Source organism: Stegostoma tigrinum, chromosome 38 (assembly GCF_030684315.1).
Source record: "Stegostoma tigrinum isolate sSteTig4 chromosome 38, sSteTig4.hap1, whole genome shotgun sequence".
Taxonomy (NCBI): domain Eukaryota; kingdom Metazoa; phylum Chordata; class Chondrichthyes; order Orectolobiformes; family Stegostomatidae; genus Stegostoma; species Stegostoma tigrinum.
The window spans coordinates 14,997,709-15,141,887 of NC_081391.1; the positions used below are offsets into that span (position 1 = coordinate 14,997,709).

At 45.3% G+C, this 144,179-nt stretch overlaps 3 protein-coding genes across 6 annotated transcripts in view; 2 read left to right on the forward strand and 1 right to left on the reverse strand.

The window, feature by feature from the left end:
- LOC125447220 (protein starmaker) overlaps positions 1–19,268 on the reverse strand; it is a 21,484-nt gene extending 2,216 nt beyond the window's left edge. The window contains exons 1-4 of the mRNA XM_059640788.1: positions 18,194–19,268; positions 8,998–9,059; positions 8,013–8,081; positions 6,094–6,148 (exon numbers count right to left, since the gene is read on the reverse strand). Coding sequence (XP_059496771.1) covers positions 6,094–6,148; positions 8,013–8,081; positions 8,998–9,059; positions 18,194–19,016 — 1,009 coding nt within the window. The 5' untranslated portion in view covers positions 19,017–19,268. The remainder of the gene's footprint in view (positions 1–6,093; positions 6,149–8,012; positions 8,082–8,997; positions 9,060–18,193) is intronic.
- Positions 19,269–30,080: 10,812 nt separating this feature from the next.
- On the forward strand, positions 30,081–108,813 carry trpm4a (transient receptor potential cation channel, subfamily M, member 4a). Its single transcript, XM_048520984.2, has 26 exons — positions 30,081–30,400; positions 49,299–49,366; positions 51,435–51,612; positions 52,157–52,337; positions 52,801–52,967; positions 54,466–54,643; positions 55,769–55,833; positions 57,803–57,985; positions 59,677–59,779; positions 64,453–64,571; positions 68,425–68,793; positions 70,406–70,525; positions 72,113–72,242; positions 73,669–73,814; positions 78,739–78,851; positions 81,111–81,203; positions 82,971–83,211; positions 89,716–89,834; positions 90,924–91,056; positions 91,517–91,691; positions 96,059–96,224; positions 98,431–98,612; positions 100,060–100,192; positions 102,146–102,218; positions 104,545–104,638; positions 106,886–108,813. Exons 1-26 carry the CDS (start codon positions 30,374–30,376, stop codon positions 106,927–106,929), a joined length of 3,600 nt encoding a protein of 1,199 aa, XP_048376941.2. The 5' UTR covers positions 30,081–30,373; the 3' UTR covers positions 106,930–108,813.
- Positions 108,814–122,101: 13,288 nt separating this feature from the next.
- LOC125447241 (uncharacterized) overlaps positions 122,102–144,179 on the forward strand; it is a 23,673-nt gene continuing 1,595 nt past the window's right edge. The window contains exons 1-10 of one of the 4 annotated variants that reach the window (XM_048521500.1): positions 122,102–122,155; positions 124,557–124,634; positions 126,719–126,802; positions 128,682–128,753; positions 130,648–130,719; positions 132,319–132,390; positions 134,321–134,392; positions 136,822–137,114; positions 142,474–142,668; positions 143,874–144,014. In XM_048521500.1, the coding sequence (XP_048377457.1) occupies positions 122,114–122,155; positions 124,557–124,634; positions 126,719–126,802; positions 128,682–128,753; positions 130,648–130,719; positions 132,319–132,390; positions 134,321–134,392; positions 136,822–137,114; positions 142,474–142,668; positions 143,874–144,014 (1,121 nt within the window). In that variant the 5' untranslated portion in view covers positions 122,102–122,113. The other 3 variants (XM_048521501.1, XM_048521503.1, XM_048521502.2) reach the window with 3 other exon arrangements.

Genomic DNA, 144,179 nt, shown 5'->3' on the forward strand with positions numbered 1-144,179 from the left:
CGAGTGACCCTTACCCTGCTGAATAATCACCGACCCTGCACAGTTACAGAGCGAGTGACCCTTACCCTGCTGAATAATCACTGACCCTGCACAGTTACAGAGCGAGTGACCCTTACCCTGCTGAATAATCACCGACCCTGCACAGTTACAGAGCGAGTGACCCTTACCCTGCTGAATAATCACCGACCCTGCACAGTTACAGAGCGAGTGACCCTTACCCTGCTGAATAATCACTGACCCTGCACAGTTACAGAGCGAGTGACCCTTACCCTGCTGAATAATCACCGACCCTGCACAGTTACAGAGCGAGTGACCCTTACCCTGCTGAATAATCACCGACCCTGCACAGTTACACAGCGAGTGACCCTTACCCTGCTGAATAATCACCGACCCTGCACAGTTACAGAGCGAGTGACCCTTACCCTGCTGAATAATCACCGACCCTGCACAGTTACAGAGCGAGTGACCCTTACCCTGCTGAATAATCACTGACCCTGCACAGTTACAGAGCGAGTGACCCTTACCCTGCTGAATAATCACCGACCCTGTACAGTTACAGAGCGAGTGACCCTTACCCTGCTGAATAATCACCGACCCTGCACAGTTACAGAGCGAGTGACCCTTACCCTGCTGAATAATCACCGACCCTGCACAGTTACAGAGCGAGTGACCCTTACCCTGCTGAATAATCACCGACCCTGCACAGTTACACAGTGTGTGGCCCTTACCCTGCTGAATAATCACCGACCCTGCACAGTTACAGAGCGAGTGACCCTTACCCTGCTGAATAATCACCGACCCTGTACAGTTACAGAGCGAGTGACCCTTACCCTGCTGAATAATCACCGACCCTGCACAGTTACAGAGCGAGTGACCCTTACCCTGCTGAATAATCACCGACCCTGCACAGTTACACAGTGTGTGGCCCTTACCCTGCTGAATAATCACCGACCCTGCACAGTTACAGAGCGAGTGACCCTTACCCTGCTGAATAATCACCGACCCTGCACAGTTACAGAGCGAGTGACCCTTACCCTGCTGAATAATCACCGACCCTGCACAGTTACACAGTGTGTGGCCCTTACCCTGCTGAATAATCACCGACCCTGTACAGTTACAGAGCGAGTGACCCTTACCCTGCTGAATAATCACCGACCCTGCACAGTTACAGAGCGAGTGACCCTTACCCTGCTGAATAATCACCGACCCTGCACAGTTACAGAGCGAGTGACCCTTACCCTGCTGAATAATCACCGACCCTGCACAGTTACAGAGCGAGTGACCCTTACCCTGCTGAATAATCACCGACCCTGCACAGTTACAGAGCGAGTGACCCTTACCCTGCTGAATAATCACCGACCCTGCACAGTTACACAGCGAGTGACCCTTACCCTGCTGAATAATCACCGACCCTGTACAGTTACAGAGCGAGTGACCCTTACCCTGCTGAATAATCACCGACCCTGCACAGTTACACAGCGAGTGACCCTTACCCTGCTGAATAATCACTGACCCTGCACAGTTACACAGTGTGTGGCCCTTACCCTGCTGAATAATCACTGACCCTGCACAGTTACACAGCGAGTGACCCTTACCCTGCTGAATAATCACTGACCCTGCACAGTTACAGAGCGAGTGACCCTTACCCTGCTGAATAATCACCGACCCTGCACAGTTACAGAGCGAGTGACCCTTACCCTGCTGAATAATCACCGACCCTGCACAGTTACAGAGCGAGTGACCCTTACCCTGCTGAATAATCACCGACCCTGTACAGTTACAGAGCGAGTGACCCTTACCCTGCTGAATAATCACCGACCCTGCACAGTTACAGAGCGAGTGACCCTTACCCTGCTGAATAATCACCGACCCTGTACAGTTACAGAGCGAGCGACCCTTACCCTGCTGAATAATCACCGACCCTGTACAGTTACAGAGCGAGTGACCCTTACCCTGCTGAATAATCACTGACCCTGCACAGTTACAGAGCGAGTGACCCTTACCCTGCTGAATAATCACCGACCCTGTACAGTTACAGAGCGAGTGACCCTTACCCTGCTGAATAATCACCGACCCTGCACAGTTACAGAGCGAGTGACCCTTACCCTGCTGAATAATCACCGACCCTGTACAGTTACAGAGCGAGTGACCCTTACCCTGCTGAATAATCACCGACCCTGCACAGTTACAGAGCGAGTGACCCTTACCCTGCTGAATAATCACCGACCCTGCACAGTTACAGAGCGAGTGACCCTTACCCTGCTGAATAATCACCGACCCTGTACAGTTACAGAGCGAGTGACCCTTACCCTGCTGAATAATCACCGACCCTGCACAGTTACAGAGCGAGTGACCCTTACCCTGCTGAATAATCACCGACCCTGCACAGTTACAGAGCGAGTGACCCTTACCCTGCTGAATAATCACTGACCCTGTACAGTTACAGAGCGAGTGACCCTTACCCTGCTGAATAATCACCGACCCTGCACAGTTACAGAGCGAGTGACCCTTACCCTGCTGAATAATCACCGACCCTGCACAGTTACAGAGCGAGTGACCCTTACCCTGCTGAATAATCACCGACCCTGCACAGTTACAGAGCGAGTGACCCTTACCCTGCTGAATAATCACCGACCCTGCACAGTTACACAGCGAGTGACCCTTACCCTGCTGAATAATCACTGACCCTGCACAGTTACAGAGCGAGTGACCCTTACCCTGCTGAATAATCACCGACCCTGCACAGTTACAGAGCGAGTGACCCTTACCCTGCTGAATAATCACCGACCCTGCACAGTTACAGAGCGAGTGACCCTTACCCTGCTGAATAATCACCGACCCTGCACAGTTACAGAGCGAGTGACCCTTACCCTGCTGAATAATCACCGACCCTGCACAGTTACACAGCGAGTGACCCTTACCCTGCTGAATAATCACCGACCCTGCACAGTTACACAGTGTGTGGCCCTTACCCTGCTGAATAATCACCGACCCTGTACAGTTACAGAGCGAGTGACCCTTACCCTGCTGAATAATCACCGACCCTGCACAGTTACAGAGCGAGTGACCCTTACCCTGCTGAATAATCACCGACCCTGCACAGTTACAGAGCGAGTGACCCTTACCCTGCTGAATAATCACCGACCCTGCACAGTTACACAGCGAGTGACCCTTACCCTGCTGAATAATCACCGACCCTGCACAGTTACACAGTGTGTGGCCCTTACCCTGCTGAATAATCACCGACCCTGTACAGTTACAGAGCGAGTGACCCTTACCCTGCTGAATAATCACTGACCCTGTACAGTTACAGAGCGAGTGACCCTTACCCTGCTGAATAATCACTGACCCTGCACAGTTACAGAGCGAGTGACCCTTACCCTGCTGAATAATCACCGACCCTGCACAGTTACACAGCGAGTGACCCTTACCCTGCTGAATAATCACCGACCCTGTACAGTTACAGAGCGAGTGACCCTTACCCTGCTGAATAATCACCGACCCTGCACAGTTACAGAGCGAGTGACCCTTACCCTGCTGAATAATCACCGACCCTGCACAGTTACAGAGCGAGTGACCCTTACCCTGCTGAATAATCACTGACCCTGTACAGTTACAGAGCGAGTGACCCTTACCCTGCTGAATAATCACCGACCCTGCACAGTTACACAGCGAGTGACCCTTACCCTGCTGAATAATCACCGACCCTGTACAGTTACAGAGCGAGTGACCCTTACCCTGCTGAATAATCACCGACCCTGCACAGTTACACAGCGAGTGACCCTTACCCTGCTGAATAATCACCGACCCTGTACAGTTACAGAGCGAGTGACCCTTACCCTGCTGAATAATCACCGACCCTGCACAGTTACACAGTGTGTGGCCCTTACCCTGCTGAATAATCACTGACCCTGCACAGTTACAGAGCGAGTGACCCTTACCCTGCTGAATAATCACTGACCCTGCACAGTTACACAGTGTGTGACCCTTACCCTGCTGAATAATCACTGACCCTGCACAGTTACAGAGCGAGTGACCCTTACCCTGCTGAATAATCACTGACCCTGCACAGTTACAGAGCGAGTGACCCTTACCCTGCTGAATAATCACTGACCCTGCACAGTTACAGAGCGAGTGACCCTTACCCTGCTGAATAATCACTGACCCTGCACAGTTACAGAGCGAGTGACCCTTACCCTGCTGAATAATCACCGACCCTGCACAGTTACAGAGCGAGTGACCCTTACCCTGCTGAATAATCACCGACCCTGCACAGTTACAGAGCGAGTGACCCTTACCCTGCTGAATAATCACTGACTCTGTACAGTTACACAGTGTGTGGCCCTTACCCTGCTGAATAATCACTGACCCTGTACAGTTACACAGCGAGTGATAAACAAACATAGGCTTTGTGCAGTTACACAAACAGTGATCCCTATCCTGTTGAAATTCGAGCCTTAATTAAATTCTCAATTGTAGGACTTCTGGAAATATACTCCAACTAATCTCAAAGGGTTGCATCCAAGATTTTTGCATCCCACTACTGCAAAGTGTTTGCAATATTCCTGACATCATCCAGAATTAACGTCCTCATGTCCAAGTTACATCCTCTTTCACCGTGATTTTGCAGACCCCTCCTCTCAGTCACGGCTCCTATTATCATTTATCAACGTTGGTGGGCAGTACTCCTGTGAGAGATCTTTCTCTACATCCTATGAGTTCTCTCTCTGTGTCAATGCTCTTTGCTGATTATTCCACCATCCTCAGATTGTACTCCTATTCCCTGGAGGTCCTTGATGTTGTGGAATGTCATCTCCTGCTCACATGGTTTATTGCTTTTCGTTTAGTAGTCACTTTTCAAGCAATTTTTGAAGTTTACTCATTCATGGAATATGGGCACCATTGGCAAGGCCAACATTTGTTGCCCATCCCTAATTGCCCTTAAACTGAGAGGCTCTCTAGGGCCTTTCAGAGGGCAGTTAAGTGTGAACCACATTGCTGTAGGTCTGGAGTCAGACTGGGTAGGGACAGCAGATCCCCTTCCCTACAGGACATTAGAAAGCCAGATTTTGTTTTTAAAACAACAGTGATAACTTCAATAATATGTTTTTGATGACATTACCATTTTATTCCTAAATTCAGAATTAAATCACTTTGAATGGAAATTTCTCCAGCTACCATTTGATTGGATTCGATTTGATTTATTATTGTCACATGTACTGAGGTACAGTGAAAAGTCTTGTTTTGCATGCCAACCAGAAAATCATACTTTATAAGGGTACCTCAGGGTAATAGAACAGAAAGCAGCATATGGTGTTATAGCTACAGAGAAGGTGCAGAGAAAGATCAACTCTAATGTATGAGACTTTCATAAAACTGATAACGGATGGGAAGAAGCTGTTCGTCAATCTGTTGGTATGTGTTTTCAAAGCTCTTGTATCTTCTGCCTGTTGGAAGAGGGAGGAAGAAAATGTAACGGAGGTGGGAGTGCTTTGATTATGTTGGTTGCTTTCTCGAGGCAGTAGTAAGTATAGTCGGAGCCAAGGGAAGAAGGCTGGTTTTAGAGATGGACTGGGCTGTGTTTGCAACTCGGCAATTTCTTGTGGTCTTGAGCAGGGTAGTTGCTGTATCAAATTGTGATGCATCCAGATGGGACACTTTCTCTGCTGCCTCTATAAGAATTGGTAAGACTGAACCCAAACCGCATGTACATCATCCCAGCTCTCTAGGTAACACAGTGTGGAGCTGGATGAACACAGCAGGCCAGGCAGCATCAGAGGAGCAGGAAAGCTGACATTTCTGGTTAGGACCCTCCTTCAGAAAACAAGAAAGGGTCCTGACTCGAAACGTCAGCATTCCTGTTCCTCTGATGCTGCCTGGCCTGTTGTGTTCATCCAGCTCTACACTGTGTTATCTCTGACTCCAGCACTGGCAGTTCTTACTATCTCCCAGCTCTCTAGGTTACCAGTCTAGTGGTATTACCATTATGCCACCAATGTCATCCAGCATAATATTAGCTCTGGGTGTAGCAGAGTTATGGAGAATGTACTGTGATAAAATAACAGGACTTACAAAGTTCTAAGCATTACCCACCTGGTTTGCAAACTGTTTCACATATTACAGGGCACACATAACAGAACTGACAGTACTGTGGAAGAAAGGGAAACAAGCAGAGTACAGATTAGAGCAAGAATCTCAATAAATAGTACTGGCCACAATAATAGGTCACAAGGGGCAATGAAGGATTCATTTCAGAGGGATACGATACATACTGATTTGATTTATTACTGTCACATGTACCCAGGTACAGTGAAAAGTTTTGTTTTGCAAGTAGCCCAGGCAGATCATGCCATACAAAGTGCATTAAGGTAAGAGAACAGAGAAGGTGCACAAACAGCGAGATCAACATTAAATTTAAAATTTAAGAGGTCCATTCAGAAGTCTAATATCAGCAGGGAAGAAGCTGTTCTTGAATCTGTTGGTACGTGTGTTTAAGTTTTGTTTCATACGCCAAGTGGAAGAGGTTGGAAGAGAGTATAATTGAGTTGGAAAGGGTATTTTGTATTTTGTGCATTTGGGAAAGAGGCAAAATCTTATTCCAAAGGATTGGAATCTGTCTTCTTAGAGCAGAGACAGTTATGAGGAGATTTAACAGCTATTGACAATCGTTAAGAATTTGATACAGTGGTGATATGTTACAGCTGTCCCAGGAAGCCCGGGGCAGGTTATAGACAGGAGCAGTGGATAACGCTCCAACCTATTGTACACCAGAAAGACAGTCTTTCCCACTGTGTCCACCATCTATTGTTGGAAGGGGAGTACAGGCTCAAGACCAGAGATAGTAGGAACTGCAGATGCTGGAGGATCTGAGATAACAAAATGCAGAGCTGGATGAGTACAGCAGGCCCAGCAGCATCAGAGGAGCAAGGAAGGCTGATGTTTTGGGCCTAGACCATTTTTCAGAAAAACTTTTCTGAAGAAGGGTCTAGGCCCGAAATGTCAGCTTTCTTGCTCCCCCGATGCTACTTGGCCCGCTGCATTCATCCAGCTCTACACTTTGTTATCACAGGTTCATGCCCAGCTTGTTTGGCCAAAGTATGCACCTACTTTGGCCAATAACTCCTGGTGTGGTACCTGAACCTAGAGCCTCTGGCTCAGAGACAGTGACACTACCCCACAAGAGCTATTTTGCCCAACAAAGAAAGTTAAAGTGTTCCCAGTGGCAGGAATGCGGGGGTACAAGACCCAGAAGAAATGAGGCTATTGACCATAATGCCTGAGGGAAGAGGACACTTTTAATTACACAATGACCCAGAATGCACTGCTGCAGAAGGGAGTGGAATCAGGTTTAGTAACAATTTTCAACAGAAAATTGGGAAACGACTTGGGGTGGGGAGGTTACAGAGCCTTACTGAAATCAGGCCCAATTCGAGAATTTTTCCAAGGATTGATGGGCTGAACGGTCTCCTTCTGTTCTGCCAGATTCTTCAAATCAATGAAAGACCAGAGATGGCCATTTAATGTTTGATTAGTCTGCATTTGACTGTGTAAGTCCTTTCACTCATAGTGCTTGATCAGTTAGGCCAGAGTGTGGGTTCAGGAAACGATATAAAAAGCTGGAAGCCAGCAATAAAGCGTGGAGCAGACATTTCTAAAACTTGTGAATAAAACATGTGACACACATGGGAACCAGAGTCATCTCTGCATAGTTTGGGATCTAACAGGGTGTTAGAGTGGGAGACAGAGACTGGCGTAGTAGAGACATTAGATAAATTCAACAAAGAAGTAGAGACGGAGGGAGCTGTATTGTTAAAGCAGTCAAGACTGGGAAAGCATTGAATAGCGCTTTATCCAACTTGTGGAGCTCTGGTATGGGGCACAGTCTGCCAGGAATACATGAGTACATAACCTTAAGGTTCCTGAAGAGAAACCTAGACTGGAAGGGTCTTTCCCCATGTGATCCTAGGACTGAGACTTGGCCGGTGTTGCTGTGGGGCAGTGAAAGTTCTTACCTTGCAATCTTCACAATGCTCGCTTTCGTCTCCTTCCTCACACGGACATTTATCACAATCATCGCAGTGCTGTGGGGACAGAAGGCAATGGGTGTTTAATTAAGACACTTCACAACCTAATGTGGCTGTTTCTGAGTCAAAAACCCTTGCAGCATGATGCACGTCCTAAGTCCTACAGCGGTTTTAAGAAGCTGCTCACTACCGCCATCTCCAGGGCATCACGAAAGGGGGGGGCAGCGATAAATGCTGGCTCAGCCACATCGTATGAACCGATAATAAAAAGAAAATCGAGATGGCATGAAGCACCCAAAAGAGAATGCTTCAAATATGACACAAACTGAGGAATTTTGCTGAAAAAAAGAGGCAATTGCAGAAGATTTACATTTTGCCCTCATCAGGACACATGCAAGACTACCAAATTTCAAATTCTCACGACAATCTGTATGACCTGGGAAAAGGGGTACTGACTGGTTGATTGGTTGGCAAGTCAACTCTGTTTGGCTGAGGCAATGCCGCGGATGAAGAAAAATCAGTCTCTTAAGGCTGCCCTAAACAAAGGGTAATACTGGGAAATTCAAACTTTATTGTATTCATGTTTGCAGGGAATGTGTTTCTGTGTATGAATGTATGTGGCTCCTGGCAAATGTAGGCTCATTTTATACCCAACTGAGTGCTCTTTGAGAAGATTAAGTTCTCTAGGTGCTGGTTAATCTGAGTAACAGAGTCCTTATTATGTGAAGATTGTCCTGAGTTAAAGTTGGTTGGAATGCTGACCTTTCACCTCTGGACCCTGGTCAATGGGAGTGAGTAACAGGCAGTTCCTCAGATGGGCGTTTTACCAAAAGTGCCAGTTTTATACCGAGGTTGTCACTCTGAGTACCATTCTGATCTGGTTTCTCAGGCCGTGTCTCGCCCAGATACAGAAATCTGACGGACCAGTCTTTGAAAAAAACCAAATCAATCTTAAAAAAAACAAACTGCTCACCTCACAGAAGGTGCAGTAACTGCACAGAGACCCATCTTTGTACCCTCCAGTTTCTTCCTCACCTGCCAAACAAAATCAAAGAAGCATCTAAAACAGAGAAGGCCTTATTGCGTGGCTCATGGCAATTAATAATTTAGTGGCCTGGGCAGAGATTGTCGATTCAAATCCTTCCATATCAGACTGGGGTGGAATTTAAATTCAGCTAATAAATCAAGATTTGCTTAAAGCTGTCCTTTACAATGGTGGCAGTGAAATTAGCATTGATTGTTGTAAGATTCCATCTGGTTCACTAACGTCCTTTAGGAAATCTGCCATCCTTACCTGGAACAGCCTACATGTGACTCCAGACCCTGCAGCAATGTGGTTGATTCTTAACTGCCCCCTGCAATGGCCCTAACAAGCCTCTTGGTTCAAGGGCAATTAGGGATGGCTAATAGAGAGGGGCCACTCTTTCTGACATTTACCTACCAAGATTTGGCAGACGGGCGTAAAGGTCGGCAACATATGGGAAACCCAATGATTCCAGGGACACCGGATGGGAAGTGGTGGATGACCCTTCTTCATAGACACCTTTCCCAATCAGAGTATCCTTTCCCACTCAGCTCTGTTTTCACTCCCAGCAACCACAGCACCCCCCCCCACCCCCCATGCTCCAACAGGCTTTCCCTTTCCTCTGTTGCTATTCTGGCCCCATCCCCTTCAATTCCACCCACTCCCGTAACCCCGTTGGATAATCTGGACAATATTCCTTCATCACCGAGAGTGATCACCATCTGGCAGCTGCTTGTGGGATCATGCTGTGCACAAAAAGCTGGCTGCGAGAGTATGTTTTGTGTTAGAAAAGCTGCAAAAGCAAAGTCCAGCAGTCACGAAAGGCGCAATAGAAATGCTTCTAACAAAGGGTGGAAGTCCTAATATTTCTCTTGAGTAGGAAGCTTACCCCCACAGCCTTCAACCAGCTGCTCCTGTAGCCTTTGACTCAGAGTCAGACAGTTGATAACTGAGCCAAGCCGAGTACATTCACCTTGGTCATTGGGAACGCAATGATCTAGGAATTCCCAAACTTTAATAAAGAGTTGACAGAGGAAGGATATTATCAAATTGGAGAGGGCTCAGAATAGGTTTACCAGGGTGCTGGTGGGACTGGAAGGTTTGCGCTAGACAGATAGGCTGGGACTTTTTCACTGGAACAAAGGAGGTTGAGGGGTAGATATTATAGAGGTTAATAAAATCATCAATGGCAAAGGTAAGGTGAAAAGCAAAGTCTTTTCACTACAGTAGATGATTTCTTTTTAGGAGAGGAGAGGAGAGGAGAAAGATTTAAAATGGACCTAAGGGGAAACGCTTTCACACAGAAGGTGGTTTGTATCTGGAATGGCCTGCCAGCGGAAGTGGCAGATGCAGATAGAGTCATGACACTTAAAAGGCATTTGAAGAGGTACATGAAAAGGAAAGGTTTAGAGGAATATGGGCCAAACACAGACAGGTAGAACTAGAATCACAGAGATATACAATCCCACAGTGTGGAAGCAGGCCATTTGACCCATCAAGTCCACATTGAGCCTCCGAACAGCATCCTATCCAGACCCACCCCTCTACCCGATCCCTGGAACCCCGTATTTCCCGTGGCCAATCCATTTAACCTGCACATCTCCAGACTAGTTTAGTTTGGGAAACTTGCTCAGTATGGATGAATTAGAACAAAGGGTCTGTTTTTGTGCTATATGACAATGGCTCTATGAAGGGTGAAGAACTCGGATAACTCTAAATGACCCAATGCCAAGTATCAGCTTGTGACTAGGCCCCAGGCTTTATCATATTGGAATGAAGTCCATGTGACTCCAAGTCCTAATTCCGGAGAGGAGCTATCGAGTGAAGCACGTTATTCCTGGAGGTGGGAACTTGGAGATGGGAAGGGCATTTAAGTGGGTTGGTGTAGACAAACCTTTCTTGCTTCCACAATAGTTAAATTCTGGGCAACAAGACATGTGGATGATATAACACGGTGTGAAGCTGGATGAACACAGCAGGCCAAAGCAGCATCAGAGGAGCAGGAAAGCTGATGTTTTGGGTTGAGACCCTTCTTCAGAAATGCAGCATTTGTGGAGGCTTGGGGACCACTTTGCAGAACACCTCTGCTCGGTTCGCACTAAACAACTGCACCTCCCAGTCATGAACCATTTCAACCCTCCCTACCATTCCGCAGACAACATGTCCATCATGGGCCTCCTGCAGTGCCACAATCATGCTACCCGAAGGTTGCAGGAACAGCAATTCATATTCCGCTTGGGAACCCTGCAGCCCAATGGTATCAATGTGGACTTCACAAGCTTCAAAATGTCCCCTCCCTTATTGCATCCCAAAACCAGCCCAGCTCATCCCTGCCTCCCTAACCTGTCCTTCCTCCCACCTATCCCCTCCTCCCACCTCAAGCCCCACCCATACCTCCTACCTACTAACCTCATCCCACCCCCTTGATCTGTCCGTCCTCCCTGGACTGACCTATCCCCTCCCTTTACTGGCTCCATCCCCACCTCTTTGACCAGTCTGTCTCCTCTCCCCCTATCTTCTCCTCTATCCATCTTCTCTCCACTTCCCTTTCTCTCCCTATTTATTTCAGAACCTTCTCCCCGCGTCCTCCCCGCCGCCCCCCATTTCTGAAGAAGGGTCTAGGCCTGAAATGTCAGCTTTCCTGCTCCTCTGATGCTGCTTGGCCTGCTGTGTTCATCCAGCTCTACACCTAGTTATCTCTTTCTAAACACTGAACATGTTTTTGTGCTCAGTTCCTTAATTCCTGAAGCCCGCAATCCTATATTCTCTGCTTGCTGCGCTCTCAGTGGGTCTTGTACCTTCAAAGATACACATGAGTGCCCTCTCTCTTTCAGCATGTGCTTAAGATCCACGGCATTAAATTTACATTGCCTGCCCCCACGCCTCCAAGGTGTATTTCATTGCAAATCTCCACATTAGACTCTGCCACTTGTCCGCCCATGCCCTGTGGCAGTGTCAAGTGGTTGCCTTCAATGATGAGTGAGTCAGGATAAAATATTCACAAGCCGGATGTGCTGAGTGGACCTTCTCAGCTTCTTCCTGAAGACCTCTGAATCACAGATACCAACTTCCAGCTAACTTGATTCACTTCAGCCAGTGCTAAGAAATGGCCAAAGACACATCTTGCAAAGTGGGCCTTGACAACTACCAATTATAGTATGGAAGACTCACAACCATCAATCTATTCTTAATCATCAGCAATTTAAAATAAAATCATTCAAAGGATGAGGTTTTTGTAAGCTAAGCCAGCATTTATTACCCACCCTTAATTGCCCAGCTTTCTCCCCGTAGCTCTTGATATGCAGGCTCAGTGGATTGGCCATGTCGTGGTGCCCAGGGATGTTTAGGTTCGGTGGGATAGACATGGGAAATACAGCAATAGGGGAATGGATCTGGGTGGGATGCCCTGCAGAGGGGCAGTGTGAACTTTTCGGGCCAAATGGCGTGTTTCCATACTGTAGGAATTCTGTGATCTCTACAGCACCTCAGGGAAGTGGGTCTGAATTAATTGCTCCTTTCTCTCAGTCCTTATCCTCTCCTGTTAACTGCAGAGCCTTTTCCTTTGACTCACACAACTAGACTCGTTACACTGTGGTAACTTATTCCACTAACTTCTCTGAGCAAACTCGTTTTTTTCTACGAGGAACTATTTGTACATACGACTTCAGCCAGGTCCCTTTGAACTGAATCCGGAAAGTTTTAATTAAATTTATTGCTCATCCTAGCTTCTACTAAGTTAATGGCTGAATTAAAAAAAAACCCTGCTGTTGAAAAACCTCATAACATAAACAAACTTGCATTTACCCTCCAGGAGACCAGCACCGCCATCAGCTCTCTGACACATCCTGGTTTATAATCATTGTTCAGAAATTATTAGTTAATTATTTTAGTTAACTTGTTGATTATTAAACAGCATTGCAAAAAGTAACCCATATGCCACTAGTTTGAGATCCAAACGCCAGAAAAATGATATTTAGAGAATTAAAAAAACACACACCTTTCATCACAGCAGCTGTGACAACATTTAATAAGCTAGAGACCAGCCACGGCAAAGCAACTTGCTGGATTGGCATCCCATGCCTTCAACATTAGCTCCCTCCAGCAATTGACACACAGTGACATCAGGGTGCACCATCTACAAGTCACCCTGCCAAAATTCACCAAGGGTCCTTAGACAACACTCTTCTAACCTATCACCCCTTACCATCGAGAAGGACAAGGGTAGCAGATACATGGGAACAACACTGCCTGCAAGTTCCCCTCCAAACCACTCACCATTCTGACTTGGAAATAGGTGGAAATAGAATCCCTACAGTATGGAAACAGGCCATTTGGCCCAACAAGTCCACATTGCCCCTCTGAAGAGCATCCCAGCCACACCCGTTTCCCTATTACTATATTTCCCATGTCCAACCCACCTAGCCTCCACTGTCACCAGGTAAATATCTTGTGACTGCCTCCCTAAAAGTATTATGGGTGTCCCAGGTCTGCAAAGGTTCAAGGAGGCAGCTTACTGCTACCCCATCAGGGGCAAGTGGGACAGGCAATAAATGCTGACCCAGCCAATGCAACCCACAACCCAAGGAATGGATTAAAAAGATATTTTCTAACGTGAAGCTCCACAGGATCCTAAAGGCACTATATCAATGCAAACTGTCATAATTTGTCAAACCTGAGGACTTTGTTATATCACAGGAACCTCTGAACAGTCTGCTTCTCTCTCCACAGATGCTGCCATGCCTGCTGAGTTTCTCCAGCACTTTCTGTGCTTGGTTCAGATTCCTGGCATCTGTAGGATTTTGCTTTTGTATTGTAGGTGATGGTCACCTTGATTAACCAATGGGAAAGGCAAGGAAAACTTTGGAAGAAGTTGACAGAGGAGATTTCGGGGTTGATCAGAGCTTATGTTCTAATAGATTATCATGTTCTGGTGATAGGTATTGACTGATGGACTGAATGGTCTTTTGTTGTACACTAGCCACTGTCTTATTTCATTCTGTGCAAGCTTGCTGTCTCCAAGGCCTGTGTTTTAGAATAGAATATAGGTGACACAATGCGAAGTTTCCATTGCTGAGTAAATACTTCATGCATAACATACTGTTTTGCAAGTATATCATCTGCCCCATGGTTAACCTAGTGGCTTTTCATCTCTGATGTCAGATCTATTATTGCAGGGTGGTGGGGTGGGGGGAGGGTGGTGGAGGGGTGTCAGTTAGCTAAGTTGGTTGGATGGCTGGCTTGCAATGCAGCTTAAGGACATGAATGAGACCTCTTTTGTGTTCAGTTCTGGTCGCCCAGTTATAGGAAGGGTATTATGAAGCTACGGAGAGTTCAGAAGAGATTTACCAGGATGTTGCCAGGTATGGAAGGTCTGGGTTATAAAGAAAGGCTGGATTGGCTGGGACTTCATTCACTGGAGCATAGGAGGTTGAGAGGTGATCTTATAGAGGCTTATAAAGTCATGAGGGGTATAGTTAGGGTTAATGGTAGATTTATTTTCCCTAGGATGGGGGATTTCAAGACTAGGGGACACATTTGTAAGATGAGAAGAGAGATTTAAAAAGACACGGGGGCAATTTTTTTTTAGACAGAGGGTGAGTCGCATGTGGAATGAACTTCCTAGGGAAGTGGTGAATGTGGGCACAGTTACAATGTTTAAAAGGTACTTAGATATAGTACATGAACAGGAAAGGTTTGGAGGGATATGGGCCAGGAGCAGGCAGGTGGGACTGGTTTAGTTTGGGAACATGGTCGGCATGGACTGGTTGGGCCGAAGGGTCTGTTCCTGTGCTGTGTGACTCTATGACTCCACGACGCCGACAGTGTGGGTTCAATTCCTGCATTGGTTAAGGTTACTTTGAAAGTCTTCACTTGACCCTTGCCTGAGGTGTGGTGGCCCTCAGGTTAATCTCACCACCAATCACCTCTCCTGAATGAAACAGGAATCCTCTGGGACATTGGTGATTTTACCTGCATACATAAGTGGACCAGTTGTGGCCTCTCATGTCATTCAATGCAATCATTGCTGGTTTGCAAACTAATTCCATATACCCTTCTTTGGCCCATGATTTTACTTCATTCTTGCATGGGGTTGATGGGCATTGCTGGCTGGGACAGCATTTGTTGATGATCCCTAATTGCCCTTGAACTGAATATCCCATTAGCTCACTTCAGAGGGTAATTAAGAGTCAACCACATTAGTACAGGTCTGGAGTCACATATAGGTAAGGAAGGTGGATTCCCTTCCCTCAAGGGCATTAGTTCACAACAATCAATGGCAGTTTCACAGAAACTACTCCATCACAGGCTAGCTCTCATTTTTAGACATGCCAACAGTATTTAGTTTCCACCAGATGCTGTGGTGGGGTTTCACCCTGATAACCCCCTCCCAGAGCATCAAACAGGACCCTTGGACTTCTAGCCCAGTGACCTTACCACTGTTTTGTTTAAAAATATATTCATAGGATGTGGGCATCATTGGCCAGATCAGCGTTAACTGCCCATCCCTAATTGCTCAAGGGCAGTCAAGAGTCAACCATACAGGGTTAAAGAACTGGAGAGGTTTCAAAGGAGATTTATGAGCATCATACCGGGAGTGAAGGATGTTAGATATGGGGAAAGATAATAGAGATTGATCTTATTCTCCTTGGAGCAAAGAAATAGAGAGGTGACTTTATGGAGGAGTTCGAAATTAGGAAAAGTTTTGACAGGGTAAAGAAGGATATTCGGTTTCCACAATGTCAATCTCTAAGGTCACAGGTTGTCAGCAAGAGAGCTAGGGGGTGAGATGTGGAGACCTTTCTTTACTCAGAGAATTTGTCTGGATTCATAATACACTGCCTGGGAGAGTGATGGAGGTGGATTCCTCAGAAGGTTTCAAAAGAGAGCTGGATATATATTCGAAAGTGATTAATTTAGAGGGCTACAGAGATAGGACTGGAGAGTGGGACTAGCTAGGTAGCTCTTTTGGGAGCTGGTGCAGACATGATGGGTCGAATGGCCTCCTTCTGAACTGTAAAATTCTATACTGCTGTGGGTTTGGAGTCACATGTAAATGTTGCTTTATGAGGATCAACAGTGCTTGTATGGTCACCATTAGACTAGCATTCTAATTCTAGATTTTATTAAAAATTGAATTCCAGTTTTACCATGGATAATAACCAGGCAGCAGGCCAGAACCAAACTGAACGTAGCAGCATGTTGTCAGCACCAACATGATTTCAGTAGTCAGCAACTAATTTCGTCTGCATTGCAAGAAACGCCACCCAGGGAGAGCTCCAGCAGAATCAATTATCGGAATGTGCCAACTATTTTAGCTGGAGCACCAACTGTTTTTCATCAGCATCTATGCTCACATCCACAGCCTTGGTCCGAAAACTCAGGAGTGCACGGAATTGCAATGCACCGGGTCGGGGTTTAAATGGATTGCATCTGCTTGAACATCTCGATAAAAGATATAGCTGCTGACAGCGCTCAGAACAGCTACAGAACGTCAGAGTGACCCAGCGCAGTGCAAATCACAACAGTGCAGAGATCCTATGGACAAACCAAACCAATTACTGCATTGCTAAATCCTTCACTTATTAAAGCAGCCAGTCTTCAACAACTGTGTTTCGTCGTTCATCTACCCTGCTCTTTCCTGACCAACTGCCTTGACTGTGAAAACCTAGCCAAACGTTTAATATATCTCAAAAACCCACAAGTTTGTCAAATCGTCCATTTAACTAAATTACAAAGAAAAACACAGCTACCTTCAACTTTCCTTTTCCTGCTCAAGCACGATATAACATGTCTGCATCGCTATTTCTCACCACCTGCCAACTTGCCTTGTTTCTAATGACAAAGCAGATCCGACAACTGCAATAAAAGTGAGAGTAACGTAGAGAGGGACTAAACTAACATGGAGTTGCTGTTGGAATAATGCACTCCAGCCCATGTGGTGCACACTTTTTGTTAAAGGCATTGAGTCCATTTCTTCTTGCACCATCAAATTAACTAATCAAACCAACTAAATGTATAACAAATCTACAATTAGGAGAGGTAGGAAGAGAGAGAGTGGTGGTGACAGGACTAAAATCCCAGCCTTTTTAATCAACTTGTTCAGAGATGTTAATATATATCTTTAGAGCAGGTGGGACTTGAACCGTGTCTCCTAGTTCAGAGGTAAGGATGCTACTGCTGCACCTCAAGAATCCCAAAAACCCAACCATTTAATCTCTGCTCCAATGAGTGTCAACTGCTCTCCATTATGGATGGATCACATCTGGCTCTTTAAAAGGACTATCTTTTGTAACATTGTCATTCCTGATATATCTCACTCAGTTGTAGGACAATCTAAGAGGAGGAATAGTAGTTTCTAACAGTGCCCCTGCCTTCTATACAGACAATAAAGAACCTACCACATCATGTTCTCTTCGCAGTAACCACTTCAAGAATCGACAAATGTACATTCATCATTTAAAATGCAATGAGAAAGTCAGAAGAAGTTCACTCTCCCAGATTTTCCAGCACTTCCCTTTGATTCTCTGAACGAATTGGAAAACCCTCCAGCTTTTGAAATTGAGAGCAGGAATTCTTCTAGTTCCTGACTTCATACAGAGAATTAATAACTCCACTCCTTCACCGTCACAGCCTTTCTTAAGACAAAATTAAACTATCCATGCAGCCTCCTTACGTGCCAGGAAATAAATTGGAATGACCACTTGCAAATTTCTTAATTTTGTTTTATTCTAACATCTTTGATTTAAAAAAAAGTTCACAATATTTTTGCAGAGTCTAAAATTTGCACTGACACCAGGGAATAGATAGACCAATTGTTATTTGTTACCAATGTTAAAATATATAACATGCCAATTCATTAAGTTGACTACAACAGATTGTATCCAGATCAGGAGGTGTTCTAATGTCACACGAGTCCACACTGTGGTTGTGGATCTCAAGGTTCCACAAAACAGATTCAGAAAATTTGTTAAAACCATCACTCCCTTATTTTCCATTTGTGTTGCTAGGGTGATGCTTCCATTTCTTACGTAAGTGGTTTAATAGAACATCTGATAGCAGAATGACTGCACTTAAGGATGTAACTTAGCAACAATCTCTAGTTCAGAGAGAAAGTGTTTTGTTTCTCTAATTTAGTTATTGTTACCTTCCTCATCTTCCTTCTTATCAGCATCGTCATCGTCATTGTTGTCGTTGTCATCATCTTTATCATCGTCATCATCATTGTTGTCATGGTCTTTGCTGTCATCATCATCTTTTTCATCATTGTTGTCATGGTCTTTGCTGTCATCATCATCTTTTTCATCATTGTTGTCATGATCGTCGGCACCATCATCATCATCATCATCTTTTTCATCATTGTTGTCATTGTCATCGTCACCATCATCATCATCATCTTTTTCATCATCAATGTTATGGTCATTGTCGTCATCATCATCATCGTCGTCGTCGCCATCATCACTGTTGTCATCATCGTTGCTGTCATCCTCATCATCGTCATCATTGTTGTCATGGTCGTCGTCATCATCATCGTCATCAGCATTGTCGTCATGGTCATCATCATCATCATCATCATCATTATCATTGTCATCATGGTCGTTGTCATCATCGTCGTCGTCATCATTGTCGTCATGGTCATCATCACCGTCATCATCATCATCATCATCATCGCCGTTGTCATCATCCTCATCATCATTATTGTCATCTTCATCGTCTTCTTCATCGTCATTATTATCTTCGTCATGCTCATCATTGTCATCATCCTTGTTGTCATCGTCATCATCATCATCATTATCGTCATCTTTGTCATTGTTATCATGATCATCATCCTTCAAATCTCCATGTTCTTCATCATTGTCATCATCATCTTTGTCGTCTTGAGTAGCAGAGACCCCAGGGATGACATTGATGTGAAAAGAACACACAAAAGTCAGCAACAGGCAGAAAAGCCAAACCTTTTGGGACACCATGCTGTCGGCAACTTAAATTCCAAGGCAGTAAAGATAAATCCTCTCCTGTTCGGTTGGTTGAGGTGGTGGGGGTGGGATGGAAAGAAATGGGTAGAAATATAACGGGAGACAAATCTGAAACGGGAGAAATTATGGAGGGCAGTCAGGCTCTGAAATAAAGCAGTTCTTCTGGATCACCGGAGTTCACAAAACGATCTACCCTCTTGATTGATAGCACCAGGTGCTCCTTGGCTTGCAATGTCTCCTGCCCAGCAGCCGTCACAAATGAATCCCTTGTCGAGTCATGGGATGCTTTTAATAAAGCCTTCTGACGTGGCCGTGGCATTGCATTGCCATATTTGAACGTCCAAACCAGCCAGAGGTCATTCACACAAGCTTTGGTATCTTTAATAGCAACTGTGGCACTCTGCTATTGGCCTGATATTAAAAGACTTTCCATCTGTGAAAAATTTCTGTAAATTGCCAGGGAGTCAGAGCATTCCCCTCCCCCTTCAAACTGCGCAGCCCAACTCTCACCATTGCAGCAACAGTCAATTGAGCACGTGTGCGTGAGGGTTAATTATCATAGAATCCCTACAGTGTTGAAACAGGCCCTTCAGCCCAACATGTCCATACCAACCCTCAGAGCATCCCACCCAGACCCATCCACCTAACGTATAAACGTCTGAACACTACGGGCAATTTCCCATGGCCGATCCACCTAGCCTGCACATCTTTGGACTGTGGGAGGAAACCGGAGCACCCGGAGGAAACCCACGCAGACACAGGGAGAATGTGCGAACTCCACACAGACAGTTGCCCGAGGGTGGAATTGAACCTGGGTCCCTGGTGCTGTGAGGCTGCAGTCTTAACCACTGAGCCACTGTGCCAACCCAGAGGGGCAGTGGCTGCAAATCAGTTTTAACCTTTGATTTACCTCAAATAATTGAACTCAAATCTTTTACTAACAAGATTGGAATTGATTATGAGCACAGGCTAAGTAATAGAACAATGAGACATAATCAATATGGCAGTGAACTATGTCCTTTGGAGAGATAAAAGCTCTTTCAGTCATTATTCCAAAAGTGCCACCCCCCTTTTAGGGCTGCAGCTCCTTCAGAAAGTGGGTCGTGTCATTAACTTTCTCAGTACTGCAGATTCCAAACTAGTTCCAATCTCCGACTCCATCCGCCATGCCTACCCCCCAAACTGAGGGTTTCCCTGGGAGGTCAAACTCCTGCAGATTTGTCCCAATCTTAACCCAGAGTCCTCCAATTCCATCACCGTCTTGTTTCTGCTGCCTCTTACTGAAACCAATGACTTTTATATTCGGCAGCTTTTATTGCCCATCCCTTGTTGCCCTTGAGAAGGCGGTGGTGAGCTATCCTCTTTACATGCTGCAGTCTGTTTGGGACAGGTTGGCCCACAAAGCCATTTGGGGATGAAATTCCTGAACTGTGGATTATGGAATTCCAGGAGTTTTGATTATTGAAATCTAGGACTATGGACTGTGGGGATGAGAGGAATATGGTTTGTGGAATTTCAAGACCGGATTATGGGAACTCCAGGACTATGAAGAATGAAAATTTGAGCACTATGGATTACAGAATTCCAGGATTTTCCACAACAGTATTCCAGGAGTATGAACTATGGGAATTCCAGGACTATGGATTTTGGAAATTCTAGGATTACCAATTATGAGACTATGAACTATAGATATTCTAACGCTATAGCTTATAGAATTCCAGGTCTATGGACTATAGAGTACTGGGTGTGGGGCAGACAGTGAGTGGGATAGGATCAATGAGTTTGCATACTCTGAAAAACTGTGCCAAGGGTCCTGCCTTATTTGATCACAGCACCAGCTATATTCCATAACCCAGGGTGTCACTTGTGGTTAGCAACATCATTGGCACTTTCATGGAGTACCTTTAATGTTAGTAAATAGTCCCGAGGCTCTGTGGGAGTCGCGAGGTGTAAGCAGACCAATAAAAAACTTGACCCTGCGCCAGAGGTGGGGGCTTGAGGACAGGACGGTGAGGAAAGCGTGGTTTAGGAGCTGGCAATAGGAGGATAGCTGGCAGCAGTGCAGGACAAGGGACAGAGAGAAGGAGGAGGACAAGGGAATTTGAGAGATTCAAAACCAGGATGAGAATGAACTACATCTGCTCAATTGAGTTTCCCAGTTTAGGGTAAAGAGACTTTCTGCAGAGGCTACCACTTATCATGCCTTGTTAAGAAAAAAACAAGTGAGCAATTATTAAACTGATTCGAATTGCAGCTTTAACAAGTTCAAACAGTGAGCACTGCAAACTAAAAATGTGCTAATGCTGTTTCAACATTTTATACATGTGTCTGTCTGAGTGACTGTGATTGTTTCTGTTAGTATCTGTGTCAGTGTGTGTCTGTGTCTGTGTGTCTGTGTCTGTGTGTGTATGTGTCTGTGTGAGTATCTGTGTGTCACTGTCAGTCTATTTCTGTATGTGTATGCGTCTGAGTGTGCCTCTGTGTCTAAATGTGTGTGCCTGTGTATTTCTCAGTGCCTAAGAGAGAGAGTGCATGTGTGTGTGTGTGTGTGTGTGTGTGTGTGTGTGTGTGTGTGTGTGTGTGTGTGAGAGAGAGAGAGAGAGGTTGTGCATGTTTGCGTCTGTGTCAGTGTGCGTCTGAGTGTCTGCGTGTTTTGTGTGTGTATATGTATGGTTGCTCTGTGTGCATCTGTCACTCTGTGTATGTGTGTCACTCTGTGTGTGTATCTGTGTGTGTGACTGTGTGTGTATGTGTATGTCTGTGTGTGTGTTACTCTGTGTGTGTTTGTGTGTGAGAGAGAGAGATTATGCATGTTTGCGTCTGTGTCAGTGTGCGTCTGAGTGTCTGCGTGTTTTGTGTGTGTATATGTATGGTTGCTCTGTGTGCATCTGTCGCTGTGTGTATTTGTGTCACACTGTGTGTGTGTGACTGTGTGTGTATGTGTATGTCTGTGTGTGTGTTACTCTGTGTGTGTTTGTGTGTGTGAGAGAGAGATTATGTATGTTTGCACTGTGTGTCTGCGTGTCTGAGTGTTTTTGTATGCATATGTCATTCTGTGCGCGTGTCTGTGTGTGTGTGTCACTGTATGTGTGTATGTGCCACTGTGTATCTTTGTCAGTGTGTGTGTGAGAGAGAAATTGTACATGTTTGGACTGTGTCTCTGCGTGTCTGAGTGTTTTGTGTGTGTGTGTGTATGTGTGTGTCATTGTGTGTGTGTGTCTGTGTGTGTGTGTGTGTGTGTGTCAGTTTGTCTGCGTATGTCTGTGTCACTCTGTGTGTGTGTGTGTGTGTGTGTGTGTGTGTGTGTGTGTGTGTGTGTGTGTGTGTGTGCGCGCGCGCGCGCGCGTATGTGTGTGTCATTCTGTGTGTGTGTGTCTGTGTGAGCCAACCTGTCTGTGTATGCCTGTGTCACTCTGTGGTTCTTGTGTGTGTGTGTGTGTGTGTGTGTGTGTGTGTGTGTGTGTGTGTGTGTGTGTGGCTCTGTGTGAGCATGCGTAGATTTCCAAGTTGCTGGCTGCTTACTGACAAGAAATTGTTGGGGGATAGAAACTTGAACCAAGAGAAGCCTACATTCGAAAGTTCCTGGATTCCAATAACCTCACAACAACATCATGCGACTTGGCAGAAGTCACGGCTGATAGATATTCTCTGCTGGTTATTCGCAGCATGCTGCTACTTGTTGAGCTCATAGGCCTAATGCTCGATTCTGAATTTTGGGTGCAACATGTCTGGATCCGAGAATCTGGCACTCAAACAGCCAGGAGTCACAACCTGATTTGTAGGAGACTAGAGCGAGATAGAGTTCTGTTAGACTTGATAAGGGCATCAAGCGTGGACATTGATGATTGGAAATCGGTGCTTGGCTCACAGTGTGTGTTCAATGCTGCGCTGAATAGGTTTTTGACTAACAAGGGTTAAGTACTGAGACCACAATCACAAACGCAGCTTGATAAAGCTATAGTTAGGCTGCACTGATTGCGTTCAAGTCTAGTCTCCACTTTATAGGAAGGATGTGGAGGCTTTGGAGAGAGTGCAGAACCCGTTTACCAGGATGCTACCAGGACTAGAGGGTATGTGCTAGAAGAAGAGGTTAGAAAAACTCGGGTTGTTTTCTCTGGAGGCTGAGGGGAGACTTGAAGAGAGCGCCCATAAAATTATGAGACCATTGATAGGATTGACAGTCAGAATCTTTTTCTCAAAGTTGAAATGTCTAACACTAGGGGGCATGCATTTCGGGCGAAGTGTGGGTGGGTGGGTGGAGGCAAAGTTCAAAGGAGATTTGAGGATTGACTTTTTTTTAACAGAGAGTGGTAGGCGTCTAGAACTCCCTGAACTGTGGAGGCCCCAACAGCACATGGACTGCAGTGCTTCAAGAAGGCAGCTCTCTATTAGCTGCTCGGGGGCTTATCCCATGAATGAAAACATGGAAAATTAGAAAATGAGGCATCCAATTTATGCACTTTAAGCTCCCACTTACAGCAATGTGATAATGAACATATCATCCATTTGACAATTTTTGACTTAAGTCATACAAATATATGCTAAGGCACCAGGTGGAACTGGGCGATAGTAGGAAGTGCCGATGCTGGAGTCTGAAATTATAAGATGTGGAGCTGGAGGAACACAGCAGGCCAATCAGCATCAAAGGAGCAGGAAGGCTGACATTTCGGGTCGGGACCCTTCTTCAGAAATTAACACTGCTTTTAAACACTGCTTCAGATCCTTTTTCTGAAAAAGGGTTCCGACCCGAAATGTCAGTTTTCCTGCTCCCATGATGCTGCCTGGCCTGCTGTGCTCATCCAGCTCTACACCTTGTTATACTGGGTAGAAGTGGTCTGCTCCCTTTCAAAATAGTCCTCTGGGATATTCCAGCTTTAGCTAAGCATGATTGCAAGGATGTTGGGCACAGAGGTCTTTACACACAACATTCTGAAATAGTCCAGCAAAGCTCTGTGCTATATTCATTTATGGGACATGAACATCTATTGGTCAGCCCTGGAGAAGCTGCGGCGACAAGTGCAACCACAGCGCTGTTAGGGAGGGGACTCTAGGATTTCGAGCTTCTGATACTCCAGTATTCCCTCACTGCTATGCTGGAGCGTGAGGTTAGATGACGTGCTCAGGTTAATGGAGCGAAACTTGAACCAAAATCTTTCTGACTCAGCAGCAAGAGAGCTACCAGCTGAACCTCAGGAATAAATTCCCATCCCAGCGTTTGACGCAAGATGCGGGTATATAGTTACCAAAGCTGCATGAAGTCATAGCACGGAGTAGGAAGAGCCTGAATAGGCAGGGGCTGTTTTCCCTGGAGGCTGATGAGTGGCCTTATAAAAGGTTATAAAATCACGAGTGTTAGGGGAGAGGGTGAATATTCGAGGTCTTTTCCCCAGGGTGGGGGAGTCCAAAAACTAGAGGGTGTAGGTTTAAGGTGAGAACCTAAAAGGTTTAAAAGGGGGCTAAGGAGCAACTTTTTCACACAGAGGGTGGTGTGTCTGTGGAATGAGCTGCCAGAGGAAGTGGTGGAGGCTGGTACTATTACAACATTTAAAAGACATCAAGACGGGTATATGGACAGGAAGCGTTTAGAGGGACGTGGGCCAAATGCTGGCAAATGGGACTGGATTAATTTAGGATAGCTGGTCAGCATGGACAAATTAGACTGAAGGGTGTGTTTCCGTTCTGTACATCTCTATGACTCTATGACATGAATGCAGGCAAAAGCTAAAATATTGAGAATGCCTGGAAAAGTAATGGCCAGATACAAATGACCAGTGTAATGGATCGTATTGGGTTCAGAGCATTGTATCTGTCTTAAACAAAAATGTACAGAGTCATGGGGATTGGCATTAGACACATGCCTCATCTGGAAAAGCAGTGGAGACATGTTCTGTGACCATTCACTGTTTCTGCATTGAAAGCTTTTTGCTTTGAAATTGAACCAATTACAAACTTTGGACAGTAGAGGACACCCTTTCCCTAATCTCAGGCAACACCTCTCGGAAACAAATGATTTTTTATGTTGTGATTTAAAGCCAGTGTATTGTTGAGGAAGAAGAAGATCTTTCAGTAATCCTGAAGATTTTTATTTTAAATTCCATAACTCTCTTTCTTTGCTGGAGCAGATACCCAGGGATATTGCACAAGTTATTTTGAGTGAGTGGATCAGAGGCCCAAGAATATCAGAGAGTCGCCAGCAAATTATTTGTCAGAATTCAGGATTCAGAGAGTGAGGAGGAAGTAGAATTCGCTACACATGGAGGGGTTAGTGTGAACTGCAGAGACACATTATTCTAGACCTCCTGAAATGAATTTAACTGGAAGCTGGCAAAAGACATAAGGGAAAAGGGATAGGTTAAGCTGCAAGGGTTAAAGCAGAAAAAGTGACATTTTATCACAATCTCTGGAGCTAGGCGGTGGCTGACTAGTGTTATTGCTAAACTCTTAATTCAGAGACCCAAGTAATGTCCTGGGGAGCTAGGCTCAAATCTTGCCATAACAAATGGTGGAATTCAAATTCAATAATAATCTGGGAATAAGAGTTTAATGATGGCTACAAAATTACTGTCATAAAAACCCATCTGGTTCACTAATCCCCTTCAAGGCAGGAAATCTGCCATCCTTCCTTGGTCTGGCCTACATGTGACTCCACACCCACAATCTCACTGGGCAATTAGGGATTGGCAACAAATAAAAATGCATTTTCAAGTCAGTGAAGTGTGTTTTGAAGTGTCGTTGCTGTTGGAATGGAGTGAATGTAATAGTCATATTGTGCACAGCAAGCTTCACAACAGCTGTTAGAGGGGCTACTATCAGACATGAAATGGGGAGAACTTACTTTGCAGTAGGGGCCATGGGATCTTTTATGTCCACCTGAGAGGGCAGGCGGGCTCTCTGTTTAAAGTCATATCTGTAAATTTTCACCTTTCAAAGTACAGCATTCACTCAGTACTGCAAAGATACGAGATATAGGAGCAGAATTAGGCCGTTCAGTCCATCAAGACTACTCTACCATTTGATCATTGTTGATATGTTTCTTAACCCCATTCTCCTGCCTCGTCCCTGTAATTCTTGATCCTCTTGCCAGTCAAGATCCTATAATATCTCTGTCTATTATACACGCAATGACTTGGCCTCCACAGGCTTTTGTGACAACGATTTCCACAGATTTGCCCTCCCTTCTGGCTGAAGAAATTCCTCCCCATCTCAGTCCTAAAGCATTGCTCCTTCCCTCTGAGGCTGTGGCCTTGGCTCCTCGTCTCTCCTACTCGTGGAAACAACTTCGCCACATCCATTCTATACAGGCCACTCAGTATTCTGTAAGTTTCAATCAGATTGCACCTCATCCTTCTGAACTCCATTGAGTAGAGACCCAGAGTCCTCAACCACCCCTCATGTGACCAGACTTTTCATCCTCAGGATCATGCCTGTATACCTCACCCGGACCCGGTCCAACACCAGCGCACCATTCCTTTGATTTGGGGCCTAAAACTGCTCTCAATATTCCAAATGCGGTTTGACCAGTCTTGTATTGCTGAGTAGTACATCTCAGCTCTTGTATTCTAGACCTCCTGAAATGAATCTAACACTGCTTTTGCCTTCCCAACTGCCAACTGAACCTGAAGAGAACTGGGGCTCCCGAGTCCCTTAGTGCCTCAGATTTCTGAAGCCTCTCCTTGTTTAGAAAATAGTCTACGCCTCAGTGTTTTTGTGTAGCGGCTCTCATATTCACCCTTCATGCGGAAGGTCCCTGGTTTGGTCCTGGGCGGATATACTGCTGCTCCCTCATTATCCACACAAGGTATGCTGTTCCTGCTTCTGTTATGGGCGGCGCAGCGCCAGGATCCTGGGTTCGATTCCACTGTCCATGTGGAGTTTGCACATTCTCCCCATATCTATGAGGCTTTCCTCCTGGTGCTGCAGTTCTCCCCCACAGTCCAAAGATGTGCAGATTGGGTGGATTGGTCAAGCTAGATTGTCCATGGTATCCAGGGGCCCACAGGCCAGGTGGACAAGCCATGGGAAATGTGGGGTTACAGGGATTGGGTGGGATGCTCTCTGAAGGAACAATGTGGACTCAATGGGCTAAATGGCCTGCCTCCACACTGCAGGGATTCTATGATTCTCTCCTCTTCCTGCCAAAGTGCTTAACCTCACACATTCCCACACTGCATTCCAAATGCCATTTCTTTGCCTACTCTCCTGGCCTGTCCAAGTCATTCTTCAACCTCCTCACTTCCTTAACATTCCCTGCCCCTCCGCCTATCTTTGTGCCACCCCCAATCTGAGCCACAATGCCCTCAGTTCCTTCATCCAGATCGTTAATGTACAACATGAGTAGTTATGGCCAACACTGACCCATCTCCACAGGTCACTGGGTGCCATCCTGAAAAGGACCCCTCTATCCCAACTAAAATAACAAAGTGTGAAGCTGGATGAACACAGCAGGCCAAGCAGCATCTCAGGAGCACAAAAGCTGATGTTTTGGGCCTAGACCTTTCATCAGAGGACCTCTAGCTTCACACTTTGTTATCTTGGATTCTCCAGCATCTGCATTTCCCATTATTTTTGATCACAATTTTAACCTCTATCCCAACTCTCTGCCTTCCGCCAGTCAGTCAATCCTCTATCCATGTCAGTACCTTACCCTAACACATGGGCTTTTATCCTATTTTCGTAATGTCTGGAGTGGCCTTCTCAAATCTAAATAAATTGCAACCACTGGCTACCCTTTATCTAACTTGCTTGTAGACAAATAAAGATATGTTAAAATATTCAGCACTACAGACTTCTTAATATAAAAGTGGAAAAAGTAAGAAAATAAACAGAAAAAGTCAAACATTACATTCCTTTCTTAAGCCATGGTCCTGCAGATGTTCCAAACTGGGCCTTTCCCAAGAGGACTTGTTCTCCCTTTGCACTAGGCCAAGACCCGCCTGGGTTTGACAGCAGTCTTCTCCAATTGGTCACCCCTCCAGACCTTCATCGGGCAACACCAGGCACTGCTGCCACTCACAAGGCTTCAGCTGACTCGTGTCTGCCGCTATCCAGCCTGGCTCTGGGACACAGCGGCTGCCACACTCCGTTGCCACACTGGCTGCCTCACTGCAGAGTCCTGCTCTGACACCTCTCCAGGACTTCGGCGAAAGCACAATGCCTTCGAGCACGACCAGCTGTTTCATGGCCGACCGTCCCCCCGCCGCTGACGCGTCCGCCTCCACCCCTGAGCTCTAAAGACTAAAGGACTAAAAGAAAGGAAGAGAAAACGTGAGAAAAGAAGAAAGAAAAGAGAAAACCAAGCAATAGGAGTGGCTGAGCCCTGCTGGGGAACCCTGCTCAACCACCTTCTTAAGTGGTAACATTCCCACTCCTCTGGGACCCTCCCTGACTCCAGTAATTCCTAAAAGGTCACCACCATTGTCTCTGCAATCTCCTTGAGGATAAAGCCCATCTGGTCCAAGTGGTTTATCCACCTTCAGACTCCTCAGCTTCCTCACCCCCTCCCCTTAGTGATGGTCTCTACATTCACCTCTGCCCCCTGAATCTCTTGAAGTTCTGTTTTGCTGCAGGTGTCTCCCACTGTGAAAACTGATACAGAGCACGTGTTCAGTTCCTCTGCCATTTCATTGCTTCTCATTTCTCTTTTTCCAGTCGTCCCAAGGATCACTCTTGCCTCTCTCTTACCTTTTAAGTATCCAAAAAAGATCTCTTGTAATCTTCTTTTATATTACTTGCTAGCTCTCCCAGATATTTCATCTTCTGCCCAATTATTGCATTTTTAGTTACTCTCTGCTGGTTTTTAAAGGCTTCCTGCTAATCTTCATCACACTGTACACTTTTGTTTTTTGTTTGTACGTTGGACTTCCCATGGTTACTTTGTCCTCCTCTTAGTTTATTTCTTCTTCCTTGGGATACATTTCTGCTGTGTCTTCCAAATTACTCCTAGAAACCCCTGCTTTTGCTGCTCCACTGTCTTACCTGCTAGGCTCCCCTTCTGATCAACCCTGACCAGCTTCCCCTCACGTTTTTGTAGTTACCTCGACTCAATTATAATACCCTTACCTCTGTTTCTGGCTTCTCCTTCTCAAACTGCAGGGTGAATTCTTTCATATTATGGTCTCTGCCCCCTAAGGGTTCGTTCATCTTCAGCACCCAAATCAATTCTGCCTCAGTAGACATCACCAAATCCACAAAATGCAAGAATTGATCCAATTATCATTGAATCTGTCCTCAGTGCCCTATCAAGAAGATTAGAATTCCCAGCTTCCTGGAAACAAGCTCACCTGATCAAAGATTTGGGACAGGAATCGCTACAGAAAAGGAGGGAAATAAATAGATGGTCTATAGTCTGGTGTGGACTGCTGAAAGTGGCAAAATTGAAGACCCACATAGAATCTCTACAGTGCAAAATGAGGCTATTCAGTCCATCAAGTCTGCACTGACCCGCTGAGCAGCATCCCACCCAGATCCACCCCATCCCTAAATGGGGTGCTTAAACCAAGGCTAACCCACACACCACACAGCAATTTTTAGCATGGCCAGTCCACCTAATAACCTGCACATCTTTGGACTGTGGGAGGAAACCAGAGCACCGAGGCATGGGGAGAATGTGCAACAAAAACAAAGCTGCTGGAAAACTCAGCAAGTCTGGCAGTATCCGTGAAGGAAAAAACAGGGTTAATGTTTCGGGTCCGGTGACCCTTCCTCAGAACTGAATGTGCAAACTCAACACAGACAGGTGCCAAAAGATGGAATGGAGCCCAGGTCCCTGGCACTGTGAGGCAGCAGTGATAACCACTGAGCCACCGTGTTGGCCAAAATGCTCAGCAACAATGAAACATGAGGTAGGCATTCACACAAACCACAAAGACAATGGTTGAATTTTCCACTACTTTAAGCAGCTCGGGACACCAGCATAGTTGCTGGGAGAAATCAGATTCAGAAAGGTCGAGTCATACTTCCTGAGGAGTTCTCCTCCAATGAGATTAAGGTTCCGTCTTGACACTGGGTATGATAAATGAGAAATCAAATTCAATTAAATTCACTGTGTAATATTTGTTGCCTTTGCTGCTTCTCATTCTTCAGCCAGTTACCTTCCATCAGTGGCCCTGCCAGCCTCTTATCATATTTCCGCCCTGTTTGCTGAACAGGTCTTGCAGAAATGTACTCACAGTCAGGCAGGTCGAAACACAGCTCAGGTGTGGTTCTGGCTGCCTTCTCTCCATCTCTCAGTCACGCTCGCAAACAGACAGACAAAAACTAATCACTGTTGCCTCTGTCAGTGAGCGACAGTGACCATCCTCTCTTCCAGAAGGCCTCAGACCGAGCGATCATTGAGGAGTCTCCCTGAAACCATGGACAGCACACTGGAGAACGATCAGGTATGGCTAGCATTGAAACAAGAGTCTTTCTGTAAATCATGGAGTTTGCTCCAACTTGCCCAGAAAAGGCTGAGCTTGAAATCAACAGGCAAGAGAAATGCCAAGATTCGAATCTGACAATTACTCTGTTTCCATCGCAGCTCTTTAGAAAAGATCTCTTGATTTATCCTGCTTTTCCCTGAAGGAATTTTCTCTCATGAGAACTTTTGCTGTTGTCAGTGTGGAATGTAGAGTAGATTTTAAACTGCTCCAAGAGTGGAACATCATTTAAATACTCCTCAGAGATAGTAAGAACTGCCAATGCTGAATGAGACAACAAGGTGTGGAGCTGGAGGAACACAACAGGCCAGGCAGCATCAGATGAGCAGGAAAGCTGACATTTCGAGTTGGGACCCTTCTTCAGAAATTAATGCCTTTTAAACACTGCTTCAGACCCTTTCTGAAGAAGGGTCGCAACCTAAAACGTCAGCTTTCCTGCTTCTCTGATGTTGCCTGGCTGGCTGTGTTCCTCCAGCTCTACACCTTGTTATCTTATTTAAATAGTCCCACTGACTTACAAACCCTATCCTTGAGGACTAGTAGCTCCTGTTCTGTATTTAACAGATTAACTATTCAGAGTATATTATCGCTGCGCTCAGTGTTACCATCGTGTTCTTCAGTTTAACATAAATATACCAAACACAACACAAGGCAAACAGTGCTGCTGTGGGTTTATTTGAAGGTAAGAGTAGGTAATTGTAACTAGGAGTTCGTTAGACATGTCTAACCTGGAAGCCTGCTCGTGGATGGGCTGTCATCTGATTGTAGTTCACATCCCGTCTTGCGGTTGGTAGAGATGGATGGCGGTTTGAGACATGTTCCTTTGAAGGTTCGTGCACAGCAGTGCTTGCCGGCAGACTGGGGGTTGGGACAGTGTAGGAATCCCATGCCTGTACCTGTTCCGCGATATGTCCTTTGAGTGATGCAGTGTTGTTGCTGTGGGCTCCACAACTCTATGTGATCTATTCAACTGCAGGAACTATCTCCTCTCTTCTCAGAGTGCCCTTCCAAAATGCAGCCATGAGCCCAGATCTGACCGACTGGGGCATAAACCTGTCCTTTATTATATTCACCTGTGGGGTGTGTATGTCACTGGTCAGGCAGCATTTACTGCCCATCCCTAATTGCCCAGAGAGCAGTTAAGAATCAGCCTCATTGCTGTGGGGCTGGGGTCAAGAGTCTTCGGAAGTGTGTTAGTGAACCAGATGGGCTTTTACAACATTTGTTAGATTCTTAATTGCAGACTTTTTCTGTACTGAATTCAAATTCTACTGTCCGCTGTGTGGGATTTTAACCCAGGTCCCCAGAACATTGCCTGGATCTCGGGATTAAATAGTTTAGTGATAATACCACTAGACCATCACCTCCCCTATAATTGCTGAATGCTTCCAAATGGCATGCTTGCTCATTTCACACAGCAACTTTGGTCAGGGCATTTCCCTGAAACAGATGCATTAAACCAGGGGCAATTTGAAGACCCTTTCTTATACGAGGTGTAAATGGCAGTCGAACCGTTGTCTCTGAGTAGACTGCAGTAAGTTAAGGTCAGCAGGAATGCCAAGGTCAGGAGAAGTTTCTCCTTGTTGTAGATCGAAGCAGGAGGAGAAGCTGTGGGCAATGCCCCTGCCCACCTCCTCGCATGGCCTCAATGGGTTGAATGGCTCAGCCCAGGTCTTTCCTATTGCCATTCACATTCCCCAGTCGCAGCGTGGTGGTGGAGGGAAGCACGCACTTTCCAAAGCAGGAACGTTGTGAGGTCAAGCCCCATGTTGGAGATTTGAGCCTGATCCCCCAACCCTGAGGGAGTGCTGCGTTGCAGGCAGTGTTGTTCCGGATGGATGTGAGACTGAGCCAACCTTTACCCTTGTCAAGTCCTTGTGAAAGATTCCGTGAGGCCTTATTAAAAAAAGGAGAAGCCAGTGCTCTGGACAATCATTGTGGCTGACGCACCCTCAACACCCTTAAAAAGAAGAAGATTACAACAAAAAGGGAGAACGGCTTTTAAACACTGCTTCTCGTGTTGGCATTCTTTCAAACGCAGAGGCCCATGCACGAAGGAGCTTTAGCTTCAACATAAACCTTCCTGTTTGCTTACTGAGTCAACACTTTGGAAGGTCAAAAACCAGTCTGAAAGGCAAATAAGTGATGAATGGATTCACGTACTCACTGAGCCAGGGGTGTGAGCTGATAAGGGAGTGAAAGACTTATGACTAATTCCTAGTGAGAGAAAGTTTCTGTGAAGGACGACCCACAATGAAGGACTCTGGAGATGGCCAGAAAATAGCCATTCCCTAGAGACAAGGTCAAAAAGCTACTGTCACTATAGGACATCATCTAACATTGAGATGTCACAAAATAAAGATGGCAATCACTATAACCTGAGATAATAGGAACTGCAGATGCTGGAGAATCCGAGATAACAAGGTGTAGAGCTGGATGCGCACAGCAGGCCAAGCAGCATCAGGGGAGCAGGAAAGCTGATGTTTCGGGCCTAGACCCTTCATCAGAAATGATGCATTTCTAAAACATTTCTGATGAAGGGTCTAGGCCCAAAACGTCAGCCTTCCTGCTCCTATGATGCTGCTTGGCCTGCTGTGTTCATCCAGCTCTACAACCCACTAACTCCAGTTCAGCAAGGCCATAGGAAAGGAAAAGAAAACAATACACTAGGTTTTATTCCTCGAGGAATAGATTTCAAAAGTCAGGATGTAATTCTAAATGTCTATCCAATGTTGGTTAGAACAAAGTTACGGTATTGTCTGCTGTTCTGGTCACTATATTACAGAAACATAGAAAAGGCCCTTCAAGCCTGCACCACCATTCAATACAGTCATGGCTGGTCATGCAATTTCAGTATCCCATTACCGCGGTCTCTCCATACCCCTTTACCCTGTAAATCATATATGGGTCACATCCAGATCCCTCTTGAATATATTTAATGATCTAGCTTCCTGTGGGAGAGAATTCCACAGGTTCACAACTCTCTGAGTGAGGAAATTCTTCCTCATCTCAATCCTGAATGGCTTATCCCTTATTCTTAGACTCTGACCGTAGAAGCACTGGAGAGGACACAGAGGAGCTTCACACGGATGTTATCTGGAATATGTGGGTTTGCCTGTTGGGACAGGATTGACAGGCTGTGTCCATTAGACCATGACATGTAGTGGAGTAGATCATTCAGTCTGCCACCATTGAAATTAATACTAAGCTGACAATCCTCAATTCCACTTCCCCGTAACCGATGATTCTCCTGAGTGATTAAAAATCTATCTCAGCCTTGAATAGATTTAATGAGCCAACCTTGACAGCCCCCTGAGGTAAAGAATTCACAGATTCACTATGTCTGGAAGAAGAAATTCCTCTTCATCTCTGCTTTATCTGGGTAACTCTTTATTCTGGGAGTATGCCCTCTGGCCCTAGACGTCCCACAAAGGGGAGGGAACCTCTCATCATCTATTCTGTCGAACCCTCTGAAATGTTTCAATAAGCTTGCCTCTCATTCTTCTAAACTACAATGGGTACAGAAAACTCCATAACCAGAAGCAAACCAGTCAACCTTCTTCGGACTGCCTCCATTGCGTTAGAGAAGAGGACCAAAACAATTCACAGTACTCTCGGTGTGGCCCGACTAGCATTGTACAGTTTTAGCAAGGCTTCCTTATTTTTGTATGTCATTCCCTTTTGCCTTGTGATAGAGGCTCATTGGCCTTCCTTATTACCCCTGTGACTTGAATGTGGACTTCTTGTGAATTATGTACCAAATGCAGCAGCTTTCTGAAATTGTTTCCCATTTAAGTAATACTCTGCTCCTCAATTCTGTTTAGCTACATAACCTCACATTTTGCCACATCTGCCAACTTTTTACCTATTCACTTGGGTCTGTAACCCTCTGCAGACACGCTGGTGCCATTCCCACCACATGCCTTCCTACCTGTTTTTGTACCATCCACAGAGTTGGCAATAGTACATTCACTTTCCTTGTCCAAGTCATTAATATATGTATAATGGTGGCCGCAGCACCGACGCAAAGTGTTCGTTCAAGTCTTTTTAACTCACTAATGGGTTGTGGACATCACTGGCTGGATCAGCATTTATTCCCTGTCCCTAGGCACAGTAGTTAGCACTGCTGCCTCACAATACCAGGGACCCAGGTTTGATACCAACCTGGGGTGGCCGACTGTGGGGTTTGCACATTCTCTCCACGTCTGTGTAGGCTCCCTCTGGGTGCTCCAGTTTCCTTCCACAGTACAAAGACATGCAGGTTAGGTGGATTGGCTGTAGGAAATTACCCATAGTGTCCAGAGATGTACAGGCTAGGTGGGTTAGCCGTGGGAAATGCAGGGTTACAGGGATAGAATGGAGGGGGTGGATCTGGGTGATATGTTCTTTGAAGGGGTTGGTCTGGGCTCAATGGGCCAATTGATCTGCTTCCACGCTGTAGTGAATCTATAGTTGCCCCATGGGAAGGTGATGCTGAGCTGCGCTCCTGAATTGCTGAAATTCCTGTCCCAGCCCCATAATGCCCTCAGGGAGGTAATTCCAGATTTTTAATCCAATGACACTGAAGAACTGGGGATATATTTGCAAATCAGGATGGGGAGTGGCTTGGAGGGGAACTTGCAGGAGGTGGTCCCATATATCAGCTGCCCTTGTCCTTCTGGATAGATGTGGTCATAGGTTTGGAAGGTGCTATCTAAGGAGTCTTGGCGAATTACTGTAGTGCAGCTTGAAGAAGGTACAGACTGCTGCTACTGAGTGTCAGCAGTGGAGAGTGTGGGTGTAGTGCCAATCAAGTGAGTCGCTTTCTCCTCAATGGTGTCAAGCTTATTGAGTGTTGTTGGAGCCGCACTCATTCAGGCAAGTGGGCAGTAGTCCATCATACTCCTGACTTGTGCCTTGTAGATGGTGGACACAATATCTGGAGTCAGGAAGTGAGTTACTGGCTGCATTGGTTCTAGTCTCTGACCTGCTCTTGTAGCCATTGTATTTATATGGTGAGTTCATTTGAATTTCTGGTCAATGATAATCCCCAGGATGTTGATAGTGGAGGATTCAGTAATGGTAATGCCATTGAATGTCAAAGAAGATGGTTGGGTTCCCTCATGTTCATTAACTGGTACTTGTAGAGCACAAGTATTTCTTGTTATTTATCAGCCCAAGCCTCTCAGGCTTTGGGGAGTCAGGAGGCGAGGCACTTGCTGCAGATTCCTTGCCTACAACCTACTCTTGTAGCTAGAGCATTTCTAGGGTGAGTCCAACTCAGTCTCTGGACTCCTTTGCCATTTCCTGTTTCCTTATCATATTGCCCCACCTCATTCTCTTAGGGGCTAAATTCACTGTAATCTCTCTCTCCCTTTTCATATATGTGACAAAGTTTTTACAATCCTTTCTAAATTATGTGTTAATTTATGCTCAAGGTTTATGTTCTTTTTGTTTTGGTCACCTTTGTCGGTTTTTAAAACTTTCCCAATCCTTTGGTGTACTATTAATCTTTTCCACATTGAGTATTTTTACTTTAACATTATTTTTAACTTCCTTGGTTAGCCATGGTTGGTTTATGTCCTTCCTAGGATCCTCTTTCTCACCGGGATATATCTCAATTGTGAATCAAGAACTATTTTCTTAAACACTTTCATTGTTCATCAATCATCTTTTCTGCTAAACTCCTTTCCCAGTCCACTCCTGCCAACTTTGCCCATATTGTTTTGTAATTACCCTTAGTTAAGCTTAGCATAGTTGTTTCCGAGCCAAATTTCTCACACTCAAACTGAATACTAAATTCTCAAATCGTCTCTGTTTTCTGGGGGATCGTTAACTTTATTTACCCAACTAGTCTCATTATACATGATCGGATTCAAAATAGCCTCATCCCTGGATACAGAACATATTGTTTTCAGAAACTGTCCTGAATATCATCTTTGAATTCTTGTGGCTACCTCTATCAATTTGATATTCTCACACTTGTTCACACAAACTTTCAAAAACCTCATAATTGTTGGACAATGTTTCAGAAATAGTAGGAGCTGCAGATGATGGAGAATCAGACAAAGAAGGGTCTAGGCCCGAAACGTCAGCTTTCCTGCTCCTCTGATGCTGCTTGGCCTGCTGTGTTCATCCAGCTCTACACCTTGTTATCATTGTTGGACAATTGAGGGTTTGGGACTCCTTAAGTGTGGCCCTCTGAGTCCCCATATCTGCCTCACTTGTTGTCACGCTCCCTGTCCCTAAGTACAGACCAAATTTTAATTACTCCTCCTAGAGCAACATACACAGGTAACTTTCCCTAACCCTGATATGCCTTTCAAGTACGAAGACCAGGGATACTGGAGGAAATAAATCATAAATTAAGTGAAATGATAATGTCTGTATGTCAGACTCCAACTTTTCAATTTGCTTCTGAGCTGAAAACACTTATTACAGATATGTTCGGCCAGGATCGCATTGGTGTCCAGCAACTCCCACACACTGCAGCAGCAATATGTCACCCTTTTCACATCACTGTTGCATTTAACCCAACTGATGAATTACTTAGTCTAATATCCCTGCTCTTTATACTTGAAGAATCCCTCATTCATCACATTATATTGTAATTAACTTTTTAAAACTTTATCATAATTAACTACCATTACAAGTATCCACTATTAATCTTATATTTAACAAGTTACCCTTAAGAAAAACAGAGAAAAATAGACTAGAGACCCAAACACAAGTTAAAGATCTTACTTTTGTTTTAAAGGCTAGAAATACTCACCTATCAGCTGCTTTCTTTAACTCGCATCATGTTGCAGCCACTCTGTCGACAGTGTCTTTCATAGTTTCTCCCTGGGTTACAATAACACAAACTCCCAGGGATTCCTTGCTAGATAATAGCCCTGACTCCACATGGCTTCAGTCTTTTCTCTAAAGAAAGGATGGCTGAGGGGTGACCTAGTAGAGAGTTTTAAAAATGATTAAATATTTTGATTGCGTTGGTAGAAATTCAATGAAGAATTCAGATGAAAAGTCTTTGCCCAGAGAGGAGTAAGAATGAGGAGCCTACTGTCACAAGGGAACCATAGAATCCATACAGTGTGGAAACAGGCCATTTGGCCCAACAAGTCAACATCAATCCTTAGAATATCCCATCCAGACACATCCCCGCTAATCTACATGTCCCTGCACACTATGGACAATTTAGCATGGCCAATCCACCTAGCCTGCATATCTGTGGGAGGAAGCCCACACAGACACAGGCAGAATGTGCAAACTCCACATAAACAGTTGCCCAAAGGAGGAATTGAACCTGGGTTCATGGTGCTGTGAGGCAGCGGTGGTAGCCACCGTGGTTGAAGTGAACAGTATAACTGCATTTAAGAGGAAACTAGACAAATGTCAGCGAGATAACAAATTGTTATCTCGGATTCTACAGCATCCGCAGTTCCCATTATTTCAAATGTCAGAGCAAAATCAGAAGGGAAGATTATATTGTATTTAGATGGAAAAAGGTGGAGGAGGATTGGGTAGGTCATGCTAGCGTGCTCTGATTAGACCAAATGGCCGGTTTCTGTGTCATATATCATTTATGGATTGAACATAAACTTTGAAGCGGAACATCGTAAATTATATTCAGCACCAACTAAGTCAGGATAAGATTGCTAAAGGCAGTTGGACTATTTTCCTGGGGGGGGGGGTGTGTTCATTGCATGACCAATTGCTCCTAATCATACCTCTCTTGCAGTCTCACCATTGGTCAGCTCAAACATCAATCATCGGTGATGATCCAGCTTCCAATACCCATTGGAAAGCTGAACAGATTGTGTTATTCAGTTGGATGAACTTTGATTGTTGGTCAATGTCCAACCTTTTCACATCCAATGAATAAAGGAGCTTAAAGAAGTGGAAAGCTTTTTAAGAGTCATTATGATTTCTCTCCCAGAGTTTTGTTCTTCCCAGGACATCAATTCCTTGATGTTCCAGGACAATACATTCAAAACCTAAATCAGATAGCAGCCACAGAATGGCTGAGAAATGGAACAGGTATCAGTCTGGGGCAGTAGGCAGTGACCTTCTGTCACTGGAATTTTTCAGCTGATAGTGGGAGAGAATATTATTCTGGATTAAGCTATATTTAATGTACCTGAAATGTAAAATATTTTGCCTTAACAGATTTCGCCATGACAGCCGAGTTCAAACACAATGAAACAAAGGAAATACTGCACAAGGTTATCTAGGAACTAAGAAAGCTGCTCTCCCATAGACAGTGCCAGTGATAAGTCATTGGGTATAATTCTTTTGTTGGGATGTGGGTATTGCTGGCAAAGCTAGCATGTGTTGCCCATCCCTAATTGCTCTTGAAGTGAATACCTCAGCATTTCAGTGGGTAGTTAAGAACGAAAATAAATTTGCTGGAAAAGCTCAGCAGGTCCAGTATTTAAGAATCAGGCTCATTGCTGTGGGTCTGGAGTCACATGTGGACCAGACTGGGTGAGGGTGGCAGATTGCCTTCCCTTAAGGATGTTAGCAAAGCTGATGGGTGACAGTTTCATGGTCACCATCACTGAAAATAGCTTTATTTTGCATATTTATTAATTGAATCAAATTTCACCAGCGTCTTACACTTGCTAAAAGCTATAGACGTTTATCTGCAAGGACCCGTCCCCATAAGAGAAAATAACATGTTCAGGAAACATGTCAGTTTTGAATCAAGCAAAAGCCTGGGCAACAAAGCTCCCTGATGTGCTCGCCTCAGGAAACCTTTGACCAATCAGAATTGAGTTGACCATCCAGCCAATCAGCAGCCTTTTTCCCGTGATGCCTGAATTACTGATCCCTTTGAAATTTGGCATTCTTGTGCTAAAGAGTGAAAGATGAAAGGTTGTAACTGTATGTCTCTTTCTTTCAATAATACTCTGGAACTACAATGTGTAACCGAGAAAGTTACTGTTTATTCAGCAAGGTGAGCATTCTCTCTGTAACTGCACAAGATATAAAATTATTCAGCAGAGCCAGGTTTCCCTGTGAAACTTGCATTCAGCAGGGTTTAGGATTCTTTGTGTAACTGGATGAGGTTTCCACTTTAAGCTGACAGAATTTGTTCTTGTACAGAATGGTAAGAGTTACTCACTGTGTACATATTTTCAGAGTTCCCTGTTGATTCAACGAGGCAGATAAGGGCACCACACCCTATGAGTTGCCCATATACATGATCAGTGGGTGGACTATACTGAACTGCACAGACACAGGTAGTTGCCTCCTGCAGTGAAACAGTACAGATTCCCTGTTTGGTTGGCTGTTTTGGTGTTAAAGCATTGGTGATGACAATTTGTGTTTTTACATATTGAGCCCCACCTTGCTTTAAATGAATCAAAAACTTTGACCAAGTTGGGCAACTTCTGGGACGGTCAAAGCAAACTAAGTTTCAGACCATATGTGCCGCATTCCCAGTAACACTGGCAATAGATTTCCTCCATAACTCTGTTAGGTGTTTGAACAAGTTTCCCAAAAGTATGTAGGCTGCATTGTACCATATTGCAATCATTAATCAGCTCAAGAAGATAAAGGCATTTGGAGATGGTGATGAGGGCTGCAGTGAAAGGAGCAGCTGAATCTAATGCCTGGGAGTTTATAGTCAGCAAACTCGGGGGTGAGCTGGAGACAATTCACTTTTTTTGATTTGAATTGTAGATCGAGAGAGTAATCCCCTGATTCTCAGGGGATTTCTATCTGAGGACGCAACTCAGCTAAGCTACTTGTACAATTTGTGAATTTTGCACCAGTTTTTATCAAAGAACATTTGGTCCATTGCAGCTATGTTTGCTCTCTGGCAGAGTTTTGTACCTGAGCCCAATTTCCTGGTCCTTGCTTCGTATAGAAACGTAGAAAATAAGTATGGAGTAGGCCATTCGGCCCTTTGTGCCTATATCACCATTCAATATGATCATGAGTGATCATACAATCTCAGTATCCCATTCCCACTTTCTCTCCATACCCCTCGATCCCTTTAGCAACAAAGGCTATGCCCAGCTCCCTCTTAAATATATCCAACAAACTCGTCCCAAAAGCTTTCTGTGGGAGAGAATTCCACAGGTTCACAACTCTCTGAAGATTCTTCCTCATCTCAATCCTGAATGACCTACCCCTTATTCTTAGAGGGTGACCCCTAGTTCTGGATATCCCCAACATCAGGAACATTCTACCTATATCTAACCTGTCCAGTCCCATCAGGATTTTATATGTTTCTATGAGATCCCCACCACATTCTTGTAACTTCCAGTGAGCATGAGCCCAGTTGATCCAATCTGTTCTCATGTATCAGTCCTGCCATCCCGGGAATCAATCTGGTGAACCTTCGCTGGACTCCCTCAATAGCAAGAGTGTCTTTCCTCAGAGTTGAAGGCCAAAACTGAACACAATATTCAAGGTGTGGACTCAACAAGGCCCTGTATAACTTCAGCTAGACATTCTTACTCCTAAACTCAAATTCTCTCACTATGAAGGCCTGCATGCCTTTCCATTCACATTTATTTAACTTTCCAGTGTATTTGTCCATTTTTTTCTTTTGAAAGATACTACAAAATCTGTGCATAGTTCTGATCTCCAGAAATAGAAGCACTGATCAAGGCTCATGAACAATTTTCAAGAATAATAGTCCAACTGAGAGGTTACCAAATGTCAGAGGCCATAGTTTATGGCTGAGCTTGAGTTCTTTAAAATGACAAAATATTCCAATTGGTGGATTTAGAGAGAATGTTTCAACCACGAGTCCAAAACAAGGGCTCATGAATATAAGATTGTCACACTAGTGAAAAATGCAGAATTAATATCATTACTAAGAAGTTGTTTGAATGTGCAAGTTGCTACCATGGGGAGTAAAGAAATATTTAGGCGAAGCCAAGTTCATGCAATTCCATAGCGTAACTCTTCAAAATCTGAGTGCTTTATCACAGGGCTTGCCAATTAACTTGGCACCCATACCCTCACATACAAGAAAGGACAGATACCAAAGGGCAGAAAAGTTGGGAGATTCATGACCTGTGCCAAGCAGAGGATAAAGTTACAGGGTTTAATTCATAATGTGAGGAGCAATGACTTATTGAGTACTGGTGATTGATTAATTTGCAGAATATATCTCCCAAATAAGATGCTGTCATAAATACAATGAGCAAATGTAACCATGCATCGCTCCCTTCCTTAAAGATTGAGTATGACTGCGTCGTTGGCTTGTGCATGGACCATTCAAGTGGTTGATGAACGCATTAGCGTCAGTAGGTACAAAGAAGAGTGAACGAAGGAGCTTCTTTGCATAAAGAATGAATGAATACAATTGTCCATCATTCCCTGTTACAAGGAGTTCAGAGAAGATTCACTTGACCTATTCCTGGGATGAAGACCTTGTCTGCTGAAGAAAGGTCGAACAGGGTGAATATCTCAGCTGAACTTAGGGAAGACACATTAGAGACAGCTGATCCAGCAAGGCTATATAGGTAGTGCTCAGGAATAGGAAGGTACAATCAGTTTGAACTGCACTACAGGCCTCCCAATAGCCAGCAGGAGATAGAGAAACCGAAGTGTGGGCAGGTTATGGAAAAATAAAGAAACAGTAGGGTTTTGTGCTGGGTGACTTTAACTTTCCCTATATCGCCTGGGACTCGCTTAGTGCTAAGGGATTGGATTGGGGGAGGGGGAGGGGGATGCGGGGTGGGGAGGTGGGGAGGTGGTGGGGGGAATGGGGGGGAGCTTTGTTTGGTGTTTCCCGGACAGTTTTTTTGAAACAATATGTTAACGGTCCAACTAGGGAGAACGCCATATAAGACCTGGCATTGGGGAGTTGGCAATAGTGGCCATAATTCTGTAAGTTTTAAGTTGTTTATAGATGAGGATAAGAGCAGTCCTCGGGTGAAAGTGGTAAAACTGGGGAAGGCTAACTACCACAATACTAGGCAGGAACTGGGAAATGTGATCAGAGACAACGGGAACTGCAGATGCTGGAGGATCCAAGATAATGAAATGTGAGGCTGGATGAACACAGCAGGCCAAGCAGCATCTCAGGAGCACAAAAGCTGACGTTTCGGGCCTAGACCCTTCATCAGAAAAAGACTAATGAACCAGGTGATAATGGGAACTGCAGATGCTGGAGAATCCAAGACAACAAAATGTGAGGCTGGATGAACACAGCAGGCCCAGCAGCATCTCAGGAGCACAAAAGCTGACGTTTCGGGCCTAGACCCTTCATCAGAGACGTGCACAGAACAGCTGCTATCCACATTGAGTCCACCTAATTTAAGTATTGTTGTTTCAATTGAAGTCACATAAACGCATCTGAAGTGTAACTACAAGCATGAGGGCTCTTGTGGTGCATTAGTGCTATTCCTACCTCTGAGCCAGAAACCCTGGTTCTTGAGCCATTTGCTCCAGAGGTGATAGTGATAATGGGAACTGCAGATGCTGGAGAATCCAAGATAACAAAGTGTGAAGCTGGATGAACACAGCAGGCCAAGCAGCATCTCAGGAGCACAAAAGCTGACGTTCCGGGCCTAGACCCTTCATCAGAAAAGGGGGTTGGGGAGAGGGTTCTGAAATAAATAGGGACAGAGGGAGAGGTGGACCAAAGATGGATAGAGGAGAAGATAGGTGGAGATGAGACTATAGGTGGGAGGTAGGGAGGGGATAAGGTCAGTCCGGGGAGGACGGACAGGTCAAGGGGGTGGGATGAGGTCAGTAGGTAGGAAATAGAGGTGCGGCTTGAGGTGGGAGGAAGGGATGGGTGAGAGGAAGAACAGCTTAGGGAGGCGGGGACGAGCAGGGCTGGTTTTGGGATGCAGTTGGGGAAGGGGAGATTTAGAAGCTTCACATTCAGCTTCACACTTTGTTAACTGGGAAATGTAGACTGGAGACAACTGTTTGAGGATAAATCCAAGTCTGGCATGTGGGAATCTTTGAAAGGCCATGTGAATAGAGTTCAGCATGTTCCTGTGAAAATGAAGGATAAGGATGGCAAGGTTCGGGAACCTTGAGTGACAAGAGAAATTGAGAAAAAGGAGGCATACTTAAGGTTTAGGAAACTGAAGACACAAGGAGCCCTTAAAGAATATAAAGATAGCAAGAAAGAAATTAAATGAAGAATTAGAAGGGCTAAAAGGGCTAATGAAATGCCTCTGGCTGAAAGGATTAATGAAAATCCCGAAGCATGTTATACATACATAAGGAGCAAGAGCTAGGAAGAGTATGTCCACCCAAGGACAAAGGAGGGAATTTAAGTTTGGAGCTGGAAGAAATGGGTGAGGACTTTAACAAATACTTTTGCATCAATATTCACAAAGGAGAAGGTTATGGTGGGTGGTGAGTCGCGGAAGGGCTGTGTTGATAACCTAGGGCATATCAATTTCAAAAAGGAGGAGGTGTTGGGTTTTTTTAAAAAGGATTAAGGTGGCCAAGTCCCCAGGACCTGATAGGATCTGTCCCAGAATACTGCTGGAGGTGAGGGACAAAAATTGCTGAGCTCATGTACAAAACTTTTGTATCAGTGATAATGGGAACTGCAGATGCTGGAGAATCCAAGATAATAAAATGTGAGGCTGGATGAACACAGCAGGCCCAGCAGCATCTCAGGAGCACAAAAGCTTTTGTGCTCCTGAGATGCTGCTGGGCCTGCTGTGTTCATCCAGCCTCACATTTTGTTATCTTACAAAACTTTTGTGTTCTCTTTACTCACAGGAGAGGTCTCAAAGGACTGGAGAACAGTCAATGTTGTTCGTTTGTTTAAGAAGGGCAACAGGGATAATCCAGGAAATTATAGGCTGGCCAACCTTATATCAATCAATGGGAAATTATTGGATAAGATTCTGATGGATAAGATTTACTCACATTTGGAAAAATATGGACTTATTGGCAACTGTAGCATTTGTGAGGGAAGATTGTGTCTCTCAAACTTGATTTTGTTTTCTGGGGAAGTGAGCAAAGATAGCAGTTGCCTGCATGCACTTTAGCCAGGCCTTTGGCAAGATCCCTCATGCCAGGTTGATACAAAAAGTGAAGTCACAGGGAATCCGTGGTGAGCTGGTAAGTTGAATACAGAACTGGCTTAGTCATTGAAGGCAGAGAGTAACAGTGGAAGGGTATCTGAGTGGAGATCTCTGTCCAATGGTGTTCCTCAGGGAGCAGTGCTGGGATCCCTGCTGTTTGTCATAGACATTAATGGCTTGGAGGAGAATGCAAGTGCTCTGATTGGGGGGGTGGGGGTGGGGGTGGTGGAGGGAGCTACGGATAGTGGGGAGGATTGCCAGAGGATACAGCAGGATATAGACAGGCTGGAGACATGGGTAGAGAAATGGCAGATGGAGTTTAATCCTGACAAATGAGAGGTGATGCCGTTTGGAAGATCTAATGCTGGACAGAAGTGTACAGTAAATGGCAGAACACTCAGTAGCGTCAACATAGAGAGGGATCTGGGTGTACAGGTCCGTAGTTCCGTGAAAGTGGCAACACAAGTGGATAAGATGGTCAAGAAAACATATAGCATGCTTGCTTTCATCAGTGAGGGTGGAGAGTACAAACATTGGCAAGTTGTGTTGCAACTTATAAAACTTTAGTTCGGCCACATTTGGAATATTGTGTGCCATTCTGGTTGCCGCATTACCAGAAGAATGGGGAAAATTTGGAGAGGAGCACAGAAACGGTTTGCCAAGATGTTGGTTGCCTGGTTTGGTGGGTATTAGCTATGAGGAGGGATGTGGACACACTTGGTTTGTTTTCACTGGTACATTGAAGAATAATGGGTGACCTAATAGAAGTTTACAAAACTATGAAAAGCACGGATAGTCTGAGTCTTTTTCCAGGGTTGAAATGTCGATTATTCTGGGACATGGGTTTAAGGTGAGAGGGGTAAGTTGAAAGGAGGTGTGAAAGACTGGTTTTTTACACAGAGGGTGGCAAGCACCTGGAATGGACTGCCAGAGGTGGTTGCAATAGTAATGTTTAAGAGGCATCTTAACAGAAATGTGAATAGGCAGGGAAAGGGGGATATGGAGAGGATAGAGGCAAAATGTTTCTATTTTAGAAAAGTTTCATGTGTTGGTGCAGTCTTGGTGGGCCAAGGGGCTTGTTCCTGTGCTGTACTGTTCCTTGTTCTTTGTAGATTGTAGCTTTACCCCGTTGTAGATTACAAGAATGAGAGATGATCTCACTGAAAGATAGGAAATCCTGAGTGTAGTTGATTGCATGCTTACCATGGAGCTATTTCCTCTTGTGTGGGTAACTAGAATTTGGGACTGTGTTAAATGAGGTCTTCCTTTGAAGACAGAGAAATTTATCCCCCCTTTGAGTTTTGTTATCCTAGGGACCTCTGATCCCCAAGCAACAGTGAAGGCCAAGTCATTTAATTTTTTCAAGGTTAAGTTTTAGTTGAAAAGGAAGCCAAGGATTCTCAAGGGCAGACAGGAAAGTGGCGTTGACACCATAAGCAGACCAGCCATGATTTTATGGAATGATAGGCCAGACTAGAAGGGCCAAATGGCGGAGTCCTTCTCCTAATTCCTATGAGTGAATAAGATTTTGCATCAATGCCTCTCGTATTGACTTTATGAGGAAGGCAACAATGCAGCAGTAGTGTTTATGATCTCATTATCCTAGGATCTATTCCCATCAAGCTCGGACCCATTAAAAAGAACAATGCTATAAACCAGGCCTCACTGTGGAGCACTAAAGCCATCTGCACAGGGGAGCGCACGCACACGTGCACACACACACCATCTGGACAGCACAGTGGTTAGCACTGCAGCCTCACAGTGCCAGGGACCTAGGTTTCATATAATTCCTACAGTGTGGAAATAGGCCATTTGGCCCAACGAGTCCACACTGACCCGCTGAAGAGCATCCCACCCAGACCCAACCACTTTTTCTTTCCTTGTAAGGCTACATTTCCTGTTGCTAACACACCGAACCTGCACATCCCTGGACACTATGGGGCAATTTAGAATAACCAATCCACCCTAACCTGCACATCTTAGGGCTGTGGCAGGAAGCCAGAGCACCTGGAGGGAACCCATGCAGACACATGGAGAACGTGCTAACTCCAAACAAACAGTCGCCCGACGGTAGAATCAAACTCAGGTCCCTGGTGCTCTGAGGCAGCAGTGCTAACCATTGATCCACTGTGCTGCCCATTTGATTCCAGCCATGGGTGGCTGTCAGTCTGAGTGGAGTTTGCATGTTCTCCCTGGGTCTGTGTGGGTTTGCTCCGGTTTCCTTCCACGGTCCAGGGATTTGCAGACTAGGCAGGTTAGCCATGGGAAATGTGGGGTCATGTGGGTAGAGTAGCAGTCTGGATCTGGGTGGGATGCTCTTCTGAGAATCAGTATGGACTTGATGGGCCAAACAGCCTCCATCCACGTTGTAGGAACTCTGATTGTAGAACAGTGCTTCCCAAACCATGAGAGGAGATTTTGTGATCATAAACTTTGGCACAACAACTGAGGCTCAGATTGAATGTTAAGAATTGTGACACCTCCTTTAATTCCTGACTTTCTTTTCTCATGATGGGGTTGGCTTTTGAGGCCTGAGTCTTTTTCCCCCTTTAGCAGATAAAAACCTAGTGAAAACGTTGGGTGCATTTGATGCTGTAAAAATAATCTGCAGTTAAGACATTTTCCACCTCACTTCCTATTCCCCATCCTATCTCACAAACCTTCCTTCCCCAGTTTCTCTCACCTCCCTTCAAACACTCTACCCATCAGCTCTCTAACCCTTTTCCAGGGTCACAGAATTGGTGAACTCTGTCAGCAGACGGTCAACCAACATCATAAACATTTTGAGATAACAAGGTGTGGAGCTGGATGAACACAGCAGGCCAAGCAGCGTCAGAGGACCAGGAAGGCTGATGTTTCAGGTCTGGACTGCTCTTCAAAATCCTGCTCCTCTGATGCTGCATGGCCTGCTGTGTTCATCCCCCTCTACATCTTGTTATCTCAGATTCTCCAGCGTCAGCAGTTCCTACTATCTCTGAATGTAATCACTTTGCCATCGTTTCATCATAATTTACATGGTGCCTCATCGATCGTTGATATTAGGAAATAATAAGGGTTATTTCATAAGAAGTAGTAGCAGAATAGGTCATTGAATCTGCTCTGCCATTCATTACAATAGTGGATGACCTGGTGTTCAGGCCAACTATCGCTCGTATCCTTGGATACCTGAGGTTCATCTCAAAGACATCCATCTAACCCAACCTTCAATATTTTCAATGGTGGTGAATGATCAACACTTTGATGGAGAGTATTTCAAAGATTCCCAACCCTTTGGGTGAAGAAACATCTCCTCAACTAAGTCCTAAATGAGCTGTGCCACGTTTTCTAGCTCCGTCAGGCACGGGGGAAATGCAAGTGAGTGTCATCTCTGTCAATCTCCTTCAGAATCTTGTATGTCTTGATGAGATCATCTCTCATTAGAATCAAAGAACAGTACAACACTGAAGGATGCCCTTCAGCCCAGGTCTGCACCAGCTCTTTCGAAAGACAATCCTCTTATTACCATTACTGCAATCATTCCCCATACTGCTGCATATTTTGTTCTGTGTATTTCTGTTGAATACTCCTTCTGAATTCATCATTTTCATTGAGCCATTGAGATGGTCAGCACGGAAACAGACTCTTTGGTCCAACTTGTCCGTGCCAACCAGATATCTTAAATTAATCTAGTCCCATCTGCCAGCATTTGGCCTATATCCCTCTAAACCCTTCCTATTCATATACCCGTCCAGATGTCTTTTAATTGTTGTAATTGTACCAGCCTCCACCATGTCCTCTGGCAGCTCATTCCATGCACGCACCACCCTCTGTGTGAAAAAGTTACCCCTTAGGCCCCTTTTAAATCCTTCCCCTCTCACCTTAATCCAATGCCCTCTAGTTGTGGATTCCCCCTACCCTGGGGAAAAGATCTTGACTATTCACCCTATCCATGTCCCTAATGATTTTATAATCCTCTATAAGGTCACCCCTCAGCCTCTGATGCTCCAGGGAAAATAGCCCCAGCCTATTCAGTCTCTCCCTGTAGCTCAAACCCTCCAACCCTGGCAACATCCTTGTAAATCTTTTCTGAACACTTTTCACTTTAACAACATCTTTCCTATAGCAGGGAGACCAGAACTGAGCGCAGTATTCCAAAAGTGGCCTAACCAATAATTTGAATAGCTGCAACGTGACCTCCCAACTCCTATACTCAATGCACTGACCAATAAAGGCAGTTGGTGCAGTTCAAAATCCTAACTTCTGGTTGCTTAAACAATTTTTTTTTACTTTTGATCATTTTACCAATTATCTTAATTCTGCAGTCATCAATCCTTCAGTCATTGGAAACAGTTAGATGTAGGATCCCCCGGTGTATTCCTCAACTGGGACAAAGAAATCAATGAAATTTCCATTTGGACACCCACTGTGATATTCAAGATTGGATACTCATTTGAAAATCAATTCTTGTCAACTTTTCAGACTTACCAAATTCAAATGAGTGTTCAAGGGGCACAGACAATCCAATATTTTCAGCGTCTGGAATATCTCTGGTTTGAGAGAGAAGAAATAGACATTACTTATTGGGCATCACTGCAGTGATACAGATTTGATCATTTCACCACCACTTAGTAACAGCATCAAGCATTACCAGTGAACCAAGGGGGCCCATCAGCACTAATAGCAGGACATCTATTAAACTTTATCATTATCCTAAACTCTAAATGATATAGACCCCATTTAAGCAGCCCCTTATCAAAAGACCACTCTCTGATCTCAGTTATAACTATATTGACTATCAGTCTTATGGCAGTACCTGTTCATTGATGAAGTTCCCAGTGAGGAACTAATCTGGTGAATGTTGGTGTGTTTCTGTTCAACAGAGCTGGATCCCCAAGGTGATAAAGAAGAAAATCTGTTCCACCTTCCTCGAAGATACAACTACTCAAAGGTAAAGGATGAATAGGGAACATAGAAGGAAGAATATTTCAGAAGGATTGATGGGCTACGATGAATTAGCTACAATTTACTCCATGTCGTGTTTTGCTCTGATTCTTTGCTCACGAATAGTTAGAAATTGTTAAGTTGAGCAGATTTTGAAAATGTGCCTCCGATTGCAGTCAAAGACACAGTGTTTTTGATGGTGAATTTGAAATATTAATGTATTTGATCCTTCTTTAGCTTGTTGTATGTACAATGTTGCAAACATAAGAATATTGCAGCATGCTGGCGTGTAGAAGAACCTGGGTGTCCTTGTGTATGAGTGACTAAAAGTTGGTTTACAGGTAACTAAGAAGGCAAACAGCATATTTTCCTTCATTGCTATAGAGATGAAGTTTAGAAAGAAGGCGGTTAGGTTGTAGCAGTATAGGGAGCTGGTGAGTCCACACCTGGATTACTGTGTACAGTTTTGGTCTCCTTACTTGAGGAAGGATGTACTGGCACTGGAGGGGGTGTAGAGGATGTTCATGAGGTTGATTCTAAAGTTGAGAAGGTTTACTTATGAGGAGAGATTGAGTAGGCTGGGACTATATTCATTGGAATTGAGAAAATGAGGCGGCATCTTAGAGAAACATATAAAATTATGAAGGAGATAGACCAGATAGAAGCAGGGAGGTTAATTTCAGGAAACTGTAGGATAGATAGACCATGAGTAATATCATGCTTGGGGATAAAGAGGTAGTGCACACTCTGGAGGATAAGTGCACTGTTGAATACACAAAGAAGGAAAGAACAATTGCTCTGAGGTTACAATTAGGGCCCTCCCAGAAAGTTTGACCAGGGTAACTTGTATTTTCATAATGCCTTCAACACAATAAATCATTTCCCAGAATTCCACAGGAACATCATCTGTCAAAATGTGATAGTGAACCACAAAAGGAACAGGTGATGCATGAATCACAAAAGGTTGGTTTGCAAGTGTAGCAAGTGATTAAGAATGCAATTGGAATATTGACCTTCATCCCAAGGGGAATCAAGTATAAATAAGGGAAAGCCTGGTGCAGCTGTACAGGCCTGCGTCTGGAGTATTATGTATAGTTTAGCCTCCCTAAGGTACAGGAGCAGAATCAGGCTATTCGGCCTGTTATGTCTGTTCCAGCATTCGATCACGGATGATATGTTTCTCAAATCCCATTCTCCTGCCTTCTCTCCATAACCCTTGATCCCCTTAACAGTCAAGATCTTGTCTATCTCTGCCTTAAATACACTCAATGACCTGGCCTCCACAGCCCCCTGTAGCAATGAGCTGCACAGATTCACCACCCTCTGGCTGAAGGAATTCCTTTTTTTAAGAGATGGTGTAATTGAAGTGAAAGCAATTGAGAAGGTTCACTTGACTGAGTCTTGGGATGAAGGGGTTAGCTTATGAGGAACACCTGAGTAGGTTGAGGCTATATCTGTTGGAGTTTGGATGAATGAGATGTGGCCTTACAAAATATATAAGATTCTGAGTGTACTTGACAAGATGGACACTGAGATGTTCCCCCTTGTCGACGGAGTCCAGGACAAAAATACATTATTTTCTATTTGACACTGAGATGAGGAGAATTTCCTTCCCTCAGAAGACCATCACCGAATGGGATCCTCTTCCCCAGTGCAGTTGGGGTTGGGTCATTGACTGTATTCAAAGTTGTGTTGGCCAGATTTTCGATTGACAAAGGACTCAAGGGTTATGGGGAGAGAAAGGGAAGTAGAGATGAGGCCATAGTCTGATCATTCATCATTTTATTGAATGGTGGAATGGGCTAGTGGGGCTGAATGGTCTGCTTCTGCTCCGAATTTTAATCTTTTTGTCGAAGAGATAGATTTTAGTAAGTGTCTTGAAGGAAGAGAAAGAGGTGGAGAGGTTTAGGGAGAGAATCTTTAGAGCTCAGATCCTAGACAGTAAAAGACAGAGAAAACAGTCAAGGGATGAAAGAAATCAGAACGGGGTTGAAGGCCAGAATGTGAAGCATTTAGGGAAACTTAAAGTTCCTCTTTATCTCTCAATTGACCAATTCGGCTGATACTCCCTTCAGCAAACAGCAGCTCTGCCAATGTGGTTATCCCAAGACTCGCCACAGCCAGGTGGCAATGGAGGACAACTTTGGGGCTGCCGTGGTTAGCAGATGGAACACGGCTGATCACACGACAGAGGAGCCAACCGATGCATTTGGAGACGTGGCATTTTTCAGGAAAGGGAGAAGGCAAGGCAAGGTAGGACTGAGGGGATTTCACTTCCACTTGTTAATGCAGCAGCAGACCACTCAGTGAAATTGACCCCGGATCATGGGTCAAATGGTAGAATCACACAGCACAGAAGGAGACCATTCAGCCCACCTTACACTCACTGATAGAGCCATCCATGTGTTGTACACCCCCAGCAGAAATTCCCAGTTGTTCTTCAAAATGGCTGTGTTGGATTTTGATGTCTACCTGTGTAAAAATCTAGCCTGATTGTGAACTCGCTCTGCCTTTTTGGGTGAGGTATTAAACTGGGGCTCTATCTCCCAGCTTGGAAAGAATTTTCTTTAAAAAAATAAAAATCTTGCAGCATTATTTTAAAGAGCAGGGGAGTGGTTCCCTGGACAACCAACCGACCTCACAAACAGCCAATCTGGCCATTAGTACGTTTCTGTTTATGGGATCTTGCAGTGTGCAAGCCGGCCAGGTACGGGATGGCCACGTTTCATTGGCCTGCAAAGCGCTCTGTGGAGGCAGTGAACGGCGCTATGTAAATGCAGGCTCTTCCCCTTTACAGTTTGTGCGGCTTTCTTCGGACACTGACCCTGCGATCGTCTACACCCTCATCACCCATTTCTGGGGGATAGCGCACCCCAACCTGGTGGTGTCCGTTGTCGGGGGTGAACAGAGCTTAAAGATGAAGACCTGGCTGAAGGACATCCTGCGTCGAGGACTAGTCAAAGCTGCACAAAGTACAGGTGAGGCTCCCCACCACCCCACCCCCCAGAATCACGGCTAAGAGTGGGATTGTTTGTCTGCATTTAAATTAAAGTTCAATTCTGGAAATCTGAAGTAAAAGCTGGAAGTGCTAAAAGTACACAACATGCCAGGCAGTGTCCGTGGAGGGACAAATCCAACTTGGGCTCTTCAAATCTGAAGAAGAACCCTAATGGATTCAAAACATTAACCCTGTTTCTCTTTCCACAGGTTGCTACCAGTCCTGCTACGTACTTTCAGCACTTCCTGTTTCTCTTTGCTTTGGAAACATAGACAATATGTGCAGGTCTAGGCTATTACAATTTCAACTTAGTAACAATGTGTTCAGGTAAACTGAAACAGTGCTCTTGGCCTAATGAGACAACAGTTTCGACCCATTAACCCTCAGTTAGCAGATACTCTCCCACATTAGGTTGATCATGTTCATGTTGATCCTTCTCACAGGGGCGTGGATTATGACGAGCGGACTACAAGTTGGGATTGGCAAGTATGTTGGTCAGGCAGTGCATGACCATGCTACAGCAAATACACGGTCGACTGCCAAGGTGGTTGCCATGGGGATAGCACCTTGGGGAATAGTGTACGAGAAAGAGCGCCTTGTGAACCCCAAGGTAAGACTGACAGAGTCGGGGCACAAACAGGCGTTGCTGGAAAAGCTCAGCAGCTCTGGCAGCATCTGTGAAGAAAACAGAAAGCCAGAGTCAATGTTTCGGGTCGGGAGACCCTTCCTCAGAACTGGCAGGTTAGGGGGCTTTGTCAGAATGGATATGACTGCATTGGCTCACGTATAAGAATATGGAGAAGGGTAGGCCGTTTGGCCCATTGATAGAGTTAGGGACCTGGTCTGCCTTACAATAATGCCCATGTCTGATCAGATTGTGGCCTTAAGCAATTTTTTTGCCCAACTCCCATAACCTTTAATTTCACTTATGTGTGTGTGTTTGTGTACGTGTATGTGTGTGTGTGTGCACGCGCGCGCGTCAGTGAGAATGTGCACATGGATTCTTGTATAATTACAATACGTACAATACGGTCACAGTCCTTCAGCCCAAAAGGTCTACACTGACCCTCCAAGTATCCCATCCCCCTAATCCATACAGTCCAAAGATGTGCAGGTTGGATGGATTAGCCATTCTAGATTGCCCATAGTGTCTAGAGTTGTAAGGGCTGGATAAATTAGCCATGGGAAATGCAGGATTATGGGGATAAGGTTTGGAGAGGTGAGGGTTAGGATGCACTTCAGAGGGTCAGTGTGGACCAGTGGGCCGAATGGTCTGCTTCTGCACTATAGAGATTCTATGTTCTATGTTTGAAGTTGCTTTACAAACTTTATGAGCAGCCATTATTATCTATACTTTTATCACTATTGTGTATCTGTACTTATGCATGTGTGTCCTGCATCTATGTATAAGTGTATCTGTATGTTTGTTCAAATGTGCATATTTCTGCAAAGTTATTTGTGTGCGGACAGTTCCTGTGCTGTAAACAGGTTCTGTTCCTGATTGTGTTTGCAAGTTGATAAGCTTGCAAGTTGGAACTCCATGCAGGGCAATATAAAATAGCTGTTCATAATTACAGGAAATGTATGTCAGATTTTTAACATGGTATCCCTGTGGGATTGTTTGTATGCACAAACATTCATATTTCAAAGGCTTGTAAACTGGGGAGCCCCAGTAATTTTATTTTGGGCGAATCTGTGCGTTCATTTGTCTGAGTGTCTATCTGTGCAAAAGTGTATAGAATAGAATCCCTTCAGCCCAACCAGTCCACACCAACTCTCAGAGCACCCACCCAAATCCATCCCCCTAATCACTACAGGCAATTTAGCATGGCCAATCCACCTAGCCTGCATATCTTTGGACCGTGGGAGGAAACCCTCACAGACACGGGGAGAATGTGCAGCAAACTCCATACAGACAGTTGCCCGAGGGTGGGATTGAACCTAGGTCCCTGGCTCTGTGAGGCAACAGTGCCAACCACTGTGCCACAATGCTATGTACATGAGTGTGAGAGTCTGTGTAACAATGTGTGTGAGAGGCATGTACGTGTGTACCTGTAAGCCCAGGTTTGCTTCTTTCTTTCATGAAACGGCTGTTTGCGTTTGGTCAGGGGTCCTTCCCTGCCGAATACACTGTGAGCAGTGACAAAGATGAAGAGTACACGCTGGATGACAATTACTCTGCCTTCCTTCTGGTGGACGATGGCACCAACAAACAAATGGGGGGAGAAATTCAGTTCCAAGCACGGCTGGAGCAACATATATTGACACAGAGGACAGGAATCGGAGGTGTGTATCAACACAATGGCAGGCTGCTCTGCTCAAGCTGGTGTCAAGTCTTTTGAGTGTCGTTGGCCCAATATCCTTTTGTTTAAAACAGTGTGGGAGAGTCACCCCCTAATTAGTTTTCAGTCAATGCCCACCACGAGACATTGGTCTGGTCCTTGCTTCTCCACAAACATCTCACTCAACCTCATGAAAGAGTTGCGTTGACAGTGAGACATTTCTCGAACGAATCCATCAGAGAAATGAAGCAAATAGCAGAAATTGCAAAAGAAGCTCACCAGGAATGGCAGTGTTTGTGGGAGTTAAAGTTTCGAGTCGTGGCTCTGGGGGAGAGTCCACTGGGCTTGAAATGTTAAATTTGCTTTTATCCCCTCCCCACACATGCTGCCAGAGCTGCTGAGTTTCTCCAGCAATTTCTAATCGTGTTTCTGATGTTGTTATTGTTGTCATGAAGAAAGTACAACAACCACTTCCTTTTAAGTGGGAAATGAGAAGGTGAGAGGCAGGAAGGTTTACAGTGGATCTGAGGAAAGGCTTTTTTTTCAGTCAGAGGGTGGCATTGGGGACCCAGAATGCACTGCTGGGGGTGGGGGTGCTGGCACGGGAGGCGCAGGGGCGCAAGAAGAGTAGAGTTTGAGGCTGGAAACCTCACAGCCCCTTTGGATGAACACTTGAAGTGTCATAACATTCAAGGCTACAGGTCAAGCGCGGGGCCAAGTGGGGTTAGCTTAGATAGGTTAGTGCAGAATTGATGGGCTGAAAGGCCTTGACTCAATGGCTTCTTCTCTTAGAAGAATGTTAATCTGTGGAATTCTCTTCTCCAGAGCAGTAGAGGATGGGTTATTGAGTTGCTTGAGGCTGAGTTAGATGTTTGATCGACAAAGAGAGTCAAGAGTTATGGAAAAAATGATTTTGAGGGTAAGGTGTAGTTAAGGCCATTGTCAGGTCAGTTCATGTTCTACTGAATGATGGAGCAGAGTAGAAGGGCTGAATGGCTTACTACTGTTCCTATTTCTTGTGTTCTGATGTATGTGTAGAGGCACTCAAACAAATAAGGAACTGAAAAATACTCCTATTAATATTGTGTCCCGGAGAGGGCCGTACTTCAATTGTTTTCTTTGCCTGCAGGGAGAGGAAGCATCGAGATCCCTGTGCTGTGCATGCTGATCCAGGGAGGGCCTAACATGCTGGAGGTGAGCAGCTGAATTAAGTCATTCTATCTGAATGTATAGTGAGCAGTCAGGCACTGGCTTGAAAGTTTTCTCCGTCCACAGTGACCGGGCAGCTACAGCAGGAGCTAACATTACAGTTGGTGGTAAAGGTCCAATAATCAGACATGGCCCATTAACTGGACGCTGGTGTCCTCGGTGGTATAATGGTTAGTATCCCTGCCTGTCACGAGGGAGACCAGGGTTCACTTTCCCGCTGGGGAGGCTCTAAGAGTTTAGGGATGGCTAGGTGTTTGGCACTGCTGCCTCGCAAAGCCAGGGACTTGGGTGTGATTCCAGCCTCGGGCATCTGTCTGTGTGGAGTTTGCACATCCCTCCCACAGTCCAAAGATGTGCAGTGTGGGTAGGTTGGCCATGCGAAAATACCCATAGTGCCCAGGGATGTTTAGGTTAGGTGGGTTAGCCATGGGAAAGGTAGGCGAATGGGTCTGGGTGGGATACTCTTTGGAAGCGTGGTGTGGACTTGCTGGGCCGAATGGCCTGTTGCCTCATAGTAGGGATTCTGTGAAAAATGTCCTGTTCCCAGAGGGTGACCTCCTTTTTAAGGAGATTCCCTCCATTATGTCATGGAGGACTGAGTTGAGGAAAAATATCTTCACTCAGAGAGTGGGGAGCCTGTGGAATTGTCTGCCACAGAAGGTGGTTAAGGCCTAAACAACAAATGTTTCGAAGAAGGAGGTAGATGTTCTTGGGACTAAAAAGATCAAAGGGAAGGGGAGAGGGAGAGTGAGTTGAATGATCAGCCAGGATCTTATTGAATGGGTTGAGAGGGGAATTGACCTACTCCTGCTTTCATTTTCTACTCAAACTCATTCACCATTGGGTGTCAATAACTGAGAGACCATTTCTCTGAGGGATCCTGGCAAAGTTACCAAATTATAACTGATTGGACCACCGCTTCACATATATTTCCTTCCCCGCCATGACCCTGTGTTTCAAGATGCGAAAGGTACCGTGACCCCTGAGATGGCTGTGGGGTGTCCTGAAGGAGAAACCAGTAAAATGTATGAATGATACATCCTGATCCAAATCCTCTTTACGTCACAAAGTAGACTTTCTATATGAGCAGAACTTTAGCCCCCAGGGATGACTGTTTTTGTTTATTGTCTTTTTTCCCCCTCTGACTGTGAGGAAGGTGGAGTGGGTGAGGGTGTGGGGGTGGGGCGCTGTCGTGAGGCCTGAGGGTGGGTAGGGCCAGGCTGAAGCTATGTGTTTAATCTTCAGAGTTTTTAAAGGACACCGAGCCACACCTTGACGTTTTTGAAGCTGGAATCTGATCTCAGAGATCCAACCCCACAATGACATAAAACACGAAGATCTAAACGAGATGTGGTTTTCCACACACACGGTCGGAACTTGATGCCTGCCTCAGAGGTCGTGAACTGCTTCCCCCCAAACCCCCCACCCCCCACAAATTCAACCATTGCTGCCTCAGAGGTCATGACCCCCAAATTCAGCCGTTGCAGCCTCAGAGGTCATGACCCTGTAGTGATTGTAACAAGGGTCTGTCAGGTGGACCTCTTAGAATATGAGTTCCCTGATTGGGGCTGTTAACCTGGTTCAATCAGGAAGCCCTGGCTGACAGATACAAACAGGAGTGTCAGGGATTCTGTTCACTCTGAGGGGCTAGATCAGTGTCGAGGACTCTCCATGTGTAAATAAACGGTGACTTGGTGATGGGATACTGGCCTCTGTGGAGTTATTTCACCTTCAAAATTCCCCATTGCTGCTGCAGAAGGCATGACCCTCAAATTTAGCCAGATCTCCCCAGAAATCATCCATTACTGACCCAGAGGTCGTGACGCCCCCAATTCAGCCATCGCTGCCTCAGGCTCCTGTCTCACAATCCGAGGTCGGGTGGCGCAGAGCGAGAGGGACCTGTTTCCATGTTGTAAGTATGTGTAACCTGTCCTGTTCACTCCTGGACTTTTAGAGAATTTACAAAGCCACAACGAACAACATCCCATGGCTCATCCTGGCAGGGTCAGGGGGTCTAGCGGACATCTTGGCTGAGGTCATGATGGGATCCTTCACAGCGGAGACCCTGAAGAAGGAGGTGGAAGTGCAGATCCAGAAGCATTTTCCTTCCGAAGACATCCAGAGGCTGGTCGAGCTGGTGAGTGTCCAGAGCAGTGAGGGACCTGCCGTGGGCTGGAGAGAGATCAGCAACACAGAACACCTCTAAGGACCGAGCTGCATTAACAGCTCTCCCTGTGGCTCACAATTATTCTCAGAAGTACCATTCAGAGATGTGCGCACAGAATACCCGGCCTGATGCTTGCAGTACTGAGGGAGAGCAGCATTATCAATGATGCTGGCTTTCACACGATACATTGGACCTCAAAGATCTCCTAGCGCTTTTAGAAGAATGAGGCAGGGAAGGTCCTTCTTGCTATGACAGCACCGGTCTCAACCTCAGAAATTCCAAAATCACATTACAGCTAGTCTGCTCTCATCACTAAAATAGATCAAGGAACTGCAGATGCTAGTGAAATGGAGCGAAAACAGAAATTGCAAAAGAGACTCAGCAGGAGTGGCAGCATTTGTGGGAAGAAAGCAGAGTTAATGTTTCGAGTCATGGCACTGAGTGAGCCTCCCCACACAAGCTGCCAGAGCTACTGAGTCTCTCCAGCAATTTCTAATCGTGTTTCTGATATTGTTATTGTTGTAATGGAGATAATACAAGATCCAATTTGTTCACAATGAGCTCCCACAAACAGCAATGTGAGAATGACCAGATATCATAAGAGCTTTGTTTGAAATGTCACTCGAGGGATAAACATTACCCAGGACCACTGGGTACATGCCTCGCACCTTTCCAAAATGGCACTTTCACATCCACCTGAGAGAACAGGCAGAGCTCCCGTTATACAAAAGTCAGCACAATTTTTATTGTATTCATTCACAGGATGTGCGAGTTGCTGATTTATTGTCCATCCCTAATTGTCCAGAGGTCAGTTAAGAGTTAGCCACTTTGAGCCTGGAGTCACCTGGAGGCCAGGCCATCTACAGATGGCAGCCTCCTTCTCTGGAGAAAAAGCTGGTCTTCTCCAGCAACTGGCAACCATTTTATGTCATCATTCGACTCTTAATTTCAGATTTTTAACTCAATTCGAATTCCACTATTTAAATTCAAGCCTAACTTTGCAGAACATTACTTCACTCTCTGGGTTAATAGTCTAGGGATTATCTCACAATGCCATCACCTTCCCTGACTATATAGTGCTCCCTCAGTTCTGCAACAGGGTATAAGTACCCAAGACTCCCCTGGGTCTATGGGCCCACAACGGGATAGCACGGTAGCTCAGGGGTTAGCTCTGCTGTCTGGCAGAGCTAGGGACTTCCATTTTATTCCAACCTCAGACGACTGTCTGTGTGAAGTTTGCATGTTCTCCCTGTGTCTGCATGGGTTTCCTCGCACAGTCCAAAGATGCGCAGGTTAGGGTGGATTGGCCATGCTAAATCGCCCATAGTGTTTAGGGGTATGTACAATAGGTGTGGGAAATGTGGTGTTATGGAGGGTAAGGGGGTGCTTTTGGTGGGATACACTTCAGAGAGTTGCTGTGGACTTGATGGGCTGGATAGCCTTCTTCCGTTTCTGTAAGGATTCTGTTCTGATTCAGAAATAAGGATTGTACCAATGAGCACTTTTCTCTTTGTCCCTCCATTTGTCAATCTCTCTTGTTCTTCCCTACTTGTTTTAGTCAGCCATGTTTGGGTTCTGATAGTTGCCAATCAGCTTTATTTAATTACTCTTCACCTTATTGGCTGCACAATGTTCTCATGCCCTCACATGTTTACTTGTAGGTGGAGAGGATTTTTGAAAACAAGCAACTAATAACAGTCTACAGCGCAGACCTCGATGGGACAGAAGAGTTCGATACAATCATTTTAAAGGCGCTCTTCAAAGGTAACATCCAAACAGAATAAATTGTTAACAATCCTGGGCCTGCCCTCTCCCTTGGTCTTCAAAGGGTATCCTCTAGTCAGATGGTGTTGGCATTCATGGCCTGTGAACCAACACAATGCAGTAGTCTATTCAACTCTGAAAGGCATCATTTGTACATGCAAATTCATCCCTTCCATCCTGCTCCATCATTGGATAAGGTCATGGCTGACTTGATTATGGCTTCTCCTCTACCTCCTGGTTTACCCACAATCCTCCTTTCACTCCCTTGTTCGTTAACACTTCACGTACATCTCCTTCAAATATATTCAACGACCATTTCTCCCATCGCCCTCTAGGGCAGGGAATCCCACAGACACACGAACCTCTCAGAGAGAAAAAAATTCCTTACATCACCATCTTCAGTGCAAGACATCTAGCTGTGTCCCCTAGTCTCTCCCTCAAGGGGAAACATCCTCTCGAGCTTTATCCCGTCAAGGTCCCTCAAGATCTTTGCTGTTTCAGTCAGGTCACGTTTTTATTTTTTTGAATTCACAATGGACAGAAACTTGGGTGTAGGCCATTCGGCCCTTCGCGCCTGCTCCAACATTCTGTATGATCACGTATGACCATTCAACTCAGTGCCCAATTCCTGCTTTCTCCCCATGTCTCTAGATTAAAGAATGCCTACACTGCAGAAAGAGGCCATTCAGCGCATTGATTCTGCACAAAACACTTCAAAGAACATCCCACCCAGACCGTGTCACCCCAATCCCCATAACCCTGCTTTTCCAATGGCTAATCCACCTAACCTGTGCATTCCTGGATATTACCAGTCATTTTTTTTTGCATGGCCAACCCACCTAATATCTTTTTGCTCCCTTGGTCCTAAGCACAATATCTAGCTCCATAAGCAGAGAATTCCAAAGGCTCACCCCTCTCTGAGGGAATACATTTTTATTTTATCCCAAAAGCACAATCTTTCCAACCTTCCTCCATTGGATAACCCCCTTGCCCCAGGAGTTACTGTTTGAAGGATTCTGTCCTTGGCTGACACAATGTAATGGATCCATGTGCCCCAGGATACCTGGCCTGCTTTTTACTCTGCACTCCAAGGGAGTCATTGAGGTCAATTGGTATCTGGTAGCCTGACAAGGTTAAAACTGACTCAGCAGCAGAGTCTGAGGTCCAGTCTATGTTTGCTTTCATCTTTCATGGCTCAATGGATAGCACCATTGTCTCTGAACCTGAAGGCTGTGAGTTCAAGACCAGCTCCAAACCTTGGAATTCAGGAACATAATTCTTTGAAGCTTGAGTCATGGGTAGATAGGGTGTTTAGGAGTTGGGATATCTTGTTGATGTTGTTTTGGACATTGGTGATGCCTCTTTTGGAGTACTTCTACAGGAGGGATCTTATTAACCTGGAGCGGGTTCAGAAATGATTTACCAGGATGTTGCTGTAATAGAGGGCGTGAGTTATAAAAATAGACTGGATAGGTTGGGACTTTTCTTCCACTGGAGAGCAGGAGGTTGTGTGACCTTACAGAGGTTTATAAAATCATATGGGGCATAGATAAGTGAATGACAAAGTCTTTTTCCGAGGGTGGGGGAGTTCAAAACTAGCAGGCATATTTTTAAGAGATAATGGGAACTGCAGATGCTGGAAATTCCAAGATAATAAAATGTGAGGCTGGATGAACACAGCAGGCCAAGCAGCATCTCAGGAGCACAAAAGCTGACGTTTCGGGCCTAGACCCTTCATCAGAGAGGGGGATGGGGGGAGGGAACTGGAATAAATAGGGAGAGAGGGGGAGGCGGACCGAAGATGGAGAGTAAAGAAGATAGGTGGAGAGGGTGTAGGTGGGGAGGTAGGGAGGGGATAGGTCAGTCCAGGGAAGACGGACAGGTCAAGGAGGTGGGATGAGGTTAGTAGGTAGCTGGGGGTGCGGCTTGGGGTGGGAGGAAGGGATGGGTGAGAGGAAGAACCGGTTAGGGAGGCAGAGACAGGTTGGACTGGTTTTGGGATGCAGTGGGTGGGGGGGAAGAGCTGGGCTGGTTGTGTGGTGCAGTGGGGGGAGGGGATGAACTGGGCTGGTTTAGGGATGCAGTAGGGGAAGGGGAGATTTTGAAACTGGTGAAGTCCACATTGATACCATATGGCTGCAGGGTTCCCAGGCGGAATATGAGTTGCTGTTCCTGCAACCTTCGGGTGGCATCATTGTGGCAGTGCAGGAGGCCCATGATGGACATGTCATCAAGAGAATGGGAGAGGGAGTGGAAATGGTTTGCGACTGGGAGGTGCAGTTGTTTGTTGCGAACTGAGCGGAGGTGTTCTGCAAAGCGGTCCCCAAGCCTCCGCTTGGTTTCCCCAATGTAGAGGAAGCCGCACCGGGTACAGTGGATGCAGTATACCACATTGGCAGATGTGCAGGTGAACCTCTGCTTAATGTGGAATGTCATCTTGGGGCCTGGGATGGGGGTGAGGGAGGAGGTGTGGGGACAAGTGTAGCATTTCCTGCGGTTGCAGGGGAAGGTGCCGGGTGTGGTGGGGTTGGAGGGCAGTGTGGAGCGAACAAGGGAGTCACGGAGAGAGTGGTCTCTCCGGAAAGCAGACAGGGGAGGGGATGGAAAAATGTCTTGGGTGGTGGGGTCGGATTGTAAATGGCGGAAGTGTCGGAGGATAATGCGTTGTATCCGGAGGTTGGTAGGGTGGTGTGTGAGAACGAGGGGGATCCTCTTGGGGCGGTTGTGGCGGGGGCGGGGTGTGAGGGATGTGTCGCGGGAAATGCGGGAGACGCGGTCAAGGGCGTTCTCGATCACCGTGGGGGGAAAGTTGCGGTCCTTAAAGAACTTGGACATCTGGGATGTGCGGGAGTGGAATGTCTTATCGTGGGAGCAGATGCGGCGGAGGCGGAGGAATTGGGAATAGGGGATGGAATTTTTGCAGGAGGGTGGGTGGGAGGAGGTGTATTCTAGGTAGCTGTGGGAGTCGGTGGGCTTGAAATGGACATCAGTTACAAGCTGGTTGCCTGAGATGGAGACTGAGAGATCCAGGAAGGTGAGGGATGTGCTGGAGATGGCCCAGGTGAACTGAAGGTTGGGGTGGAAGGTGTTGGTGAAGTGGATGAACTGTTCGAGCTCCTCTGGGGAGCAAGAGGCGGCGCCGATACAGTCATCAATGTACCGGAGGAAGAGGTGGGGTTTGGGGCCTGTGTAGGTGCGGAAGAGGGACTGTTCCACGTAACCTACAAAGAGGCAGGCATAGCTGGGGCCCATGCGGGTGCCCATGGCCACCCCCTTAGTCTGTAGGAAGTGGGAGGAGTCAAAAGAGAAGTTGTTGAGTGTGAGGACGAGTTCAGCTAGGCAGATGAGAGTGTCGGTGGAGGGGGCCTGGTCGGGCCTGCGGGACAGGAAGAAGCGGAGGGCCTTGAGGCCATCTCCATGCGGAATGCAGGTGTACAGGGACTGGACGTCCATGGTGAATATGAGGTGTTGGGGGCCAGGGAATTGGAAGTCCTGGAGGAGGTGGAGGGCGTGGGTGGTGTCACGGACATAGGTGGGGAGTTCCTGGACCAAAGGGGAGAAAATGGAGTCCAGATAGGTGGAGATGAGTTCGGTGGGGCAGGAGCAGGCTGAGAGAGGAGAAAGATTTAAAAAGTTTGTGAGGGGCAACATTTTTACACACAGTAATTCATGTGCTCCAGAGAACGTGGTGGATGCAGGTACAGTTCCAATATTTAAAAGAGCTTTAAAAGTACATGAATAGGAAACGTTTAGAGAGATGTGAGCCAAGCACAGGCAGGTGGGACGAGCTTAGTTTGGCGTTATGGTCAACATGGATGGGTTGGAGGGTCTGCTTCAATGTTGTATGATTCAATGACTCTATATTAACACTAATATCAAGGTTGAACCTAGGGTGGCACTGCACAGTTGAAGACATCACCCTTTGGGTGAGATATTGAAACATAGCGCTGCCTGAACTCTCACATGAAGGTGAAAAGTATGGCACTATTCAGAAGAAAACTGTCAAAAGTCTGCTCAGTATCCGGGTCAATATCTATTCCTCAGCCAGCATCACTGGTGATTATCACATCAGTGTTTGTGGGAGCTTGTTGTGCATTAACTGGCTGCCATCCTTCATGTATTGCAAAAGTGGTTAAATTGCAGAAGGACATCATTGGCTGGAAAGTGCAATGGGACAACTTGGAGTTCTGGGAGGTGTTCTTGTGATGCACCTCTTTCTGTTTATTTTATTTGGCTGGTAACAGCATTCAGGTCTTTACCTGAATATTATTACAATGCCTATAACAAATAAAAGATCCATTTCCCCCTCCCCCTGCCCTTTGCAGAACTGACCACTCCCCCCCCACAACACCCCACGCATCCCCCCCCCCCCACCTCCCCCGCCCTGGGCAGGACTGTACACCCCCACCACCGCCCCACCCCCTCCCCCCACCGACAGGGCTGAACCTCACCCCCACTCCCCAGGTCTGACCATTCTCAGGACTGACCCCATGCAGGGCTGATCAGTCCATTGCAGACTGACTGCCACTGGCATGGGCCATTCTCAGATCAATTTCTCCCACTATTGATCACTGTCAGCACTAACTCTTGGAGATTTGTGTTGGGAGTGTACAAAGAAGGGAAGGTGTGAAGAAGGACACTGACATTGAACCCTGCTCTCTGTCCTTCCACAGCCTGTAAGAAGGAGAGAACCACTGCCCAGAATTACCTCGATGAGCTGAAGCTGGCGGTGGCCTGGAGCCGAGTGGATATTGCCAAAAGCCAGTTCTTTAATGGAGAAATCGAGTGGAAAGTAAGTGTGTGCATGCGTGTGTGGGTGTGTACGTCTGTACATAGACTGGAAAAGACTGGAGCTGGATGTCTAAAACCGTGAAATTGGTCGACATCAAACTGTTAAGATTACAATTCCATTTTTGGGAGCTTTACTATTTTGAAGGTGCTATACAAATGCAGTGAATGAAGGATGAAGAATGTGAAAGTAGAACCTTTCTTTTTTACTATCCCTTCTGCACTAACCCCCACCATTTTCTAGCCTGGTCATCATTCAAAGACACTCCCTGAAGACCCCAACCAATGCCCAGCATCACAATGGCGTCCAGACGCTGAGGGCCACGACCGACATAGCAGTCAATCCCAATCCCACCCTAGCGTCGCTATGTGTTATCCATTCATTCATTGGAGGTCCCTCACAGATGAAGATGACCCTCTACCACTCTCGGGGTGAGTTCATAGATGGCTGTACAGATCAGCATGGCATCAACATGCTCTGCTACACTTGGGATGGAAGGTAGTCGCTGGGAAGGGTCAGGTGGTGCTCCTTTTGCTGTTTTTGCCTGGCTTCCCAACTCCCAACAACGAGTCTTGATGTGCTTGATGCCTTCCCAGATGCTCCTCGCCTACTTTGGATGGTCTGGGGCCAGTGATTCCCAGGTGTCTGTGGGAATGCTGCACTTCCCCAGTGAGGCCTTGTGGGGATCGCTGTCTTCTGTCCATGTAGAGCTCGCCTGGTGTTCTGGTGCTGGGAGTAGAGCGCCTGCTGGGGGAGTCTCATGTCGGTCATGGGGACCATAGGAATCACAGTCGAGTGATTGGAATTGCAAGTTCCTGATAAATTGAGTTCAAGATCCATGAAGTTCTGCTCCAGCTATACAGAACCTTGGTTTGGCCACATCTGGAGAATTGGGTCTGGTTCTGGTCGCCTCATTGCAGGAAAGAAGTGGAAGCATTGGAAAAGGTGCAGAGGAGATTTACGAGAACATTGCCTGGAGTAGAGGAAAGGTCTTACGAGGAAAGGCTGAGAGAGCTAGTGCCTTTCTCTTCAGAACGATGAAGGATGAGAGGTGACTTGATAGAGATATACAATATGATCAGAGGTAAAGATAGTGGACAGCCAGAGACTTTTTCCCAGGGTGGAGGTAGCTATTATGAGGGGGCATAGTTTTAAAGTGAGTGGAGGTAGATAGAGGGGAGACGTCAGAGGTAGGTTCTTTACTCAGAGGGTGGTTGGGGCGTGGAATGCGTTGCCCAAGAGGGTAGTGGAGTTGGCCTCATTAGGGGCATGTAAACGGCTATTAGATAGGCATATGGATGATAGTATAAAGTAAGGGTGGAGGTTAGATAGACCTTAGGATTAGGGTAAAAGTGTGGCACAACATTGTGAGCCAAAGGACCCATAATGTTCTCTATGTTCACCAACTCTCCAGGACTGGCTCAGAATTATTAGGAACCAAAGTCTAATGCCTTCAGAGTGTTACCATGACTAAAATACCCAATGGGGAAGAAAGATTGTCTTTCACTCTCTTGAATCAGTTTCCTTGCTCACTTTTTTTGAAAAAAAGTCAGGGTTGTGCCACATGAATGGCATTTGTGCCACACATGCGCCAGGCCATGACCAGCTCCAACAGAAGTGAATCCAGCCATCGCCTCTTGGCATTCACCAGCATTACCATGGCACAATCCCCCACCATCAACATGAGTGAGAAATGGACATGGACCAGCCATATGCTGTGGCATCACGGTCAGAGGATTAGAATTCAGAGGCAAGTAACTCACCTTCTTCCTGCCCAAAGCCTGTCTACCATCTACAAGATACAAATCAGGACTGTGATGGAATACTCCCCACTTACCTGCACGTGTGCAGTCTCTGTAACAGTCCAGGATCTTGCATCATCGAAGACAAAATAGCTGACTTCATTGGTCCTCCACACTCAATGTTCACCTGCTTCTCCATTGATGTACAGTAGCAGCAGTGTGTACCATCTACAGGATACACTTCAGAAATACACCAAGGATCTACCAAAGCCCCTTACAAACCCATGATCTTCTGTTAGCACCTTCCAAACCGTGAGCTCTACCCTTAGAAAGACAAGGGCAACAGGTACATGGGGACACCACCATCTGCAAAATGCCTTCTGAGCACTCACCATTCTGACTTGAAAATATATTAATATTTCTTCAGTTTCACTGAGTCAAAATCCTGGAAATCCGTCTCTAACAACTGTGTAAACGCCCCAACATAGCCAGGATTGCGGCGATTTAAGAAGGCAGCTCAACACCACCTTCTCAAGGGGAATTAGGGATGGGCAATAAATCCTGGTCTAGCCAGCAATGCCAACATCTTGTGAACAAATTAAAAATTCATATATACACTCATATACATTCTCCAGAAATGTAACAATGTTGGTAACATCTCCTCCTCTCCGACATAATGAGCCTATGGTAGGAGTGAGGCCTGTACTGGCCCACCATTGAGACCTACATGGAGGGTGCCTCTTCTGTGAAACCTAGTAACACTTCTAGCAGGGTCTAAAGCCTGGGTCTTGTTATCTACAACCTAGCAATATTGAGGCCTATTGTAGGATGCCTCCCGATCGTGAATTAATCTACAGCTTGGCAATTTCACCAAGGGTTATAATAGTCCTCCACAGTCTGGCCCTGTACACTGCAGCCTAGCAACACTGAGGCCTATTTCCGAGGCCTCTGAAGAGCAGAAAAACCAGTGGAACTGGAAAATGACATAAACTGGTCCAACTCGTTCTGCGTACCTGAAAATAGAACACTGGCACTATCCATATATAACTTAAATGTTTTTTCCCATGGCTTTACAGCAGATAAGGCCTTGAGGAAAGACCAGTAAAATTTGCGTATTATTCTGAGGAATGGTCATTGGACCCGAAATGTGAACTCTGCTTTCTTTCCTCAGATTCTGCCAGACCTATTGAGTTTTTCCAGCAATTTCAGTTCTTGTTTCTGATTTCCAACATCTGCCATTCTTTGTTTATTTTTACATTATTGATACAACTTGTCTTGCATGGCAGTCTCGTATGTCCACTTCAAAGTGGAGCTCCAGTATGGCTCGATCAGTACATCATTTCCAAGTATCACTGTCTTTTTACTGTTTTTATTCCCTTAGGGGATCCCACCCCCATTCTGCAGCCAGGCTGAGAAATTCACAATGCCTGTTATAGCAGGTGAAGTCCTAGCCTGACTGATCCGGCACATTGTGGTCTGTTGGTATTTGAATCCCGTGTACCATAGAGCTGGGCTTCATGCCTTCAGGAAAACCGAAGTAACTATACAGGATATTATTGAATTGGAAAGAGTGCAGAGAAGATTTACGAGAAGGTTACCAGGACTGGAGGGTTTGAGATATAAGGGGAGAATGCATAGGCTGGGACATTTTTCCCCTGGAGCACAGGAGGTTGAAGGCTGACCTTGTAGAGATTTATAAACTCATGAGGGGTATAGATAGGGTGAAAGGCAAAGATCCTATCCTAAGGTAGGGGAGTTCAAACTAGAGGGCATAATTTTGAGGGGAAAGATTTAAAAGGGACCTGAGGGGCAATGTTTTTACAGAGTGGTTCATGCGTCAAATGAACTGCCCGAGAAGGTGATGGATGCAGATACGGTTACACATTTAAAAGACATTTGGACAGGTACGTGGATAGGAAAGGTTCAGAGGGATAGGGGCCAAATGTAGGCAACTGAGACTAGTTCATTTTGGAAACCTGAGCGGGATGGACATGTTGGGTCTGTTTCTGCGCTGTATGACTTTTGTGACTCTAATGCAGAGAATTGTATCGGGAGAGGCGAGGAACAGGCAATGGGAACAGGCCGAGGGGCTCACCCTGTTGTTTCCCTTACAGTCTAGCGACCTGGAGGACCCCATGACTGCTGCCTTGGTGAACAACAAGACGGAGTTTGTCAAGCTGTTCATCGACAACGGGTTTAACATGGTGGAGTACCTCTCATACCGACGCCTGGAGGAGCTCTACAGCACAGTGGCAAGCAAATCCCTCCTCAATAGCTTCCTACAGAAGAAGAAAGAGGAGAGGAGGTCCTCGCAAGGGGGCAATGAGTCCATGCTGCTGCCCGTCAACCCAAACTTATCTGGGGCTCAGCAGAGCTACACACTCCTCGAGGTGTTGAAGGTGCTGAAGGACCTGATGGGAGATTTTTGCGAGCCCATGTATGGACAACTCTTCAAACGGGCTGACTCTCACAGAAACAAGCCAGTAAGAGCCAGACTTCCAGTCCGCTTTTCCAGGCACCAAAGTCTTGAATTTGCGCTGAGCGGGAACAGTTAGCATCGCGCATTTTGTTCACAAACTCTTCCGCCCTCCCCCACCACCAAGGTCTTCGAGAGCACAGCTCATTCAGTAACACGGAGGCCATTCATCCCCTTAGGTCTGTTCTCTCAACTGCTGAGAGAAAGCTCTTGCCTTTGAGTCATTAAGGTGGTCACTTTGAGCCCCTGTGCCTCATTGCCATGACATGATCAAGGCTGATGCTCTTGTGCCAGAGTGCTGCACTGTCAGCAGTGCCAAACTTTTGGGTGAGGCCTTCCCCACCCAACACTCTCTCAGGTGGGTGTAAACCATCTCATGGGAGTTCTGCCTGAGGTCCTGACCAATTTTCACCCCTCAGCGACCGTGACAACAACAGAGTACCTGGTCGTCATTGCCTTGCTGGTGTGGGGCCTCCCCATGTGCGTGTTGGCTGCCCAATTTCCTAGATTATAATAGTGACTACACTTTGAAATTACTTCATCGGCTCTAAAGTGCTATGGGGCAGCATGGAGTCTGTGAAACGTATGGCAAACTGAGTCTAATTTCGATAAGAGTGAGATGCTGGGCTTATACAGTTAAAGGTAGCGTCCTGGGGAGTGTTGCTGAACAAACAGACCTTGGGGTGCAGATGCATATTGTCTTGAAAGTGGAGCTATGGCTAGACAGCATGTTGAAGAAGGCATTTGATATGCCTGCCCCCATTGGTTACTACATTGACTACAGGAGTTGGGATGTTAAGTTGCAGCTGTACAGGGCATTAGCAAGGCCACTCTTAGAGTACTGTGCACAATTCTGGTCTCACTCCTATTGGAAAGATGTTTTTAACTTGAGAGGATGCAGAAAAGATTTACAGAAATGTGCCTGGGATTGGAGGGTTTGAGCTTTAGGGAGAGGCTGAATAGGCTGGGGCATTATTCCCTGGGGCGCCAGAGGCTGAGGCATGACCTTATAGAGAATTATAAAATCATGAGGGGCATGGATAGCGTGAATAGGCAGGGTATTTTTCCTGGAGTTGGGGAGTCCAAAATTAGACGGCGTAGGTTTAAGGTGAGAGGGGAAAGATTTATAAAGGAACTGAGGGGCAACATTTTCACACAGAGGGTGGTGTGCTTATGGAATGAAGAAGTGGCTAGTGTAACTACAACATTTAAAAGGCATCTGGATGGATATATGAATAGGAAGGGTTTAGAAGAATATGGGCCTAATGCTGACAAATGGGACTAGGTCAGATTGAGTTGGACCAAAGGGTCTGTTTCCTCTAGGACTCTATAACTCTTTATAAATGTAAGTCTTTCTTTCGACAGCCTCACAAACAGCAATGAGGTTGATAAGCAATGAATCACTTTTGTTCGAATCGGTCTCAGGGAGTAAGGTTTGCTCAGGGCTTTAAGTAGAACATGGGGAAAGACAGATTTGCACTCTCTCAGAACCACACAGAGCTGCCAAGGGTGGGCCAATGGGAACTCATGACCTGCTGGCTAGAGGGTTGGAATCGATCCTAACGGAGTTAAGCGTGAACCTAATATCACCAAATAATAATCACGTCTTCCGATTCCAGTTACTGAAACCCCAGGAGCTCTCCTATCAGATGAGGAAATGCACCACTCCCTGGACAGATCTGTTCATCTGGGCAGTCCTGCAAAGCCGCAACGAGATGTCCACCTACTTCTGGGAAATGGTGAGAGCTGGACAGGAGACGGTCTGATCCATTCGATCCATCAGGGATTCTGCCCCCTTTCTTCATCAATGACATAAACCCGCACATCAGAAACTCTCTCTCTCAAAAGAAACACCCTGCTCCACAGTATCAGACAGAACTTGACACCCAGTTGCATTGAAGGGAGCTGACTCAAAGTTTGGTCAAGGATTTAGGTTTTCCACCTGAGAGAGAGCTAGAGGGCCTCTGTTTAATGTCACACCCAAAAGTTCTTCCTGAGGTGTGTCATGGGGGGGAATGCTTTGGGACAGGACTCCGATACCAGGCAGATAAAGGAAATCAGGGATGGAGCAGCCATGACAATTGGAATAACGTGGAGTTCTTGAAGGATTCAACAACTGGGAGATGTAGTAGAAACAGACAAAGTCAGGACAGTGCTAACATGTCCCTTCTCTTTTTTTAGCCTATTTTTCTGATCAACTAGTTCAGAGGTGTGATTACACAGCACTCTCGATGTTGGGACAGGATCCCAGGCCTCCTAGTCCAGGGGTAGTGACTTTACCACTTCACCACAAGAGGACCCTTTCATGATCCCATATTATGTTGCCTTTTAATCTAATGCAGTTGCTCACCTATTCAAGCATTCATAGCAATCTGGGGCCCCTCCTCCTTATTTGGAGTGTGGAGAGGTACTGTCATTGCACCACAAGGCACCAGATAAAAATCAAGGGATTTCAGCTGAAATCCCTTCTCATCCTCACCTCCCAATGCCAACGGGTGGAATTTAAACTTAGTGAATTAAAAATTAAAGCTAACCTTGTTAATGGTGACCATGGCATCTGTCATTTTTATTTGTAAAATAATCAGCTAGTTTGCTAACGTTACGGGTGGCTCAGTGGTTAGCACTGCTGACTCACAGTGCCAGGGGCCTGAGTTTGATTCCACCCTCCAGCAACTCTGTCTGCGTGGAGGTTGAACATTCTTTCTGCATGGGTGGGTTTCCTCTGGGTGCTCCATTTTCCTCCCACAGATGTACAGGTTAGGGTGCATTAGCTGTGCTAAGTTACCAGTTTGGTGTCTTGGGAGGTGTAGGTTATGTGGATTAGCCACGGGAAACGCAGAGGTGTAGGGATTGGGTGGGATGCTCTTTGGATGGGCGGTGCAGACTCGATGGGCTGAATGGCCTCTTTCCACAGTGTAGGGATTCTATCTTTTCGGGAAGGAGATCTATTGCCCTTATCCTGTGTGGCCTACATGTGACTCCAGACCCACAGCAATGTGGTTGGCTCTTAACTTCCGTCCGAAGTGGCTGAGTGAGTTACTCAATTCGAGGGCAATTAGGGACAAGCTGGTCTTGCCAGTGATGCCCACATCCCAAGAAAGAATACAAGAAAAGAAAGACATTAGTTTTTTTTTTGCCAGCATCTTGCAACTGTAATATCTCTCAAGGTATTTCAGAAATACTCACATCCTTAAAATGGCGGTGTATAAAGGCTTTGACAGATTTCTAACGAGGCTGACATAGTTTGAAGGTAGTTTGGTGATAAAAGGAGAGAGCAAAACAATATCTCCCCATTATCTCTTTAACTTGCCTTCTCCAACCCGCAGGGCGGAGAGTCAGTGTCTTCTGGCCTCGTTGCCTGCAAGATCCTGAGGGAAATGGCTCGATACCAGCCAGAAGCAGAAGGGGCCCAACTCATGAAGGAGATGGCAGCAAAGTTTGCCCAACTGTCGCTAGGTATGGCTGGAGACGATGAAGCTAAAACTGGGCCCGTTGTTCCAAAGGAAAGAACTAAATTGTTCCACTAAAGGATGAACAAGGGTTCACCTCCTTGTAGCTCCCCCAGATTAACTGATGACCTCTTGCTCCTTCTAAACACCCCAAAAACTCAACTTCATGCCCTGCCTAATCACTCAATAAATGGTCCCTACAAACCCCTTTAGCCACCCAAAAACCTCCTAATCACCTAATATCTCTATCCACATATCCCTCTGACCAGCCAGACTCCCCACCCTGCATACCGCTCTAACCACCCAGACTACACCACCCCCCCATACCCCTCTAACCATTCTAGCTCTGAAAAATCCAACTCGACACACCAGCTTTGTTAAACATTTCACAGGCTATTGGCGAAGGAAACGTCAACCTTTATTAGGTTTTAGATTTATTCATAAAGTGAAACATCACCTGGGAGTAGCTCCTAACTGTACAAAGCAGAACCAGTGTCAATAAGTGTGCCCAAGGACTTAACTAAAGACTGCGTTCCATCCATATATCCTTAACATTAATTTCATGCAAAATAGAATCCGGGACTGTGTTGCAGTAGTAGTGGCCCAGGAGACCTCGGATTTAGTCCCACCTGCTCCAGAGGCATGTAATAACATCTCAAACAGGTTGATGAGATAGTATCTACAAGTAAGACTCAAGACCCATCTCAAATCTCCAGCCCATTCACACTACGCACCCAGCTATCAACTCCACCAGCTCCAAACTGTGAGGCCCACTCACCCAATCCTATTCCCTAAACCTATCCAGCCAGCAAGCATCCCTATTCCAATTGTTATGTGTGCTGTATAAACCAGCCCCACCAAGTCTATTCCAGATACCATGCTGCCAACTCTATCCCCATACACAACCTTCAGCCCCACCCAGGAATTTGCTGGTTCTGTCTTGATGGGCCAAAGGGCCTTCACTTGCACTGTGATCTTTTCTGAATCATTGGGTATGTGTGTGTCTGTGTATATACCTGTGCGTGTGTGTGCACTTGTGCATGTGTCTGTGAATGTGTGTGTACATGTGCATGTCTGCATGCATGTGTGTGTGCGTGTCTGCATGCATATCTGTATATGTATGCATGTGCGTGTGCGCGTGTCTGCACGCATGTCTGTATATGTGTACGTGTGTGTCTGCATGCATGTCTGTATGAGTGTGTACGTGTCTGTGTGCGTGCATGTGTGTGCGTGTCTGCATGCATGTCTGTACATGTGTGCATGCATGTCTATTTGCGTGTGTGTGCGTGCGTGTATATGCATGTGTACGTGGATGTCTGCATGTGCATGCGTATGTGCACATGTGGCTTGTGGGCAGTCTGGTAGCCATGGCCAGCTGTCTTGCCCATGTACTTTGCCAGTACTAATGCCCTCTCTTTGCCCTGTGCTCACAGACGTGTTCAACCAGTGTTACCGTCACAATGAGAAGCGTGCGTTCCGGCTGCTGGTGCGGCAGTGCCCACTGTGGGGCAGTGCCACCTGTCTACAGCTTGCCAATGAGGCCGACGCCCGAAATTTTCTTGCTCATGACGGAGTCCAGGTCAGTTGAGAATATTAACCCTGCGATCTGGGAAATCCCCGACAATGAGTGCTTTGGAAGTGATAATGATAGGGATCGAGATCTAAACATGAAACATAGATCGTGGACTCAGAGACACAGAGGTTTATCTACATTGAAACAACACAGAGATGATGGTGCCATAGATATGGCCATTGCCTAGTAACTCAGGTGCTCAGGTGAATGCCTGTAGGAGCTGCAGAGTAAAGGGTTAGCACTCAAACATGTAATAGTTAGCCTACAGTGTAGTGACATGACAGGTCACTTGACAGTAGATTCTAGAGAGATAGGGTCATATATACAGCCTTATTTTAAGATCAAGATTGTAAATATTTTACAGAATATTAAATAAACTGGTAAATCTACCAATAGCCTAGCCTCTCTAGTCACTTACCCAATACAACCTCTTCCAAGCTCCATTCTGAGGGATAAAGGTTCAAATCCCATCGCAGCATGTGGCAGAAATTAAATTTCAATTTAAAAATCCGGTGACTGTGATATTACCCTGATTGCCATTGCTGGCATCTCATGGCATCTGACACTGCTGCTAGTATGTGAAGCAGGATAAGGATTGTTTGAGGTGGTTTTCTCCTTTAGCAATACTGTACCTAGGGTCTATCTGATGATCAGTGGTAGAGGATAGACTACTGGTGATTCAAAACAGACAGCATACTTATCTTAGTTAACAAGATGGTTTGTTACAGAGTAACATTAAATACAACTTATGTTAAAAGTCAGGATAGTGAGTAATCATTAGGGCTTATGAGAGATGTTCGAAATCCATCTACTCCCAATGAAGGTTGTTATCTTTCCCATCATAATCCATTAAAAGAGCGATTAAAAGAAAGAAAATCCCTGATCTCCACTTTACAAGTAACAAGAAACAATTTATTTATTTAACCCAACAGTGAACAGATTAATAAAATTACTAACAAACTGACAATTTTCCCCAACTACAAATTACTCCCTAACTGGTCTAAATTCTACTGGAACACTGTTTAAATAAAAGCAAGTCCAATTAATATAAACCCAATTAATAAGAAGCAATAAATTATAACTTAATCTCTCCAAGTTCACACAGACGGTCTTCTGGAATATTTTGTCATCTCTGCTCTGTTCACAAACCCCTTTCTTCCATTAATTCTGCTGTCAGGGATGTTTTATCTCTATAATTGCTTCAATGAGGACTTTGAGCTAACATACCAGGGTACCTTTGATTAATTAGATGGGCTTTCTCTGAGAGGTGACTGGTGCTAACCCTGGCAGCAGATGGCAGTTGGGTCTCTCCAATTTTCCAAATGCCTGCGTCTTATATACCTGTAATTACGTAATCAAATTCTTATATATGACTGGTTTCAGGTTGTCAATACCATCAGCTTTAAATTAGTATCAGAGATAATGGGAACTGCAGATGCTGGAGATTCCAAGATAATAAAATGTGAGGCTGGATGAACACAGCAGGCCAAGCAGCATCTCAGGAGCACAAAAGCTGACGTTTCGGGCCTAGACCCTTCATCAGAGAGGGGGATGGGGGGAGGGAACTGGAATAAATAGGGAGAGAGGGGGAGGCGGACCGAAGATGGAGAGTAAAGAAGATAGGTGGAGAGGGTGTAGGTGGGGAGGTAGGGAGGGGATAGGTCAGTCCAGGGAAGACGGACAGGTCAAGGAGGTGGGATGAGGTTAGTAGGTAGCTGGGGGTGCGGCTTGGGGTGGGAGGAAGGGATGGGTGAGAGGAAGAGCCGGTTAGGGAGGCAGAGACAGGTTGGACTGGTTTTGGGATGCAGTGGGTGGGGGGGAAGAGCTGGGCTGGTTGTGTGGTGCAGTGGGGGGAGGGGATGAACTGGGCTGGTTTAGGGATGCAGTAAGGGAAGGGGAGATTTTGAAACTGGTGAAGTCCACATTGATACCATATGGCTGCAGGGTACCCAGGCGGAATATGAGTTGCTGTTCCTGCAACCTTCGGGTGGCATCATTGTGGCAGTGCAGGAGGCCCATGATGGACATGTCATCAAGAGAATGGGAGGGGGAGTGGAAATGGTTTGCGACTGGGAGGTGCAGTTGTTTGTTGCGAACTGAGCGGAGGTGTTCTGCAAAGCGGTCCCCAAGCCTCCGCTTGGTTTCCCCAATGTAGAGGAAGCCACACCGGGTACAGTGGATGCAGTATACCACATTGGCAGATGTGCAGGTGAACCTCTGCTTGATGTGGAATGTCATCTTGGGGCCTGGGATGGGGGTGAGGGAGGAGGTGTGGGGACAAGTGTAGCATTTCCTGCGGTTGCAGGGGAAGGTGCCGGGTGTGGTGGGGTTGGAGGGCAGTGTGGAGCGAACAAGGGAGTCACGGAGAGAGTGGTCTCTCCGGAAAGCAGACAGGGGAGGGGATGGAAAAATGTCTTGGGTGGTGGGGTCGGATTGTAAATGGCGGAAGTGTCGGAGGATAATGCGTTGTATCTGGAGGTTGGTGGGGTGGTGTGTGAGAACGAGGGGGATCCTCTTGTTTCAAAATCTCCCCTTCCCCTACTGCATCCCTAAACCAGCCCAGTTCATCCCCTCCCCCCACTGCACCACACAACCAGCCCAGCTCTTCCCCCCCACCCACTGCATCCCAAAACCAGTCCAACCTGTCTCTGCCTCCCTAACCGGCTCTTCCTCTCACCCATCCCTTCCTCCCACCCCAAGCCGCACCCCCAGCTACCTACTAACCTCATCCCACCTCCTTGACCTGTCCGTCTTCCCTGGACTGACCTATCCCCTCCCTACCTCCCCACCTACACCCTCTCCACCTATCTTCTTTACTCTCCATCTTCGGTCCGCCTCCCCCTCTCTCCCTATTTATTCCAGTTCCCTCCCCCCATCCCCCTCTCTGATGAAGGGTCTAGGCCCGAAACGTCAGCTTTTGTGCTCCTGAGATGCTGCTTGGCCTGCTGTGTTCATCCAGCCTCACATTTTATTAGCTTTAAATTCAATTGGCTTTCTCTATCTAGGTGCTTTGTTTAAATTAATTGGCCAAATTCCAACTCATTGTCACAACATCAAAACAGGACTACTGTTTTGCCTGCCAGCCGTAAGACTTTTTTTGATACACTTTTTTCACTTCTTGAGGCTCTCTGTTGCACTGGCAGCTTCAGCTGCTGCTCACAAAAATATATTTTTTTAAAATTTCTAAATACAGAAAAAGCACACATCTCTTAAGGGAACCACACATTTTAGCTTCCTTCCTTTCACTTCACAATTACTCTGCCCAACTTTGTAACAAACTTACTTTCATGTCTATCTACGTGTTGTGAAGATGGTTATCTAAGATTGCGAAGAGATCTTGATCAATTGAATCAATGTACTGAGGATTAGCAGATGGAGTTTAATTTGGATAAATGTAAGGTCTTGCATTTTGATCAAACAAACAACGGCAGGACTTATACAATTAATGGTAGGGCCCTGGATAGTATTGTCGAACTGAGAGACCAGGAGGCTCAGATACATAATTCTTTGAAATTTGCATCACAGGTAGACAGGTCGGCCAAGAATGCATTTAGCACGCTTACCTTCATTGCTCAGGCCTTTGAGTACAGGAGTTGGGGGCGTCATGTTAAGGTTATGCAGAACATTGGTCGGCCCCCTTCTGGAACACTGAGTGCATTTCTGGTTGCCCGTTATCGGAAGGATATTATTAAACTGGAGAGATTCAGAAATGATTGACCAGGATGTTGCTGGGAATAGAGGGTTTGAGATACTAAAACAGATTGGATAGACTGGGGCTTCTTTGTCACTGGAGCACAGGAGGTTGACGGGTGGCGTTCTTGGTATTTGTAAACTCATGAGGGGCATGGATAAGGTGAATGATGCCAGTCTTTTCCCAAAGGTGGGGAGAGTTCAAAACTAGGGGGCATATTTTTAAGGTGAGAGGAGAAAGATTTAAAAGGGACATGAGGGGCAACCTTTTACACAGATGGTGGTTTGTGTGTGGAATGAGCTGCCAGAGGAAGGTAGTGGATGCAGGTACAGTACAACATTTAAAAGACAGTTGGATAAGTTCATGAATTGGAAAGTTTTGGAGGGATATGGGCCAAACGCAGGCAGGTGAGGCTAAGCTAAAGTCTATTTTCCATTCCATTTAGAACCCATGTTCCTGCATGGTGGTGATAATAAAACATTAATTTTATTCTTTTGTGGGACATGGGATGTTGCTGGCTGGGCCAGCATTTATTGCTCATCCCTGGGTCTCCTTGGGAAGATGTGGGAAAGCTTCCTCCTTAAATCACTGCAGTCCATGTGCCAATAAACTGTTGTAAAAAGGGTGGGGGGTGTTTAAAAAGATATAGCTATTGCTGTCACAGTGTTCAGTGTAAATGGATGCAAAGTTCCCTCAGAATTGTTGCTACAAGACAAACAGAGCTGGTTTGATACAGCTAAATGAAAACGGAAAAGATTTATTCTAAAATCTTTTCCGTTTTCATTTAGCTGTATCAAACCAGCTCTGTTTGTCCGGTAGCAACAATTCTGAGGGAACTTTGCATCCATTTACACCGAACACTGTGACAGCAATAGCTATATCTTTTTAAACACCCACACCCCAACTTTTTAAGCAGGCCAGGCAGCATCAGAGGAGCAATAAAGTTGACGTTTCGGGTCGGGGCCCTTCTTCAGATGATGCTGCCTGGCCTGCTGTGTTCCTCCAGCTCCACACTGTGTTATCTCTGACTCCAGCATCTGCAGTTCTTATTGTTTCAAAGATTTATTCCTGCCTTGTTAGCAGAGCCTGAGAGCGGGAAGCCATTGACAGTCTGGGCCATTTATACATTGAGCTACATCAGAAAGTGGGCTGTCAAAGGGAGTCTTTAAAGGTGGGGCGGTGTTTGGGGTGGTGGCTAAGCTGGGGCTGCCATGCGTTATTCTCTGTTTTATTTGGCAGGCCCTCCTGAATCAGATCTGGTGGGGGGAGATGGACAGGAACACAGAAACCTGGAAGCTGTGCATCGCTTTCTTCTGCCCCCTTTTCATATACAGTAGCCTCATCAAGTTCAGGTAAAGCCCCTTTGGCTTTTGATGAATATGATAAAGGGCCAGCTCCTGCCCACCCACCTTCAATCCTCATTCCCCCCTTTACCACCCTCTCGCTTTACCCACCGGCAAACTGGAAAAGAAGATCATGAATTACTTGGGTTTCGTTGCTGTGTTTGGCATTCGCAAGCTTGCAACAAAATGAATTGAATCAGACCAGGATCGAGGTACAATGCCCCCAGACCTTGCTGGCTAGCAGTCTGGATGACATTGTAGTTGGTCTTCCCAGAATCAGCTTTGACATTCAAATGCATTGCTATTGCTGATTCTCCCAGCATCTTACAGCAGGGAGATACCATTGACCAGAAACCGAACTGAACCTGCCATATAAACAATGTGGCTATAGGGACAGGGTTGAGGCTAGGAATCCTGCAGTGAGTAGCTCACCTCCTGACTCCCCAAAGCCTGTCCACCATCTACAAGGCACAAGCCAGGAGTGTGATGGAATACTCCCCACTTGCCTGGATGGGTGCAGCCCAATAACCCTCAAGAAACTCGACACCATCCAGGGCAAAGCAGCTCATAGGATAGGCATTTAACAGTAACTCCCTCCAACACTGACGCTTGGTGGCAGCAGTGGATACCATCTGCAAAAGGCACTGCAACAATTTCCCAAGATGGCACCTTCCACACCTATGACCTTAATGACCAACTACAGTGCCAGTTGTCATCTGGGCTGCCAACCAGCAAGGCCTGGGGGCATTGTACCCAGGACTTGGTCTGACACCGACAACTGGTTCAATACATTTCATTGCAACTTTCCACAACAGCAGCAGATACAGGGGAACACCACCGCCTGCAAGTTCACCTAGCCACTCACCACCCTGGCTTGGAATTATATCGGCTTTCCTTCTGTGTCACTGGGTCAAAACCTGGAATTACCTCCATAAGGGCATTGTGGGAGTGCCTGCAGCACACAGACTACGCATGAAGGCAGCTCACCACCTTCTCAAGGCACATTGTAGAGTGGGCAATAAGTGCTGATCCCGCCAGCCTCCAATCCTTGGATAATCAGAGCAAAGGGAAGTTGAGCCAGATTTCTGCCCTTATAGTGAAAATGTGCACGTGCAAATGTACATCAGCAAGGACAGGATCCTCGTGGCCTGGCCACGAGGTGGGTGTATGGCCCCACAGGAGCAGCTGCAGTGGGTGGAACCAGGCCCTAGTCACAGGACAAGTGTTTGTTAGGAAATGATTCTTTACACAGAGCAAAGCTGGAACTGTCTCCTCCATAAACTTGTTGAGGCTGGGGATATTTTTTTTCGTTTATGAATGGGATGAGAGCATTGCTGGCCGGACAGCCCATCCCTAATTGCTCAGAGGGCAGTTCATTGCTGTGGGTCTGGAGTCACAAGTAGGCCAATCAGGGTAAGGATGGCAGTTTCCTTCCCTAAAGGACATGAGCGAACCAGCTGGGTTTTTTCTGACAATTGGCAATGGATTCACAGTCATCATCAGATTCTTAATTCCAAATATTTTATTGAATTCAAATTCTACCACCTGCCATGGTGGGATTTGAACATGGGTCCCAAAATGTTATTCGGGTCTCTGAAGAAACAGTCTAGCAATAACACCACGAGGCCATGCCTCCCCAGGGATGTGGTTAATACAAGATATCAGAATTGAGACTGATAATGGAGGGCAGTGAGGATTCTGGGATCGATAAGTGAAGTTAAAACGTGGATCTGCCATGGTCCTACCAGGCCATGAGACTGCTTTCTCATTCGAGAGAGACAACTGGTTGTGGTTTAACCTGAGGGGCACCACACCTCAGGAAAAGGGAGAAGGAGGGACCTGCATGGTAACTTCAGCCAGTGGGGGTACTGAACCCATGCTATTGGTGTCACTTGACATCACACACCAGTCAACTAGCCAACTGAGCTAACCAGCCATCATGGTAGAGTTACCTCCGTCCTACCAGACCAAAGACTGGTCTCTTGTTAGCGAGAGATGATAGTTGTTGGTTTAAGACCACCACACCTCCAATGAGAGGAGAGATCATGGAGACTCCTTCATGGTAACCCCTTCACTGGCAAAATTGTAGGGGGTGCTCGAAGAGGGTTGAGCTGGATATAATCTCTTCTGGCTGCTGGACACCGTCAGATTTCTCTGGAGAGGAAAATATTTGATGAAATTGGCAGCTGACAATGGCAGGCCAAACCCAATAGTTTGCGTGGTGAAATGTTTCACAACCTGTAAATAACATTCCTGTTTCTTTCACAGCAACAGCAGGGAGGAACACATGACAGAGAAGAACACATCTGATTTGGACAGTATCGATGGTGATTTATTGCTTCCCAAATCTGACATCTATCAGTTAGTAGAACTTTTTAATATTTTATTAATTTTCTGATTTCTGACCGAAAGCAGGAGGTTGTCTTCTTTCTCATGCATTCGCCTGTTGGATGCGAATGTTGCTGGCAAGGCCAATATTTATTGCCCACCACCACGGGAGCTTTTGAAATTCATACTCAATTAATTTAAGAAAAAACTGAATTATAGAATTTTACAGTGCAGAGGGAGACTATTCAGCCCATCATGTCTGTACCAGCTCCCAATTTAGCTACTCAGCTAGTCCCAATTCTCCAGCCCTATCTCCATAGCTCTCTAAATTCATCACTTTCGAATATATACCCAGCTTTCTTCTGAAACTTCCTACAGAATCCACCTCCATCACTCTCCTAGGCAGTGCATTCTAAATCCTAACAAACTGAGTAAAGAAATTTCTCCTCTCCTCAGCTCACTCACAGCTCTCTTACTACCAACCTCGAAACTGTGACCATTACTTTCAACATGCCAACTATTGGAAAAGGAATACCCTTCCTTACCCTGTCAAAATTGTTTGGAATTTTGAACATCTCAATCAGGTTGCCGCTTAATCTTCTCTGCTCTATTTAGAATGGGCCCAAATTCTCTAATCTTTCTTTGTGAAAGATAAAATTGATTGCAAGTCTCAGGAATGGTGACCATGAAACCAGACTGGTTGATGTATAAAAACCACTTAGTTCACCAAAGCCCTTCAGGGAAGGATATCTGCTACCCTTGCTTGGTCTGGCCGACACATGACTCCAGACCCACAGCAATGTGGCTGACTCTTAAATGTCCTTCAAAATGGTCTAGGAGGTCACTCAGTTCAAGGGCAATTAAGGATGGTCAACAAATGCTGTCCTCACCAGCTATGCCCATGCCCTGTGAAAGTAAATAGACAAGGCTTTACCACCATCTCCCCGCCTCCCACCAATTTCACAATGAACCCCTGACCTACAGAACTGAGGGGCCAATTAGATGTAGTCACAGTATCGCCGGCTCAGGGTGGTGGCCACTGTTGGAACTGCATGCAGTCCCAACGGAAAGGAGCCCGAACACTCAGGCAAATCTGAGGTATCCCTGCGGACATGCTGGAAGGTCCCAGCGAGCCAGGTAAGGGCTGAGTTTGAGAGTTCAAAAATGGGCGGGTCAGAGGGCCCTGGTGATATGCCTCTGGGGACAGGCCTTCAACAAAAATGGTTCCACCGCTTCCCCAACCAAGAGTTTGAATGATCTCCTACAACAGGCAAAAATATGGCCATGTCAGGTAGGACAAGGTCTGGAGTGGTCACTAATTGACCACCTAAGGGTTGCAGTAGGCTGTTTTGGATCCACTTGACATTTTCATGGTGCTTCATAAAATAGGAGACAGGTTGGGGTGTGGAATGGATGGATAACAGACAGGACTTGCTGTGGAATTTACAAACTTCACTGACACACCAACCCTCCATCTCTTCCAAGCCCACCATTGGGGGCGTGTAAATCCAGGCCATTGACCTACTGACAGAATAAGACAACTCAGCCCTTCGTGTCTATACTGGCTCTCCATTAAGACTCAGAAGCTAAAGTACCATCACTGGAGCCAGACTGTCCTCTTTTTTTTAACTAATGCATGGGACATGGGTGCCATTGGCTGGGTCAACGCTTATTGCCCCCCCCACCCCGTTGCCCCCTTCAGAAGGTACCACCCCAGTCATGGTCCTTGTCAATGAACTGTGACGGAATATCAAACCGTTCCAACTTTAAATCTGTTCCTTTTTTTCCCATTCAACTCAGTGACAGTGAAGCTGACGTCAGTGTGTCGCCTGGCAACATGCGGCCATTTTGGATGATTCGATGGAAGCAGTTCTGGGGAGCTCCTGTCACCTCGTTCTTTGGGAACGTTATCATGTATTTTGCCTTCCTGTTCCTCTTTGCCTATGTCCTGATCCTGGACTTGCCCCTTAAGAATCCATCGATAGCAGAGCTCATCCTGTATTTCTGGGTCCTCACACTCGCCTTCGAAGAGATCCGACAGGTATGCGGGAAGAGAAAAACCATTTGGAATGAAATCGTTCCATGCTCCGTTCCTCAAAAAGAAGGCTTTAACTTTGTCACTTCTTGAATCTCGCTGAAAAGAGCCACAGCCTGCGTTTATCAAAACTAGAGTCAAGAATGCCAGATTTCAAAGGAATATTTGAGAATGCTGTGAATTTCTTTGGATCAACCTGGGAATCTGTGCAACCTATAGTTCCCCATTGCTCGGCCACACCTCGATCATTCGAATTGAGTTGAGCTGGTTACATTGTCCCTTGTACTCAAGTGAACAGAGCAAAAAGTTTACAAATTACCACTTGTAGTACCATTTAGGGGATAAGATTCGTAGGTACAGATTCTGTGGTACTAGAAAGATAAAGAAATAAAAAGTCTAGCATTGCAGACCATAGGAATAAATCTGAAAAATAGAGAAATGGAAAGCTGAGGACAACGGTTCTTCCAGCCCAGTCCACGCAGGCACCCGGCCTCCAGTCTGCACTGCTGCTTGACCCCAGACCATGCTAGGCTTCAACTTGAGACTCTCGACGTTGGGATACTGCTCGGGAATCATGCTGAGGCTGGATGCCCACGCTGAGGCCAGGCCAGGCCATGAGACCACCATCGCGGGCTATAAGGCCACCACGCCGGGCCGAGAGACCGTCGTCGTGGGCCGAGACATGCCCACCCCGGGCCGAGAGACCGCCATCGTGGGCCGAGAGGCTGCCACCCCAGGCCGAGAGACTCCCACTCCGGGCTGAGAGACCGTCACTGCGGACTGAGAGACCCCCACCCTGGGCCGAGAGACCGCCACTCTGGGCCGAGACACGCTCACCCCGGGCCAAGAGACCCCCACTGCAGACTGTGAGACCCCTGTTCCAGTCTGTGAGACCCCCAACCCAGGCCGAGCGATCGCTGTCGTGGGCCGAGAGGCCACCACCCCAGGCTGAGAGAATGCCACCACGGACAGAGAGACCCTCACCCTGGGCCGAGAGTCTGCTGCACCGGGCCAAGACACCGCCACCCCGGCCCAAGAGACCCTCAACCTGGGCTAAGAGACTGCCACACCTGGCCGAGAGACCACTGAGCTGGGCCAAGAGAATGCCACACCAGGCTGAGAGACCCCCACCCTGGGCCGAGACACCGCCACCCCGGGCTGAGAGACCCCCACCTCAGGCCGTGACCACTGCGGCAGGCTGAGATAACTCCTCGCTGTGTTCTCACTGAGGCAGAGTGTTTGGAGGCTGAGAAGAAAGAAGAGAGAAGAGGACAAAAATGCAAAAGAGAAAAGAAAGAAAACGAAATGGATGGAGTAGACAAGCCATGGCTGAAGCATCTTACTCCACCGCCATCTCTGACCAATCAGAGTCGAGCTTTCCTCCTTCCCTCCTGCAGTACAAATTGTTGTGCTCCTTTGAAATGTGGCATTCTTGCATGAGTCCTGATCCGGGCAAGACAAAAAAACCTTTGCAACTTGTCCATCTTTTCACCAAGATTCAAGTTAAGTGCGACCGAGTGATCATTTGTGAATTCTGCTTCCAAGATGTGAAAATAAGGAGGAGCATATGGAGTGAAGATGACATAATAAGGACGCAGGCAGATTTAGACAGGCTGAATAAGTGGCAAAAATTTCAGTAGATGGGGTACAATGTGGAAAACTGTGAGGTTGCTCATTTTGACAAGAAGAATGAACAAGCAGAGTATTACTTAGAGAATGACTATAGAACCCCAAGGTGTATAACATGATAGCCAGTTTTGAGAAGATTTGTAGCTCAGGTTGAGTTTCTGGATGTGAGTTTGCTCGCTGAGCTGGAAGGTTAGTTTTCAGACGTTTCGTCACCATTCTAGGTAACATCTTCAGTGAGCCTCCGATGAAGCGCTGGTGTTGCGTCCCGTTTTCTATTTATCTGGTTAGGTTTCCTTGGGTTGGTGATGTCATTTCCTGCATTGGTGGTGCCATTTCCTGTTCTTTTTCTCAGATGGTGGTAGATGGGCTCCAAATCATTGCGTTTGTTGACGGAGTTCCGGTTGGAATGCCATGTATAACATGAGCCAGAAGATGTTGGTGTGTAGGTGCAGCACATAGTCAGGAAGGCTAATGGGATGCCAGTCTTTATTTGGAGAGGAATTGAGCATAAAAATGAGGATATAATGTTTCAGTTAATCAGGGCTTTGGTGAGACCACATCTTGATCACTACATTGGAGCCTTGTTGACAAGGTGGTTGTGGAAATTAAATTTCCTCTTCTGGGTGAATCCAGTACTAGGGGGCACTGTTTGAAAATTAGGGGCCACCCATTTTGGACAGAGACAAAGGGAACTTATTTTGTTTCTCTGAGGAAACTTTGGCATGCTCTGCCCCAGATGGCAGTGGAGTTGAAGATCGGTGAATATTTTTATGACAGAGATAGATCCTTGCTCAGCAGGGGAATCGAAGATTATCGAGCCTAGGCGGGGAAGTGAAATTCAAAAGACAAACAGCGCAGCCATGTTATTGTTGAATGGCAGAACAGACTCAAAGGGCTGAATGGCCTACTCCTGTTCCTAATTCAAATATTAAAATTAGGAGCCAGAACACTTTGTGTTTTTGGTTTGAATCTGAGAAAAATGTTTTTAACTTTCCTGACATTAATGTGCAGACACACAGATTGAAGCTGTTTCCTGGCTTCCACACCAATCCAATGGCCCAGAGGGAGATGGAGGAGAAAGAGAGTTTAGCTCCAGATAGAGAGAGAGAGAGGGAGAGATGGAGTGAGAAATGGTTCCGATGAGGCGATGGAGAGTTACAGATTAGCTAGGAAGGATTTAAAGAGAGAGTTAAAAAGAGCAAGGAGGGGAACACATGAGCAGACATTAGCAGGTAGAATAAAGGAGAACCCTAAAGCTTTCTATAGGTATGTGAGGAATAAGAGGATGACTAGGGTAGGAATAGGGCCAGTCAAAGACAGAAGTGGGAAGTTGTGTGTGGACCCTGTGGAGATTGGAGAGGTGCTAAATGAATATTTCTCATCTTTTTTCACTGAGGAACAGGACAATATTGTAGAGGCGATGACTGAGTTACGGGCCACTAGAATTGAAAGGATTAGGGTTAGTAAGGAGGAGGTGTTATCAATTCTAGAAGGTGTGAAGGTAGATAAATCCCCTGGGCCAGATGGGATTTTTCCGAGGATTGTCTGGGAAGCTAGGGAGGAGGTGGCAGAGCCTTTGGCCTTGATCTTTGAGTCATCATTGTCTACAGGTTTAGTACCAGAGGACTGGAGGATTGCAAATGTTGTGCCCTTGTTCAAGAAGGGCAGTAGGGATGACCCAGGTAATTATAGACCTGTGAGCCTTACGTCTGTTGTAGGAAAAGTTTTGGAAAGGATTATAAGAGATAGGATTTATAATCATCTAGCAAGCAACAATTTGATTGGAAATAGTCAGCATGGATACATCAAGGGCAGGTCATGTCTCACAGACCTCACTGAGTTTTTTGAGAAGGTGACCAAGCATGTGGCTGAGGATAGGGCAGTTGACGTGGTGTACATGGACTTCAGTAAAGCCTTTGATAAGGTTCCACATGGTAGGCTATTGGAGAAAATACGGAGGCATGGGATTGAGGGAGATTTAGCAGTTTGGATTTGAAACTGGCTTTCTGTAAGAAGGCTACGAGTGGTGGTTGATGGAAAATATACAGCCTAGAGTCTGGTTACTATTGGTGTGCCTCAAGGATCTGTTTTTGGACAACTGCTGTTTGACATTTTTATAAATGACTTGGACGCAGGCATAGGTGGATGGTACGTTTGCAGATGACACTAAAGTCGGTGGAGTGGTGGACAGTGTGGAAGAATGTTGCAGGTTGCAGGGAGACTTGGATAAACTGCAGAATTGGGCTGAAAGATGGCAAATGGAGTTTAATACGAATAAATGTGAGGTGATTCACTTTGGAAAGAATAATAGGAAGGTAGAATACTGGGTCAATGGAAAGATTCTTGGTAGTGTGGATGTGCAGAGGGATCTTGGTGTCCATGTACATAGATCCCTGAAAGTTGCCACCCAGGTTGATAGTGCTGTTAAGAAGGCTTACGGTGTGTTAGGTTTTATTGGTAGAGGGATTAAGTTCCAGAGCCGTCATGTCATGCTGCAACTGTACAAAATGCTAGTGCGGCCTCATTTGGAATATTGCATGCCGTTCTGGTCGCCCCATAACAGGAAGGATGTGGAAGCTTTGGAAAAGGTGCAGAGGAGATTTACCAAGATGTTGCCTGGTCTGGAGCGCAGGCCTTATGAAGAAAGGCTGAGGGAGTTGGGTCTGTTCTTGTTGGAGAGAAGGAGGCTAAGAGGGGATTTAATAGAGACATACAAGATTATCAGAGGATTAGATAGGGTGGACAGTGAGAGTCTTTTTCTGAGGTTGATGACTTCAGCTTGTACAAGGGGGCATAGCTACAAGTTGAGGGGTGATAGATTTAAGACAGATGTCAGAGGCAGGTTCTTTACTCAGAGAGTGGAAAGGGTGTGGAACACCCTGCCTGCCAATGTAGTTAACTCAGCCACATTAGGGGCATTTAAACAGGCCTTGGATAAGCGTATGGATGATGATGGGATAGTGTAGGGGAGGGGCTTAGATTAGTTCACAGGTCGGCGCAACATCAAGGGCCGAAGGGCCTGATCTACACTGTATTGTTCTATGTTCTATGTTCAATGAAAGAGGGATGGGATAGAGAGAGAAGTGGTGAGGCATGGAGAGAGAAAGAGAGAGGCAGGAAGGGGGCAGAAGGGGTTGGGAAGGCAGAGAAGGAAAGGAGAAGGGTTCGAAGGAGAAGGGAGAGGAAGATGGGGAGGGGGAGAAGGAGTGGAGGGGAGGAGAGGGGAGGGAAAGAAGGAGGGGGAAAATGGTGGTAAGGGGTGGAGAGAAAGGCGGGGGGTGAAAATGAGGCGAGAGTGGGGAGGAGGAGAGGGGAGGTGGGAATGAGATGAGGGGGAGGGGAGGGGGCAGAAGGAGAGGAGGGAGGCAGAAGGAGGGGAGGGAGAGAGGGGAGGGAATGAAAAAGAGATGGAGAAGGAAGGGGGAGGGAGTGAAAAGGGGATAAGAGGAGGGAGAGGGAGAGGGGAGGGGAAAAAGGAGAGGGAGAGGGAGAGGAGAAGTGAGGGAGAGGGGGTGAAGGTGAGGAGTAAAAAGAAGAGGAGAGGGGAGAGGCAGAAGGAGATGGTGTGGAGGCTGTGGGAAGAATGACAGGGATGGGGTTAAGGAGAGGGTGAGGGTGGTAGACGGGAGAGAGAAGCAGAGAAAGGTAATAGTGAGTATTTCCAAGATAGGATCTGTTTTGCAGTGTGGGTCTCTACCTGTTGCAAATAGGGGTGATCCAAGCCAAGGTCAAGAAGATGGTAACCTCAGCTGATGTGGGGATTGAACCCACATTATTAGAATCGCCCTGCCTCACAAACAAGCTAACTGAACTAATTGAACTCAAACATTCCCTGCAGTATCAAGGTCGCCCATTCTCTGGATGAAGGGGTTTCTTCTGAACTGCCTGGTGGATTTCTTAGTGGCAATCCTACATTGACCACCTCTCAGTCTGCTCTTCCCCAGAAAAGGAATCTAACAATCTCTCTGCATCCACTCTGCCAAAACCTTGTTGTAATTTTTAAAGACCTTGATTATGTCACTTCTCATCTGTCAAGAGAGAAGAGAACTGGACTACCAATCCTTTCCCAATTTATAAACACACACTTTCCCAGGATTCTCCTTGTAAACCTCCACTCCAGCCACTCTAATGCCTCCATGTCCTTTATGGAATACAATGACCAGAACAGCATTACTCCAAACTTTGTTCAAGTGTGTCCATAAGGAGGAGAGCAGTAGTGAGGCCTAGAGAGGGATTTAGCTCTGTTTGGCTGCCCATGACAGGCAAGATGCCAGGATTGGAAGTGTATAGCGATCTGAGGAGATTCCAGAGATAGGGAGAGGGAATTTTACAATCAAGGCATGACATGGAGATGAAATCTCACTATCCTTTCAGGAGGGTGTGAGTGACCCATCCCTAATTGCCCTTGAGCTAAGTGATTGGCGAGGCCCTTTCAGAGGGCCGTTTGGTGTCATATGTTATTGAGTTTTTACAGCACAAAAACAGGACCTTTGGCCCATTCTGACATGTACTAGTTTCCTTCCTGAAAGGGAATTAAGGGCCAAATTTTAACAGCATCCATTTGTAGTTTTTCAGTCAGCGTCTCTAAGCCAAATGTTTGACTCCAGATGTCATTCACTGTTTGAATCGAATTTAAATTGACTCTCTTTGGGATTCCATGCTACGTTATTTCCTTTGTGACCTGCCACTGGGATTTCAACTTGTGTCTCCAAGTTATGAACAAAGCTACTATTTGCCACAGGCAGCTCACCAACACTTTTCCAAGGGATGGGTATTAAATGCTGACCCAGCCAAGTGACACCCACATCCTCTGAATGAATCAGTCAAAAATGCGATGCTTCCGTCTCCATGGTGACACTAGCACTTCCTGTCTCTTCCTAGACCTTCTTTGTCAGCATGAACATCTCCTTGAAGAAGAAGGTGAAGCTGTATTATCAGGACATGTGGAACAAGTGCGACATTCTGGCTATCCTCATGTTTGTCGCCGGGGTCATCAGCAGGTCAGTGGCTATTTTGTTTGTTAGGGAGGGGCAGGTCAGTTAGGCAAGAGGGTAGAATGAAAAGAAACTGCTCCACCACCCCCCACCAACTGCCCCGCTAGGAAGTCCTCAGATGGACGGAAGTGAAGAGGCATGTCATTTCCTGCCCCTCTCTTGGTTACCCTGACCCCTATCGTTGTATCTTCAGGAGGCCGTTTTGTTCAGAGAGGGTTGGCGAGAAGGTGAGGAGGAAGGCAGACTGGGAGGAACTGAGGAGAAGGAGGTTTTTGGGTGACACCTACCTCTCCACAATTAGGCCAGTCCCAAGGGTCTCTTGATCCATTTGGAATCTTCCAGTTGGCTTGCAGATCCCACCACCAGCACCAGAAACCAGCCAAAGGACACTGGGCACCTTCTCAATGGTAGATTGGTGGAGTAGGTGTTTGTGGAGAAGAGGAGGAGTAGTAGGTGGTAGAGATTGTGGGGGCAAAGCTCCATTAAGTGAGGAAAGCTCCCACCCCATTCCCCCCCCCCTCCCAGCCTACACACAACATTGCCATAGGTGTCCATTGAAGAGGCACCCCCTCCAACCATATTTTCTGGCCCCTTCTTTGAATTTGGAAGTTTAGAAAAGTGGCACAGTGGCTCAGCGGTTAGCTTTGCCTCACAGCATCAGTGACCCAGGTTTGATTCCACTCTCAGGTAACTGTTTTGTCTGGAGTTTACACATTCTCCCTGTGTCTGTGTGGTTCCCTCTGGGCGCTCCGGTTTCCTCCCACAGTCCAAAGGTGCGCAGATTAGGTGGATTGGCTATGCCAAATTACCCCATAGAGTGTAGTTTAGGTTAACCATAGTAAATGTGGAGTTATGGGATGGGGAGGGTAACTCTGGGTGGCCCAGCAACCAAAAGCCTAACCAGGATTACAATTCCTAGTAATACCAGCCAACTTCATATTGGCCAAGGAGCTGAAGTAGGGGCCCTCTGGTTGTCTGGCTCCTGTAGCCATATGGGCCCCAGGGTGACCAGGGTAGAGGGGCAGGTGGTAGTGGGATTTGTGCACTTGGCCAATGAGAGCTCCAGTCATGGATTTAATATTATTCCTCTTGCAGAATGTTCAGCTCGTGGTACGAGATGGGCCGGGTCATTCTCTGCCTCGACTTCATGGTCTTCTGCTTTCGGCTGGTTCACATCTTCGCCATCCACAAGCAGCTGGGACCAAAGATCATCATCGTCGGCAAGATGGTGAGGGCAAGATTGTGGGCTGTGAGGGGTGTATCAGGATGGTTTACAGGAAAACATGTGTCAAAGAATGTCATGGTGAGGGGTGTGGGGTATGTCAGTGTTTTACATTGAGGGGTGTGGGGTATATCGGACTGTTACAGTGAGGGGTGTGGGGGATTTCGGAGTGAGTTACAGTGAGGGGTGTGGGGTATATCATACTGTTACAGTGAGGCGTGTGGGGTATGTTGTAATGTTACAGTAAAGGGTGTGCGTATATTTGAGAGTGTTACAGTACGGGGTGTGAGATATATCGGAGGGTGTTATAGTGAGTGGTGTGGGGTGTATTATAGTGTTATGGTGAGGAGTGTGGGGTGTATCAGAGAGTGTTACAGTGAGAGATGTGGGGTATGTCAGACAGAGTGTTACAGTGAGAGGTGTTCGGATTTATTTGTTGATCTAATGCATTGAATAATCTTTCCAGATCAAAGATGTGTTCTTCTTTCTATTCTTCCTGGGAGTCTGGTTGATGGCGTATGGAGTGGCCACCCAAGGCCTCCTTTACCACACCGAGTCCCGTGCCAGTTGGATTTTCCGCAGGGTGTTCTACCGGCCCTACCTGCAGATCTTCGGGCAGATCCCACTCGATGAACTGGACGGTAAGGGATTGGCGTCACCTTGCCAGGTGTGACCGATGGAATATGGTGTGGAGACTGTAGATACGTGATAGTCATTAATCAATCCCTAAAGAAATTCAGGAGAAACCACTGTAATCAGAGAGTTGGCAGAATGTGAAACTCATAATTAATGGAGGTACAAAGCAGAGGTATTTTTCCCAGTGGGGTTCAGTGATGATGAACTGATAAACACAGGTAGGCATCAAGAAGTAAGCTGATAGGTTGAGATGAAGATGGTGCGAGGAGGTTGATATGGGGTAGAATCACCAGCGTATGTTTGATAGGCTAAATGGCCTGTTTGTGTAACAAAAGCAGAAAGCACTGAAGAAACAAGTCTGGCAGCAGCTGCAAAGAGACAAACCGATTTAATGTTACCAGTCTAATGATTTTTCAGAACTGATGGTACCTTGGTGAAGGTGCTATATGCGCTGAAGACTCTGTGTGTCTGTGTGTGTGCGCGTGTGTGGTAAAGGAGTAAGTGATAGGTGGAAACAAAGCCCAGAGAGAGAGAAAGAAGGTGATGCAGACAAAAGGATGGATAATAGGAAGTGAAGGGAGAAAGCAAAACGGATAATGGGGGATATGAGTGGGTAGAAATGGGTCGGCTGCATTGACGTGACAGGGCCCGGGATATGGGCATGGGTAAAGCACATGGAAGTTCTAACACAATTAAACTCAGTGCGGAAATAATGGGAACTGCAGATGCTGGAGAATCCAAGATAATAAAATGTGAGGCTGGATGAACACAGCAGGCCCAGCAGCATCTCAGGAGCACAAAAGCTGACGTTTCGGGCCAAGACCCTTCATCAGAGAGGCCCGAAACGTCACCTTTTGTGCTCCTGAGGTGCTGCTTGGCCTGCTGTGTTCATCCAGCTCCACACTTTGTTATCTTAAACTCAGTGCGGGCTCCCCAAGTGGAAATGAGATGCTGCCTTTGTGCTGTTCAGTGTATGTTCCATATCCATGTCAGCAGGTGTGAGTGAGTGTAGTTATTCATTTTAATGGGGAAAGGACATGAGCACTTACAGGCCATCCCTGATTGCCTTTGAGAAACTGGTGGGCAGTGCCCTTTGGAACCTCCGAGGTCCTTGTGGGCGCTTGATGCAATGGGCACTCAGTGCAAAACATTGGGCAAAACAGTCCCACAGTGCTGTTAGAGTGAGGTGGAGAGGGCGGGGAGGGGGGCAAGTTCCAGGATTTTAACCCAGTGACACTGAAGTAATGGCCAATGTAGTTCCAACTGGTGAATGTTGGTGGGTGTGTGGGGAGCGCAGTGGCTCCGTACTTAGCACTGTTGCCTCACAGTGCCAGGGACCTGGGTTTGATTCCGGCCTTCGGCGACTGTTTATGTGGAGTTTGCACATTCTCCCTGTGTTTCTGTCAGGTGTTCCAGTTTCCTCTCCCAGTCCAAAGATGTGCGCTTTATGGTCGGTTGGCCACACTAAATTGAACATTGTGTCCAATGTAGGTTCTGTGGGTTAGCCGTGGGAGACGCAGGGTTACAGGGATGGGGTGGATCTGGTGGGATGGTCTTCAGGGGGTCAGTGCAGACTGATGGGCTGAATGGCCTGCTTCCACACTGTAGAACATAGAACAGTACAGCACAGTACAGGCTCTTCGGCCCACGATGTTGTGCCGAACATTTACCCTAATCCTAAGGTCTATCTAACTTCCACCCCTATCTTATACTATCATCCATATGCCTATCTAATAGCCGCTTAAATGCCCCTAATGAGGCCAACTCCACTATCCTCTCTGGTAATGCATTCCACGCCCCGCCCACTCTCTGAGTAAAGAACCTACCTCTGACGTTTCCCCGACATCTACCTCCACTCACTTTAAAACTATGGCCCCTCATAATATGTACTTCCACCCTAGGAAAAAGTCTCTGGCTGTCTACTCTATCTATACCTTTGATCATTTTGTACACCTCTATCAAGTCACCTCTCATCCTTCGTTGTTCTAAAGAGAAAAGCCCTAGCTCTCTCAATCTTTCCTCGTAAGACTTTCCCTCCATTCCAGGCAACATCCTGGTAAATCTCCTCTGCACCTTTTCCAACATTTCCACATCTTTCCTGTAGAATTTCTATTTTATGTATCTGTGTTGATGGGTGTAGCTGTGTTTGTCAAGTTACAGATATGTGTGCGCTTTCATGTGAGCTGTATCTGTCTTATTGGACATGTCTGTCAATCAGAGCATCTAATAATCAGAGAGCACAAGAGAAAGCCATGCAGTCCAACATCACAGTTAATGTGTGAATCCTTTTGCAGCCTAAAGCCTAGAGACCTTAAATGGAGGGTTAACTCAAGGGGGCTAGACTGTGAATTGCTGTCAGAGGGTCCCAGCAGAGGGATGTATCTGTGATTGGAAACCTCTTTCCAATGGGCTGCTGCAGGACTTGGGGCTGGGGGCCCTGGTTCTGAATTGTGTACACGATGATTGTAGGCATATGATTAAAAGATTTGCAGATGGTATGAAAATTGTTGGAGTGGTGAGTACTGAGGAGGATAGCTGTAAAGTTTCGGAGGATGTGAATGGACTGGTGAGGCAGGCGAGCAGTGGTAAATGGAATTCAATCTGGAAAAGTGTGAGGTTGTTCACTTGGAGAGGGCCATCAAGGCAAGAGATTACGCCATGAATGGTAGGACCCTTAGGAAGTTCTGAATATCCACAGATCCCTGTTGGGAAGGTAGATGAGGTGCTGTGAATGTGAATGGGATGCTACGTTTATTAGCCAAGACTAACAGCACAAGAGCAGTCACATTGGAACTGTGTAAAACACTAATTATGCAATGACTGGAGTGCAGTGAGCAGTTCTGGTCACCATGTTATAGGAAGGATGTAGTTGCACTAGAGAGGGATTCGCCAAGATGCTGCCTGGACCTGAGGGTCTGAGCTATGGGGATTAAGTCATAGAGTGATACAACACGGGAACAGAACCTTCGATTCAACCAGTCCATACTCCCAAACTAAACTAGTGGCAATGGCTGAGAGGGGCTCTGATGTACAAGATTATGAGCGGCATAGATAGGATAGATAGGAAGACACTTTGCCTGTTGGTAGAGGGATTAATGACCAGACGCATAGATTTAAGCTGAAAGGTGGGACGCTAAGAGAATTGAAAAGATTTTCATTCAGAGAATGGTTGGAGTCTGGAACTCCATGCCTGAAAGGGTGTTGAGTCAGAAATTCTCATAACATTTAAACAGTATTTAGATTAGATTCCCTACAGTGGGGAAACAGGCCCTTCGGCCCAACAAATCCACACCGCCCCTTGCAGCATCCCACCCAGACCCATCCCCCTATTACCCACACACCCCTGAACACTATGGGCAATTTAGCATGGCCAATCCACCTTGCCTGCACATCTTTGGACCAGGGGAGGAAACCGGAGCGCCCAGAGGAAACCTACGCAGACACGGGGAGAATGTGCAAACTCCGCACAGACAGTCGCCCGAGGCGGGAATCAAACCTGGGTCCCTGGCACTTGTATCATCATAGCTTCATGGCCTATGAGTCAAGAGCTGGAAAATGGTAGTAATGTAGTCACATCCTTAATATAACGAGGTGTAGAGCTGGATGAACACAGCAGGCCAAGCAGCATCAGAGGAGCAGGAAGGCTGACGCTTCGGGCCTAGACCCTTGTTGATTGGTACAGATGCAAAGGGTTGAATGGCCTCATCTTCCATTGTAAACATCTATTAGTAAAAGGGTGGGAGTGACATTTGTAATTTGTCGTGTTCTGAGTACCACACCTCGGTGGGGGGAGGTGAGGTGCTGGTCCTGTGTGGGGAGGGGAGGGGGGGGGTCATTGCAGATTCGTCGAAATGTTAGTAGCACTAAAAGGATTAAATTAGGAGGCCTGGTCATGCATACTCCTCTGAGCATAAATTAAGGTGCTTAAGATGATTTAAGGTTGTGATAAGACCAAGAGAAAGAAGTTTTCTCCTCAGTCATGAGAGTGTCCAGGATGGGAAGAGTTTGGCAGAACGCGGAATGTTCAAACTTAGAGTCAGACTGTTCAGTGGTAATATCAGAAAGCACTTCCTCATAGGGACAGTGGCAGAAATCTGGGATTCTCTGGCCCCTTCCTGTCGGTGTTCAATTGAAAGTGTCAAAGGGAAAATTGACAGGGTTCTGTTCAATGAGAGTGTGAAGCCTTTTGGAACCAATGGAGGTAAATATAGTTAAGGTATTGATCAGCTGCAGTCTAATTACATGGTGTAACAGGCTCGAGGGCTGAATGGCCTACTCCTCTTCCTGTGTTCCTCCCTTACTCATTCCTCTCTTTACTTCCTACCAAAGATGGTACACCCTTAAATATCATCCATTCCTCTGTTTTGGGCAGCTACTCGCTTTCACTCCAGATGCCCAGATAATCTCACCGAGGGCTCAGAGGAAGAACTGTCGACCTGCACCAACACCTATGCCAACTGGTTGGTCATCTTGCTGCTGACCATCTTCCTCCTGATCGCCAACATCCTGTTGGTCAATCTGCTCATCGCCATGTTCAGGTAACTGTTCAATCAAGATGGAGTCTCAACCATAGGGTTTGAACACCTATCTGGGCCAAAGTAGTTGACATCAACTAAAGGTATTAGTTGACAAGGCTAGTAAGATCAGCTGTGATCAAACTGAGTGGTGGACAGAAGAGACTCAAGGGGATGAATGGCCTCCGCCTATTTTGATGTAGTAATTAGTAGATCACGACATCTCTATCTTGCTGACTGTGCATGAGGACTGCTACCCAATGCTGTTCTCCATTTATTATTTAATTAGTGAATGCAAATATCCGAAATGAAGTGATCACTTCAAGTCGTAAAATGAGGGGTGAATCTCATAGAAACCTCCAAAATACTAACAAAACTAGACAGGGTACATGCAGGAAGGATGCTCCTGAAGACTGGTGAGTCTGGACCCAGGGCTCATGGTGGAAGAATATGGGATAGGCTGTTTAGGAATGATGTGAGGAGAAACGTCTTCATCCAGAGAGTGGTGGGCCTGTGGAATTCTCTGCCACAGAAAACAGTTGAGGCCAAAATATTGAATGTTTCAAGAGGGAGAGTGACATGATTCTTGGGACCAAAGCTATCGAAGTGTATTGGGGAGACAGTGGGAACAAGGGACTGAGTTGGATGGTCAGCCACAATCATATTGAATGGTGGAGCAGGTTTGAAGGGCTGAATGGCCTACTCCTGCTCCCTTTTTCTCTGTTTCAGTTGCATGTGTTTAAGGTGAGGAGTTGCCGTTTAGTCTGTGGAAGGGGGTCACTCCCGGGTAAATTACAGCATTGCAGGTGTCTCCCCACAAGTGTGGAAGGGGTTTGTATGGAACTCCCAGTGGTAGAGGCTGGATGTGCAGGGACCCCATATTGTCCTGAGCCTGTCTAGTGAGGACCTGTATCGTTGTGGGAGTTCAATAATTGGGGTATATCACAGGAAACCTGTGAGGGACATTTGTTTCGTATTTCTTGATCCAAGTCGCCTGTTCGTAGATCTTGTTCAGGAAGGTCACACTGTACGGGCTACGAAGATAAAAGTTTTTTTTAAGTAAGTAAACCATGGAGGCCCCATGACTTACATTACAAAATGAATCATCCAAGAACCTCAAGTTGAAATACCACCTCAGCATTTTTATAATCTGAATTTCAGTTTGAAGTACCTGAACACTAAAGGACAACGAGCATCAATAAACATGACCATGAAGCTATCAGGTTATAATTGAAAACACAACGGATTTACCGAGGCTCTTCAACAGAAGCGAGCTGCCATTTTCACCAACCTGTGCTCACACATGTTTATAGGCTCTCCCTATCCAGTTCATGCTTTAAGTTACTCAGTCATCCGTGGTATTGAGAGATGGCCATTGAATGTAGTTAGACTAGTGCCAGTCATAACACAAGCTGAAAATATATTCCTGTTCTTGGAATAAGAGATCTCAAAGAGAACCAAACTGATCATATCCACACCTAATATTTACTCCTGTCTCCCCACCCCACACCGCCTTTAGCATATATGCCAACCAATAAAATGGAGATGCTAGAGAATCTGAGATAACAAGGTGTAGAGCTAGATGAACACAGCAGGCCAAGCAGCATCAGAGGTGCAGGAAGGTTGATGTTTCAGGCCCAAACCCTTGTAGAAGGGTCTAGGCCTGAAACGTCAGCCCTCCTGCTCATCCAGCTCTACACCTTATTATCTCCTTCCCTCCTGTGTTGACTGTTGTTTCAGAGAGCTAGCTCAGGCATGAGGTGACCTCACTCTGTGCTGTTAAGTCCCATAATTTTTGCAAGGTTGCCGCTGGCAACAGATGCTCTACTTGTTGGGAAAAAGCACCTCTGGGTCCTGGACAATAACAAAACAGCTACAAACACCCTCTGGCCTAATATCTAGTTCTGTCTCAAAATAAATGAAGCCACTTGTAGGGGGAAAGGACACTTTTTCGGTGGCTTTACTCCAGCGTAGTAATTCCAGGAAAAGGCAAAGATTGTAAGGTTGAGTCAACTGGAATTGAGAAGAAACATCTTAGTCCCAGAGAGCGGTGAGAATGTAGGCCTCACTATCACAGGGAGTATTGAAGGTGAATCTAATAGAAGGGAATTGAAGAAAATGATAATGAGGTTGGGAAGAGCATAACACGACCCGCATGGACCAGTTGGGGTGACTGTTCCTCTTCTCTAGATTCAATGTATCTCATTCCTCCATCTTGTTTATTTTCCAGTTACACCTTCAATAAAGTTCAGGAGAAGAGTGACATCTATTGGAAATTCCAACGCTACAATCTGGTCGTGGAGTATCACAAACGACCTGCATTGGCTCCTCCCTTCATAATCCTGAGCCACATCCACATCTTCATCAAAAGAAACATACGGAAGGTCCCCACGGTGAAGGGCAGGCTCTTCAGTAAGACCACGCCCCAGCGAGTATGAGTATGAGTAGGAGTGTCTCGAGCCAGCAATGTTAACATTGAGAGCTACAAACCCCTTGGGTGAAGTTCTTGGGTGACAGACCCAAGTGGGCTCAGAATAGTTCACGTTTGATCCCTGAGCTGCACTGATTGCCCAGGCTGTTGCCAGGAGCCTCCTGAATGGTTTTCAATTCACACGGGTCTGAGGGAATCCTCATCACTGACCCCTCCAAACTGCCCAACTGTGATGTCCCCAGCTCCCCATCTCCACCAAAAAGTGGCTTCTGACAAGCGAACACAAGACGTGGTTTTAACATTCAAGGCAAATCTGGGATAACAATGGGTTAGGTCAAAGATAGGGGAGGCGATGGTCTAGTGGTATTATCACTAGACTGTTAATCCAGAGAGCTCAGATAAAGGCCTGGGGACTCAGGTTCGAATCCTGCCATGGCCCATACTGGAATCTGAATTCAATTAACACCCAGAATTAACAATCTAATGATGACCACAAATCCAATGTCAGTTTTTGGAGAAACCCATCTGGTTCAATAATGTCCTTTAGGGAAGGAGACTGCCATCCTTACCTGGTCTGGCCTGCTTGTGACTCCGGACCCACAGCAATGTGGTTGACTCTTAACAGCCCTCTGGGCAATCAGGGATGGGCAATAAATGCTGCCTGGTCTGCGATGCCCTCAGCCCGTGAATGAATAAAAAAATCTTCTGTCCATAAATTGGGCATCTGCACCACTGCCCCCAAAGTAAAGATAAGGCATGATTTGGTTTATTATTGTCACACGTCCCGAGATACAGTGAAAAGTATTGTTTTGCTTGCTAACCATAGGAATCATACCTTACGTAAGTATACCAGGGTAATAGAACAGAATGCAGAATATCATGTTACAGCGATAGAGATGATGCAGAGAAAGATCAACTCTAATATAGGACAGCAGGGAAGATGCTGTTCTTCTGTCTGTTGGTACATGTTTTCAAACTTCTGTATCTTCTGCCTGATGAAATAGGGGGGAAGAGAGCATAACGGGGGTGTGAGCGGTCTTTGATGATGTTGGCTGCCTTCCCAAAGCACTGGGAAGTATGGACAGAGTCAATGGAAGGAAGGCTGGCGGGCTGTGTTCACAACCCTCGGTAATTTCTTGTAGTCTTGGCCACTGCAGTTGCCACATCAAGCTGTGATGGATGTAGATAGGATACCTTCTATGGTGCATCTGTAAAAATTGGTAAGAGTTATTCTGGACATTGTGGTGATGTCATGTTGACAATATGACATCATCACACCAATCTACCAAGTTATGGTTAGTGAGCGGGAGTGGAAATTGGCAGCCATTTTGAAGCTGCTCGTCAATGAGTCTTTAAGACCAGGCCTGATTGGTTGAGCAGAGGGCCATGTCGTAGGCCTATTATTTGATTCCCTCATCTTCATTCCAGTAACAGACCTCTCGGAGGCCGTGGCCAACAGACTGATGACTTGGGAGGCGGTGCAGAAAGAGAACTACCTGCTGTCTCGCAACAGAATCAAACGAGAAAGCAACATGGAGCGACTGAAGAGGACTGCACAAAAGTGAGGCCATGAATTCTCAATTGAGGTCCAAGAGATGGAAAAATAGTAAACGTGATTAAAAATAAATCTCATCCTCGTTCAATCTCAGTCGAGAAACCAGTTGAAGAATTACTCCACAGAAGAAGGCCCATTTGGCCCATCAATTTTTCCCAGAGTTACTTAATGCTAACTCATTTTTCACCTCTAACCAGTTATCCATTTATTGGATCACCGAAGGCTTGGCGAGCCTATAGCTCCTTGTTGCTTTCTCCTTGGCAAAGCCTTGACCAATCAGAAGTGACTTGCTGACCAATCAGCACCCTTTTCTCCAACAGTATAAATTGTTGTGGTTGTTTGAGACTTGGCATTCTTGCAGCTTGTCCTGGTGACTTCAAGACAAAATTTTCAGCAACATGTCTTTCTTATTTTTAATATTCTTAATTCAAATTACTTATCCAATCCCTTTTTGAATAGTGTTATAATCTAAATTATAGAATCCCTACAGTGTGGAAACAGGCCCATCGGCCCAATAAGTCCACACCGAGCCTCAGAGCATCCCACCTTACCCATCACTCTTTAATCTACCTAATCTACACATCCCTGAACACTAGGGGTAATTTAGCACGGCCAATCCATCTACTGTGCACACCTTTGGACTGTGGGAGGAAACCGGAGCACCTGGAGGAAACCCACGCAGACATGCGGAGAATGTGCAAACTCCAAACAGACAGTCGCCCGAGGGTGGAATCGAACCCGGGTCCCTGGCACTGTGAGACTCTCTGACTCAGTAGTGCTGATTTATTCCAAGGTCAAATTTCCCTCTTTGTGAAACATCCTTTTTCATTCCCAAGGGACCACACCTCAGCTGAAGGTTTTTAAATTGGTTAAAACCAGTGGAAACAATGTATTTAGCTTCACACAACTTGGGTGGAATTGGGCAGATCTTAACAGATTCCCAGACTTAAGAGATAACAAGGTGTAGAGCTGAATGACCACAGCAGGCCAAGCAGCATCAGAGGAGCAGGAAGGGAGCCTTCCTGAACTTCTGATGCTGCTTGGCCTGCTGTGTTCATCCAGCTCTACACGTTGTTATCTCAGATTGTCCAGCACCTGCAGTTCCTACTATGTCCCAGACTCTCTGATCTAGTAAAAAAAAGACCCAAGTCCTTTAACAATATCCTGTAACCAGAGCCTTTCATTCCTGATATCACTCAGTCAATCACCACAACTACGCCACTTCAATAAATATTGTCTTATTCTGAACTGCCTCAATCTTGCCAAAAATGGCCTAAATAAATTTTAGAGTTTCATTATGTACGCCTCACTGCCCTCCCTACAAGATTAGTCAATCTCTTTCAACGGAACTGTCAACTTTGAAAGATTTGTTGAGATCTCAGCATTAAAATTACAACAGGGCCCAGATACATCCCTGCCAGGATACAGTGACCTCCAACAGAGGCCTAATGAGGGTCTGTACATATCTGTACATTTGGAAAGAGCGAATGGCATTTTTCAGTCTTCTCCAGGTAGCTTACCGGAGGAGAGGTTTCAATTTCAGACCCTTGAGAAATTCTTGGTGGGTATGGGATAGCAAATTTGGAAATTGCCTCTCAGTTCTGGGTGCACTTTGAATTGGATTGTTGTACAAGGTGGCAATGTCCCTATCTCTGGTTGAGGAGGCCCAGGTTCCAGTCCCCCCTGCTCTAGAGGAGGGCCATAACGTCTCCAAAATATTAAAACAAAACCGTCATTCAGTGAACCACAATGAGCAACAGTGAGGGCCTTGATAATATGTGGAGCAGGGAGCAGTGAGGGAAAGGCAGAATTTCGAGGAGAGAGAGAGGGAACAGGCAGAACTGCCAACTGGCAGTGAGGGAGAGATCGAATGTGACTGTAACAGATGCCCCTTTGAGCAGGTCAGAGAGACGGTCAATTGTAGTATCTAGTTGCCTGATGTCTCATTTTGTGTTTTAGGGTTGACAGTGTTCTAAGCTACATCACTGACATCAGGGACCATGACAGGCGGCTAAAGGTAATTGAGAAACAGGTAAGTCTAATATGTGGAAAGAGTAAATTCCTCTTTTAATCAAATCCACTGGAAAAAGCCAGGGGCCCACTCCAGTTACTGAATTGCACACACGCACACACACACAGATACAGGCACACACACACACTCGTACACTTACACACACACACACAGACACACAATCTACTGGAACAATCACTTCTGTTTTCAACTGTGTGTGTGTGTGTGTGTGTGTGAGTGAGAACCGGGGTAAGTGTCTGACTTAGAAACATGACTGTTCCCAGTGTGTGCAATCCCTGAGCTCTGCCTCAATGGCGAGACAATACTCTTGGGTTCTCTGAGACAAAGCACACTTGATCCATCGCTCTGGAATTTCACCACTGGTAGGGCATGGAGGCAGGCCCTGAACCCGTGCCATTGGCATTGGTCTGATCCACATTCCCCAAACAGTCCCAAAGCTGTGGCAACATACACTTTTATCTGCATGTTGCAGACACAGAATTCTGGATATTGATGGCAGAGGCTTCAATTTCTTGTGGCAGACCAGGAATCTCTCCCATTCTTACTTCCTGCTGTCCGCACATGTTGCATGGATTTGCAAGTTGCTAGTGGACCTGTTTGGTACATTTTGAATGTATCTTCCTTGGCTTTCAGGCCCTGGAGTGAGATTTGAACCTGGAGGTTCTGACCCAGAGGCAGAGAAGCTACCAAGCAGGCCACAAGACCCCCACAGAAAACAATAGGGAAACTAGATTTCAAGCTAGAAGGCATGGAGTCTGAAAGATATTGTAATAGAGTCTTGACGTCCTGGAACAGCCTTTATACCAAATGTCCAAGAGATGTGTGCATTATCCAGCATTTATTGCCCAGAGGCCAGGAATGAAGTTAACTACGTTGCTGTGGGTTTGGAGTCACGTATAGATCAGCCTGGGTAAGGGCAGCAGCTTTTCCTTCCCTGAAGGACATTAATGAACCAGGTGGGTTTTTGCAACAATCATCAGCAGTTACACAAAACAAAACCCGAAAGAACTGCTGATGCTGTAAATCAGGAAGAAAAACAGAAGTTGCTGGAAAAGGTCAGTCGGTCTGGCAACATCTGTGAAGAAAAAGATCAGAGTTAATGTTTCGAGCCTGGTGAATCTTTCTCTGACCTCAGAAGGTTCTGAGGAAGGCTCACCGATCCGAAATGTTAACTCTGATTTTTTATCTTTACAGGTGCTGCCAGAGATGCTGAGCTTTTCCAGCAACTTCTATCTTTGGTCAGCAGCAACACAGTCACAATTAGGCTAGCTTTCCCCCTATAAGATCATATTTGAGTTCAAATTTCACCATCTGCCATGTGAGATTTGAAGTCATGTCACTAGAATATTAACCTGGGATTCAGGATTACTAGTCCAGTGGCATTGCCACTACCACCATTGCTAGGGTGGTTGTGACGAGTTTGGACAATTCAGAAAGGAAGTAGAACTTGGGAACTACTCTCAATTTTAAACTCACCCAGAGGGGCGGTGTCCCTTGATGTTTTTGTCAAAAATGTAGAGGAATGAGAAATTTTGAGAGGTAGGAGCCAATGGTAAGGATTGAACTTCAAGTTCTTTCTTGTATTTCATCCATAAGTAAGAAAGCCATGCCAAATTCTCATCTTCAAACACAACATTTTGAGCCTGAGTCCGAACCCAGGGCCTGGGCACAGCAAACTAGGCTGACAATCTAGTGTAGTACAGAGGGAGTGCTGCTCTGTCTCAGATGCCATCTCTGTGATGCGATTGAGATCCCCTGGGTGTCCTGGCCAAAGCAAAGGGCCTTCCGTTCCTATAGCAACATTCACAAACTCAGAATGTCCCAAGGTGCCTCACAACAACTGAAGTATCGATAGTAGTGTAGCCAAGGAAACCTGGCAGCTAATTTGCACACAGCAAATTCCCTCAAAAATTAAACATGTCTCTGATCAGCCAATCAGTTCTCGAAGCTGTCTACTGAAGGAGAAATGTTGGCCAAGACACCTGGGATTGGGGGAGGGGAGGAGTGTTAGGTCTCCTGGTGAGAAGGCAAAAGGGTATGTGGGAGCTTACTGTGCACAGATTTTCAATTACATTCCCTACATTGTAGCCCTGAAGATGCTCCAAAAGTATTTCAGTGGCTGTAACAGGTTTTGGGGAAGGCACCACGTAAGTGCAACTCTTTCCTTCATTACCACCTTCCTCACCTTCCTTAAGCAGCTCCTTATAACCTATGACCTGAACCCAATCTGCCCGTTAGACTCCATGTCAAACCTACTTTGAGAATCACTGGCTGACGTTTTACTGCCTCAAGAGTGCTCTGTAAATGGACGTTGTTGTTGTTGTAGATAGAGTATTGCACCGAAGCATTACAGTGGTTAGCGGAATCCTTGCTGCAAAGTAACCTCATCGGGAATGCCAGAGCCCCACCCACATTTACAGGTAAGGTAGCCATTACGGGAACCATCACTCTCTCAAATAGTTCCAGCAGGACCCAGTTGCTTATTCCAGGATTGTCTGTGATTGTTCAATTATAATTCAACAATTATAACAAATCTATGTACAGAAGGTATAGGCTATTGAACCTGCTCTGCAACTTCATAACATCTTGGCTGACCTGATTATAACGCCTGCGTTTCTGCTTACCTCAAATAAGCCTTCACCCCCTGTTTGAATATTTTTAAGGCAGAGGGAGATAGATTCCTGTTAAGCTAAGACTTTGCTTCCATCGCCTGCTTAGGAAGAAACTCATGATCTTCTGGGAGAAAATGATTTGCACCATTTCGGTTTTAAACTCTGACCCTTACTCAGTTCTAGATTGTCCCACAAAAGAAAACATCCTCTACACATCTAAGCCCTCAAGACCCCCCTCTGACCCTTCTAAACTCAAGCAGATATAAACCCAGTCTCTCCCACAGTTCCTCATAAGGCAACCAAACATTCCAGGTAATTATGCAGTAAACCTTCTCTGAACTGCTTTCAGTGCATCCACATCCTTCTTTAAATAAGGTCAGCATGGACAAGTTGGACCGAAGGGTCTGTTTCTGTGCTGCACACTTTACTTCAGACACAGTCTCACCAATGCCCTGTATAACTAGGCATGACCTCTCTACTTCTGTAACAAAAACAGAAGTTGCTGGGAAAACTCAGCAGGTGGAGAGAGAAAGCAAAGTTACCGTTTCTTCAGAAGATGGATCACTGGATCAAATGGTTAACTCTGCTTTCTCTCTGCACAGATGCGGCCAGCGCTGCTGGGGGGTTTCCCCAGTAAATTCTGCTTTTGTTTCTGATTTCCAGCATCCGCAGTGCTTTGGTTTTTCCCACTACCTTTGTATTTAATTCCCCTTGGCAACAAATGCTCACATTCTATTAGCTTTCCTGATCATTTTGCTGAAATCTCCCTTTAAGTGCGATGTATATTTCCCAGTGGGAAATCGTGACAACGACGTTTTAATGTTCTTGAAACAAGCGCTGGAGAATGCTGGAGAAACACAGCACCTGCAGAGACTGCACAATCCCGAGTGTGGAAGCAGATGTTTGGCCCATCAAGTCCTACACACCCTCTGAAGAGCATCCTAACCAGACCCATTTGACCCCACACCCCGCCCCACCCATTTCCAAAATGCCACATTTCCTCATGACTAAGCCACCTAGCCCACACATAGCTGGACACTATGGATGGCCAATCCACCCTAACCTGTGTATCTTTGGATTGTGGAAGGAAACCCACGCAGACACGGGGAGAATGTGCAAACTCCACACAGACAGTTGCCTGAGGCTGGAATCCAACCCAGGTCCCTGAAGCTGTGAGGTAGCAGCGCTAACCACTGAGCCACCGGGGTGACTTTTCTTCAGAACTAGGAGATGTTGGAAAATAGTTTTTCTTATGTATCTTTTTGACAGAAGTGGAGGAAGAGCAAGGGGGAGGATGGTTTGATGGAAAAGAAAATCCTGAGATCTGCAAATGCTAGAAAAATTCTGAAGAAGGGTCACTGGACCCAAAATGTTCACTCTGCTTTCTCTCTCCACAGATGCTGCCAGATCTATTGAGTTTCTCCAGCTACTTCTGTTTCTGTCGCAAAAGACAATGGGGTTGTTAATGGTGGTGAAAGAGTTTAAAAAGATATTGAGATGTGTGTAAATAAGCAGTGAAAGGAAGAGAATGGGTCCTCTCTACTGAGATCAACACGAGCCAGACAAGGCTAAGGGGAAGGGATGCGAAGAGGGGGAAGAGATTGTAAGAAAAATGGAGAACTGGCAAAGTGCAGTCATAAAATCCAGGCCTTTTGGCCCATTGAGCCCACACCAAAGAGCTGACAAGATGTCCCACCCATGGAGTGTCCTGAGATGCCCCATGTAAGAAGCCAATCAACCCTACAAGTCTGTTTCATCAGCCCTGAGTGCTGGACGTGTGGAATGCGCTGCCGGCAGTGGTAGTGGAGTCAGGTACATGAGAGACTTTTAATCGACTCTTAGATGGGCACATGGAGGATGGTAAAATGTGGGGTATGAAGGGTAGATTGGTCTTAGTACGTTAATTGGTCAGCACAACATCATGGGCTAAAAGCCCTGTACTGTACTGTGCTGCACTTTTCTGTGTTCTATGTTCGCAAAGCCATCAACCTTAACACCCTCACTCAACAAAAAAAAATCTCTCTTGACTCATTCATAATGATTCCTCTTTCACAGATCCTTCATCAAAAAAGACCACAGGCTGTAACGATTCTAAATGAAAACTGCCTCAGCATTGCTAACCTACACTGTGAATATCAAGATCCTTAAACTTGCCTTTCGATTGTGGACATCGAACAGAGATTAAATTCGGGTCCTGTGGACTGATGATCTGATCTGCATCTTGTTTCTGAAGGTGGAAGCCCACAGTTGTAACTGAGATTTTATTGCGTTCTGTACCCATTGATGGGTACAGGGCTGGGGCAGAGAAATGGAGCTAGCTCTGGGTGCTCAAGCAAAGAGGTAGCACAAAGACAGTGTCTCCTCCCCGTGTTGTGAGTGTCACAATTTGTACAGATTTTAAATCTTGTTATTTTCTTTTGAATAAGTGGGATGAATTACATTGAGAGTCCTGACAATTTAACTCTTCAATTGATGGCAGGTTCCAAAACTTTCTAAATTCCCTCGTTTTATTCATTCCTTCGCTTTGTTACAAGTGTGAAGGTTATAGGATTATTACTTTTTAGGATTATATCTTTGGGTTTATTAGGTGAACATAGTGTTCTACCTCACAGAGCTAAAAATGAAGTCCTGCTATTCCCGGAACCATTGCAAAAGTTAAGGTTTTTAAAATACACACAAAGTTCCCCAGTTCAGACCCAGCTCAGAGAAAGCACGGACCAAGTTTCTGTCCTTAACAGAAATCCCTACTATAAATAATTGGATTGCAGCTACAGGTAAACCATTATAAACCATCGACATATAACTCTACCAGTTAAAACTCTAACCGCCCTATAAACACACACACACTCAGAGACACACACTCACACACACACACACTCAGACATACATGCGCACACACAACACTCAGAGACACTCTCACTCACACACACACACACTCAGAGACACACACTCACACTCAGACATACATGCGCACACACAACACTCAGAGACACACACTCACACTCAGACATACACGCGCACACACAACACTCAGAGACACTCTCGCTCACACTCACACTCAGACATACACGCACACACACAACACTCAGAGACACTCTCGCTCACACACACACACTCAGAGACACACACTCACACTCAGACATACATGCGCACACACAACACTCAGACACTCACACACACACACACTCAGAGACACACACGCACACTCAGACATACATGCGCATACACAACACTCAGAGACACTCTCACTCACACACACACACACTTAGAGACACACACACACTCAGACATACATGCACACACACAATACTCAGAGACACTCTCACTCACACACACACACACACACACACACACACACTCAGAGACACACACACACTCAGACATACATGCGCACACACAACACTCAGAGACACTCTCACTCACACACACACACACACACACACACAACGTACACCGACAGGGGGGAAAATATGGGTGTTATGGGCAGTGGCAAAGACTGGAAAGGCAGTTCAGTGGTTCTTGTTGATGCAGATTGCTGAGATGATTCTTATGACTCTTGTGTTGCCTCTCAGTCTACCTGCTCTGAAAGTTTTCACTAGTTTACAAGGTGGCTGGTTCAAACTGATTAAAGATATCTGCCTTACTAATTAAAAGTCACTGCTTACGGCAACCTCTGGAGAAAAAATGAACTGGTTTTCTTCAGGCTTAAACTGCAGGGAACTAAGTGAGCTCCTGAGCCCAGGAGTTCTTAGGCTTCTCACTATTTTGTTCACATTCCCAACCTGGTAAGCTATCTGAAAGCTAATCATATAGTAATCAGAAGGGCTTTATTATTGATAACTGGTCACCAGTTCACAAACGGATCAGCTTCTTGTTGCCAACCAAAGATCCATTTGCACTCAACTCTTCGGTGCCAGCTTATCTGCAAACTACACTTCGACTACTACAGCTGTGTATAGACACAGAGTGGTGCTTTCATAATAGGCAGCAATCCTTTATGTTAAAACGATTCTTTTCCCATTTGAATCCACAATTAAAATTATTGAAAAACAAAATGAAATCGTCTTTAGAATATATTGCGTCTGTTGATGTATGTTAAATAAAAAGGCTGGAGCTGATTTGACTGCACACATAGGTGGTTTTAATGGCTAAAGAGCAGAAGAAAATGTAAATTCTGTTAATAAAAGGCAAGTACCAAATGTTTACTGCTGGAGACAGTGACAGATGCTTCTAAGTCCACAAGGAAGCTATATTGGAACCTGATCTTCTATTTCAGTGGTGCTCAGAGATAGCTGGTTAACAATTTTATTTAGATTCAAGGTTAATGTGCTTTCTTTTGCGATAGAGTGGGGTGTAGAGGTGGCAGGTTACAGACTTCACTAAAAGCCCAGAATTGTTTTTATTCATTCACAGGATGACGGCATCACTAGCTGGGGAAGCATTTGTTGCCCATCCCTAATTGCCCAGAAGGCAGTTAAGAGTCAACCACATTGCTGCGGGTCTGGAGTCACATGTAGGCCAGACCAGGTAAGGATGGCAGTTTCCTTCCCCAAAGGACATTAGTGAACCAGATGTGTCTTTTTTCCCAACAATCAGCAATGGATTCACACCATCATTATACTCTTCATTCCAGACTTTTATTGAATTCAAATTCCACCATCTGCCATGGCGGTGATTCGCACCCAGGTCCCCAGAACATTACCTGGGTCTCTGGATTACCAATCCAGCAATAATACCACTAGGCCATCGCCTCCCCTTGTCTGCAAATTATTTCACATACTGCAGCTGTGTAAACAGTATATACATGGAGCATTTCCTTCATAATAGGCACAGGCGCAGCAGCATTTGCAGTTTAATCTTGGGTCATCTGTAGCCAAGTGGGCACTGGGCAGAAAAAAGGAGATAGATGTTAGCCAGCCTGCAGCTCAGCCAGGGAAAATGCTGTCTTCATTGTGCATCACACAGAAAGTATCTGAGAACTTGTACTCAGTTTGAAGATTGAGTTTGTGAAGATTTGCCCAACTGAAGCTGGAGGATGACTCCCCAGAAACATTCTACCAGTGAAAAATAGTATTGAGAAAAGAAAAGGACAGAAGCAGGCCCTTAGGAGCTGAAAAACACTTTGGATTGATTCCAGGAAACTGTTGTTTCAGAGAAAAGTTCAAATTTCACTTCAACCTGTTATCAATGGAGATCATAGTTTACGCACTGAAACGTCAAATGAAGTGCTAACATAACAATCATAAAAAAGGAAGAAAACTCACAGCAATAAACTTACATGGCAGTCATAAATTAACATGAATAAAAGTCCTGAAATATTAGAGAAATGCCTTATTACTAGAATGGTGGCCAGATCGAGCTGTAATGTACATTTTATAGCTTTCATAAAAACAAATTACTCACTGTGAAACTTACTAAAGGCAGTTATTTAAATCAAAAGACAGGTACTTTTCTCCAGAAAAGGAATGACCTGATAGAACCTGACAATATTTCAAAAGTTTCAATAAGCTACATATAAAGAGGACACTATTAATTGTGGAGCAGACCAAGACAAAGGCCTTAAATATAGAGTATTCAGAAGCTTTGTTAATGCAGAGACTGGTGAGGATATGCAATTCGCTACCACTAGGTGTGGTTGACAATAGATGGATTTAAAATGAAACTGGATAAACATGAGGTAATACTGATCCTGAGGGGTGATGTAGATCATAGAAAACCTACAGTGTGGAAACAGGTCCTTTGGCCCAACAAGTCACACCAGCCCTCATAGCATCCTACCCAGACCCATCCCCCTATAACACACCTAACCTACACATCCCTGGACACTACAGGCAATTTAGCATGGCCAATCCACCCAGCCTGCACATCTTTGGCTTGTGGGAAGAAGCTGGAGCACCTGGAGGAAACCCACGCAGACACAGGGAGAACGTGCAAACTCCATGTGGACAGTGGCCCGAGGGTGGAATTGAACCTGGGTCTCTAGCACGATGAGGCAGTCGGGCTAACCACTGAGCCAGTGGGAGGATGCTTATGTGAAACACAAACATTGACATTGACCATGTGGGCCAAACAGCCTGTTCTTGTATAGTTCAGTTGCTCTAATCAACGTAGAATTTAGATACGTAGTTTCCCAGTAGCTCAGTCAGAACTGAAACCAGAGCACACAATCTATATTTGAAACCTGCTCCCTACTAGATTAACTGATCTCAGTTGGGATTGTGCTGGGACAAATCTATTGGCCTCAGTAGCCCTGGGGTAGCATGGAGTGAACACAAACCATTTCTTGGCTCTCATCCCCTTCCTCATCATGGCAAATTGACTTCTTACGGTAAATTGATTTATATGAATATCATTGAGATGCTGAGAAATTCAGGCATTGTGAATTTTATCTGCTTGATACCAGCAGAGGGAATCTGGTGCAATCGTGAATCTAAATATCTCTGGTTGAATATAGAACTGTACCAGGAACTTTACAGGCATGCCAGCCAAATACTGTTCCAACAGTCCTATTTACTTAAAAAAAGAACTACAGATGCTGGAGATTTGAAACAAACAAAAACAGAAGTTGCTGCAGAAACTCAGCAGGTTTGGCAGCATCTGTAGAGAAAGAGAAAAAAAAACAAGAGTTAACATTTTGAGCCCCAGTGACCTTTCTACAGAACTGATAGCAGCTAGGAAAAGGTGAGATTCAAGCTGATATTGGGGCAGGGAAGGAGAGGAGTGAGCAGATAGTTGGAGAAGGAGCCCAAGAAAGAGAGGGAGGAACGTTCACAGTGAGCCAGAGAAGGGAAGCTAGATAGATGATAATGCTATATTGATGTCTATTTTTTTTCTTCTAGTTTTGCTAATATCTGCCAGAGTACCAATGGATGAAGGGGGTTAATCCTAATAAGAATATAAGAACTGGGAGCAGGAGTAGGATATTCTGCTCCCTCAAGCCTGCTCTGCCATTTCATATGACCTCAACTTGGCCTCAATTCCACCTTCCTTCCTGCTCTCCCTAACCCTTCAATCCATTACTAATTACAGACCTTACTCTCTCCTCCTTAAATTTACTCAATGTCCCAGCATCCACCACACTCTGAATTCCACGGCCCTTTGAGTGAAGTAATTCCTCATCATCTCTATTTTAAATCTTCCACCCATTATTCTAAAATGATATCCTGTCACTCTAGATTGCCTCACAACAGGAAGTAACCTCTCTACATCTAGCTTGTCTCTCTTAGCATCCTCTATAGCTTGATTAGATCTCCTCTCATTCTTCAAAACTCTAGCCAGTATCGGCCTGAACTGCTCAATCTCTTTCATCATTCATTCTCACAGGGTTTGATATTGAATTGGTGTTTAGAGCTTGGGAAATTGAATGAATGATATTCTACAGATGACGCAGCCAGGGTGATATTGCATGTGTGTTATTGAACAAGCGAAATTCACAGGTCGATACTGAATTGGTGGCCTTACAAAGCAACGTTGAGCAGGAGTTGCCAGGGCAAGTTCTGCACGTGGAGTCATAGAGTCACAGAGTTGAACAGCATGGAAACAGACCCTTCAGTTCAACTCATCCATACCCACTAAATATCCTATATCAATCTAGTCCCATTTGCCAGCATTTGGCCCATATCCCTTAAAACCTTTCCCATTCACATATCCATCCAGGTGCCTTTTAAATGCTGTAATTGTACCCAGCTTCACCACTTCCTCTGGCTGTTTATTCCATACACACATCACCCTCTGTGTGACAATGTTGCCCCTTAGGTCCCTTTAAATCTTTACCCTCTTACTTTAACCCCATGCTCTTTAGTTTTGGGCTCTGTCACCCCGGGGGAAAGACCTTGTCTATTTACCCTATCCATGCCTGTCATGATTTTATAAACTCCTATCAAGTCACCCCTCAGCCTCCCCCACTGTAGGGAAAATAGACCCAGCCTATTCAGCTTCCTCCTTTAGCTCAAACCCTCCAACCCTAGCAACATCCTTGTAAATCTTTTCTGAACCTTTTCAAGTTTCATAACATCCTTCCTATAGCAGGGGGACCGCAACTGCACACGTCCAAGAGTGTCCTGTACAGCTGCAACGTGCCCCTCCGAACTCCTATACTCAACGCACTGACCAATAACGGCAGGCATGCCAAATGCCTTCTTCACTATCCAATCTACCTGTGACTCCACTTTCAAAGAACTATGAACCTGCATTCCAAGGTTTCTTTGTTCAGCAACATTCCCCTGAACCTTAACAATAAATGTATACGTTCTGCCGTGATTTGCCTTTCCAAAATGAAGCATCTCACATTTATCGAAATTAAATTCCATCTGCTACTCCTCGGCCCATTGGCCCGTCTGATCAAGATCCCGTCGTCCTCTAAGACGACCTTCTTTGCTGTCCACTACACCTCCAATTTTGGTGTCATTTGCAAACTTACTAACCATATGTTCACATCCAAATCGTTTATGTAGATGATAAAAGGAGTGGACCCAGCACCGGTCCTTGTGGCACACTGTTGTCACTGGGCCTCCAGTCTGAAAAGCAACCCTCACCACCACCACCTTCTATCTTCTACATTCAAGCCAGTTCTGTATCCAAATGGCTAGTTCTCCCTTATTCCATGTGATCTGGTCTTGCTAAACAGTCTACCATGAGGAACCTTGTTGAATGCCTTACATAGATCATGTCCACTGCTCTGCTCCCAACAATCCTCCTTGTTACATCTTCCAAATACTCAATCAAGTTAGTGAGACATGATTTCCCATGGATTAAGCTACATTGACTATCCCTAATTGGTCCTAGCTTTTCCAAATACATGTAAATCCTGTCTGTCAGGATTCCCTCCAACAACTGGAGAATGTGAAATAAAAAAACAGAAAAAACTAGAAATACTCTGCTGGTCTGGCAGTATCTGTGGAAATGAAAACAAGAACGAACATTTTGAGCAAATTAAGGGGAAGCAATGACCTAGTGGTATTATTGCAGGACTGTTAATCCAGATACTCAGGTAATACTTTGGGGACCCAGGTTCAAATCCTGCCACAGCAGATGGTCAAATTTGAATTCAATAAAATATCTGGAATTAAGAATCTAACAATGACAGTGAATCCATTGTCAATTGTTGGAAAAACCCATTTGGTTCACTAATGCCTTTTAGGGAAGGAAATTGCCATCCTTACCAGATCCACAGCAATGTGGTTGACTCTTAACTGCCCTCTGAGCAATTAGGGATGGACAATAAACGGAAAATCTTTCATTAAAGGTGGCAGAACTTAGAACAGCCAATATTCCATGAGCAAGGAAGCAATTGATGACTGTAAACAGGTTACATTTAACCAGTGAGAGCCCAGGAGTATTGCCAAATGAATGAACACAGAATTGCAGAATGGTTATGGTGCAGAGGGAGGCCGTTCAGCCTATAGTGTCTCCACCAGCTCTCCAATGAGCTTTATATTGTGCTGTTCACCTGCCTTTTTCCCATACCCCTTCTTTCTATTTAAATTATCTTCCAATACCCTACTGAATGGCTCGGCTAAATGTGCCTCCACCACATTCCCAGGTAGTGCATTCCAGATCTGAAGGACTCGCTGTGTGAAAAAAAAATTTCTGCACTTGCTAGGTTTACAAATCACTTAAAATCAGTGCCCTCTCATTGGGGAAACCAAGCGGAGGCTTGGGGACCGCTTTGCAGAACACTTCCGCTCGGTTCGCAATAAACAACTGCACCTCCCAGTCGCAAACCATTTCCACTCCCCCTGCCATTCTTTAGATGACATGTCCATCATGGGCCTCCTGCAGTGCCACAATGATGCCACCCGAAGGTTGCAGGAACAGCAACTCATATCCCGCTTGGGAACCCTGCAGCCCAATGGTATCAATGTGGACTTCACCAGCTTCAAAATCTCCCCTTCCCCCACCGCATCCCAAAACCAGCCCAGTTCGTCCCCTCCCCCCACTGCACCACACAACCAGCCTAGCTCTTCCCCTCCACCCACTGCATCCCAAAACCAGTCCAACCTGTCTCTGCCTCCCTAACCTGTTCTTCCTCTCACCCATCCCTTCCTCCCACCCCAAGCCGCACCCCCATCTACCTACTAACCTCATCCCACCTCCTTGACCTGTCTGTCTTCCCTGGACTGACCTATTCCCTCCCTACCTCCCCACCTATACTCTCCTCTCCACCTATCTTCTTTTCTCTCCATCTTCGGTCCACCTCTCCTTCTCTCCCTATTTATTCCAGAACCCTCACCCCATCCCCCTCTCTGATGAAGGGTCTAGGCCCGAAACGTCAGCTTTTGTGCTCCTGAGATGCTGCTTGGCCTGCTGTGTTCATCCAGCCTCACATTTTATTATCTTGGATTCTCCAGCATCTGCAGTTCCCATTATCACCCTCTTATTCGTGATCCTTTTATGAATGGGAACAGTTTCTCTCTATTTACATTCTCAAGACCTCTCATGATAGTCAGTAAATGGTAAAGTCTGAATGATAATTCATTGGATCAGTAATATTAAATGAAAGGCACTTCATTTCTTGTGTTCTCTGAGTTCTATCTTGCTGTGTCTCATGACAATTGTAACACATTGAGGATGTGCCTCGGAGATATGCAGAGATAACACCCCAGTTTGTGTGTGTGAGCAAGAGAACAATTAAATGTCTGTTCTCATACATTTATTATTGAGTTCAGTTTCGTGTCTGTTTCTATGACTACACTACAGATTTGACTAATATCGCAAAACACATGTATTAACATCAAGTAATCAAACATTGAACAGCCGAATACCTACACAAGTTAGTGTGTCCCTTTTCTTTAAGTACAGAAAGTCTTTTCAATAGCAAGACTGTACATGACAGCACTGATGTCTGCCATTCACAGGATGGGGGCATTGCTGTCTGGGCCAGAGGGCAGTTAAGAGTCAACCACATTGCTGTGGGGCTAGAGTCACATGTGGACCAGATCAGGTAAGGATGGCAGATTTCCTTCCCTAAACAGACATTAATAATGGTTTTCCCTGACAGTTAACAACAGATTCACAGTGTTTTTTGACCCTTAATTCCAAATTCAATTTCTACTATCTGCCTTAGTGAGATTTGAACCTAAGCCCTCAGGGCATTACCCGGGTCTCTCTCTCTCTCTCTCTCTCTAGATTAACAGTCTAACAGTAATACCACTATGCCATTGCTTAGTGGTGATGGCTCTGTAGGATCAACATTACAGCCACTCAATGTATCCTCATAATAAGTGCCCTTGAGATATCCTCATCTGGTTGCTACCAAATATTTCCAGTTCTATTTTGTATATTCATCCAATATTAAGTGTTGATACTGAGCAATTGTTGACCTGCTTTGGCTCAAAGGGAGGTATGTGTCTGTGATCACAATTTCACCAGTTGACAGGGACCCAATTTGTAACTTCAAGTTGTGGCTCCCTTCGCATGAGGAAGCATGCTTTACCTTGTCGCTTAGCAATTTCTGTTGCTTTCGCTCTGACATTCCCGTTCGATGGTTTAAGAATGGCCCATGGCCTGCTAAAGTGAACATATCACAATTCCAACTGGTGTCTTTCCTTGTGAAAAAGGCAGATCGATCTGTGGAAAGTATGAACAAACATTTCACCCTCAGACAGCCTAGCTCTCAAACTGTCCTTTACTGCACTGTGGAAGAGTTTGAGGCCACTATTCAATCAGGGGTTGTATGGGACAGTGGTGAATTCTATTGCAAACGAGGAACTCTGTGCACTGGCTGTGGTCCATTGTCTGTACTAATAGTTTCTGATAAACTCCATTTTGTAAACACCTTATCCAGAATTGTCATGACCAAAGTGGTGGTCATGAGATTTCCTGTAGTATTTTAGAGTCGTAGAGTCAATACAGCATGGAAACAGACTCATCAGTCCAATTCGTCCACGCCCACCAAGTCTCCTAAACTAAACTAGTCCCATTTGCTTGTGTTGGCCCATATCTCTCTCTGCTTTCCCTACTCATGCACCTGTCCAAATGTCATAATGTCATAAGGTCATACAGCATGGAAACAGACCCTTCGGTCCAAGTAGTCCATGCCGACTATGTTCCCAAATTAAACTAGAACCAACTGCCTGCGTTTGGCCCATATTTCTCAAAACCTTTCACATTCAGGAACTTATCCAAATGTCCCTTAAATGTTGTAACTGTACTTGCCTCCACCACTTCCTCTGGCAGTTCATTCCACACACTAACCACTCTCTGTGTAAAAAAATTGCCCCTCATATCCTTTTCAAATCTTTCTCCTCGCATCTTAAAAGTATGCGCTCTGGTTTTCAACTCCCCACCCGAGAGAAAAGACTTTTTTTCAAGGTCGTAGCAAAAAATTGTAGCTTGGCCTGTGGACAACTGGAAAAGACCTTTGCCATTCACTTTATCTATGCTCATCATGATTTTATAAACCTCTATCAGGTCATCCCGCAGCCTCCGAACCTCCAGGGAAAATACGCCAGTCTATTCAGCCTCTCCTTCTAACTCAAACCCTCCAACCCCAGCAACATTCTCATAAATCTTTTCTGAACCCTTTCAAGTTTTACAGCATTTTTATTATAGTAGGGAGACAAGAATTGAATGCAGTATTCCAAAAATGGCCTAACCAATGTCCTGTACGGATCCAACATGACTTCCCAAATCCTAAACTCAATGCACTGACCAATAAAAACAAGCTACCAAACGCCTTCCTCACTACCTTGCCTACCTGTGATTTCACCTTCCAGGAATTATGATCCTGCACCCAAGGTCTCTTTATTCGACAATATTCTCCAGGGCCTTACCATTAAGTGTTAATATCCTGCCCTGATTTGCCTTTCCAAAATGCAGCACCTCAGTTTTATCTAAGTTAAACATCTGCCACTCTTTGGCGCATTTGTCTAATTGACCAAGGTCACATTGTATTCTGGGGTAACCCGCTTGCTGCCTACTACATTACCAACTCTGGTGTCATCTGCAAACTTACTAACCATACCGAGGATCACAAACCGGATATGGATCTGACTGGTACTGGACAATAGCCGGGACTAACAAAGGCAGACTGTTCATTACAAACTGGAGACTGTCCATTCTAAGAATATCATTTCTTGTTTCCTTTACAGTGTTGTGACACCTCATTTCCTGTGTTCTTTACACGTGTGTGACACCTCATTTCCTGTGTTCTTTACACCTTTGTGACACCTCATTTCCTATGTTCTTTACACCATTGTGACACCTCAGTTCCTGTGTGCTTTATACCATTATGACACCTCATTTCCTGTGTTACTATGGTGATGCCTCACTTCCTGTACTCTCAGTTGCTTATAAGACATGATTTGCTATGTTCTTTTTATGATTAATGAGATTAACTTCTGATCTATTGCTCTTTGTATCATTTCTCCTGCTGGGCCAGAGGGGTTCTCTTGTGCTGTCAATGGGGATGGACTCTGTCAGGGGAAATGCAGAAAATGTGAGGTCATGTACCCCACTGACTAAATTCAGCTGATCTAATCTTCTGCCAAGTCAATCTCAACGTGTTGGCGACTATTCCAACACATCTATCCCATCAGTTCTGCCATCGATACCAGGGGAAGCTACCATTGAAAAATGACTGAGATCGTCTTCAGAACAATCTGGCAGTCTGATGAGCTGAGCCGGCTCCAGAATCCCAGCCAGGAGCAGATCAGATGCAAAGGAGACATGTCGGGAATCAACCTGGAGCACGCAAGAAGAGAAAAGAAATGGCTCTTCACTAAGAAGAAAAAATCTGTCTCCTTCCATGGGTATGAAGCTGCTTGTCACTGGATTTAAAATCCCGCAACTCTGCTTGGTCATTAAGCTCAGAAATACTCATACATGGTCAAGTGCCTTTTCTCTTTCAGTGGACATCACTGGAGAGACCATCCTCTGTTGCTCATCCTTAATTGCGCCTGGTCTGTTTGACTCAGTTGAGCATTTCAAAGTCAACCACATTGTTGTGCGTCTGGAGTCACATGTAGGCCAGACTCGGTCAGGATAGCAGATTTCCTTTACCCTGAGTTAACCAGACATTTTCTTAAACAGGAATCACTGATAATTTTGTAATCATTGTTGCTGAGTTTTTAATTTCTAGATTTATTAATTGAGTTTAAATCCTACCAGCAACTGTGACCAGCTTTGAACGCATGCTGCAGAGTCTGAGCCTCTGGATTATTGGTCCAGTAACCATTACTATAGCGTTTCTCACTTTGGTGCTTAGTCAACATGCCCAGGTTCGTTCGACCCTGCTACAGAGCTAATTTCAAACAATTCTATCCATATGTTTCCATGCGGGGCACTGAATGTCCCAAATTGACCATCTGGCATAGAATGCTGCCACCAAATTTCCACACGTTCCCAAATTCTGGGAGTGTCAGGGAGTAAATATAACACCGATGGTGCTGGGAAATTTGGTGTCTGATTTCTCCATGTTTTGGCCGGGTTTGGCTAATGTGTCCAGCGTTCTTTAACTGATCCCAGACCATGGTTTTCAGCTTCCTTCCAAATCTCTGTCCATTGCTGGACAGAGCACCAGGTTGTCTGTCTGTCTGTCTCTCTCTCTCTCTGTTTCTATTGCCTCCTTCAGTGGCCATTCCAGCAACTTCAGACATTCAAATGATAAAAACCAAAAGAACTGCAGGTGCTGTAAATCAGGAACAAAAGCAGGAGTTGCTGGAAAAGCTCATCAAGTCTGGCAGTATCTGTGAAGGAGAAAACAAAGTGAACGTTTCAGGTCCCTTTCCGAGGAACGGTCACTGGATCTAAGACATAAACTAGGATATTTTCCTAAGATGCTGCTTGGCCTGCTGTGTTCATCCAATTCCACATCTTGTTGTCTCTGATTCTCCAGCATCTGCAGTTCCCATTATCTCTGATACTATTTTTCTTCACAGGTGCTGCCAGACCTGCTGAGCTTTTCCAGCAACTTCTGTTTTCTTTCAACTAATGATCTCTGTTGAGCCAATTATTTTCAACCACTATGGCATTTGGGACATGACAACAGGCCAGGGTGAAGGAATGGATAAATTTACCATGTCAACTGTGCTTCCTGTTGAATGATCCTGTGAAATACTTGATTATGGGGTCTGATTAGAGGTCAGCTATAGACATGGTAGCAATACCTGTGATAACTGACCTAATAATGGGATTTGGGCTCATGTTTGAAGAATGACTCATTGGCCCAAAATGCTGTTGGGTGTACAAAATGATGAGAGGTATAGAAAGAGTAGACAGCCAGAGACTTTTTCCCAGGGTGGAGGTAGCTATTACGAGGGGGCATATTAAAATGAGTCAAGGTAGATGTAGGGGAGACATCAGAGGTAGGTTCTTTACTCAGAGGGTGGTCGGGGCGTGGAATGCATTGCCGGAGAGGGTAGTGGAGTTGGCCTCATTAGGGGCATTTAAGCGGCTGTTAGATAGGCATATGGATGATAGTATAAGGTAGGAGTGGAGGTTAGATCGACCTTAGGATTAGGGTAAAAGTGTGGCCCAACATCATGGGCCAAAGGGCCTGTACTGTGTTGTACTGTTCTATGTTCTATAATTTTATTCATCTTCTATTCCCATTGCTCCACCCTTAAATGCTACATGCCAATTATTGATGCTATAAACTGTAGGAATCCCTTCCTAATTCCCTTAAAGTCTTTACGGTGCAGAAGACTGTAGGCTATTTGGTTCACCAATCCATCAAAGACCCTCCTTAAGGCCTATAGCTCTTTGACCAAGTATTTTCACACCAGTTTTAAACCATCTTGTTTCTGAAAATCCTGTATCTAACTACACAGAGTCCACGCTTTAGGAAAATCTAACATACAAATGTTCATATTTATGAATGCGATCCCAGAGAGGGATGTCATTTTGAGTATCTGACATATGGACCTTTCCTTTATTAATGAGCAGCTCCTCTACATTGTCTTGCATTGTGTTCTGACTTGTGAACAAATTGACTTACAAACAAAACCTATTCACAACCTGAGGACTGCCCTTATCTGGGGATAAACTGTCCTCATAACAGAAAGCTCATTCTGACCTCAGGACCAGAAAGCACAACTACAACCTTTCAAGATCTGTGTTCTTTGAACGAGCCTCGCCACTCAAAACTGATTCATACAAGCTGATGCCTTACAACAGATCCCAGCAGGATTGGGGAAGAAAGAAATACTGCACTCGCAGTTCCCCCAGCACCTTTTAGACCATCAGGTTGACCCCAAGCTTTTTACAGCCAATGTATACTCACTGTTTGTACAGTTAGAAACTAGACAGGCAATTTGTACAGAGCCAGTTCCCTGACACAATAAGCCAACAACAATCAGATCATCTGTTTTAACAACATTGGCTGAGGGGTTAATGTGAGTCAGGACACCAAGGACAGCTTCATGGCTCTCCATTGAAAGAGCAGCCATTGGACTTTTTCCATCCAATCAAGGATGGAAATTCCTTGATCAATCAAGGAAGACATGAGCAAGATTGCTAAGGTGGGGTCTCTGTGTAGTTAGATATAGGATTTTCAGAAAGAAGATGGTTTAAAGCTGGTGTGAAAATACTTGGTCAAAGAGCTGTAGGCCTTAAGGAGGGTCTTCGATGGATTGGCGAACCAAATAGCCTCCAGTCTTCTGCACCGTAAAGACTTTAAGGGAATTAGGAAGGGATTCGTACAGTTTATGGCATCAATAATGCTCATGTTGCTCATGTCTCATCTAAAAAGCAGCACTCAATCCTGAATAAAAACCGAAAGAACTGCGGATGCTGTCAATCAGGCACAGGAACACAGTTGCTGGAAAAGCTCAGCAGGTCTCATCACTGGACACGAAACTTTAACTGTTTTCTCTTGTTGCTCGGCCTGCTGAGCTTTTCCAGCAACTTTGCTTTTACACTTAAACCTAGATTGGGGGGTTAGCCTCGAATTTCTGATCATGTCTCCTGAAGGAGGACTGAAATGCACAATCTTCTGACCCTGGGCTAAGCCAGAGCTAGCAGTTACCCTGGCAACCAGTGGAGTTTGAGCATTTGAACTCCTAACCAATCTCTCAAGAGGGTCAACGGATGAGAGCTAGGATTAAAATGGGAGGCAGTGAACTTACACAAATTACGAGCTCAAAGCCTTTTCCTTCTCATTTCTCTAGGACGGAGCATAATAAGATCATCGATGACGCACAACTCTCCTGTCCAGAGCTGAGGCGATCCACTGCCTCCACCAATGTGTCGGCCCTCAACCTATCCTGTGACAAGGAGTCCACCGACAGCGCTGAGAGTTTAGACTCCAGGAAATGCCAGTCTCCAGTCACAGGCATCGATGATATGAAGATGCCATGGTCCAGCAGGCAGCTCAGTGTCAGTCCGGTACGTGTAAAACGCAACAGGCAGGAGGAAGGCCCAGGATTGGTGCCAGAAAAGTAATGGAAACTGGAAAATATAGTGCGAGGTATGAGCTCCAGATTTGGACCTTGAGGGCCTCACATCCTGAAGGGGAAACCAGTACACTTGAAGATGATGTATACTTGATTCAGTTCCTCTTGTGTGCTTCAGAATGGGTCATCAGCATTGCCCAGTACCTTCATTTCCAAGTATTACTGGGTTTGTTTTTTTGACTTTTTTTCCCTCTGATCAGTGATATCTGTGCCAATGAAGCTGGACCTCAGAGGGAGGTGTATAATTTTGAAGGTCTCAGGTCAGGGCCTGCAAAGGTCTCAAAGTGTTTTCTGTAGAAAGTCCTCATAGTTCTGCAACTGCAGCATGTCACACCCAGAGGCCTGTCCCTGCAAAAACCTCAATCACAGGGAGGCCTGTGCCTGTAAAAAACTCAATCACAGGGAGGCCTGTCCCTGTAAACGTCTCATTCACAGGGAGGCTGACTCGGAAGGCCTCGATCTGAGGGACGATGAAACATTCAGAGTTTGTTTTTGATGATCTGTGGAAAAACTGAGGATCTCCATCTGGTGAGCTCTGAGGTAGATTTTCCAATGACTGCCTGGGGATTATTGAAAGGACACTGGAGTCACAACTAAACAAATAAGCCTCTGCTAGGATTTCAGCTATTAGTAGTTATGAGATGATTTGCTTTGCTCTCGCTCAGGCCAAGCTCCCAGGCTTGATCTGTTGCCAAGTGGAATCAAAGATTTATATTCAGGACACATCTGTGAGTAAACACTTATTCAAGGGCCTTTAAAATGTATGGTTATGAATACATTTTTCATACTTGAAGTAAATCAGTAATATAAACATCCAAGATGGAAAACAAAAGGTAGTCTGACTGAAGGACAAAATTCAAATCATCCACTAAGTGGAGGATTAGCTCATTCACTTACTGATTGGTGTGAGAACAGGCTATGTTAAAAGATTGGCCACATTTGGTGAGTGTGGGGCAATTTCATAGAATCCCTATTGTGTGGAAACAGGCCCTTTGGCCCAACAAGTCCACTCTGAACATCAGAGCATCCCACCAAGACCCATCCCCATATACACCCACCTAATCTACATATCCCTGAACACTATGGGGCAATTTAGCATGGCCAATCCACCCTAACCTGCGCATCTTTTGACTGTGGGAGGAAGCTGGAGCATCCGGAGGAAACCCACACAGACACCAGGAGAATGTGTAGTCTCCACACAGACAGTCACCCGAGGGTGGAATTGAACCTGGGTCCCTAGCGCTGTGGGGCAGCAGTGCTAGCCACAGTGCCACTGTGAGGAGTCAAGTAATGATGTCTCCAGTAATACATTGAGCCAAACTGAGTGGCTGTAATTCGGTGTTCTACGACTTAATCAATGTGCTTGGCTGTGACTATTCAAAGTTGGGCAGCCGAAAACGTCCAGTGAGTCGACATGAAAGTACAGCGAGCAGTTTAGAAGGCTATTAGCATGTTGGCCCTTATTGCAAAGGGGACTGGAATTGCAAGAATAAATTCAGCTTGATAAGAAACACACAGGACTTTGGTGAGGCTACAACTGGTATATGATGTACAGTTTCAGGAAATATACAACTGACATTGAGGACGATCGCAGCAAGAGGTCACTATTTGATTAGTCCCTGGGAATGAGACGATCATTCTATGATAAGATGCTGAGTTAACTGGGTCTATGTTCGCTGGAGTTTGGATGAATGAGCCACAATCTTTTTGAGACACAGATTTCTGAAGATTGATTGGGGGGGAGGGAGGTGTGGGGGGCATGTGGAATTGATGGGTTAGATCCTGAGGCGATGTTTCTGCCAGCCTGGGGAAAATACAATATGGGAGTGCAGTTTCATCTACCACTGAGATGAAAAGGAGTTTCCTCACTCAAAAGGTAGTGAATCTTTGGACTTCTGCACCTTAGAGGATAGCTGAGTTTGCTTAAGGTGGAGATAGACAGATTTTTGATCTCTTGGGAGTGGGTGAGGAAATGAAGTTACAACCAAAGGTCAACAATGATTGTACCAAATGGAGGTGCAGCCTCAGTGGGTGGAATAGTCCTGTGATAGATATCGGACAGATGTCAGAGGTGGGTTCTTTACTCAGAGAGTAGTAAGGGCGTGGAATGCCCTGCCTGCAGCAGTAGTAGACTTGCCAACTTTAAGGGCATTTAAATGGTTGTTAGATAAACATATGGATGATAATGGAATAATGTAGGTTAGATGGGCTTCAGATTGGTTTCACAGGTCGGTGCAACATCGAGGGCCGAAGGGCCTATACTGCACTGTAATGTTCTATGTTCTATGTGCCTTATCATGCTGTCCTTACGTTCTTGCTTTTGTGAGTTGCAGTGTGCGATTTTTCTGGAGAGGGTTGAGAAAAATAAAAACGCTGCTAACTCCTTGAGGGAATACAGTCGAAAACTAGAGGTAAGAGTCGAAATTGATCATATCAGGCGCTTGTGCGTGTACTCAGACTGACAAATTAGGAATATGAAGGCAGAGGCTGGAACTTGCAAACAGAAAGAAGTTATTTTAATCTTACAATCGAATCTTTTTAGACCACACTTGGGAGTATTGTGCTAAGATTATGGTCTCAGTGTTGAAGAAAATGTACAAAAAAGGCATTGAAAAAGGTGCTCGTAAGGATGATGCCAAAGTGTAGAGGTTATAAATGTCAGGAAAGATCGAACAGAATGCGGCTCATTTGAGGAGTTTCGGGTTTTAGTGGGTGCTTGAGCATTACAGATAAAGGGAAGTTCGAATCTAAGGAGGGATATGAAAACAAGGGCCTGAATTTTAAAGTTGAGGTGTGTCTGACTCGGAGTAGGTCAGTGAGCACAGGGGGAGTGATGAGTGAATGAGACTTGGCACAAGTTAGGGTGTGGGCCGTAGAGTTTGAAGTGAGCTGAATTTTACTGAAGCTGGGCGCTTAAGGGAACTCAGGCCTCTGCGCCTATTCTGTAAGGAATAGTCTTCCTGATACCTGTCCTGAAGGCAAGACCGTGGACATGGTGGTGAGGAGTCAGTTCAGCAGACAAGTAAGAAGAGTGTGGAGGAACAGGGGAAAAGGGTTGGTTATAGGAGGAGTTGGGAAATGACAGACAATTGATCAAAGAGGCAGAGTGTTTTTAGGTCAAAAAGCTTTCTCTTTACAAAATCTCCTTTATTCAGAGGAAGTACACAATGAACGTATAAATCAGCCTGTGCTGGAAAGTAGGCAAATTTTATTTTTCCATTTGTTCATGGGATATGGGTGTTGCTGGCCAGACCATTATTTATTGCCCTTCCCTAAGAGTCAACCACAGTGATACCGACTGAAGTCACTGAGGCCAGATTTCCTTCCGTAAAGGGTCATCGGTGAACTAGATGATCGTCATGAGGCTACATTTTTAATTCCAAACTTTTGTTCCCTTTTAATTCTCGACTGCCATGGCCACAGAACATTAGCCTGGGATACTGGATTGCTTGTTCAGTGACATTAAGCAATAAAGCAATTGTGTTCAGTTGCTCAATTGCTCTGTGTTTGAATGATGAGTCTGGTGACTGATCTATGCTCACTGCGCTTGATCGACTAAGTAGTTTCAGTTACACAGAAGCTTCTGGAATGTGAGCTAAAGCATGGAGCAGACCTTTCAAAGCATTGAACAGAACTCTATTAACAAATTTCTCACATGTTTGGAAACTCCTGGTGACTCTGTATTACTGAAAAATAAATACAAAGTCAACTATATTGCTGCAGTCTGGAGTCACTTGGAGGCCAGACCAGTTAAGGAATGCAGTGTACTCCTGTAAAGAACATTGGGAAATCAAATGTCTTTTTTTTCCCAATAAATGATTCATGGTCATCATTAGAGTTTTAATTCCAACTTCTTATTGAATTCAAATTCCACCATGGTAGGATTCAAACCCAGGATCTCACAATGTTGTCGGAACTGGGGAAGTTCTGAGGAAGGGTCACCGGACCCGAAATGTTAACTCTGTTTCTTCCTTCACAGATACCGCCAGACCTGCTGAGCTTTTCCAGCAACTTCTGTTTTTGTTCCTGATTTACAGCATCTGCAGTTCTTTCAGTTCTTAGACTACTAGGCTATCCCTTCCCCAAATGGCAAATCGACGATAAAAACCGAAAGACAAAGCAGAGAGATTCGCTCATAATGTTAATGAGTTATATATACACAGTGGGCTATAGTAACCATGGTGATTCAGTGGTTAAATGAATTGCGTTGTGTGTTGTGTAGTGCCAGGCTTTGCTGACCGTTGAGTCAGTGACGTGCAGACTGCTCTGCGGGAATAGGGTTGGGAAATGGTGCTACAGTAATGCCCCACACTTGGCCAATGCAAGGCACTTGTCTACAACTTGATGCCCCTGAATAAAAACTGTGGCCTTAGACAGACCATAGCACTGTAAGGGAGAAATTCGGAGAGAAAATTTAGAGATAGAGGAGCAAATGTGAAGCAAGGAGATGGCTAGCAGATGATTAACTTGGTATCTAATTCGCTGTCGTCATTAGGGTAAACACAAGAAGCTTGAGAACTTACTAAACAAGCTGGAGAGTGACAGAAGAGGCACGCTTTACAATTCATTATTCCTTGAGGTATGTATTGAAAGACAAACACATTTATGGAACACCATCAACTTCAGGACATCCCAAAGTGCTCTCAAAGAGCCAATGAAATGCGTTCAAGGTGTTGTCCAGGCATTACTCTGGGCCTGCTATTTCTTTTCATTTCTTCTTTTAAGAGACGTGGGCAACACTGGCATTTTGTTGTATTTCTGAAGAAGGGTCTAAGCCCGAAACATCAGCCTTCTGATGCTGCTTGGCCTGCTGTGTTCATCCAGCTCCACACCTTGTTATCTCTCTTCCTCTTGCACAGAATGATTTGTTAGGGCTATTTCTGAGAGCAGTTACGATCCAACCGCCTTCCAGGGATTCAGGAGTGACATGGAGGCCAGTTCCAGAAAGGCTGGCAGATTTCCGTCCCCAATTTTTCAGTTTTCTTTTAAAAGAAGTACAAAAATTAATAGTAGTTTAATAGAAAATACTGAGACATTATTTCAATTCCAGGTTAATTAATTCAATTTAAAATCTCCCAGATACCAGATTTGAACCTGTCGTCCCCAGTCAATAGCCTGATCTTCTGGAAAACTAATCCATTAACATTACCTCGACACCATGATCTCCTGATAGAGGAGTCAAAGAACCCCGCCGTCTGGAATACTTGACAATTAACGCTAACAACTTGTATTTATGTGACTCCCAGTTAACACTTCACCCAATCAGAACAAATTTGCCAACAAATGAGCACCCTTTTCACGTCCAGTATAAATTGTTGTGAGTGTTGAAATTAGTCATTCTTGCATATTTCCTGATGACTGCAACATGAAAACCTTCAACAACACATCTCTTTTCTCAGAAATATTTCTGTTCTGTACTACCAAGCAACTGATTGAGGTTGCTGGCAATGATTAGACAAGAATTGTACCAGAATGGTCAATTGTTACTGTGGTGATTGTAATGAGGTCAGCTAGGTGGACCTCATAGAATATGAGTTCCCTGATTGGGGCTGTTAATCTGGTCCAATCAGGGAGCCCTGGCAGGAGTGTCAGAGGTTTTGTTTATTCTTAGACCTGACTCTGAGAAAACCGGACCAGTGTTAAGTACAATGCACACGTTTATAAAGGATGACTTAGAAATAGGATACCAGCCTCTGTAGAGTTATTTTAGCTCCCATGGGATGTGAATACTGCTGAAAGGAAATCAGGCTTTATTGATGCTTTTCGTCTCAGACTTATCAGAACATTCACTTCCAAACCAATAGAAAGGGGACAAAAATTCAACCATGTAGAAGAGAGTGCTGATTGGTTGGCAAGTGAATTCTGAATGGTAGAGGCATTGCCATGAAAAATATACCAGCTAGTGAAGACTGACAGTTAACTGCCAAGTTTTAAATTTGAACCAGCAGCTTGATTCTGGTTGGTCAATGCACTGCCCTGAAGAACGAACCAGACACAATGTGTGTACAGCTACAACATAATGTGTCCTTTTCCAGCTCTATTGTTCTTGCATCATCTAACTTACAGGATGATACAGATAAATTAGCCTCACTGGTTCATTGGTTGCGTGGTTTAACTGATTAGAATAGCAAGCGAAATGAAGAACAGAAAAAGCTGGAGAAACTCAGCAGGTCTGGCAGCCTCTGTGGAGAGAGAAACAGAGTTAATGTTTCAGGTGCAAAATGCCTCTGATTTTAAACTGTACGGTGAGTGTCTGAGTTCCAAATAACAGATATATCAGACTAGAAATGTTAACTCTGGTTCAGTCTCCACTGATATTACCAAACCTGGTGAATTTCTCTAGCAATTTCTGTTTTTATTTCAGATTTCCAGTACCTGCAGTATTTTCTTACTAGAATGCTGACTGGTTTGTTAACTTTTTGAGTGGCTGTCTGATCTATTCCTGATGTTGTCACCAGAAAAGCAATAAACAGAAGCACACGTTCGAAGTGGAGAACAGTGCCTTACAGCAGAGGTCATTGGTAGTTGAGGTAAGACATTTTTCCAATCTTTTATAGATAGTGTTTGGAGATGGTTTAATGTCAATTGATGTCATTGGGAGGGGAATCCAGAGGCTTGGAGTATTGCTGTGGGACCATGGGCTCAAAAGACAGTGGGTAGAAATTAAATTCTATGAAAAATACCAGAAATCTATAATGCTAAACTCAGTAATGGTAACCATGAAACCATGAAAGTTTTTTTTTGTTGTAAACCCCCATCTCATTCACTAATGGCCTGTTAGGCAGGAAAATCTGACAATCTTTACCCTATATGTGACTCCAAACCAACATCAATATGGTTGACTCTTAAAGTGCCCCAGCAAGCCAGTTTCGGTTCAAGGAATCATTAGAGATGGGCAATGCAGGTGATGCCCACATCCTATTGAAGGATTAAAAATCACCAGTGCCCACACATGGTGAGAAGCAAATGCATTATTTAAAGATCTCATCTGAATGATGGTGCCTCTGACAGCGCAGCACACCCTCACTGCTGGCTTTGGGAGAGCTGGACTAGGGACTGAGCTCATGTCTCTGGAGTGGGACTTGAACATCTGACCAACAGCATCAATAGGAAGACCTACTGAGCCATGGCTAACAGTGAAAATGAGTGTAAAAGAGGCTAATTTGCCAATCCACCCTTTTCCCCTCAGGTATAAATTGTTGTGACTATTTGAAATTTTGCGTATGTCCTGATGACTGCATGATGGAAAGCTTCAACAACATAGAATCATGGAATTCCTAGAGCATTGAAGCAGGCCATTTGGCCCATCAAGTCCACATAATCTCTACCTCCTACCCTATCCCTGTATTTCCCATGGCTAATCTGCCTTGCCCACAAATTGCTGGACAATAGGGGAATTTAGCATGGCCAATCCACCTAGCTTGTGCATCTTTGGACTCTGGGAGGAAACTGAAGTACCCAGAGGAAACCCACGCAGACACAGGGAGAATGTGCAAACTCCACACAGACAGTATCCAAGTATAGAATTGGACCTGATTCCCTGATGCTGTGAGGCAGCCTTCCTAACTACTGAGCCACCCAATGTGTCTCTCTTTGGCAATATTTCTGTTCTCTACCACTAATCAACTGTTACAATTTGCTGGTTATGATCAGTCAACAACTCAATTCGAATTCAGGTCAGTTGTAGCACAAAACTTGAATACCACAGGGAAAACAACAGGTTTTTTTCAAAGGTTTTGGTCTTGCAGTCCTCAGCACATTTGCATCACCACTAAAAAAAAGGAGAGTACTGAATGGTTGACAAGGCATTGCAATGACAAATATACTGTTTTGTTGAAGACTGACAGTTAACTGCCAAGTTTTGTTTAAAGTTGAACCAGCAGGTTGACTGTGATTGTCAAGCAACAGCCCTGATAAAAGAACCAGTGAATGGCTTTAGCCTGATCTGTGGAGTTGAAACAGGCACAATGTGTACAGCTGCAACATACTGTCTTTTTTCAACAGTATATATTACTATTGTTTCCTTTAACATGCAGAATAATAGAGATAATTTGCCTATTATATTGAGTGGTTGCATAATTTAGCTGAACGGAACAATAATTAAAATGAAAACAAAAATTTCTGGAGAAACTCAGTAGGTCTAGCAACCTCTGCGGTTGGAGAAACAAAGTTAGCATTTCAAGCCCAGTACCTCTGCTCTTCAGAACTGAGTCAGAAATGTTTGACTCATGTGATAAATCATATCAGACCAAAGCATATCCCTGTTTCTCCCTCCTCAGAGACAACCCACCCTGCTGAATTTCTCCAGCACTTTGTTTTTATTTCAGATTTCCAGTATCTGCAATATTTTATTTTTCTTGCAATACTGACTTGCTTGTTAAATGTTTAATTGGCTGCCTGATCTATTCTTAATGCTATTACCAGAAAAGCAATAGACAGAAGCACACTTTCGAAGCGGAGAATAATGCTTTACAGCAGAGGTCATTGGCGTTTGAGGTAAGCAGTTCTCTGCTGTTCAATAGATGGTGTATTGTTGGGTCACTGCAGCAGGAATCTGGAGGTCTGGAGTAGTCCTCCCAGACCTGGGGTTCAAATCCCCACCATGGGAACTGGTGGAATTATTTCAATAAAGACTTCTGGAATATATAAAGCTACGGACAGTAACAGTGACTAGAAATCACCGTTTCTTTTTGTTGTAAAAACACATCTGGTTTACCATTGCCCTGTTAGGAAGGGAAATCTGTCTTCCTTATCCTGGCCTGGCTTGCACATGTCTCCAAACCCACCATAATATGGTTAAGTCTGAACTACCCTCTGGAGTGGCCAATAAGCAACTGTCAGTTCAAAGATCACAAGAGATGGGCAACAAATGCTGGTGATGCCCACATCCTGTCAAAACATAAAAGAAATTCCAGTGCCAAGAAACGGGGCAAGTAATGCCTTTGTTTAAAGTCTCATCTGAATGATGGCACCTCTGTCAGCACAGCACTCCCTCAGTGCTGGCTTTGGAACGGCTAGACTAGGATTTGTGCTCACGTCCCTGAAGTGGAACTTGAATATCTCACCAACAGTCTCAGTGATAAGACTCACTGAGTCATGCCTGAGAGTGAAAATGCGTGTAAAACAGGAAGATTTGCTAATGCAGCCTTTTCTCCTCCAGCATAAATTGTTGTGGCTGTTTGAAATTTGGCATTCTTGCATATGTCCTGATATCTGCAAGGTGAAAAGCTTCAACAACATCTCTGTCTTCTCAGCAATATTAATATTCTCTACCATAGAGCAAATCATAGAGATTGAAGGTTACAATTGTGTGAACAACTCAATTCTAATGGTCAGTTGTAGCACAGAACATGATTACTGCCGAATAAAACAAGTTTCATCTAGTTATTGGTCTTGCAATCATCAGCACATTTGCATCACCACCAATAGTAAACAGGAACAACATCTCATCGTAATTGTGAAGAGAGTGCTGATTGGTTGACAAGTGGATTCTGATTGGTAGAGGTATTGCCATGAAAAATACACTGGTTAGGTGAAGACTGACAGTTAACTGCCAAGCATATTTAAATTTGAACCCGCAGGTTGATTCTGAATGGTCAAGCCAGACAATGGCTATAGCCTGGCCTGTTGAGCTGAAACAGGCACAGTGTGTGTACAGTTACAACATAATGTGTCCTTTTCCAACTCTATTGTTTAACTTGCAGGATGGTACAGGCAAGTTTTCCTCACTGATTACTTGACTGCATGGTGTAGCTGGTTAGGATAACAACTGAAATGAAAACAGAAAATGCTGGAGAAACTCACCAGGTCTGGCAGCCTCTGTGTAGAGAGAAACATAGTCAACAGTTTGCGTGCTGTATATTTTTTCTTTGGCTTTGTGTAATTAGTGTTTGTGCTCCAAACAACAGTCACACCAGGCTTGAAATGTTAACTGTGTTTCACTCTCCACAGATACTGCTGGATTCATTGAGTTTCTCCAGCATCTTCTGTTTTTATTTCAAATTTCCAGCATCTGCAGTATTTTCTTACTAGAATGCTGACTGGTTCATTAACTGTTTGAGTGGCTGTCTGATCTATTCCTGATGTTGTCACCAGAAAAGCAATAAACAGAAGCACACGTTCGAAGTGGAGAACAGTGCCTTACAGCAGAGGTCTTTGGCATTTGAGGTAAGACATTTTTCCAATGTTTTACAGATAGTGTTTGGAGATGGTTTAATGTCAATTGATGTCATTGGGAGGGGAATCCAGGGCTTGGAGTATTGTGGTGGGACCATGGGCTCAAATGGCAGCTGGTGGAATTTAAATTCAATGATTAAATCTGAAATCTATAATGCTAGAATCAGTAATGGTAACCCTGAAACCCACGTCTTTACTGTAAAAGCCCATCTGATTCAATAGTGGCTTGTTCATGGAGGGAAATATGACTATCCTTACCCTACAGTGACTCCAGATGCACATCAATGTGCATAATCCTTAATTACTCTCTGAAGTGGCCTAGCAAGCTGTTCTCAGGTCAAGGGCTATTCAAGATGGGCAACAAATGTTAGTGATGCCCATTGATGGATAAAAGAAATTCCAGTGCCCACACAAAGATGCAAGTAATGCCTTTGTTTGAGGTCTCCTCTAAGGTCTCATCTCAGACAGGGCAGCACTCCCTCAGTGCTGACATTTGGAGAATCAGCCAAGGTTTTGTGCTCATGTCTCTGGAATGGGATTTGAACATCTGACCTAAAGCCTCAGTGACAAGGCTGACTGAACCATAGCTGACAGTGAGATTTAGTGTTAAAAAGGCAGATTTACGAGAGCTCTCTTTTCTTCTCCAGTATAAATTGTTGTGACTGTTTGAAATTTGATTTTTGCAGATATCCTCGTGATGGCAAAATGAAAAGTTTCAACAACATCACTCTCTTTTCAGCAATATTCCTGTTCTGTACCATGGAGCAAATCATAGAGATTGCTAGTTATGATTACTCAACAATTCAATTCTAACGGTCAGTTTGTAGCACAGAATTTGAATATTGCTGAAAAGAAAATGGGTTTTATTGAGGCTTTTGGTCTCACATTCATCAGGATATTTACATCACCAGCAGTGGAAAGGGGAACAACAATTTATATTGCACAAGGAGAGACAGGCATTAAACGAAGAACACACTGGTGCGAAGACTAATGACAGTTAACTGTCAAAGCTTATTTAAATTTTGACTCTGATTGGTCAAGCCTGAGGAATGAGCCAGAGATTAACTGTAGCTTGGCCTGTTGAGCTGAAACAGGCACAATGTGTGTACAGCTATGACATAATGTGTCCTTTTCTAGCTCTATTGTTGTTGCATCATCTAACTTGCAGGATGGTACAGACAAATTTGCCTCATTGCTTACTTTGTTGTATGGTTTAGCTGGTTAGAAAAATGACTGAAATTAAAACAGAAAGTGCTGGAGAAACTCAGTAGATCTGACCACCTCTGTGGAGAGAGAAACAGAGTTAACATTTTGCATGCAATGAGACTCTTCTTTTCTTTGGAACTCAGAACATTCACATCACAGTTCAAGAATAGTACCAGACATGAAATGTTAACTGTTTCTCTCTCCACAGATGGCACCAGGCTTACTGTGTTTCTCCAGCATGTTCTGTTTATATTTCAGACTTCTTTTCTTTATTCATTCACAGGAATAGGGCCGTCACTGGCCAGGCAACATTTATTGCCCATCTCTAATTGCCCAGAGACCAATTAAAAGTTAACCACATTAGTGTTGGTCTGGAGTCACATGTAGGTCAGGCCTGGTAAGAATGGCAGTTTCCTTCCCTAAAGGACATTAGTGAACCAGATGGGTTTTTCTGACATTTGATGCTGGATCCACGGTCATCATTAGATTCTTAATTCCAGATATTTATTGAATTCAAATTCCATCATCTGCCGTGGCTGGATTCAAACCCAGGTGCCCAGAACGGTATCTGGGTCTCTGGATTAATAGTCCAGCAATAATACCAGTAGGCCATCACCTAGTAAAATATTCTGCAGTATTTTGTTTTTAGTGAAATGCTGACTGGTTTGTTAACTGTTTGAGTGGCTGTCTGATCTATTCCTGATGTTGTCACCAGAAAAGCAATAAACAGAAGCACACGTTCGAAGTGGAGAATAGTGCCTTACAGCAGAGGTCTTTGGCAGTTGAGGTAAGACATTTTTTCAATCTTCTACAGGTAGTGTTTGAGGTGGTTTAGTGGTAACTAATGTCAGCGGAGTAGGAATCCAGGGGCCTGGAGTACGTCTCTGATGCCATGGGTTCAAATCCTACCTCAGCGGGCTGGTGGTATTTAAATTCAATGAATAAATCTGAAATCTATAAAGCCAGTCTCATATGCAACTATCAATTTTTGTTTTATAAACACGTCTCATTCACCACTGGCCTCTTAGGGAGGGAAATCTCACCGTGCTTACTCTACATGTGACTCCATACCAACATCAACTGCCCTCTGAAGTGGCCTAAGAATCCACTCAGTTCAAAGAGACATGCAATGAATGCTTCTGATTCCTACATCCTGTCAAAGGATTAAAGAAGCTCCCATAACCACATGAGGGGGCAAGCAAAGCCTTTGTTTAATGTCTCATCTGAAAGATGGTACCTCTGACAGTGCAGCCCTCCCTCTTTGCTGGTACCGCTGAGGTTTTTGTTCAAATCTCTCGGTTGGAATTGAACATCTGACAAACAGCCTCAGTGACTAGGCCCACTGAGCCATGCAAAGAATGAAAATTAGGGTGAGACAGGAAGGTTTGCTAATGCTGGCGACAAATGACAACCCTTGAGCATCAGTGATAACAAAGTGTGAAGCCGGATGAACACAGCAGGCCAAGCAGCATCTCAGGAGCACAAAAGCTGATGTTTCGGGTAGGCTCGAAACGTCAACTTTTGTGCTCCTGAGATGCTGCTTGGCCTGCTGTGTTCATCCAGCTTCACACTTTGTTATCTTGGATTCTCCAGCATCTGCAGTTCCCATTATCACTGACCTTGAGTGTCAGTGCCCTGTTTTCCACACCACAAATAGATGTTATCCTGGTGGCCTGTGTCTCACAAGGATTTCCTTTGCTAAAGGTTGTTTGTGAATCCGATGATTCGCAAGAATCACAATCTCTGATACTTTTGTGGTCATCGTGACTAAACCTAATTTTCAATTCCAGATTTTAGAACTAATCCGATGCATTTAATTGCCACTAGGCATTGTGGTGTGAATTGAACGTACGCCCCTCAGTATTTACATATCATAGAATCCCTACAGTGTGGAAGAGGGTCATTTAGTCCATCGAGTCCACACTAACCCACCGAACAGCATCCCACCCAAACCCACCTGGACACTATAGGCAATTTAGCTTAGCCAATCCACCCTGCACGTCTTTGGATTGTGGGAGGAAACCCACTTAGATACAGAGAGAATTTGCAAACCCTGCACAGTCATCTAAGGCTGGGATTGAACCCGGGTCCCTGGTGTTTTGAGGCAGCAGGGCTAACCACTGAAGCACTGTGTCCATTAGCAGTGATTACTTCTGTTGGGTGCACTGGGACCATTAACACGTGGCCAGCCTCTCTAAGGCCTCAATTGTCTAGTCTTTAGTCGCCCAATGTGACCATTGGAATATTGAAAATGGTTGTGAAGAGAGGGAAATATCAGCATGGTTCCCTCTGAAGGCTATCCAACTGTTGAACGATGTGCGGTTTAGGTGGATTGGCCATGGTAAATTTTCTGTAGTTTCCAGGGGTGTGCAGGTTAGCTGGGTTAGCCATGGTAAATGTGGGGTTACAGGAAAAGGTTGGTAGTTCTGGGTGGGATGCTCTTTGGAAGGCTGGTGCAGACCTTTTCATTGTATAAAATCCCTACAGTGTGGAAACAGGCCATTCAGCCCAACAGGTCCACACTGCCCCTTCAAAAAGCATCCCACCCAGACCTATTCCCCCACCCTTTCCCTGTATCCGGCATTTCCCATGTCTAATCCATCTAATTTACACACCCCTGGGTCGGGCAGTTTAGCATGGCCAATCCACCAAACCTGCATATCTCTGGATTGAGGATACTGTACCAACAGTATTGATGACAGTAACATAGCTACTGTTTTGCTTCTGAAGAACTCGTTGGGCTGAATGGCCCCAGTCTACACTGTAGGGTTCGAGAATTTCTAAAGTCTGGAGTCTGGAACCACAGCCAAATTGAGCTCAGCTAAGATACCATGACTTTCTAATCTGGGGGTGGAGGGTGGATATTTGAGGGTTTAAAATTAGAGGTCTCATAATTAAGATGGAGGTGAGGCAGAACTTCTCTTGAGAGGCTGCTTGAAGCAGCAAAGGGTCAATCAACAAACAGATTCGAGGCTTGGTTTGACAAATTTCTGAACCAGCTGGGAGTCGAGGGTTACTGGGGGGAGTGTAGGGCAGACAGGAAAGGGAAAAGATCAGCTATGACCAAACTGAACGGTGGAGCAGACTCGAAGGAGCCAAATGGTCCACTCCTCATCCTTTCTTTTATGACACCATGAGAGGTGTGTTCAATGTTCTTTCGGGTCACACAGCACTAACAGTATTGGTGACAGTAACACAGCCACTCTCTCGCTCCAGAAGAACCTGTGCGAGAAGACGACGAAGGATAGCGCACAGTGGTGTGACAACGTGAGAAGAGAATCAAAGGTTGGGCTTGCTGCTACTTCTGAGAAGAGAGCAGAAAAGCCATCCAGTGCAGGCAACCCCCAGTTACAGATTCTGGAACAGATTGCACGCTCAATGAGTGACTTGAGACAAGTACTTACATCACAGTTAAATGAAATCAAGGAGAAAAGTAACATACCCGGTACCTCATCGAGTCTTAGGGACAAAGAGCCAAGCATCTCCCCAGTTTTGCTGGAGAGTGTGAGGTAGGTCTCAGAGTGTTCAATAGGTTAAATTTTCTGTGTTGGATTATGTGAACCTGATAACTGATTGACATTCATTATGCTTGATTGATTCAGCCTGGATGTGGTTTTTGAAGCAAAGTAAATGAACATCACAGGTTTTTACAGAATTCCTACATTGAGGAAACAGGTCCTTCAGTCCAACAAGTCCACACTGACCATCAGTGCATCCCATCCAGACCTGCCCCCTATAACCAACCCAATCTACACATCCCTGAACACTATGGGCAATTTAGCACGGCCAATCACTTATCCTACACATGTTTGGGTTGTGGGAGGAAACCAGTGCATCCAAAGGAAACCCATGCAGACACAGGTAGAATGTGCAAACTCCACGCAGACAGCTGCCCGAGGATGGAATTGAACCCGGGTCCCTGGCGCTGTGAGGCAGCAGTGCTAGCCACTGAGCCACCCACTTAGGGGTTGAACTATGAGAAGGATAGTGCAGACATCTTGTCATTGCCAAGGCGTTACAGAGCTCTCGCAAATAAACACATGCTTAGAAACTAGTTTCATCCTTACATTACCAAATATAGAGTTATTCAGTGAGGAAAGACCTGCACTTGGTAGCTATCAGGAAAGACCATGTTGAGAGTGGGTGAGGCCTGGTTTGAGAGTGCAAGAGAGGTGTGTGCTCAGACACAGGTTGGAGTAGAAAACATCTGTTTAGACAGGATGGGTTTCACCTGAAATGGAAAACAACCAATGTCCTGGCAGGGAGATTTGCTAGTTCTCTTTCAGGGGTCATTAAACTATTAGAGAGGGGAGGAAGGGAGTTCCTAAATAACAGAAAAAATAGAAAAACTAATGAGGATGATTCTGAATCAGAAAACAGCAAGTTAATTAGAAAAGGCAAACAAGTGTGAGTCAGAATAAGGTAACTCTGAAGATTTAAACTGCATTTATTTCAATGCAAGGGGTCTTACAGGTGAGGCTGATGAACTCAGAGCATATATGGGAACATGGGAGTGGTATGTTGTGGCTATTACAAAAACTTGGCTGAGGGGAGGACATGACTGACAGCTCAATGTTTCAGGTTTCGGATGCTACAGGAAGGAAGGAAAGGGAGACAAGAGAGGAGGGCTATGGCATTTTTGGTTAAACATTACTGTTGTAATTAAAGAGGATATTTCTGAGGGATCATCCAGTGAAACTATTTGGGGTGAAATTAGAAGTAAGAAAGGGATGAGATCCTTGACAGGATTGTACTATAGGCCGCCAGTAGGCTGAGGGAAATTGAGGAGCAAGTATATTGAGAGATCTCAGATATATGTAAGAGTAATAATGTTGTAATAGTAGGGGATTTTAATTTTCCAAACATTGGCTGGGACTGCTATCGGTTAAAGGTTTGGACGGTGAGGAATTTGTTAAATGTGTTCAAGAAAATGTTCTTTGTCAATTTATAGGGGCAGCATGGTGGCTCAGTGGTTAGCGCTGCTGCCTCACAGGACCAGGGACCCAGGTTCAAATCCAGGCTTGTGTGGCGTTTGCACATTCTCCATGTGTCTGTGTGGATTTCCTCTGGGTGTTCCAGTTTCCAGATTAGATAGATTGGCCATGGGAAATGTAGGGTTACAGGGATGGGGGTAAGGTGTTGAGTCTGGGTGGGTTGCTTTTTGAAGAGTCAGTGTGGACTTGTTGGGCTGGCCTGTTCCCACACTGTAGGGATTCTATGGATACTATGTACATGTTCTTACTGGAGAAGGAGGAAAACCTAACCTTCACTTCGGAAATAAGGGAGGGCAAGTGACTGAAGTGTTAGTTGGGAACATTTTGGGACTAGTGATCATAAGTCATAAGTTTTAAAATAGTTGTGGAAAAGAATAAACCTTCCATAAAAGTTAAACTTCTTAATTGGAGTAAAGTAAATTTAAATGGTGTGTGACAAGAACTTTCAAAAGTCAACTAGAATACACTATTTTCAGGTAAAGGGACGACTGAAAAGTAGGAAGCTTTCAAAAGTGTGATAACGAGAGTGCAGAGGCATTATGTTCCTATTAGAGTGAAGTTTAAGGCTGGTATTCTAATCAAAAATAAGAAAGACTCATATCTTAGGTATAGACAACTGAGATCAAATGAATCTCTTGAAGAGTATAAAGAGTGTTAGAAATCAGAAAGGCAAAGAGAGGATATGAGATAGCCTTGGTGGATAAAGTTAAGGACAGGGTAGCACAGTGACTCAGTGGTTAGCATTGTTGCCTCACAGTGTCAGGTACTCAGGTTCAATTCCACCCTCAGATAACTGTCGGTGTGGAGTTTGCACATTCTCCCTGTCTCTGTGTGGGTTTCCTCCCAAGGTCCAAAGATGTGCAAGGTAGGTGGATTCGCCATGCTAAATTGCTCATTGTGCGTCTAAGATATGCAGGCTAGGTCAATTAGCTATCAGAAATAGGGGTTATGGGATAGGGGTATGGGTTAGGGTAGGATGGTCTTCAGAGGGTCAGCATGGACTTAATAGGCCAATAGGCCTGCTTCCACACTGTAGGGATTCTGTCAAATAATTCAAAGAAATTCTACAAGTATATTAGGAGCAAAAGAGCAACTAGAGAGCGAATTGAGCCCCTTAAACATCAACAAGGTCATCTATGTGTGAACCTCAGGTGATGGGAGAGATACCAGATGAAGATTTTGCATCAGGTTTTACTGCAGAGAAAGAAATAGAGGCTAGAGAACTCAGAAATAAATATTGATGTTTTGAAAACAGTTCACACAACAGAAGGGGAAGTGCTGGAGGTCTTAGAAAACATAAAGGTGGATAAATCTCTGGTAACTCTAGCCCAAGATGTCATCAGAAGTTAGGGAAAAAATTGCAGGGCCCCTAGCAGAAATATATGTATCATCCATAACCACAGGTGTGGGGCCGAAGGACTGGGGGGGGTGGGGGGGAGCGGGTTAATGTTGTGCCTTTTATTTATGAAAGGACATAAGGGAACTACACACCCATGAGCCTGACATTAGTGGTGGGTACATTGTTGAAAATGATTCCGAGAGACAGGATTTACATGCATTTGGAAAGGCAATGATTGATTGGGGATAGTCATCATGGTTTTGTGTGATGGAATTTGTGTCTCACAAACTAGATTGAGATTTTTTAAGGAAGTAACCAAAAAGATTGATAAGGACAGTATGGAAGACATTGTTTACTTGGACTCTAGTTAAAGCTTTTGACAAGGTTCCACATGGTCGTGTAATTAGTAAAGTTAGATCACATGGGATTGAGGGTAGCTTACCAATTGGATACAAAATCGGCTTAATGGTAGGAGCCAGAGGGGGTAGTGGAGGGTTGCTTTTCGGTCTAGAGCCCTGTGACCAGCGATGTTCCACAGGAATAGGTACTGGGTTCTCTTTTGTTTGTCATTTATATAAATGATTTGGATGAGAACATAGGAGGCACGGTTAGTAATTTTGAGGATGACATTAAAATTGGTGGTATAGAGGAGAATGAAGAAGGTTATCTAAGATTGCAAAGAGGTATTGATCAATTGGGTCAATGGACTGAGGAGTGGCAGATGGAGTTTAATTTGGATAAATGTGAGCTATTGCATTTTTGGTAAAACTAACAAGGACAGGTCTTCTAGATTAAAAGGTAAGAGCCTTGGTAGTGTCATAGAACAGAGAGACCTAGGGGTTCAGAAACATAATTCTTTGAAATTTGCATCACAGCATGTTTAACAAGGCATTTAGCATGCTTGCCTTCATTGCTCAGAACTTTGAGTATAGGAGTTGGAATGTCATGTTTAGGCTTTACAGGATATTAGTGAGGGTTCTTCTGGTATACTGTGTGCAGTTTTGGTTGCTCTGTTACAGGAAAGATATTATTAAACTGGAAAGGTTTATCTTGCTGGGAATGGAGGCTTTGAGTTATAACAACAGGATGGATACATTGGGACTTCTTTCATCCGAGTGTAGGAAGGTGACCATAGAGAGCTTTATAAAATGATGAAGGGTATAGATAAAGTGAGTAGCAAGGATCTTTTTCCTAGGGCAGGGAATTCAAAACTAGGGGGCATGTTTTTAAGGTGAGAGGAAAAAGATTTTAAAAACGACATGCGGGGCAATTTTTTTTACACAGTGTGGCTCATTTGTGGAATGAACTTCCAGAGGAAGTGCAGATGCAGACACAGTTACAACATTTAAAAGACTTTTGGATAAGTTCATGCATAGGAAGGTTTGGAGGGATATGAGCTAAATACAGGCAAATAGGGCTAGTTTAGTTTGGGAGCGTGGGCAGTGTAGATTAGTTGGGCTGAAGGGTCTGTTTCCATGCTGTATGACTATATGACTCTACCAGAGTGCAAGGGAGGCCTGTGCGGTGAGTATATATGAGGGCGGCTTGCATTCTTTTCAGGGCCTAAGCACCATCTCTCAATGTCCTTACCCTACTCCACACACCAGGTGTCATCTTCAAGTGGGCTGCTACCACAAACAATCCATTGTCAGCTATTAATGGCCCCCATTAGCAGCTAGTGATTCTCCCAGGCTGACCCTTTACCCATTCTTTTATCTGCCCAACTGTTGCTTTTCTCTGTCTGGGCTCCATTTCCACATTTTGTTTACTCCTTCCCCTTCCCCCACAAACCCTTCTTTAGCATTTTTACCAATTGTTGCCTAGCTACTTCTGAGGAAGGCTTACTAGACCCAAAATGTTCACCTTGCTTTTTCCAGCAACTTCTGTTTCTGTTTCTGATTTCCAGCATCCTCGGTTCTTTGGTTTTATTGTTGTTGTGTCCTTTTTGTTCATTCATGGGACATGGACAACTCTGAATGGGCCAGCATTTTTTATTGCCTGACTTTGGGAAGGTGGTGTTGAGCTGCCTTCTTAAATCACAGCAGTCCATTTAGTGTAGAACATATACAGTGCTGTTAGGGAGGGAATTCCAAAATCCTGACCCAGTGACAGTAAAGAGGTGGTGATGTATTTCCAAGAGATAATAGGAACTGCAGATGCTGGAGAATCCGAGATAACAAGGCGTGGAGCTGGATGAACACAGCAGGCCAAGCAGCATCGTAGGAGCAGGAAAGCTGATGTTTCAGGCCTTCTTCAGAAATAAGAAGGGTCTAGGCCCGAAACGTCAGCTTTTGTGCTCCTAAGACGCTGCTTGGCCTGCTGTGTTCATCCAGCTCTACAGCTTGTTATCCGTGATATAATTCCAAGTCAGGATGGTGAGTGGTTTGGAGGGGAAATTGCAGGAGGAGGTGTTCCCATGTACTGGCTCCCGTTGCCCTTCTAGATGGAAGCGATTGTGGGTTTGGACAGTGCTCTCTAAGGAGCTGCAAAACCATCCTCAAGAATAACAATCCATGAGCTGATGTTTATACACAGGGAAAGCCTCGATAATGTGGTTGGCAAGTATCAAAGTAAAACCGCTCACCAGCGAGCCAAGCTGAAGATGCTGACCCAGTTTGATGGTAAATTTGAAGCTTTTAACCAGCAGTGGGAGCGTACCCAGAAGGAACATCAACGCACCACACAGATGATCCAAGAACTGAAAACAGAGATCGACAGTATTGCGAATACGTGAGCTCATTTTCTCTTTGTCTCTGCCCTCCGCGTGTGTGCTGGAGCTGGTCTGTGACTGGTTTGCATGCAGTATAATCAAACCCAGCCCCCCCGAACCACAGGCAACAACTTGCCCTAACGCAACCAAGTGCCCAGTCATCATGAACAATGCATTGGAAGACACTGACATGGTCAATAGTATTTCAGAGATAGTAGGAACTGCAGATGCTGGAGAATCTGAGATAGCACAGTGTGAAGCTGGATGAACACAGCAGGTCAAGCAGCATCAGAGGAGCAGGAAGGCTGACGTTTTGGGCCTAGACCCTTTGGTCTAGGCCCAAAACGTCAGCCTTCCTGCTCCTCTGATGCTGCTTGGCCTGCTGTGTTCATCCAGCTCTACACCTTGTTATCTGACATTGTCAATATATTGAGCTGTGTTGGACACCATATTGCCCCCTCATCCAAATGGACATCAGGAACTGCAAGGGATCATTCAACTTGCCCCGATATTCAGTTAGATTGTGGCTAATCTGGACATCAAATCATTCACACCACATCCCTTCCCACCTGTCCCCAACAATGGAACATATTGCCTCTGGCCTTGATAGCTGACCTGCCGTGTTAATCATCCGTTGTGCAAAATGCCTTCCAGTTTTTTTTTTAAAGCCATCAGAAAGGCACCAGATAAATTCAGTCACTAACGTTGTGGCTGTTTTTGTTTTCCGTGCCACGAAGCCTTGAAAGTCGCAATCTAAGGGGCAGCACAGTCAATATTACAATGATTCTGTCTGAAACATCACATTCGCCTTACCACCACATTTGCAGTAATCATCAGTTCCCAAATTCCTAAGCTTGACCTCATAAAGGTCATGAAGCTTCCAGCTTTGAGCCCTGATCTCCTAAGTGGATCTTAGCTGGAGTTGGGCAAGGTGGCAACCCAAGGTAGGTATGGGAACAGGGAGCCCACTAACAATCATCCAGGATTTCCAGTCCTATTCCCGGAAGCCAACGGGAAGTTCACTTGAATGTCAGCCAAGAGGTTCCAGCTCCCTCTCTGGTTGGACAGGCACTTGGTGAACGGCCGACTGGAAAAATGTCAGTGCCAATATTGGACAGATCCCAAAATAACTGTGGCCAGGCTTTCTCGAGGGGGGAGCCTTTCATAAAATAACTCATTGGCAAAGCTCAGACTGGTTTCCTGTTGCATCTCTTCCTGACATTAGCTCAAAGAGGATGTTTTCAGCTTTTGATCAAATCGAAGAGAATGTCCACAATCTGGGCCACATCAAGCCACTGATTGAGAACATCCAGAAGCTTCTGGAGAGGAGAAAGAAACAACAGAGTATTGAGGAAAGATACATAAGGTCAGTCAATCAGTAATTTACGAATACACACATGGCACTGAATCATCTTTCTAGAAGCTTCCTCCATGTCCTACTTCTGTTAACTACTTCATTACACGACACCTCCCTCAAGTCTCTGACTTTTTTTTAATTATTCACTCAGGGATGTGGACATCTCGGGCTGGA

Excerpts from the sequence above, each read along its gene's own strand:
- trpm4a (XM_048520984.2), top strand. The coding sequence starts at position 30,374 with ATGGACAGCACACTGGAGAACGATCAG. Across the intron at positions 91,057-91,516 it reads TCATCATCGTCGGCAAGATG|ATCAAAGATGTGTTCTTCTT; the intron begins GTGAGGGCAAGA and ends TAATCTTTCCAG. Across the intron at positions 102,219-104,544 it reads TAAAGGTAATTGAGAAACAG|ATAGAGTATTGCACCGAAGC; the intron begins GTAAGTCTAATA and ends TTGTTGTTGTAG.